This window comes from Salvelinus alpinus, chromosome 4, assembly GCF_045679555.1.
Source record: "Salvelinus alpinus chromosome 4, SLU_Salpinus.1, whole genome shotgun sequence".
Lineage (NCBI taxonomy): Eukaryota > Metazoa > Chordata > Actinopteri > Salmoniformes > Salmonidae > Salvelinus > Salvelinus alpinus.
The window spans coordinates 69,212,203-69,328,301 of NC_092089.1; the positions used below are offsets into that span (position 1 = coordinate 69,212,203).

Genomic DNA, 116,099 nt, shown 5'->3' on the forward strand with positions numbered 1-116,099 from the left:
CTTGACATCATGGGAAAATCAAAAGAAATCAGCCAAGACCTCAGAAAAAAATTGTAGACCTCCACAAGTCTGGTTCATCCTTGGGAGCAATTTCCAAATGCCTGAAGGTACCACGTTCATCTGTACAAACAATAGTACGTAAGTATAAACACCATGGGACCCCGCAGCTCTCATACCGCTCAGTAAAGAGACGCGTTCTGTCTCCTAGAGATGAATGTACTTAAAACCTACTAAAAATTAGTCCAATATTGACATAACCTGAAAGGCCACTCAGCAAGGAAGAAGCCACTGCTTCAAAACCGCTATAAAAAAAAGCCAGACTACTAACTGCACATGGGGACAAATATTGTACGTTTTGGACAAATGTCCTCTGGTCTGATGAAACAAAAATAGAACTCTTTGGCCATAAAGACCATCGTTATGTTTGGAGGAAAAAGGGGGAGGCTTGCAAGCCGAAGAACACATTTACATTTTACATTTACATTTTAAGTCATTTAGCAGACGCTCTTATCCAGAGCGACTTACAAATTGGAAAGTTCATACATATTCATCCTGGTCCCCCCGTGGGGAATGAACCCACAACCCTGGCGTTGCAAGCGCCATGCTCTACCAACTGAGCCACACGGGACACGCTGTAAAAAACACCATCCCAACCGTGAAGCACGGGGGTGGCAGCATCATGTTGTGGGGGAGCTTTGCTGCAGGAGGGACTGGTGCACTATACAAAATAGATGGCATCATGTGGGAGGAAAATTATGTGGATATATTGAAGCAACATCTCAAGACATCAGTCAGGAAGTTAAAGCTTGGTTGCAAATGGATCTTCCAAATGGACAATGACCCCAAGTACACTTCCAGAGTTGTGGCAAAATGGCTTAAGGACAACAAAGTCAAGGTATTGGAGTGGCCATCACAAAGCCCTGACCTCAATCCTATCGAAGATTTGTGGGCAGAACTCAACAAGCGTGTGCGAGCAAGGAGGCCTACAAACCTGACTCAGTTACACCAGCTCTATCGGGAGGAATGGTCCAAAATTCACCCAACTTATTGTGGGAAGCTTGTGGAAGGCTACCTGAAACATTTGACCCAAGTTAAACAATTTTAAAGGCAATGCTACCAAATACTAATTGAGTGTATGTAAACTTCTGACCCACTGGGAATGTGATAAAATAAATAAAAGCTGAAATAAATCATTCTCTCTGCTACTATTCTGACATTTCACATTCTTAAAATAAAGTGGTGATCCTAACTGACCTAAGACAGGGACTTTTTTACCAGGATTAAATGTCAGGAATTGTGAAAAACTGAGTTTAAATGTATTTGGCTAAGGTGTATGTAAACTTCCGACTTCAACTGTATATTGTTGCCAAGCCCCCCCCACCCTGGCCTGCCCCCTTTTACAGTGGAATTTTATGAAGGGACAAGGGACCATCTGGTAAAATCCACTGCCAAATAAAAAATGGATGTCGCGAAACGATGCCCGGTGGTTGACTGGGTGGCTCCCTCCACAGTTCTACATTGGTGCCGCTACTTCTTGGCTGTGAAAACAGTAGGACTATGTTGATTGAAAGCCCCTTCCCTCTCCACATGCCAAGGCAAAGTCCACGTCGCGTCCTTGACTTCTGTCTAGTGTGGGTCCTTTCACGTGGAACGAATGGAGTCACATGAACTGGTGTCATTTTTCCAATTAGGAGAAGAGGGGATGACTGGAGAAGGGAGTGAAGAGAAGGAAAAGACTGCTTCAGTCAGTGTGTGAACACTCATTCACACCCAGCTGTGTGAGTTTAAGCCATGCGAGCATGTGTGTGGTGGATGTGTGTGTGTGTTTTCATACTGACCAACTGAACTCTTATAACTCCACCATGAGTGGGGTTCTGGTGCATAAAAAAAATGAGACGGAGGAATGCACACGCTGTAAAAAAATAGGCACAAGTGTACGTACACACTTTCACACAGACAGACAGCGACACACACCGAAACAACATTCTCACGCATCCCGTCTGGCTTTCTCCCACACTACAGTCTAACCAGGCTGTACAGAAAGGCTGACTGACTTAGAATGACAAGCTCAGACTCTGTGGTATCAGTAGCTTGTCCACAGTCTATGTGCTCAACTGTGTGTGTGTGTGTGCTTGTGTGCACTCACAGCTGGTTTTAATATAAGTGGGAATGACAAGGCAAGATGTATCTGCACCAGCCAGAAGCAGGAAGGGGGAAATGGATTCTGGTAGGCTTAAAGAACAGAGGAATTAAAAAATGTATAAACAGTAAGTCACAACTAGGTTTGCAAAGGGAGGGTATTTACTGGAAACGTTCAAATTTTACCGGTAAAGTACCGGAATTTGGTATCTTTCAAGGATTTTATGTAATCTATCACAAGACATCTAGTGGCCCTTTTGGGTACTTCAGATTATTAATGGCGTCTAATTATCTCTGACCCTCTATCTGGCCTTATCACAGGTAAAATATATGAAATAATTAAAGATGTTTTTTTATTGAATGACAAACCTGTAAAACATGATCCTAAATATAAACCATCAGCTTAGTGAATACCATTGGTGTTTAATATGAGGATTTCAGCATGAAATATCCTTTATATATATATATTTTCTCCCCCTTATTTTAGTATGTCAATGTGTATTTGTTGTCAATGTTTTGACATCAAACTGGTGGCAGTTGTGGAAAAAGTCAATTGTAAGAAGAGTTACAGAGTTCATTGAAAATAATTAGTGGTGTAAAGTACTTAAGTAAAAATACTTTAAAGTAGTACTTAAGTAATTTTTGGGGATATCTGTACTTTACTTTTCTATTTCTATTTTTTCCAACTTTTACTTTTACTTCACTACATTCCTAAAGAAAATAATGTAGTTTTTACTCCATACATTTTCCCTGACACCTAAGAGTACTCGTTACATTTTGACAGGAAAATGGTCCAATTCACACACTTATCAAGAGAACATCCCTGGTCATCCTTACTGCCTCTGATCTGGCAGACTCACTAAACACAAATGCTTTGTTTGTATAAATTATGTCTGAGTGTTGGAGTGTGCCCCTGGATATCCGTCAATAAAAAAAATATATAAGAAATTTGTGCAGTCTGGTTTGCTTATTATACGGAATTTGAAATGGTTTATACTTTTACTTTTGATACTTAAGTACATTTGAGCAGTTCCATTTACTTTTGATACTTAAGTATCCAAATACTTTTAGACTTTTACTCAAGTACTATTTGACTGGGTGACTTTCACTTTACTTGAGTAATTTTCTATAAATGTATCTTTACTTTTACTCAAGTATAACAATTGAGTACTTTTTTCCACCACTGTAAATAAGGCCATTGTTGACTAAATACTTTTTTCATTAATTAGGCTATTTTCTCTTGAACCATGTGGTCTATCTACTAGAAACTCATGGACAATGTGGACACAGATATAACCAATTAGTACTATATATTAAAACAGAAGATTCCAGTAACTTTGGTAAATTTCCGGTAGCGTTGCAACCTTAGTCACAACCCACTGCAAGTGCAGAGCCTCAGACATCTAATACTTTTATGATGTTCACACACCTATTACCCAGTGTCTGCAGAGGGCCTCTGAGAGAGAAAGGGAGGGGGGTGGGGGTGCAGGAGGAGGGAGTGTTTCTCACATAGAGCCCAAGATGAACAGAGGGAAAAAGAGTGACGGGTCTCCCAGGGCCTCAGAAATCCCTACAAAGACAGGCCTCCGCTCCGCCACATGCAGCCCCTCTCCCAGATCACTGCTTCCCTGCAGAGGAGAGTTCCCAGCCAAGGCCAGAGGAAGCTGGGTACGGCAGCTGGACTCCACCCCACCCCTGCCGATCACCACAGCAGCATAGCACACTGTACCCACAGACGGCCCAGCTGAACCATGTGTGGTTCTGTTACCCTTGGTCGCCAACCCTGGACTGGGGCCCACTCTAACACACTGGACAGACTGACCGCACGTGCCAATTCATGCAAGACCGCAAAGTTATTCATCCTGAAACAGTGGTATCTGTGTTTAGAGCAGTGATGCTTTCAACAGATGCTGCTTTCAGGTCAGAGTTGCTGGTTATCACCTCACAGTTGAGACCCCTTTGTTATGACCATCTCTCTCCTCTCTGTGTTGTTACTTCATCCACTGCCAGAGAGCTAAAAACTGACAGACAGAGAGACATGAGCAGATGCATGGAAGAACAAGTAGTTTGATTTAAAAGATTAAGAACAGCAGTAGGTTTTAGAATAAATCTGGGAGCTTGACAGCACTTTTCCTAAATTTTATTGCCAACGTCAACTGGAAACCTGGAGCTCTCTCAGCTATACATCACAACCAGGTTTTTGGAGAGAATAATAGGATCTCGACCAACTGTTTCAACTACATCACTACAGCATTTTATATGGGGTCTAATTCGCAGACAGAATCCAAGATGCCCAAACTTATTTCCAGCACCAAAGCTATCAGAATGTATTAAAATAGCAATTTTTTATTTAACAAAAATGTATTTAAACTTTATTTAATCTAGTGACTGATTACTACGCTTTAGTTATCCAAGTCCACATATGGTAATCCATCAAAATGACACTGATTCTTATCCATTGTTAAGGTAATTTATGTGATATTGGAGAGTAATATTGATCAGTCTACTACTTAACTACATTCATTGCAAAGAATCTCTGAATAATAGATAACGTCAGCCAACCATTATTACAGTCAGAGGAAAAGGTTATGTAACAGCCAACATCAAATAGTACATTTTGACCTTGGAGTATCACACACATGGAATTCTTATCGGTACAGGTGCTCCTGAGTGGCAAAGCGGTCTCAGGCACTGCATCTCAATGCAAGAGGCGTCACTACAGTCCCTGGTTCGAATCCAGGCTATATCACATCCGTCCGTGATTGGAAGTTCCATAGGGCGTCGCACAATTGGCCCATCGTCGTCCGGGTTTGGCTGGGGTAGGCCGTCATTGTTTTCTTAACTGACTTGCCTAGTTAATAAAAAAAATACAAGTATGGGACTCAACCAGGAGGTGTTGAACAGTGATAGCCCAGGGACTAGGATGAGAATGGAGGACCTACACAACACTGCCACCCAGCGGCCATCCATCTGCTCTGCTACTGACAAAGAACAGATCTGTCCCCTATATCGCAAGACACGACCTCTACAATGAAGAATGCATATTGTACAAGCAAAGTGTTTCACACTTTAAAACTTACAGAACATTTCTTTAAAGATGTTTTATTAATTTATAATACAAGCTTTAAGCAGACCACATTTCATTAGTATTATTTTTTTAAACATTTATTCATATTGAGCTACATTTCATAGCAGTGACATTGGTTGACGGACACTAACCAAAGGACACTCACTAAAAGGAAGGATTCACACTGTTTCCATGGAAACCACAGCCACCCAAGACCAATCTATCCTCCTACTCCACCACCTGCATCACTAACCTCCAGTGCTCACACACACACAAAACACACCGCTTTTAGGTTTTCGCAAACACACACCCATTACTCAAATACACAAACTGTCTCCATACACTCAAGTCATTTCCCCAACCCATCCACTCACACATACAACAGTCATGTAAAATTAATACGCAATTCCCACACACACTAACCCCTGGGACAAAAAGCATTCAATTAACAGGAGTCAGACATCAGCAACTGGACAAACAATATCAATACAAGATAAAAATTGACATTTTCCAATTGCAATATTAATGATATTACTGAATAATTCCACAATCAAAAAGGCAAACAAAAACAGACAGCATCCAAACAAAAAGGAGGTCAAATACCATCATCATCATCTCCTCCTATTTTCCAGAGGGGAATCCACTCCAAGGAATTGCTCCCTCTCATGCCTATAGCCCTAATGTCCTGTAGCTGGCCATGAAGCCCTCCAACTACCAACACCTCTCTGTTGATTGGCTCCTGGTGTCGATTCCCTTATTCCTCACTCAGGTCGGACGGGGAGTGGCGAGGGGGCTGTCCCATGGGACGGGATGTAGTCTAAATGGTCATGTTGATCAGAGGTGGAAGCCATACAGAATGACAATGGTCACGCAGAAGCAATCCTTCAATACTTTTCACTCAGTTAAAAAAGGGAAAAAGCAGGGCTTCACAACCAGGGGAGAACGTGTAGGAGTTAGTTTAGATTCTTCTAGCTAGACCAGTTCCTCATTCACCGTCGAGGTGATCTAACACGTGACAATGCCACACACACAGGTGTGGCACAACTTTGAACTCTTCCTCTGTTGGTCCAAGTCCAGGAACAAACACGAGTGTGGCCCATGTCACAGAGATACACACCACTCCACTGGTGCTATGGCAGACTACACACACCCTGCTAGTAGGAGTCAACTACTGTACTGTGCACGGTCTACATCGGGTGAGGAGGATGGCACTTTGTCTAACAGTAGGACATTATTCTCTCTTCCTCTGCAAGATGGGAAGATTAAGACGATACAAAAAAAATCTACAAGAAACACTTTCAAATAAACAACCCAGTTAAGTGCAATGAGAGGTTTTAACGCCGTTCTACAAGAGCCATGGGAACTTCCATTTCATTAGCAGAAAGATGCTTGGAGTCAATGCAAATGACCAACGCCACAGTACGGGTCAATGTTCCGAAGTCATAGTTTGACAGTATTTCTGTGGGAGGTCTTCAAAACCTGTATGGCCACCCAGCTAGCTCATCCTGGGTAACCACGGAGATTATATGTACAAATTCTTAACATGGTTTTACAACACAGAAGAAAAAAGGCAGAATCTGGCAAAAGGGTGAAAAAAGAAAATTGATCTGAATAAATGGGTACGAAAAAAATAAAATAAACTACAAATAATTCCAAAGCCACCGATTGGGTCAGAGTGCCACAAACATGTGCCAGACAGCAGGCTGACAGCTCTGTGACCCATCTCCCTGTGATCTCTCCAAATCCATGGTTGACGGGCAGACAGAAGCCGAGCAGGGGTGAACGTGGGGGAGGGTTAAGGGGAGGATTGTTGTTTGTTGTCGTCTTTACAAGAGCAGACAGCAGTTGCTCTCCGCGGTCTTCTCCCGGTTACGCTGACCTACAAAGACGAGGACGATAGAAAGAAACTTGGTGAGACAACTGCAAACACGACAACTAGAGCAATATCACCAGACTTTTCGGTTTAAAAGGGACCATAAGGCCTAAAGCTGTAGCAATTACAGCTCAACATGGTCCCTGACAGCTAGGTGATGGGATGGGTTGACCTCCTTGAGATGAGGAGACAGAACGAGACGGAGGGGTTCTCACCATGGGAGTTAGGCTCTGGCAGGGTCTCTCTGGCAACCAAGTGCATGACAGTTGTTCGGCCAGGGGGCAGCTTTAAAGCTTAAAAAACAAAAAAGGACAGAGACACAATGAACAATTAATATGCAGAATATATAAATCCTCTTTAATTATGGTATTACTAAACATGTTCCGAATGCCCATTCTCCATCTTTGAAGATTCATTCATTCCAGTGAACGTCCTTAAGTGTGGCACGGGTAACCCTCTAGAGTCTAAGGCCGCCATTGGCGGATTGAGACACAGCCCATTCAACAAAAAAAAAACGAATATCTCTTACTCAAACAGTTGATGTTTTTATTATGCTAATTAGATGTTTGCGGGGGAGCGGACATCGACTCTAGGGTCAAACTTAATTTCAAAGGACACAGGTGATTCAATCACAGTATTCACTAGTGAATTTCAGACATGTAGGATGAGTGTGTGTGTGTGTGTGTGTGTGTGTGTGTGTGTGTGTGTGTGTGTGTGTGTGTGTGTAGGAGGGTCCATCAAATACCTCCCAGGGTGACGTTGCCATGCAGGAAGCGTCCCTGGAAGATGAGGCGTAGGATGCTGGCGCTGCTCACCTGCTCCTCCTCCCATCCTGATGGAGCGATGAGACAACATTAGAGCAACACACAGAAGCTCAGGGGGGGAGAAGAAATCATCAGCGCCAGAAACACTCAGACACTTCCTGCAGTGGTTGAACCCACACAAACATTACTACCATCATCAGGGGTGTGGAGATGGAATAAAGTGCTACGACACAAGGCATGGTCCAACAGCTGTTCCTATAACAGTAATGGACTTCAAAGTGGTCTTTCACAACAAGAAACAGAAGTATGCCCAGTACAATAAATCAGACAGTTGAAGTGACCTGATTAATTCCACAATACAACTCAATAGAAAACAAGACAGTGAAGTGGTAGTTTCCTGGTCCACCTCCCAACATGCAAAAACTCACCCAAGGGCCAGTTATCAAAGACGTGCTTGGCGATGTCCATGGCCGAGTCGTTGGGGGAAAAGATGAAGTCTTGTGTCTTCCCACTGACCAGGATAAGACGCAGGTTCACCTGGAATGGCCCAAACAAAACATCTTAATAATCCTACACATGCACCACAGAAATCACACAAAATTACAGTATAATAAAAGTCCACATTTCCACCTCATCGAGCAATGAGAGGCACGTAGCTTTGCCTAATCACATGGAATCCTTCCGTTTTCTCTCACCTCGAATGACATGATGACCTTCGGAAGCCTGCACCGAAATTGGCATTCCTGTCTAATTAGATTTCTCTGGTGCAGCTCTCAGCCCCTTTGACTGGGCTGCTTCCTTCAGAGAGGACTGAGCTTGTTGTGTAGTGAGCCCCTATAGTAGGACAGGGCATAGATAAGGGTGGAGCTGGGGGGTGATGGGGTGGAGGGGGAGAACAGTGGGCCTTCAGTGGCTTGAGGCAGGGAGCAGCTCCTCTCTCCGGGCTGTCGGCCTAATGTGATAACCCCAGGTGTCCCAGACAGCCCTGGGCCACATTATTACATTGATATTGCCAACGCGTAGTAACCCTGGGGGGGGGGTACGTGAAGATCTTAGAAAGGGCTTTTCCCTGCTCTTCTTTGTACCCACCCAGTCCACTAAATGAAAGCATCGAGAAAAGAAATAATACATGAAAATGTGTTTGACATTTTGCCCTAATCGTACTAGCACCTCATGACATGTTTCCCTAAAGCCTTTAAAAGGCTCCTAAAACAAACAGACCATTTCATATTTATTAGTCATTTACAGAGTCCAAAAGGATGGTCCTGGTTTACTTTTTAGGAGACTTGGGAAATGGCACTTTAAAAAAAGATATATATTCTTGGATTTAAAATAGTTATTTGGTTTAACGGTTACATCATCCACATGCTGTTTGCAGAGTTCTGCTGGGAATAAACGGCGAAAGAGGACAAGGTAAGGCAGTTGGTCCAGTGCATTGAGTCAAATCCCAAATGCCACAGAATAATGAATCAAATGATGAATAAAACCAACTGATTATTTCTGAGAAATCAAAGTACATACAAGTCATGAAATTGAAATCCTATTGGGCAATAGGGAAACAATTTCACATGAAGTAGAATGAGGTAGTGCAACCCTGAGGTTTCCTGTCAGACACTCCATGTAGGCTATGTAAATGGGATCTATTATCAACTCATCAATTCTAAACTCATAAAACATCCGCTACGGTAAGTAGCCTTAAGCATACACAGCAGTGCCTGCACAAGAGGAGACCCAGGCTCAAAGCCTTCCCTCCTGTGGTGGCAGCAGCCCCAGGTCAGAACCTCCGATAGAGAAAAATGCTCTGAAGCATCATTATGGACGGAAGGCACACTGTCTCCACCCCTCCTCTGCATCTCTCCATCAGTTGACAGATCGTAACACGCTGCACACACACAACCACTGCCTCACATTAAAAAAAGAAATCATTCACCAAAGTAGATATTGGTATTCCACCAGAATCCAGCAAATGCCTGGGAAATCCTGGCATTCCAACCATTAGGCCTACCAATACTATTATAGTTTGGAAACCAATATCAATGTTACATTAACAGATGGGTAATTTCCCCACATATTACAATGTGTTAATTTGATCCTAAACTTTCACTGTCGGTAATCAGGGAAGCCAGAACAAAGAGCGTGCCACCAGGTGTGACGTCAGGACAGTCCTACAATGATCCGTTTACAAACACGCCAACCCCCCCTAAGCAGAGGAAGTCCCATCCCCTCCCCCCCATGAACTGCATAACCCCTTCGTGTGGGGTTACATACCCATGTCATCATTAACAAGCTTTAACCCCCCCTTATCCACAACCAAACAAACAAAAAACGAACTAGAATCTGCCCAGCTGCCCTTTTTTCTAATCCATCACAGATATACTGTTAAGATTATCCAATCAAGAGACAAACAAAAATGCACTTTAAAAACTCAGATTTGAATTAAGAGAAAAGGTCTGCAACATGCGTGCATTGAGAACAGAAATGTAACAATGAGGGATTCTACCAAATAAGCAAAAGTAGACGACTCCAGAACACCACAAGCTGGCATCAGTACAATAGTACAGGCAGTCCAGAGTAGCCTACTAGCTTCTGCATTGATTTTAGATTGTTTATGATTTCAATTTGACTGGTTCTCCTCAGTTCCGAAAAAACAATCCCCTCTCCAGCCATGCCTTACCACAAAAGTGCCACGGACATGGTTTTTACACTGGTCATACAGGTTTGTTCAGAAATGAACAATATCCAAGAGGGTAGAGCTGTGATTTGGGGATAGGAAACAAATCAGTTAAAGGTCCAATACAGCCGTTTATATCTCAATAGCAAATCATTTCTGGGTAACAATTAAGTAGCTTAGCGAGATTTTATTTTTTTAAATTCAAAACAAAGATAGATATTTTCTTTAAATAGCTTCTTAGTAAAAGGACAATTTCTCAAGCAAGAATTTAGCTAAGACTGTCTGGGAATGTTTTGAGTGGGGAAGGGAAGTTTAAATGAGCCGTTATAGGCAGAGAGGTGTGGAACTCTATTGGTCTATTAACCAATTTACCACATGGTGACATTACCCATAGAAGGCCAAAACTCCCTCCCACCAAAACTGGCTGACATTTCAGGCAGTCTGAAAAACAGCTCTTACACAAAGGGGGGGGGGGGGGGGGGGGGATCACGTTTGACTGCACTGGGCCTTTAAGGCTCACCTCTACAAAAAATGTGGGGCAATCTCAAAATGTAGTTTGACAGCTGATTACAGAAACAGCAGCTATTCTGTTTGAGTTAATCCCTGATCCTAAACTAGCCTCCAAATACATTCAGACATGGAAAACATCACAAGCACTGTAACCACGTCAATATTAGACATGCACAGCATTGGATCTTATGCAGTAACTAAGGATTGATTGTGTTGGGTTGCAATTAATACTCACAATATCGACATCCCTTTGAGTTGTCATGGCTCTGAAGCTGCTCTGAACAGAGCCGACTGGGCAGTTAGTGTTGCGCTTTGCTGATGGAGACTGGGCCAAACCCCTGGCACAAAGAACACTGTGTGCGTTTCACTACTCTCTCACCCCCCCCCCTTCTTTCTCTGCTTTCCACAGCCTGGCACCAACTCAAGCGCTCTGACCAACGTGAAACATAAAATTGGTTACAAGATTCGCCTGTTGATGTGATATCTGCGAACGATGGTGGCTAGGTGTCAAGCGTATGTATCCAACCAACCACTGCCTAGCAATCATACACTGTCAGACGGAAGCAATTTACTTAGATAGCATTTGGCTACACATTAGCTAGTTAGCTAGCTAGCTTCAGTAGCTTGCCAACACTAACGTTACTTAGTTAACAACAGATAATATAAACTCGTTGCTTTAACCTCGACAGATTAACTCAAAATCATCCGCACTGCCTGACAAGATATCCTAACGCTGGCTTGTAACTAGTAGCATTGTAGGCTAGCAAGGAGATGACACCCGAAGAAACGTTAGGTAGCTGTGTTAATTTACAAGGAAGGTAACTAACTTATGTAGGTAGGTAGCTACGTTGCTAAAATGTAACTAAGGTGAAAATATCTGACTGCGGCAGAAAAGAGGAACTGTGGGAGCACAGAGACGACAACCCGCGATATCACTACCGTTAATTTTACCAAAATAAACCTCACATCTCTAAAGACCGTAACGGTATAAAACAAATACTTAAATATTTAAGCATCCCAATGGTTAAACGTATCCCACGTTTGGGTGTCTCTTTCCGTCAAATAACATCATACCTAGCTGCTGCTTGTCGAAGAATAATGGCAGGACATTTAAAGACACCGGAAATCAGCTGTTTGTCAACAGAGGGAACGAAAAGTATTTCTGGGGGTTGCAGTCTTGCCATAAGATTCCATTTTGATTGAACAAGTGATGAAAGTCGGACACGAAGGAAATCGACAAATTGGGATAATTTGACATTTGTTTCAAGCCACCTTGTAAAGAAAGCCTGGAAAAAATAACATTCAGTAAGTCACAGAAGACAGAAATCATTTTTCATTGGATTCAAATTTACTTAAAAAAGCATTGATTATATACAGTAATTTCTCTTGACACATTTACAGATAGTACATGTACTGTTATACTATGCTTTAAAATCAGTAAGAGTACAAATGGACATGAAACAGTTAGTACAACACAATTGTTATTTTCTGAAATACTGTTCTGATGACCTCAAGGTTGTTTGTAAACATCCTAGTATTGTAACTCACGCCACAAAACCTTGTATGAGACACTGATGTAATGTGCAAAACTTTTTTTTTTGCAACATGATTCTGTAACAAGCTTTGAGCCCCCTGGAAGCATTAAAAAAAAAAGATCCCCACATTGTAGACGTTTGTAGTGTGCTTTCTAGACCATTTTTACACAAGACTGGCCAGGCTTGATCTTAAAATTGTAATTTAAATCGCAATAATATGAAGGGATACCAATTTGAATTGATTATCTGTGATGTGACCATTTCCACATCTCGTAAATAGGCATAGAATACAAATAACAGTTACATACATACCCTTGAGGTGAGCAAATACATTTTGAGGCACATAGTTAAAAACAGAAAAAACATAACAAGTTGATTTGAACACCACAGCAAAGTGTCTAGAAACAAAATTTGACTGAGGCTGGTGGGGTTTTCAGTTCATGTTATGAATACATTCAGTTAGACACTCAGAGTTAAGACATTAAAACCCAGGCCCATCTTTCAATGACAATTATATACAAAACAGTTATGTACAAAATTATACATGGAATCAATCATGTAAGTAACATGTACCACGAGATTAAGACCTTAAAACAGGAATGAAACCTGTAAGCCTTTTCATACTAGGCTAATGTATTGTAATCCTTTCTCTGCCTTTTAGTAGTGCTAGTTTTGGGCTCCAAGGAATATCAGCATTTTTCTTCAGTGTACCTTCCTATAGACATCTCTCTATTCGGTAGAGTTTGTCGATCATCATGGTACAAAAATAAGTTATTTCTCTTGTCACACAATCTCTACAGTTAAGAGCATAATTTTAAATTGAATAATTATTTGGGCAGCTCTTCCAATAATTAACAAATATAACATACATATATATCTATGTATCTGTATAAATATGAAAACAAAATTAAATTAATGATTGTTTAAAAAAATATTCTCTATTCTAAATGATAAATTCTTAAAAAATTTGAAATATTACCATCTTTTGGAAAAAGGACCAAGTTTTACAAAATGTAATTTAATTGTCAAGCATCTCTAAAGTGCAGACAGTGAGTTCTGGGGTGGTTTGACCCTCTCCTTGGTATTGCCTGTCCCCAAAGAACACAAATAATACCATAGTAATTTACCTATATGGACAGGAGGACACACGACACACCCTGTTGATGTGCTTACTGTACCCAGCAGTAACTCACAGGGCAAAGACAGTAGAGATCAGACACCATTTTGGGGAAAATGGCTGAATTCAGGCAGAAACAACCAGGCACTAGAATAACACATTAAAAATGGAGGAACTCTGTTTCATGCCATTTGTACCACCTAAATGACATATTTAATACAAAAACCCCTTTCAATGTTTAGATATGCAGAAATTTGCCAAGTTCATGTTGATCGAGTATACTGAGCGTACAAAACGTTAAGAACACCTTCCTAATATTAAGTTGCACACACCCCTCCCTTTTTCCCTCAGAACAGCCTCAAGTAGTTAGGGAATGGACTCTACAAGGTGTCGAAAGAGTTCCATAGGGATGCTGGCCCATGTTGACTCCAATGCTTCCCACAGTTGTTTCAAGTTGTCTAGGTGTCCTTTGGGTGGTGGACTATTTTTGTTACACATAGAAACCTGTTGAGCATGAAAAACCCAGCAGTGTGCCTGGCACCTACTACCATAAGCTTTCACCAGGTCAGACTGTCATGGAAATCGCACATGTTCTTAATGTTTTGTACAATCAGTGTATATCTCACTGCACATACAGTACCAGTCAAAAGTTAATACACTACTACTCATTCCAGGTTCTTTATTCTTTACATTGTAGAATAATAGTGAAGGTATCAAAACTATGAAATAACACATGTAGTAACCAAAAAGTGTTAAATCAAAATACATTTTATATATTTGAGATTTTTCCAAGTAGCCAGCCTTTGCCTTGAGGACAGCTTTGCACACTCTCAACCAGCTTCACCTGGAATGCTTTTCCAACAGTCATGAAGGAGTTCCCACATATGCTGAGCACTTGTTGGTTGCTTTTCCTTCAACTGCAGTCTAACTCATCCCAAACCATCTCAATTGGGTTAAGCTCGGGTGATTGTGGAGGCCAGCTTATCTGATGCAGCACTCCATCACTCTCCTTCTTGGTCAAATAGCCCTTACACAGCCTGGAGGTGTGTTTTGGGTCATTGTCCTCTTGAAAAACAAATGATAGTCCCACTAAGCGCAAACCAGATGGGATGGCGTATCGCTGCAGAATGCTGTGGTATCCATTCTGGTTAAGAGTGCCATGAATTCTAAATAAATCACTGACAGTGCACCACAAAGCACCCCCACACCATCACACCTCCATGCTTCACGGTGGAAACCACACATGCGGAGATCATCCGTTCACCTACTCTGCATCTCACAAAGACACGTGGTTTGGAATCAAAAATCTCAAATTTTGATTCATCAGACCAAAGGACAGATTTCCACCGGTCTAATGTTTACTACTCTTTTTTTCTCAGCCCAAGCAAGTCTCTTCTTATTATTGGTGTCCTTCAGTAGTGTTTTTAGTTGTTGCAGTAATTCGACCATGAAGGCATGATTCATGCAGTCTCCTCTGAACAGTTGATGTTGAGATGTGTCTGTTACCTGAACTCTGAAGCATTTATTTGGGCTGCAATTTCTGAGGCTGGTAACTCTAATGAACTTATCCTCTACAGCAGAGGTAACTCTGGGTCTTCCTTTCCTGTGGCGGTCCTCATGAGAGCCAGTTTCATCATTGCCCTTGATGTTTTTTGCGACTACACTTAAGAAACTTTCAAAGTTATTGACATTTTCCGGATTGACTGACCTTCATGTCTTAAAGTAATGATGGACAGTCGTTTCATTTTGCTCATTTGAGCTGTTCTTGACATAATATGGACTTGGTCTTTAACTAAATAGGGCTATATTCTGTATACCACCCCTACCTTGTCACAACACAACTGATTGGCTTAAACACATTAAGGAAAGAAATTCCCAAATTAACTTTTAACAAGTCACACCTGTTAATTGAAATGCATTCCAGGTGACTACCTCATGAAGCTAGTTGAGAGAATGCCATAGGTGTGCAAAGGGTGGTTACTTTGATGAATCACACTTTTTTGCTTACTGCATGATTCCATGTGTGTTTTTCATAGGTTTGATGTATTCACTATTATTCTACAATGTAGAAAATAATACAAATAAATAAAAACCCTTGAATGAGTAGATGTCCAAACTTTTGACTGATACTGTACATCCAAAATCTATTTAGCATGTGAGGGTCTCTCTACATTATAGGAATGACCAAATATCAACAAAGGAGAAGACAGTCGGTTGTAGCACAATGCCCAGACAGTTGAAAATTAACGCGATGAGACTGTGCACCTGTTCGTCTTGCGTGGTATGTTGTTGGGGCGTACACCATCTACTCCACCACTATTCTCCTCTAAGGTGTCATCCCTTCCACCTCACTGTCATCCTCTGCCAGGTAGATGGGACTCTTTGATCGGAGGACTGTCTCAAATTTACCACGGTTGGGTGTGGCCTCTGAGCTGTTCTTAATCCCATAACCAAAGTAGATGAGAAAACCTAGGAGAAAGAGAAGGAAGAAAAACTGATCTAAACAGTGATAAACTGCAGCATGTCAAAGGTGAACCTCACTGACACTGTACTTGTGCCCCCGTACCTCTCTGATTCAGAGGGGCTGTGTTAAATGCGGAAGACACATTTCCGTTGAATGCTTTCATTCAATTGTACAACTGACTATGTATCCCCCTTTCCTTTCCTTGAGTAACACAACGTTGAGTAATAATACAGATCGGCACAAGAGCAAGAGGCAAAGCAATGATAAGGGGTGGGAATCTCACTAACCAATAGTCATCCACACTGCAAAGCGACACCACGTTGGCCCATCCAGCTGCATCATGAGGTAAATGTTGACAAAGATACTGACCAATGGCAGCACTGGGAGTAGGGGTACCTGAGGGGATTCACATTTTTTTTGTTTAGTTTCTACATTAACCACAATTAGCACATACTGGACATAAGACTAACAAGTACAACATCTAATGTTAATTTTCTTTGTTTTAAGCTAAGAGCTGATGATTCAATGAAACAAGTACAGACAGACAGTGGTTTCTAGGAGAACGCAGAAACCTACAGTAAATAGGAAATGGTTTCTCAGGATGAATGAAACAACAAACGTGAACTGAGTCATGTGATTGACAACTCCCATCATACCTTAAAGGTGAGTGCCTGTCTGCTCGGGGGCTGTCTCCAGATGATGGCCACACACAGGAAGGCGAGGAAGGCCAGTATGGCACATATGGTGACCCACAGGGGGTGGCCACTCACCACCTCTGCCCCCCACACAGCCAGCACTACGCACAGCAGGGTGAATACCACAGCTACAGAGAAAAAGAGAGATTGTGAACTTCAGCATGTATAGTGGAATCTTAATTATACTTTACAGTTCTTGGTCATACATAATGCAAATGAGAGAATGCATTGAAATGATCAGACAGCTGCTTCCATTTGTAACCAGTATGCCAAACTTATCAAAAAAGGTCTCACTTAAATATGTGGAGCTATTCTGGTACACCCAAAACAGCTTTAAACGTCATCAACACTTCACCCTGACAAAAGGGGGAGACTCACAGATGACAGCGGTAGTGATGTACACGATAAGTCCGGAGGTCTTGGTGGGGACGTCACAGCTGGGCACCAGCAGCATCTTGAGGGTGAACCTCTCCCTGAGGGCCCTGGTCTCCCCCTCAACCTCCTGGTCAAACTCGTCCCCACTGTCCCCCTCCGCCATGGTTGCCCTCTGCAGACCCACCAGCTCCACCAGCTTCTCACTGGCACCGCTGAGGCCCAGGGTACCCGGCTGGTACCTGAGAACAAATACACATAAAGAGTCAACCCTACGTTGACTGAGGACTCTTTTTAGCCAAGATCCTCTGCACTAACCTGAGGATAAGCACACACACTGCCACAAGTGTGTATGCCAGGAGAGTTCCTATCGACATCAGGTCTACCAGGGCTGCCAGATCAAACAGGAACGCCATCAGGGCTGCAGAGAGAAAGAATCCATTTAAATTCTAAGAAACATAGAGTAGCTGCTAAACAGTTGACAGAAAACTAAGTGTTGGTGCACAGTAAAGCAAGGGCTAAGCTTACCTGCTACAATACCCGACACGATGGTGGCTAACAGGGGGGTCTTGGTTTTTATGTTCATCTTTGAGAGGAAGCGGAAGAGCAGGCCGTCCTCAGCCATGGCATAGATTACACGGGGCATGGGGAACATTGAGCCCAGTAAACTGGAAAGAGAAAAGACAGAGGGACTCAGACAAAGTCATCACCATCACACAGAGGTCAGCCATGTCTCTGGACAGTCCACAAACACTGACTGGCCATCAACATTTAACACAAGAAACCCCAAAAGTTTGGTTCATATATTCCATATCATAATTGGAACAACAAAAAAAGGAACCGAAAGCACAGTATATGAAAAGAAACATCTGTTCAGACACAAAAATAAATAAACTAAAAATAGCCTGCCATCTGGGTGCCTGTCTACCTTTGCTAGAAGTGCACACAAGGCCATGAGAAGTCTCTATGGGAAACTGTCTGTGCCAGTCACCTGGTGGAGAGGGCACAGAGGGAGCCCACAGCCACGATGTAGCGGGCAGGGTCCCAGTGCACATAACTGAAGGCCTCTGGCAGTGGGCTCTCTCTGTTCAGCAGGTAGTAGGGCATCATAAGGGTGAGAGCCGCAGACACCCCGAAGTAGGCAAAGAAACAGATGAGCAGAGAAGCCACGATACCGATGGGGATGGAACGCATAGGGTTCTTGGCCTCTTCACCTGTGTAGATAGAGATGGTTTAAATTTGACAGTCGTCAACCACAGAAAAAAATACTCTGGTGTCAAGAGACAAGAAGAAATGGCCTACTTGTTGTTGCGATGCAGTCGAACCCCACAAAGGCATAGAAGCAGGTTGCTGCCCCAGACAGGACTCCACTGAAGCCAAATGGAGCAAAACCCCCAGTGCCAAACTTCTCTTTAATGATCCTGGACAAAGAAAGAGAACAGGGGACTGGTTATTGCAGTACCCTTGAAAACACAGAAAAATGCCCAAGAGAAAGAGTAATCGTTTCATATTTAGTCTTCAAGAAGAGAACTGCTACCCCTGATGGGGTAAAGCTTTGATCTATTTTTGCAAACAGACTTTCGTACCCTCTCATTTACTGCATAGGTCTTATTTTAAAACATAACACCATTCCTGCCTAATAAACTCCTCTTTCTGAGCTCCCCTCCCCGTCTTGTGTTTTGGTGACTCACTCTGGATCAGTGATGTTGGTTGTGTTGACAAAGTCCTCCACGGTGAGGTTCCAGTTGGTACGGTCTCCCTTCACCAGGCCTGAGATGATGACGAAGCCCAGCACCACCAGGTTGACCCCCGTGAAGATCTTGTTCACCAAGGCCGACTCGCTAACGCCAAATGCCAGCAGGCCTGTGTGGGTGTTAGCAAAGTGTCAGAGCCACAGATGTGGGCAGCGGCCAATCATAATGCTGCACTGAATGGGCACTCTGCCCTTGCTCTAGGGCAGCAATGAAGAGGCAGCCATAGAAACCTCTCTTTAGTAGCTGTAGTTTCGCTGAGGTTGTGTATTATGCTTTCAAATGTGTTCTGAGTTATGTTAATGATATGCGAGCCACACCAGTGAGCAGCAAGATCAGGATGAAGGCGAAGAGGTCTGGGTATTCAGCAAGAATCTTCCCAGGGACCTTGATGGACATGGAGGCTCTGAAGAAGTCTGAGATCTTCTGTTCAACCAGGTTGTCAAAGGTGGAGCTCCAGGCCCGAGCAACACTGGCTGTGCCTGAAAGAGGGAGAGACTTACAATGAGGAGGTTGGAGTCATACTTTCAAGGGCTCTTCTGTCATGAGGCAATCCTTCTGAAGGACCAGGCACTTGCTCTGCCTGTAAAACCTCTTCAGCTCACGTCCTCGTCAGAATCTTAATCATTCAGTCTAATTATTCAGCTACTCAGAATGGCTGATTATCTCAACTGACTGGCTGGGTATAGCAGTAATATCACTGCAGTTTAAGCAGCTTGGAGTTGTGTGCAGTCACATACATTTATGTTATCCTTGCACCTCATATCCTGCTTTTACCTTTAAAAACATGTTTCTTGCAACTTTACACAAAGAAAAGATCAAACATTTCCTGCCCATTTTTTTATCACGTTGGTTCTTCATTTCAAATCCCTCATTTTTACTAACCCACTTCTGACTTACCTATGACATAGGAGAGGATGAGGTTCCAGCCAGTGATGAAGGCCCAGATTTCCCCCACAGTCACATAGCTGTACATGTAGGCTGAACCAGTCTTGGGCACACGAGCACCAAACTCAGCATAACACAGACCAGCAAGGACGGAGGAGAGCGCTGCGATGAGGAAGCAGAGGACGATGGCTGGGCCGGCCTTCTCCCTGGCCACCTCTCCAGCCAGCACATAGACGCCCGCCCCCAGAGTGGCACCCACCCCCAGGGCAATAAGGTCCAGCGTGGTCAGGCAGCGGGCGAAGTGGCTCTCTTCCTGGTTACAGTCCAGCGCCCGTCGCCGGAGCAGCATCTTACCGAAGGACGCTAGCTTCTCAGCCATGATAGGACAGGTCACCAAATCAAGAGGAGGAGATGAAGGATCTTCTTACAGCCAACTGAGGAAGAGGACAATCTACTGTCAAATGAGAGCGGAAAGTGGTTTGGAGGGACAAGTTCAGACACAACGATCATTATTTTGTAATCGACTACTTTCTCAGAAGCGAAATATCATAGAAATCAAATGGGGAGTGAAATGTCAGTCAGAAAAACAAAGCAATACGCTTCCTCACACGAAAGAATGAGTCATTCCATGTAGAGTAGATGCCAAAACTGTATCATAATTCTCTGAAGGGTCATTCTGTTTGAATTCAGTCACTTTTTGACCACACCCCTTTTGATTTGAACAAAACTTTCAAAACATATTTGCCCATGGTAGAAGTGGTCAAAAAGTGACTGTGGACATGAATGCCAAAACATTTAGAAGACAGATGTGCTCAAAGTTTACCAATTTTGCATTACACACACCCTACCATAAGACATCCATGTCTTCATCACTGGATAAGATAAACAGTTGAGTTTGATATCACTAAAAAGCTTACAAACTGGGTTTACAAGAAAATAGTTTAATAAAAATTGTCATTTTTTATCGAAAAATCTTTAAAAAAAATGTTGTAGGTTAGACTCTATTTTACATCATCTGAAGTGTAGGTAAGCACAACATCACCGAGCGCAACATCAGAGATATGCATCCTTCGTCAATCCCCAATCTCTCTGCTGATCTAACACTGACACTAGGTTAACAGTGCTGGGCAATCCCACAGTAACAGAATTGCGCTGAGACTCAGATGTTTCACTTAAAATGTATTCCAAACAAAAAACATTGATTTCAAAGTTAAACAAACCATACAACTCCATGCACAATGACTGCTTTTAACAATTTACACAGAACAGTTAACAGAAATATTTACTGGAAGAACTGTGCATATGCAAAGTTGGGTAACAACATTTCGGTAAAATATTACTCAGTTATTAAATACTGCTAAGAATTAAGATTCAAAGATTTCTGCCAACAGAATGGTATGTCAGCTGTCACAGGGCATCTTGACTCTGAAAAAATCTATTTTGGAACTACAGTAAGTGAAGTGGATTTACACCCGGTAACAGAATTGCGGTAATGGAATTCCATCATGGGTGCCTGATCTGTACTACACAAAAATGCATAATTATGCATATGAATGTCATTCTCTTCATGGTGATGTATCCCAAAGTGGTACACAAAGGTATAAATATCCTAATTTGCATATTTGGGTATTATTCTACACACTTGCTATTATTTTAACGAGCTCCACCAAACTTGGTTGGTCCAGACCGGATCAAACCTGAAGCAATCGTATTTGTCTATGTTTCACAATTTTGGATATTAAAGTACAGCACAGTAGAGTACAGTACAGTAAAGTATAGTTCAGTACAGTACATTAGCATACAGGACTCTACTATATGGTAGTGTACTGTGCTGTCCAAACTTGTGAAACATAGATGTCCATGATTGGTTCAGATTTGGTCCGGTCCAAATCTGAAACAATCATGGACGTCTATAAAAAAAAATATATATATACAGTGGGGAGAACAAGTATTTGATACACTGCCGAGTTTGCCGATTTTCCTACTTAAAAAGCATGTAGAGGTCTGTAATTTTTATCATAGGTACACTTCAACTGTGAGAGACGGAATCTAAAACAAAAATCCAGAAAATCACATTGTATGATTTTTAAGTAATTCATTAGCATTTTATTGCATGACATAAGTATTTGATACATCAGAAAAGCAGAACTTAATATTTGGTACAGAATCGTTTGTTTGCAATTACAGAGATCATACGTTTCCTGTAGTTCTTGACCAGGTTTGCACACACTGCAGCAGGGATTTTGGCCCACTCCTCCATACAGACCTTCTCCAGATCCTTCAGGTTTCGGGGCTGTCGCTGGGCAATACGGACTTTCGGCTCCCTCCAAAGATTTTCTATTGGGTTCAGGTCTGGAGACTGGCTAGGCCACTCCAGGACCTTGAGATGCTTCTTACGGAGCCACTCCTTAGTTGCCATGGCTGTGTGTTTCGTGTCGTTGTCATGCTGGAAGACCCAGCCACGACCCATCTTCAATGCTCTTACTGAGGGAAGGAGGTTGTTGGTCAAGATCTCGCGATACATGGCCCCATCCATCCTCCCCTCAATACGGTGCAGTCGTCCTGTCCCCTTTGCAGAAAAGCATCCCCAAAGAATGATGTTTCCACCTCCATGCTTCACGGTTGGGATGGTGTTCTTGGGGTTGTACTCATCCTTCTATTCCTCCAAACACGGCGAGTGGAGTTTAGAGCAAAAAGCTCTATTTTTGTCTCATCAGACCACATGACCTTCTCCCATTCCTCCTCTGGATCATCCAGATGGTCATTGGCAAACTTCAGACGGGCCTGGACATGCGCTGGCTTGAGCAGGGGGACCTTGCGTGCGCTGCAGGATTTTAATCCATGACGGCGTAGTGTGTTACTAATGGTTTTCTTTGAGACTGTGGTCCCAGCTCTCTTCAGGTCATTGACCAGGTCCTGCCGTGTAGTTCTGGGCTGATCCCTCACATTCCTCATGATCATTGATGCCCCACGAGGTGAGATCTTGCATGGAGCCCCAGACCGAGGGTGATTGACCGTCATCTTGAACTTCTTCCATTTTCTAATAATTGTGCCAACAGTTGTTGCCTTCTCACCAAGCTGCTTGCCTATTGTCCTGTAGCCCATCCCAGCCTTGTACAGGTCTACAATTTATCCCTGATGTCCTTACACAGCTCTCTGGTCTTGGCCATTGTGGAGAGGTTGGAGTCTGTTTGATTGAGTGTGTGGACAGGTGTCTTTTATACAGGTAACGAGTTCAAACAGGTGCAGTTAATACAGGTAATGAGTGGAGAACAGGAGGGCTTCTTAAAGAAAAACTAACAGGTCTGTGAGAGCCGGAATTCTTACTGGTTGGTAGGTGATCAAATACTTATGTCATGCAGTAAAATGCAAATTAATTACTTAAAAATCATACAATGTGATTTTCTGGATTTTTGTTTTAGATTCCGTCTCTCACAGTTGAAGTGTACCTATGATAAAAATTACAGACCTCTACATGCTTTGTAAGTAGGAAAACCTGCAAAATCGGCAGTGTATCAAATACTTGTTCTCCCCACTGTATATATATATATATATATAGTACTTTTACCCCTTTTTCGTGATATGCAAATTGGTAGTTACAGTCTTGTCCCATTACTGCAACTCCTACGGACTCGGGAGCGGCAAAGGTTGAGCGCCATGCGTCCTCCGAGACACGACCCTGCCAAGCCGCACTGCTTCTTGACACACTGCTATCTTAACCCGGAAGCCAGCCCACCAATGTGTCAGAGGAAACACCATCCAGCTGGCGATCGACATCAGCTTGCAGGCGCCCAGCCCGCCACAAGGAGTCGCTAGAGCACGATGGGACAAGGAAATCCCGGCCGGTCAAACCCACCTCTACCACGGACGACACTGGGCCAACTGGGCCCCGCTTAATGGGTCTCCCGGTCGCCTGGGATCGAACTCGGGTCTGTAGTAACACCTCAAGCACTCCGATGCAGTGCCTTAGACCACTTGGAGCCCATGGACGTCTATGTTTGGGCCAAATGAAGGCCGTACCAGACGTCTGTGGACATTGAAATCAAGGTCAGGCCGGACCAAATTCCAACTACTTTTCATCATTCATGGACGTCCGGTGTCAGTTGGTGCTCAGTGGGAGAGGATGCTGATTACAGTAAAATGGGAAGAAAGGGGGCTCATGGGTAGGTGTCAATAAGAGCTGGGAGAGGTGACATTAATTGGAGAGACTTTTCACACTCTTGCTTTGACCACCAGACTACAGAAAGAAAACTTATCAGATCAACATGACAGTATGCCAGCAGAAGGGAGGACAGTAGCAGCGGACCCAACTGTGGTTTGTGACAACTATGATTTCCCCATTGTAGCCAATTCAATTGCAGAAATTCTGTTACCGATTCACTTAATTTATAAACAAAACTGATATCAGTAAAACACTACAACTAATTGATGTCTACCTTTACTTGTTCTGTGAACATTCATTATCCTTCCTCCTCATGAGGGAGAGAAATGAGAAAATATCTCAAAAAATATATTTTTTTGACAGTAGTTCTGAAAGTTGTGCTCACAAGCCAAAAGTGGTCCCCGAAAATTGCTACTACGTCACATAGGTGCAGATATGTACACCACGTCATTGCATGTCCATCTTGCTAGTCTTCACTGAAATGGCGAGGGGTTGAAGCTCATTGGCTAGAACTCAAATTGCTAGGGAGCTGGCCCATGTGGGGGGAAAATGGTGCAGTACAACTTCCGGAAAACAAGTTGATTTCAAACTAGGGACTTCGTGGTCAATTTAGGTAATTCTGCTCATAGATTATGCATGTATGAAATACACCAACAAATCCAGCCTAAAGCGGAAGGTTTAAAAAAGACTTAGTAGTCGCCAAAGTTCCGGATCATGTCTAATGATGTGGGTTTTTGGTAATGGAATTTCAAGGCACAAGGCAAGATTTCTTGAACTTACAGAATGCTGACTTTTTCTCTTATAAACTAAATATAAAAAAGTGTTGATATTAGTTGGCAGGGGTCTTTACTTCAACATTGTTTTTTGGTATATTTCTAACACCTTTTAAGACTTTCTGGTAGATGTTTTCTAAGACCCCTTTTCCATCTGTTTGACAAGAAATCATAGTGTTAGCTTATTCCACATTTTTAGGATGGAAAATGGTTGAAAAATGTATATATGCCTTAATTTCTCAGGCAACTGCATTTCCTACACCTAGATCTCATTCCCCTGTGGCCCTTGTTCTTAAATCTATAGTGTACACACTATAGGCCAGGGCTATTCAACTGGCGGCCAGCAGGCCAGATCTGGCCCGTATATTAATTTATACCGGCCCTTAGATCAATTCTGAACATTAACAAAAGATCTGAAAAAGCATCCCTGCCCAAATCCGACATTCAGTGCCAAAAAGACAAGCACTACGGTGGTTGTCTATAGTGTGGTTTCTAGCACTATGGTGGTTGTCTAGTGTGGTTTCTAACGCCTGTGGCATGTTGATCATTTTTTCTTCATACGAATTTATCTCTAGCGTTTGAACGGTTTAAGCTATGACCCCATTCCTGAAAGCTACGACTCTCAGTAACACGCATGTGCCTTCCATTTCCCTCTCTGATGCTCACAAGGACTCGTTAGAAGGGTGTGACAACAAACATCTAATGACTGAGAAAAATGAATTCAAAGAATTCTTCCTTCAGACTGGAATTTGGCATAGCTGTCTTGTTATTGACATGCTTAATTAGGATTTTAAAAATGACCTAATTACTTTTAATTAAGCTTTTAATAGTTGTTTAAATAAAACAAAAATAATGGTGAGCAAGCGTTGCACCTTTTCCTTTCAATGATGATCAATTTTTTTGGTTGCACCTCAACTGGTGTTGGTTGAGCACCCTCCAAAGTGCTATATTGGTGGTAATGCATTGCTTTCTTTAATACAGTTCTTCTGAAGAATAATCGCATGTGCAAAATGTCCGGCCCCCGTGCAATTAACCTTTTTACATCTGTCCCCGTAAGAATACGTTAAATGGCCCTGCTATAGGCTATGAGTTCAACAAATAGACATCTCAGTCACAAGTTACTACACGCACGGCACTTACAATTTCCTAACAATTTGACTATTAACATATTGCTGACTTTAGGCTGATAGAGATAGTCAAAATGGGATTGCAAGGTCTGCTAGGCTGCATGTTGTCATCTACTAAGCGCAGTAGACTGACATACTAGCCAGGCTAAGTTGGGAAAATCCAGCCTCTGGAATAACAACTATATCAAGTACAGTTGGCCTTTCTCCTCCATTAAGAGGATAATCAACAGTGTTACATAAGCCTGCTAACCTTCTTAGAGGTGAACAAATAATTAGTCATGATTATGTTTGTGTAGCCTAGCATGACCATGGTGAAATGTGTGGGCTAAACTTCACCACAAAGTCTTTGCAATATGATGTGGGAAATTAATTGCATGTTCTGGTAATTTCTAAGAAGTATTAAAGAATATAACTGTTTTGGGCTCCCGAGTGGCACAGCTGTATTTTTATTTTTAACTGTAAAGAGGGCCTCAAGTTAACTTTTTGGTCCACCAGCCACTGTATAATAAAACAAATGAGCATGCTTTGTAATGTTCCTAAAACAATAAAATGCATTACTAGTAAGAAATAAATGTTGTTTCATTTCGTTTCATTTTTTGGGACAAATTTTCACCTGCCCCTTTAACAGGCTCCCGAGTGTCGCAGCGGTCTAAGGCACCGCATCTCAGTGCTAGAGGCGTCACAACAGACAACCTGGCTCGAATCCAGGCTGTATCACAACCGGACGTGATTGGAAGTCCCATAGGGCGGCGCACAATAGGCCCAGCGTCGTCCGGGTTTGGCCGGTGTAGGCCGTCATTGTAAATAAGAATTTGTTCTTAACTGAATTGCCTAGTTAAATAAAAGTTTGTTTTTTTTTAATTAAAAAAAAAAATTACAGGAGGTTAGTCACAAATAGAACAATGAGACAGATATTTCACTGGATGTATAAATGTGAAGCATCGGATTGGCATTTGGTAGTGAGGAGTGGAAAGCCCAGTGGTCGGCAGTGGGAGAAGATGGAACGAGATAGCAGAATGTCATCCAAAATGTAATTTTCTCATCAATTAAACATTTGATCCCAATAGTTCTGTTCCCAAAACTGAAATATGTTACGAACAGTGGACACAGTTTTGTAGACTTTACCATTTGCCAAAGTTTAAAAAAAAAAGTAAATATTTAGAGTGCAAATTTAGTTATTGCACACGCGCACTTCAGAGTAGGCGGTCCCTAACCGAAATATGCAAATATGTGCTAGAACGCGCCAATAGGATCTCGCTAGCTCGTGCGTGGCTCTGCCCACCTCCTTGCTTGTTCCGCCCATATGACTAATTTGTTCCAATGTAAACAGGCTGTGGTCTATCTTGGTTTAGTAATAAAAATCTTTGTTACAGTGGTAAGGCGACTCGAGTCATGTTTGTGTTTGTGAGAATGAGTCTGACTAGTAGCCGTGTTGTCTTCTTTTCCCTAGCATTTGAAACTCAAACATTGAAAAACATAGCTTGTGAACAATGTAAATAGCCAAGAAACAGTGACAAAGTCTCACTTCAGTAGACTTTCGTTTCAACTAAATTAGACCATTATGCCTGTGCTCAGCACTTCAAAAAATAATCCTTCACTCAGCTCTTCACGTGCGCACAGTAGCGCGAGGTGGGATAGGCTATACTATATAATTCGTAGTTCTTTGACTTTGTGCGTTTACCAGCTATGGAACAAAACGGCAGAAATACTCTGAAAACAGCTACTGCAGAATTTATTGAGCTATTAATGTGATCATACTTTGTATTCACAAATGCTAGTGAAATGCTCGCACTGTGGAGCCCTGACCACTCGACAAATGTGGCAGGTGAAATAGTAGACCTCTAACCTGCAAAATTTAAACCCTGACTGTAAACATAGAAGAACCATTGTAAAGCAGAACTTATGACACAGGAAATATGACCTGGGTGCCAGGACATTTCTGAATTCAACAACGCAATACTGTTGTCTTGCCAAACATGACTACAACTAGAACAAGCTGTTCCATGCTCAGAGGTTTTAAATATCAAGAAAAACAAAGGTTCTACTCCCACTCATTGTTATTGTTTGGAAAAACAACAAAAGGGGAAACAATGTGGCCTCCATCAAACAAGTGAGTGCTCAGGTTTAGCCTGTACAGCTAAATTAAAAAGGTTCATGATTCAGTTCCAACAATTCAAGGTGACAGGCCTCATTCAGAAGACCTGTCATATCATTTGACAATGGAATGAATCATTGCCAACTTTTGCTAAGGAATGAGACACAGGGCATAATGCTCAATTTGTGGGTGTTTCCATGGTTACTTTGCTTTGGCTTCTCTGAAATTATGCCAGTTGATGCACACACAGCATTTGTTATTCATCAGATCCCTGTCTTCAAAGGGCAATCTAATTATGGGCCTAGATGACAGAGCATCAGCCATCTCTTGCTACGTAAAGCCCTCCATCTACTACCGCACCCGTGTCTCCACACAATAATGCAATTTCACCAAAAGGCTGAAAGGAGTACTGGAGTGCCATGCTATACTTGGAGGTTATATCTCACAGTATATGACATATTTGATTACACAGCATGTCCTCCATGAGAGCTGTTTGCCTCATCACCCACCATACTCTCAGCCCGGGGGCACTCACAGGTCTCAAGCAGATAATGCACTTGCACAGCCTGTGCATGTCTCCTTGGGTGACACTCCTTCAGGTGGGGTTATTTCACACTAGTCTTTCCAGTTACCATAAATTACTCAACACTCAAACGGTCCTTGGAACTCTGAAAAAAGGTAGGTGTGGTAGTTTGATTGGTGGTTGTTTTTTGGCTGAAAAAAAAGCCACAGAAATTTGGAACACCTGGAAAAGACGAGCCTCAGCAGGTACTTGAACATAGTTATGCAACACCACAAACATACATAGACCCAAGCCTTCCACAATAGAAAGTGTCAGTACTCACTTAGCTGATTAAGCAGCAATAGAATATGCACTATATTTTATTGAATATATCAGTTAGTGACATTCAGACTGGTCTCAGACTAGATGTAACATAGTAAACGTAAATCCGGGAAACAATTTAGTATGATATGCTATGGTGACATACGGTAATTGGTATGTTACATAAGACAGGTTACTTAAGGCAAAAAGGAAAAGGAGGGTGGTTGGTCGGGGTGGAGATATCTATTTATGCGAACGTCTAGCAACCCAAAGGTTGCGTGTTTGAATCTCTTCACGGACAACTTAGGCATTTTAGCTACTTTGCAACTATACTGAACAAAAATATAAAAACGCAACAATTTAAGTTTTTACTGAATTAAAGTTCATATAAGGAAATAAGTCAATTGAAATAAACTATTTAGGCCCTAATCTATGGATTTCACATGACTGGGCACAGGTGCACCCACTGGGAAGCCAGGCCTAGCCAATCAGAAATATTTTTTTTTATGCACCAAAGGGCTTTATTACATACATACAGACCCCCCCCCCAGACAATCCCTAAGGTGAAGAAGCCGGATGTGGCCCTGGGCTGGCGTAGTTACACATGGTCTGCGGTTGTGAGGCCAGTTGGACGCACAGCCAAATTCCCTAAAATGATGTTGGGGGCTTATGATAGAGAAATTAACATTCAATTCACTGGCAACAGCTCTGGTGGACATTCCTGCAGTAAGCATGCAAATTGCACGCTCCCTCAAAACCATGCTGTTTAATGAGTTTCTTGATATGCCACACCTGTCAGGTGGATGGATTTTCTTGGAAAAGAAGAAATGCTTACAGGGATGCAAACAAATTTGTGCACAAAATTTAAAATATCATACAAATTAACAATTTGTAACATATTATACAAAATGGATGATTGACATCCACAAATCAATACATACTACATTAAATGTGTACAACACTTACATACAGAATAATACGACATGCTCTGAGACCAGGTTGTATTATTAACTAGCTAGCTAAGATTATTAATACATTTAAAATGGAGAGCTGCAGGCTTGCACACAACAGTCCGTGTTCGACAAGGAAGAAAAATAAACACCAACCGGATTACAAAGTACATTGATAACGTTAGATCAAATAGAGAAGGAATGTTCGACAGGAATTTAGTTATCAATCTAACGTTAGCTACTTAAAACACGCTCAAGGTTTACATTACTAAACTCGTTTACGTTTGGTTTGGCGAGGTTGGTAAACTAGCTACCTGATTTACAGCAAGATTAATTAGACGGTCCATTCACGTGCCAGCCAAAACACCTAACTAGCTAACGTTAGTACTCAAGCCCTATGGTTGAGGAAGACTTGGTAAAACCAAAGAACCGACAGCTGGATTGTCTGAAAAGCTAGCTAGAACCAAACACTCCAGCATGTCTGCCAGACTACGCTAGATAGCTACAAAGACTCTCGTTAATTCATGCTGGGCATCGCGAAAATGTTGTCCAGCTGACCAACTAGTACTGCCACATTCGATTCAGGTGTTGTTATTCACTATAAATCTCCATACCTTGAATGACGTTGAGTTAATTCATTCATTCCTATCGATAAGCACACGCTTTGGTTCAGACTATTTCTTGGAACACATCGCTAGCAAATACAATCTTCATTCGATGTCTTTGGTATACCAAACATTAGTTAGCTACATACCTGAAGAATTGATAGGCCCTTGCGATCAGCAAGATGAAAACTATCGGTCTTCCGATTGAACTTCTGTCTTTACAGTCCGAAAAAAGGTGTGACTTGTCTGTCTAAAAACTTGATACAACACACGCTAATGTACCGTACCAGTCAAAAGTTTGGACACACCTACTGATTCAATATTTTTTTCGTTTATTTTTTACTATTTTCTACATTGTAGAATAATAGTGAAGACATATCAACACTATAAAATAACACATATGGAATCACGGAACCAAAAAAGTGTAAAACAAAATATAATTTTAGATTCTTCAAAGTAGCCACCCTTTGCCTTTAACAGCTTTGCACACTCTTGGCATTCTCTCAACCAGCATCACCTGGAATGCTTTTCCAACATTCTTGAAGGAGTTCCCACATATGCTGAGCACTTGTTTTTTCCCTCCACTCTGCGGTCCAACTCATCCCAAACCATCTCAATTGGGTTGAGGTCAGGTGATTGTGGAGGCCAGGTCATCTGATGCAGCACTCCATCTCTCTCCTTCTTGGTCAAATAGCCCTTACACAGCCTGGAGGTGTGTTTTGGGTCATTGTCCTGTTGAAAAACAAATGATAGTCCCACTAAGCACAAACCAGATGGGTTGGCGTATCGCTACAGAATGCTATGGTAGCCATGCTGGTTAAGTGTGCCTTGAATTCTAAATAAATCACAGACAGTGCCACCAGCAAAGTACCATCACACCTCCTCCTCCATGCTTCACGGTGGGAACCACACATGCAGAGATCATCCGTTCACCTACTCTGCATCTCACAAAGACACGGCAGTTGGTACCAAAAATCTCAAATTTGGACTCATCAGACCAAAGGACAGATTTCCACCAGTCTAATGTCCATTGCTTGTGTTTCTTGGCCCAAGCAAGTCTTTTTATTGGTGTCCTTTCGTAGTGGTTTCTTTGCAGGATTCACTCAGTCTCTGAACAGTTGATGTCGAGATGTGCCTGTTATTTGAACTCTGTGAAGCATTTATTTGGGCTGCAATTTCTGAGGCTGGTAACTCTAATGAACTTATCCTCTGCAGCAGAGGTAACTCTGGGTCTTCCTTTCCTGTGGCGGTCCTCATGAGAGCCAGTGTCATCATAGCGCTTGATGGTTTTTGCGACTGCACTTGAAGAAATCTTCAAAGTTCTTGAAATATTCCAGATTGACTGACCTTCATGTCTTGAAGTAATGATGGACTATCATTTCTCTTTGCTTATTTGAGCTGTTCTTACCATAATATGGACTTGGTCTTTTATAAAATAGGGCTATCTTCTGTATACCACCCCTACATTGTCACAACACTACCGACTGGCTCAAACGCATTAAGAAGGAAAAAAATTATACAAATGAACTTTTAACAAGGCACACCTGCTAATTGAAATGCATTCCAGGTGACTACCTCATGGAGCTGGTTGAGAGAATACCAAGAGTGTGCAAAGCTGTCATCAAGGCAAAGGGTGGCTGCTTTGAAGAATCTGAAATATATTTTGATTTGTTTAACACATTTTTGGTTATTACATGATTCCATGTGTGTTATTTCATTGTTTTGATGTATTCACTATTATTCTACAATGAAGAAAATAGTAAAAATAAATAAAAACCCTTGAATGAGTAGGTGTGTCCAAACTTTTGACTGGTACTGGTATCGTCCGAACACTGTTGTGTTGTTCAGAGGAGCTAGCCAACAACACAGCTAACACAATCACTTCAAACTGAAGCTGAAAAGACTGCAAACTAGCTGCACTTCGTTTCGTTTGACCTGTTTTCTATTGATAGTTTTTTGTATATATCCATAAAATGATGATTCAAGATTGCGACTGGCAGAGAAAAGCTGCCTACCTGTCTTCATTACTATGGGACAGCTGGAGATTGAATTTGAATATTGAAACAATCTCACTGACGGCAAGGTTTATACAAATCTCCGCTGTTGAAAACAAATTGTTAGTCTAAAAGAAATGTGAGATAATGTCTAGATGCTTTTTATAGTGGAGATAAAGTTTAGAAATTGCCTGGCTGGGCTGATGAGACAGTGGATTGGCGCAGTCAGATGGAACAAAGTAAATAGGCATTTTAATGTCATAGATTTAGCCGGTGGTAACTTGTGGAATAGACACTGGCTGGAATGCGATTTTAACCAATCAGCATTCAGGATTAGACCCACCCCTTGTATAAATGAAAATAATGTGCAGTAGATTCTCTCAATTCCGTAAAAAAACATGGTTTACATTACTTGAATGTATCTTTAACAAAAGGGATATCTGTCTTTTTTATCTACTACATTGTAGTAGTAATAGATAGATTAATACAATATTTGAAATATTACTTGAAGGCTATTACACCAGGTATGTCTCTTTTCTAGCCCAATATTAGATACATTTTTTCATAAATAAGGACATTCCATAGTGACAGCATGCAAGATAAGTCATTGTACAATGCCTGTACCTGCTTGCAGCATGTGTCCCACCACATCTGAAGCTACATCTATAATCAGAATATGGGTGGCAATGTTTTGTTCTAGCATTTGCGCACATGTTTCTTCTACTTCCCATCCGGGGCAGCATGGTGCCCTCATTGCAAGGCTGATTACCTAGATAAACAGGTGTGCGTTCAAAGTGAGAATACAACATGGAACCCATGTTTGATTGGGGGAGGTAGCATCTAAAAACTGGATTTAATGGGCGCGTTCAACATTGCAGCCGACTTTAAAAACGAGTCAAAACTCACTGATCTACAAATCACCCTGCATCATAAATAAATCATAAATAACTACTCAATATTATTTATAGATCAGTCAGTCACAATTTCCCCATGATACATCACCATTTTGATGCTCTTGAACACAGCTAATAGTTTCTTGGTCACTGCTCAGCGATACAAACAGCGATTCTCCAATCAGAACAGTCTACCGATTATGAATGTAGCTTGGGACCCGGTACACATGCTGTTAACAGGTTGTTATTGGACCATGTCACAATCACATGCTATTCAGAACTCAGACATGTCTAACTTGCTGATTCGTTGAACGTGGCACGTGTGTATACGTTTCCTAGTTCCGACTAGTACGTGAACGCAGCATTAAGCTTATGCTTCCTAGTCTAAACAGTTCTGGCATATATTCGGATAAAATTTGGCAACATTTTTGTTCATTTTAGTCTTCGCTGTTCGTGTACACATTTTTTCTTGAGGCAAGTCGAGTTCGGTAGTGGAAGTCTACACCCCTTCATTGGTGATTGGTCATAAATTCTACTCCTAATAAGACTGGGACATTGTGTTTGTTGTCCTTCAATGAGAGACAACTAGTTTTAATGCATATTTCACTTAAGAAATACTGAACCAAAAATCTTAGGTAGATGTAAAACTGCTCGACTAAGACCTCAGCAAAAATGTATGACAGATTTCTTGATTTACTTTAGATTAATTCAGACTATTTCGAGGAAGTGTTTCTGGCTATGTTGTTTCTACGGTGGCTCAAGACGAACAAACAATAATATTGCCGCTTTTTTCTTGTTTTTCAAATTAAGGTTTTTAGGGAGTATAAGCACAGACGTTCACCTAGTTCCGCCAGGAGCAAACCGAACCTATGTATGCAGACAACTTTAGACTTTGTCTCATTAATTTAATAATTAGTCAGAGGTTGCATTTACACAGGAAACCCACATTTTGATATTTTTTTTCTCACTAATTGGTATTTTGACCAATCACATCAGATCTTAACTCTGCCATATTGGGCTAGGCTTTCCCTCCAGTCTGGTCGCTTCCTTGCCTTTTCTCTTTTTGACCAATGGTAGGTCTTGATAATTGAAAGACTACTAATTGGGGAAAGTCATTTCCACTAAATAGGTCATCGAAATTAGCCATAATAACAGAATATTTGTTAAATGAGAAAACCAGCGTTGATAGATTTTCACAATGGTTTAATAAACTAACATTACACTGTGACCAATAACGTTAATAAAAACAATAAGCAACAATCAGTCTTTATGTATATGAATGGCGGGCAAATACTCATGAACATACAAAACCCCAATTAAATGTTTGGCGAGAAGCCATTAGTTTTGTTGAGGCTGAGGATGTCCGAGGAAGGCACAGTACAATCACAGGGCAGCAGGCACTGTCTTTGTTGCTTGATTACCAAAAATGTCCAGCTGCATCAGTGAAAAAAATTGTTGCTCGCTAGGACCATGAAAAAAAACGTTTGGCTGGAGCTTGTCTGAGCGGTTGGTTGTGCATGTACATTTAATGCCGATTGGTTTTGGTTTGCCCACTATAGTGCTGACCGGGTAGATGTTCAGGCCCATACTGAACACTTGTCTTGTCACCAACACAGCAGTTTCCATTAGAGATAGTTCTTTATGGTTGTGTGGTTAGGTTCAATGGATGAACAACACCTTAAGACAGGAAAACATCATGTGGGAGTCCATCATTACCATAGATAGATGGACTCATCTCTGTTAGTGTCTTCTGTCACAGCCATTATAGCGTCTGCACAGCATGGGCAGTTCCATTGAGGCTATCTCCATTTTGAAGATGTCAATTTTCTTCTTCACGATTAGCTGATCACTCCTGAGGACCCGGTAGGACATGACTCCAGCAAGGTTACCAAGAGGGATCAGCAAATGAAGTTGGAAGTCCCACCCAATTGACATTAAAATGATGGAAGCCTCAATGGAGCTGCCCATGCTAATACGGCTTTTTGGCCACTAGAGGCCCCTATCATTCTGTATAGACATTAGGCAATACTTGCTTCTTCTCGCATCCAAGCGCCGATTGGTTGGATAAACAGCGGTGTGAAGGCAGATTGTCAGGGCTGCAGGGCAATCAGATTGAGAGGGCCGATCTTTGTACAATCAGCCTCACCCCACACATTCAACAGATCAGAGTGAACAGTTGCACCTAAACACTGCATACATTTCCTTCTGAGGCACAACCCTGGATCAGCAAGTGTAAAAATATGTATCCTGCTGGACATTCTTTTTGCCATCGATCAACCTTTATTTCACAAGTTAAAACAAAAAACAACCTACAATAGTGTTGCAGTAGAGAAGAGATGTTTAGAACGATTATGTGGCCATGGTGGTGAGAAGCTAGGTTGGGAGTTTTCCCAAGAAGATCGGGGTTTACATCCCTGCTATTGCAGCAAGTGCCATGGAAATCTTTGATGACAATTGAGATTGTATGAATATTTGTCCCCGAATACTCAAATCATAATTCTAGTGTGGAATCATTCCTCAATCAAGATTTACTAATGAGTTGTCAAGTACATATACATTAATAAAAAATGTATTTTAATGGAACGTAATATAATTGTTTTCTTTGTGTTTGGTGAGTCAGGTGGGCCAGGTTTCCCTTTGAAAATATAGAGATCAATCTCTATAACTAAGAAAAACTGGGGGCTCTGGAATAAGTATTCAGAGCCTTTGTCATTTTCACATGAGAAATTTACACCAAATTATACTTCACCAAGCAAAATTCATGAGTTAAGGAAGCAAACTTCCGTTACTGAAACAACGCAGTATTCTCTAATTTGTTGTTAACTATTACTAAATCATTAGTCTTGCTGACTAAGCCTAAAGTCAAATAGAAAATGTTCTTGTTTCAAAAGGTTTACACAAGGTAGCTTACTAACTCACTCGTTTCATGAATTCACCTTCTCCAACCTCAAACATCTGCTACAAGTTAAATGCTCTGCATGTAAGTATCCTGACAGCTTCCCCAGACATAGATTACAAATAAGATATGTATATATGTACATCGTATTTACAGAGCGTTCCAACACAGATGCAGTTGTTAAGGAGGATGTGAGGGGAGGCCCCCTGTGGAAGAGGCAACGTGAGCTCTAGTGATAAAGCCAAAGAGCCAGGGGGTGTAGGGGTGGGGGGGCTGGGCTGAGTAGACCATCATTTTCATCCCCGGGCTGCTATAGAAAGGAAAACAATTCACAGGTAATTCATGGCCTCATTAGCATCTGAACATTAGTTGCCATTTCTACAGTCACCTTTATAGCCTTGCTAAACTTTATGTAGACCAAGTCTTTAAAAAGTCTAAACAAAAAAGGCACATAGACATAGGCTTTACTTGTTGAACAGTAATGTTCTATAACATAGTAGCTACTAGGGGGAAAAAAAGAGTAGGGTCGGTGTGTGTAGGTCAGTTTTAGGCTCCAATGCTATGGATGGGTTAACAATCTATCATAGAAAAATAAGAAGTGATATGATTTTAGGGGTATGTTCCATTTGACCCATTAATGACGAAGCATTGGCCGTTTGAAATCAATACTTTTTTAAAATCACGATTGAAAAACTAGTCAGTGATTCATAGGCTGTATCACAAGGTGGTGGTCCCGTGTGGCTCAGTTGGTAGAGCATGGCGCTTGCAACGCCAGGGTTGTGGGTTCATTCCCCACGGGGGGACCAGGATGAATATGTATGAACTTTCCAATTTGTAAGTCGCTCTGGATAAGAGCGTCTGCTAAATGATGTCAATGTCAATGACAACTGGCCGTGATTGGGAGTCCCATAGGGCGGCGCACAATTGGCCCAGCGTCGTCTGGGTTAGGGTTTGGCCAGGGTAGGTCGTCATTGTGAATAAGAATTTGTTCTTAACCGACTTGCCTAGTTAAAGATAAAATAATATAGAGCAATTGCGTTACCAGTATCAGTGGTATTAGATGCAGACTTTAGGGTGCTGGAGATGAGAGCAGTTGATGTACACTGCTACTTCAATGTAATTACATGTAATTTGTCATAATTAAAAATAAAAATAAACTATGGGTGAGATACCAACAATGGTTAGCAAAACAATGAAAAAGCCTGCGTGATATACAGTATGTTAGATACTGCGCTCTAGGTCTCACTTAGTGCCCCCTTGAAAGCCTGCATGACTGGTTTGAGTCAAAAGGGGAAGTAACTAAGTTATCTCTACTAAAGATGAATTGTGAAGATTACCCCATGCATGCAACCAGATCATGCCAACAGTTATAAATTTAAGCAGAGAAAATGAACAAAAGAGAACGTTGGACAGGTGCTGATTGAGAAAGTAGAGGCGAAGTGAAGACAGATGTTTGTGTGTAAATGCATGGATGTATCATTGGTAACCCGCTATACCAAATCTGAGTTGTTTTTTTTGTTTTATGGGGGGGGGGGATCACAATGGTATTAGTACGAATAAAAAGCAACCTTACCTTATTCACACCTAAGAAAAGGGGAAAGACATTGTAAGACACAAAAACGTGTGACACAGATCAGTGATTTCAGGTACCTTAAACCACTGCAAAATGTATATATATACACACATACACTACCGTTCAAAAGTCTGGGGTCACTTAGAAATGTCCTTGTTCTCCATGAAAACATACATGAAATTAGTTTCAACAGGAAATATAGTCAAGAAGTTGACATGGTTATAAATAATTATTTTTAATTTAAATAATTGTGTCCTTTAAACTTTGCTTTCGTCAAAGAATTCTCAATTTGCAGCAATTACAGCCTTGCAGACCTTTGGCATTCTAGTTGTCAATTTGTGGAGGTAATCTGAAGAGATTTCACCCCATGCTTCCTGAAGCACCTCCCACAAGTTGGATTGGCTTGATGGGCACTTCTTACGTACCATATGGTCAAGCTAATCCCACAACAGCTCAATAGAGTTGAGATCCAGTGACTGTGCTGGCCACTCCGTGATAGACAGAATACCAACTGACTGCTTCTTCCCGAAAAAGTTATAGCATAGTTTGGAGCTGTGGGTCATTGTCCTGTTGAAGGAGGAAATTGGCTCCAATTAAGCGCCGTCCACAGGGTATGGCATGGCGATGCAAAATGGAGTGATAGCTTTCCTTCTTCAAGATCCCTTTTACACTGTACAAATCTCCCACTTCACCACCACCAAAGCACCCAAAGACCATCACATTGCCTCCACCATGCCTGACAGATGGCGTTCAGCAATCCTCCAGCATCTTTTCAGTGTCTCACAAATGTTCTGATTTGTGATCCGAACACCTCAAACTTAGATTTGTCTGTCCATAACACTTTTTTCCCAATCTTCCTCTGTCCAGTGTCTGTTCTTTTGCCCATCTTAATATTTTCTTTTTCTTGGCCAGTCTGAGATATGGCTTTTTCTTTGCAACTCCGCCTAGAAGGCCAGCATCCAGGAGTCGCCTTTTTAAATCAAATTTTATAAGTCACATGTGCCGAACACTTACAATGAAATGCTTACTTACGAGCCCCTAACCAACAACGCAGTTCACGGTTGACGTTGTGACTGCTGTTTTGCGGGTACTATTTAATGAAGCTGCCAGTTCAGGACTTGTGAGGTGTCTGTTTCTCAAACTAGACACTCTAATGTACTTGTCCTCTTGCTCAGTTGTGCACCGGGGCCCCCCACTCCTTTCTATTCTGGTTAGAGCCAGTTTGCGCTATTCTGTGAAGGGAGTAGTACACGCCGTTGTACGAGATCTTCAGTTTCTTGGCTATTTCTCACATGGAACAGCCTTCATTTCTCAGAACAAGATTAGACTAACGAGTTTCAGAAGAGAGGTCTTGTTTCTGGCCATTTTGAGTCTGTAATCGAACCAAATGCTGATGCTCCAGATACTCAACTAGTCTAAAGAAGGACAGTTTTATTTCTTCTTTAATCAGAACAGTTTTCAACTGACCTAAGAAAATTGCAAAAGGGTTTTATAATGATCAATTAGCCTTTTAAAATTATAAACTTGGATTAGCTAACAACATGCAATTGGAACACAGGAGTGATGGTTGCTGATAAATGGGCCTCTGTACGTCTATGTAGATGTTCCATTAAAAATCTGCCGTTTCCAGCTACAATAGTCATTTACAACATTAACAATGTCTACACAATATTTCTGACCAATTTGATGTTATTTCAATGGACATTTTTTTTTGCTTTTCTTTCAAAAACAAGGACATTTCTAAGTGACCCCAAACTTATGAACTGTAGTGTAAATACATATACTTTGCATTTGGAAAGTATTCAGACCCCTTGACTTTTTCCCCATTTTGTTACGTTATAGCCTTATTCCATAATTGATTAAATAGTTTTTCCCTCCCCCCTCAATCTACACACAATACCCCATAATGACAAAGCAAAAAGAGGTTTTTGAATATTTGTTGGCTAATTTATTATAAATAAACTGAAATCATATTTACATAAGTATTCAGACTTTTTACTCAGTACTTTGACGCACCTTTGGCAGCCTCGAGTCTTCTTGGGTATGACGCTACAAGCTTGACACACCTGTATTTGGGGAGTTTCTTCCATTCTTCTCTGCAGATCCTCAAGATCTGTCAGGTTGGATGGGGAGCGTTGCTGCACAGCTATTTTTAGGCCTCTCCAGAGGTTTGATCGGGTTCAAGTCCAGGCTCTGGTAGGGCCACTCAAGGACATTGAGACTTGTCCCAAAGCCACTTCTGCGTTGTCTTGGCTGTGTGCTTAGGGTCGTTGTCCTATTGGAAGGTGAACGTTCCTGAGCAGGTTCATCAAGGATCTCTCTGTACTTTTGTCCATTCATCTTTCCCTCGATCACAACTAGTCTCCTAGTCCCCGCCACTGAAAAGCATGCCCACAGCATGATGTTGCCACCACCATACTTCACCATAGGAATGGTGCCAGGTTTTCTCCAGACATGACGCTTGGCATTCTGGCCAAATAGTTCAATCTTGGTTTCATCACACCAGAGAATCTTGTTTCTCATGGTCGGAGTCCTTTAGGTGCCTTTTGGCAAACTCCAAGCGGGCTGTCATGTGCCTTTTACTGAAGAGTGGCTTCCATCTGGCCACTCTACCATAAAGGCCTGATTGGTGGAGTGCTGCAGAGATGGTTGTCCTTCTGGAAGGTTCTTCTCCAGAGGAAATCTGGAGCTCTGTCAGTGACCATCGGGTTCTTGGTAACCTCCCTGACCATGGCCCTTCTCCCCCGATTGCTCAGTTTGGCTGGGCGGCCAGCTCTACAAAGAGTCTTAGTGGTTCCAAACTTCTTCCATTTAAGAATGATGCCACTGTTCTTGGGGACCTTTAATGATGCAGACATTTTTTAGTACCCTTCCCCAGATCTGTGCCTTGACACAATCCTGTCTCGGAGCTCTACGGACAATTCCTTTGACCTCATGGCTTGTTTTTTGCTCTGACATGCACTGCTAACTGTGCGGACCTTATATAGACAGGTGTGTGCCTTTCATAATCATGTCCAATCAATTGAATTTTACACAGGTGGACTCCAATAAAGTTGTAGAAACATCTTAAGGATGATCAATGGAAAGAGAATGCGCCGGAGCTCAATTTCGAGTCTCAAAGCAAAGAGTCTGAATACCTATGTAAATAAGGTATACGTAAAAAAAAAAAAAATACATTTGCATTATGGGCTATTGTGTGTAGATCAATGGTTTAATTTAAAAAAAAATCAATTTTAGAATAAGGCTGTAACGTAACAAAATTTGGAAAAAGGGGTCTGAATACTTTCAGAATGCACTGTACATACATATACACACAGTATTTATATTCTTTAATGTAAAAATAAAATGCTATTCCCTTGCCGGGAGAGATGGATAGAAACCGTTAAGGATCAGCCAGTCCATCCCACCTACTGCCACCAGCCTCTTCACCACACCCACCCAGTCGGAACCCCAACCATGCCCATCCTACTTGCGTACTTTTCCAGGAACATAGTTCCGGTCAATGGACTCATCCTGAAGGAACATGTGCAGACAGCGCTCATTCTGGGCCAGGGGATGACCTGCAAGTCTGGTGATAGAGGAGAGAGTAGCAGGTTTCAGTTAAATAGCAATCATAATTGATTATTAGTGGAGTCAAAGGCAGATGGCTGGGAGTTCATTTGATAATGAACTGAAATGGAGACACAGCCATACAGAGAGAAATACTATAGACAGAAACGATACACACCTGTTGATGAACTGCTCCAAGCCTACCCTCCGCTCCTCAATGAAGGACTCCTCAAAGATACCCTCATCTCCTCGGAAGGGCAGCTGTCTTTTTAAAGCTTTCCCAGGGAGAGGGGGCACCACAATCTTTAGAAAGCACACAACTTATCAGTAACTTAGTCACATACAAACTTTAATGTATTAAACATTTCTGTTTAAGATTAGTATTATACTGGTCCAACATACAAGCAATTAGTTATGCAGTGTGTAACTACCTTACTGTCTCTCTCCAGCTCATTCTTCAGCCACTCAAAATCACTGTACCTTCTCCGCACAACAGAGTCCTTAAGTTTGAAGATGGGAAGATTTGTCTGCATGTGAAAAAAATGTATATTAAATCACATTAAATGACAGAAATCCAGGAGTGGCATTTCCAGTACAGCATTCAGTGACATGGTCAGACATCAGTGCTTACACCAGAACCCTTCACCGATGAATAATTTGATCAGCATCTTGTCTCTGAATCTGTGAAAAACACTGTTCAGTTTTGTGACACTGGTGTGTGGTGCTGTGTCTAGTGATAATGGATGGTTTATAATGCAACCACATCTTTCGAGTATGGAAACACAGAGAGATTGTTGCATTAATGTTGAGATTTGTAGTAGTAAGGGTATACAGTAGATATTTTTTACATTTTACTAAGCAAGTCAGTTAGGAACAAATTGTTATTTACAATGACGGCCTACACCGGCCAAACCCGGACGACACTGGGCCAATTGTGCGCCGCCCTATGGGACTCCCAATCACGGCCGGCTGTGATACAGCCTGGATTCAAACCAGGGTGTCTGTAGTGACGCCTCAAGCACTGAGATGCAGTGCCTTAGACCACTGTGCCACTCGGGAGCCCAGTACACATGTAGTCTCTGTTCAGCATGCCCTAGATCTGGGATTCAAGAAACTAGCCCATGTACAAACAGATCTTTCTAATACCATGAAGGTTTAACACCCTAGTGGCTGGTTGGCCTATCTCATAACTACAGTGTTAGCTGGCCCAGTACTCTCCAATCTTGGTCCTGGGGATTCCAAGGGTGTGCAGGCTTTTATTCTGGGTTGGAGAAAAAGCCTATACATCCTACAGAAATTAACAGAGTTTAATAAAAGAGCTATAGCCCATGCTAGTCACTATGTTATCTGGCAGAAACACTGCTACCAAACTAACACAGTTCTTTCACATACTGGCTATTTGATGTTGATGGATCTTAGCAACGACTGCATCAGGAATTTGTATATAACGATTATTTCAAATGACAAAGAAGTGAAAGGCTAAGCATTTGAACAGCAAAAAGTCCAGTCTCTCGAAAAACCGTCCCACCCATGTTCCCTCATCATACTAGCGTCACCTAAACTAGGGCCTGCCAAAATCACCGGCCCCGATTTCAATACTGCAAGATAGTACAAACCTAGAACACTCACCCGCATTCGCACTTCATAGGTGGTGAATCTGTTCCGGCCAACTCCAATTGTTTGTGGGTCATAAACGTCGATTTCAAGAAAATTGCTTGGGGGGCCATACGCATCTGTGAGATCCTGTGGTTTAGAGTTTAATCGGCGAGTATCTGCAACAGTGGGATCCGACATGTTCGGCTTCAGCTGCGGCTGATCTCGAGACGACACAATTGCGAAGGTTCTTGTTCCGCAGCCAATCGAAACAGAGGAAACGCATTCCTCTTTTCCCAAGTATTTACCGGCGTTAACTTTGACCAATTGTAGAAGAGAATGAAACAATTGTGCCAAAATTAAACGAGTGTAAAACAGTAATCATACTGACAAAATGTGATTAAAATATTATCAATGAAGAGAACGACTGTTTATCATTTTGAAGTCTTACACATTTACAGGACGGCCTATTCTGTTGTAAAATAAATAAATAATTGTTTCCAAAATAAAGACTTTTAGGAGTCTAAATCAGACCAGATGTATATTTTTACCGTACATAGGTCTAGCTCTACTGTAGTGTAACGACCCTGGGTTTATAAGCGCGGAAATCGACTCTGCCGGACGAGCATGCTTTGCGGCACAGTGGATAGCGCGCCGGACTTCGGGCTAGAAGGTCGAGGGTTCGAGACATGCTCCCTGCTGTTTCATCACAGTATATTATTATTCTGCTTACATCACGCGCTGCATTCGATAAACACTCCCCAAACAAAGTTATACTCTAAAATACACTGGGAATTGTAGTTCTTGTGCACACTGTCAGATTATTGTTTAAATAAACACACCGTAACATGCTGATTTAGGCTGATCTTAAAAATTCAAATGAAACGTGTTGCATAGAACACATCGAACATTCCTATGCTTTTCTAGGTTGGTACCGATATTCTTGAGAAAAAAATATCATACTGAAATGAATCTTCTTCACAGATCTTTCTGGACACAAATCATTATTTTTGAATGTCACTGTACAACAATGGCAATTTTAAAGTAACCTGACTACGACCAACTTTTTTATGGCAGTATACCGACAGACTGGGACTATTGGTGAAAGTTTGAGTGTCAAATGAAAGAGGGATGCATGTGCTTCAAGACTAGATTGGAGCTGGAAAGATCTGTAGCCTAGAAGTCTGGGCTACTTGGGCAATTGAAATCTGATTGACCATTGTTGGGTAACTTTCCAGCTTTGGTTTAGGTGTGTAGGTGGTGTGTGTACACTTTAGGAAATGTTACACAATCCTGATTTAGCTATTTTAGCTCGACAGACGTTCGTTGTTTACATTCGTGCTTTAAGAAGTCACATGACTGACTGCATTTCCCAGCAGTCCTCACCACGCAAGCGCAGTACACGTTTTCTGGCAGTGGTAAACAGACGTCAGAAGGGAGTCTTCGCCTCGAGTCAAAACTAAACAAAAAAAGATATACGATGAATGAATATTTGGACATCCAGAATAGCCACAAGTCAAGCAAAACTAACGATTGAAAGGGGGAGAATTCCAAAGGAAGGTACTGAAGCCTTTTTTTCGACTTTTGAGAGGATTTTGAACTCCAAAATAACTGGAGTTAGCCAGCAGCTAACGTTAAGTGGCTATCACGCTATTTTAAAAACTACGTTTGGTGTGTGGAGTCGAGCCGAGGTGGGAGAGCCTAAACTCCAAGAAACCGTGGATTACGAACCGTGCTTTAAATTGGTCACAAGACGCCGACTGATCCAATTTTAGGCACACTCTTAAGGTTTGTGCTCGCGCGAGCATCGTGTGCTGCTGCGTGTCAAGAAACATGGCAGATGGTGACACGCGCTTGCCCGCAATGTGGAGGAGCGTGAAAACTTGAATCAGAAAACCACGGACTTTCTGATTCATTTGTTTCTTCTAATTTTGTTTTACAGACCACCATGATCAAACTGTTCAGTAAGGTTTTGCGCTCAACATTTTATTTTTGTCAGTCGACTAAAATTACTTAGATAATACTGTAGCCAAAGAAGCGACAGCCAGCATAACATTACTGTTTTGACATCAGAAGTAAACGTGTCATTGGTTAGATAATCAAATATTGCAGATTTTTTTTACTTGAAACATTGACTATTTTATTGCAAACTCCATGAATCCAGATTTTGTATTCACTCTAAGTAATATTGTTTCACGGGGAGCAGTGACAGATGTATGTTGAAATGAAAAAGTTGTTGTTTACTAAATTGCTTTGAATTTGGATATCAATGTTCAAAGTAATATTATATCAACTCCAGTGTTCTATTGAAGCTGGAGGTTATTTCTACATGCGAAGGAGCGAGACAGCACGTTGTTTACAAGTGCAGACGAAGGCACAGTAAACCTAGTCGGCTCTTTTGTATCAGTGACCCACTGTGGTAATCCTCATTTGTGGGTTATTTGCAAAGTATATGTGTTTGAGGGCGACTTTTATGTTATAATGTTAAAGTTAAAAGCAAAACAAGTCAGTTCAATTTATAGTGTTGTGAGAGCAATAATTTTATAGCTAACGTTACTTTTACCTTCATAAACATAGAATATATTTACATTTTCCACAACAAACTACCAAAACTAAACCGAGACAAACGTTTATATATATATATATTTTAAGTATATACCCCACAGTAACACGTTATGTGGGCCATAAATTGCATTGGTCTCTGATTGCAATCCAGATGTTTTGGTGTGCATTCCTCCCTGAGTTCTCTTTGTTCTTTTATACAAACAAAGGAACCGTCATCCCAGCCCTCCTCTGCTCTATGTAAATCGGAAGGTTTATGATAGTTACTATTAAAGGGATTATTTGGGTCCCCTAATCTCCAATCTCAGGATTAACACCACTATACTGGTGTATCCAGATTATTGTTTCTCTCTTCTACTAGTCCCCTTAATAGAGAATGGAACATAGCGTTTTGGTGTAGATAGTTGAAGTTTATAGATAACTTTTGGTTATACAATAATTACATTAGAAAATATAGTCTAACTTTGAACATAGACCCCTTCTTAGATAAGAATAGGCCTACATTTTGGTGTGCCTATTACAAATACATGTCCCCAGATTACATTTTACATTAGTCATTTAGCAGATGCACTTATCCAGAGCGGTTTAGAGGAGCAACTAGGGTTAAGTGCCTTGCTCAAGGGCACATCAACAGATTGTTCACATAGTTGTCTCAGGGATTCAAGCCTTCAGTTACTTGCCCAACGCTCTTCACCACTCTTCACCTGTGACCCTACAAAAGTACAATATTGTTATTTTGATTTAAAAAAAACATTGTTTCAATATTTCAGTCTCACTATTATTTACCTTGATGATTTATTTGAAGTATTATCTCTTAGTTGTCTACATTTAGGATAGTTGTAGCAAACAAAACCTTACAATGGAGGGTTCAACGGTACCCACGATTGACCCAGATTTTGAGCCGCAAAGCAGACCTAGGTCGTGCACATGGCCGCTCCCCAGACCCGACATCTCAGCTGTCAAACCGGAGGTGGCGGACGGCCCTGAATCTTCTGCGGGAACCCCGCCCGCCGACGACGATAAGCAGGAGCAACAGCAAATCATATCCGAGCCTGAGAAAGTTGTGGTCACAGAGGGAGGAGTCGTAGCCGGAGTAGGTGGAGCCACACCCAGAAAGGGATCATCCCGGCGCAATGCATGGGGGAACCAGTCTTACGCGGACCTGATTAGTCAGGCTATTGAGAACTCTCCAGAGAAGCGTCTAACCTTGGCACAGATATATGACTGGATGGTGAAAACTGTGCCTTACTTCAAAGATAAAGGAGATAGCAACAGCTCAGCAGGGTGGAAGGTAAAAAAAACATGCTCATCATTATTGTTATTCACATTGTTAGAAACATGTTATACAGCCCATTTGCTGTGAACACATGATACATTATTACACTGCATTAATGCTTGAAATCTATCGTCAAACCAAGTTGAATGTTTTCTGAAAATTTAACAAGGCACCAATCTTAAAACCCTTTTTCTTGTCCCCCCTTTCCTCTAACTCAGAATTCAATCCGCCACAACTTATCACTCCACAACAAGTTCCTGAGAGTTCACAATGAGTCCACAGGCAAGAGTTCTTGGTGGATGCTCAACCCAGAGGGGGGCAAGACTGGGAAAGCCCCCCGTCGCCGTGCTGCCTCCATGGACAACAGCAGCAAACTGCTGAAAAGCCGGATGCGAGCCAAGCAGACCAAGAAGGCAGCAGCAGGCCTGGGAGGGACCACTGGGGGAGATGGCGACGGGGGCGCAGACAGTCCCAACTCCTCCCAGCAGTTCCCTAAATGGGGGGTAAACAGTGGCAGCCCCTCATCCCGTGGTAGCCTAGACGACCCTGACATGTGGACCAGCTTCCGTCCACGCACCAGCTCCAATGCCAGCACCCTGAGTGGCCGGCTGTCCCCCATCGGCCCCGGCCAGGAGGATGAGGATGACCTGCCTGAGGAAGGTCTACTGGGCTACTCCACGGGCAACCTGCCCCCCACCCTCACTGAGACACTAATGGAGGAGCTGGACCTGATCGATGGCCTGACACTGATGACCGAGCAGCAGGGAGGGGCTAGTCCCAGCACAGCCCCACCGGCTCCCCCCACCCCTCTGCCCTCTGCCTCAACACTGCTTCCCCGGGGCTCCGGGTTCCCCTCCTTCCGTCAGCTACAGCCATCCAACATCTCCCAGGCCCCCAACCAGACTGGGGGACAGTCCTCAGGCACACAATGTGGCAACAATAACAACTCCAAACCATTAAACTATGGTAACTCTCTCTTTAACCCCATGCCCAGCCCTGGCTCCCGTGGGACTGGTCTCTATGGCACCCATGTTCCCTCCAGCTTGGAGGCGTTGCTCACCTCAGACTCCCCGCCTCCCAGTGATTTCATGATGACCCAGGTGGACCCCCTTATGCCCAGTCCTAGTGGAGTGGGGATGATGGGCATGGGGGGTCCCATGGTGGGAGGGCGGCCCAAACCAAACCAGCTGTTGCTGGGGAAGGGGCTTGAGCCAAACACTGTGGCATCCATGAGGATGCAGTCCCAGCTCCAACAGCAGCACTCTCAGCTGGGCCTGGGCATGATCCTGTCAGGCATGGCCCAAGACTCTCCACAGCTCTCAGCCCTCAAAGCTCAGCATGCACAGCTGCCAGGTATTGGGCCTCACCACGGAGGGGGCCTATCCAATATAGGAGGAGGTCTGCCAGGGATGGGCCAGTTCGGAACGCCGAGCTCCTTCCTACCATGTCAAGACCGCTTGCCCACTGACTTGGACATTGAGATGTTCACAGAGAACTTGGACTGTGACGTTGACTATATCATCAACAGTGACCTCATGGATGGAGAGGGCATTGATTTCAACTTTGACCCCATAATGCCAGGTGGGCAAAGCTACTCTGGCCCTGCAACTACGCAGAGCTCCGCCCACAACTGGGTACCCAGCTAACTTCTCAGTAACCTTGCAGTGTTAGCCAGGTATGCTGAAATTATACTTTCAGGTTCTAACCTCTCAGTAGTTTTGCACTGTACAACTAAACCACTCTTTTCTTTACCCTTTGCTTTCTTTATCCTCTTCATGATTACCCTTGTTTTCCCTCTCACCCTCACTCACTTCCTGTATCCCCTGCTTTGTTCTGGAGATTAATCAAGAACATCATGAACTACAATTTGAACATTTGTCTTTTACTTGTTGTTGCAGGTAAGGATCCCCAATCACACACAAACTCAACGACACCTACAACCTAGAACACACCTGGTGCATTCATTCCTAATCCTCATCTCCCTATTGGCTGAAGATCCAATTCCGAAGCAATTTTTTAAACTTTTGTGCTTGTACTTTTGACGAAACCAGACCTCAGACATCCATGTCACAGGCCATCCATGTCCCTGCCCCTAGTAACAGTTGCAACTTTTGGGGACTTTGCCGTATTTTTTTGAGTGTTTGAGATAAGTATGACAGAATTTATTTCGGGTGAAAAGATGAAGCACAACTAACAACTCTAAGTTAATATCACAATGAATATTATTACTATACCAAAGTAGTTTTAGGATTGATATGGTACACTTCCTTGATGTCTTTGATATTGAAGGTGAAATGGACAGTGCACACAGGAAGAAATTGCCAGTTTTCATATAAATTGTAGGTGGTGAACTATTACCGACAACCACCAACTTGGACATGAAATTAAGCTGCTGCATCTTTATCTACGGAGGGAATGAAGTTCCAACACACTCCTCTGGACTTTCCTCAATTAAAATATTGAGAAGATGACACGAGCAAAGGCTGATGATGTTAAGTCATTGGATGAGACCAAGTTGAAGATGTATGATTTGACATTGGACTCCGCATGTTGACCAGACGTAGTCTAACATTTGGTCGCTTGGTGGTACGAAACATGTGCTTCTGTTTCTTTTTCATTGACGAGACCGGAGCTGCAAAGTAACTACGAGTTATGTCAGTAGTAATTTAACAGTACAGGGTATGTGATATGCATTTACCGCTTGGCATTCATGACTGCTCAGTGTGTGCTAAAGAGCAGGGTAGAAAACACTTTGGTGGAGTTTTTTATTTTCTTGATGTGCAGTTACACTAACAATGTGAAGAAAAGTGATTTGTGAGCTTTTTACAGGGGGCATTCAAAGGTAATTGTATTTGCCAACAAATTATTTGGTTGACCAAGTGTTATATCATTGAAAGCAGTTTTCCTCCACTGCTTTAAGGGCCGTTTGAAGGTTTTGCGGAACTGGGTTGTGTTTCAAGGCACTTGAGAGTATTCCTGTCATGTGGCTCCTGTACTCTAATGGCAAAATAAGAGACTAAACCAAGTTCGGTTGAATCATTTCATCAAAGAAAAGAGGCAAGGTTGTCATGCTATGCAGATCAATCAGGAAAATTCAAAAGAAATCTTGAAGGAAATTGTTAAGATCTCTTGAAGGGTTTTGCATTTAATGTTTTCCTGCAATGTTCTATCCCTTAAAGTAAGGGAAACTGGGGCTTCATGTGGGAATATTTTCTCACTGATAACTTTGTTATACATTACTAACCATCTTTTTTAAAATGAAATTAATACAACATGTGAGAAGTAAAATATTTGACTAGTTTAATATACAATTTAGATGGAGGTTATATATGAAATATTAACATATATGAATATATTTCTATTACTAATCAGACGTTATGGAGAAAAACAATTTCAGATAATTTTGAACGGTCATTTTCTATATATTCTTTTATTTTTGTAAAAGATGAGATGCATGTAGATTTTATACATAACCAAAAGAACACTAAGAATTACATGGCAGATAGTGGGTGCTTGGGACAAAAAATATTTTAGTGTAGATAAGCTTCGCAAGTGGAGCCAAAGAATGAAAAAAGAAAAGAAATCTGCATTTTAACAAATGACAAGGCAGGTGAGTTGAGGCGAAGTACATGCGTGGATATACCAGTATAACTTGATTTTCCAAATTGACTTGCCACTTAGTTAATTTGACTTGATTATTGTGAAATTTAAATCAAAGTTAAAACCTGCACATGTTATTTACACAGTGGAGGACATTTTGCTTACAGCAGTGATGCTGAATTCACATCTCAAATGATGCAGCGATTAAATCTCAGGGTCATTTAAAAAATAATAATAATGGAAACATCTTCCTTAAGGGAGTAATCAGATAATCATCAGAATTACATTTATTTTAGGTAAATTTCTATGTTAAAATACAAGACTGGAAACCAACAGCCCCTCGTGTTTTGCCATTTTCTTAATCGTGAGGCATCCTTGACACAAGGGTCTTTTGATTCATACCACTTTTTCAATTTAACACTTAAAAATATAAATTCTAATTTTACTATCTAAGATGGAAATAAACAAGAGATCTTTAGTCATGTATATCATAACAATAGTCTTGTTCGAGGTTGTTAAACTGCCAATATTGAACACTATAGCATGTTATTCAATAGCAAGATGCACCATGTCATTTTTCATGTTTTTTTTTTCCTTTTGAAGATGAGTTTTGTGTTAGGAGGAAGTTTGTATTTAAATACTTGATCACGACAGAAGAAAAGGTTTCATTTATTGTAAATGTTTTTTGTGTTGACCAGTTTTTCATCTGAAATGCATCCTAGATGGAGTTTGACATCCATTATTAATAATTTCACTGTAACCATGTGAATACTTTAGCTTTTCATTTGTATAAAGCACTCTTTTTCGCACAGATTTTTCTATTGACCGGTGCTAGTTGTCATTTATGACATACCCTAAGAGGGCCATAATGCAATGGGTGCATATTTAGATTCTTTCAGGGCCTTGAATCATTTGTATGCAGCACAAGGATATTTTGAGTGAGGTAGTGATTAGTTAAAGCTGAAATATGTAACTTTTTGGGCGACCTGACAAAATTGACGTCATTGTAAGCAAGTCTAAGAAGTGGTAGATCTGTTCTATGTGCACTATTTCTATTCTTCCCGTTTTAAGTTTCATTTTTGTCTTTTACTTTCAATTTTGTACACCATCTGAAAATATAATTTTTGGTTATGGAAAATATATTTCACAGTGGTTTAGATGGTACAATAATTCTCTACACTATGCGTGATTGTTTTGTCACATAAACTGAAATTAGGCAAGCTATTAGAATTTTAGCAACCAGGAAATGGCGGAGCGATTTCTGCATAGTGCATCTTTCAAGAAACAAACCTTTTATTTTTCTGTATTGTGATCCCCAAACGTTGTCACTTAAAAATAGTTTTGAAATTAAAGTGAATACTGTGTAGTTTGAGGTATTTTAGTAATGATGTATGAAATGTAAGCAAAAGGCAATTAATTTACTGGTCCCATTGATGTACAACAAATCAACTTGGTTGCTGTGATGGATTCCACAGGGTCATACTATTGTTACCATTATCGGCCGGGTCTTTAAGACATGTCTTCTGCTTATGCATCTTAGGATGGGTGTGAGTGTTTGATAGGACTGTGTGAAAGTGAATGTGTCAGTGTTGGACAGTGGTGTAACTTGTGTGTTGGTGGCTGTTTGTAAAAGCACAGGGTATAGAGGACATCCTTCTCATAGACTTTATTTGCTCGGTCATGCCTTGAGTAATCTGCTGGAGGTTCAGCCACTGTCACCTACAATTTATGGGCTTTTTACTTTGTATCCCCTAGTCCCTGTAATATTTCCTCTCAATATTTTTCTTACATTTCTTTAATACTAATTTTCTTATAATAAAAGTAGCAGTTAGTAATTTTCTTATTTTGAAATAAAAAAATGGCCCCACTTTTTGATAATACAGCATTTTAGTATGTGGACAGGGTTGAGTAAGTTTATTTTTTATTTTTTTTAAGGGGGGAAGGGGGTCAGGGGTTGATAAGTTGTGCATAGCCAATATGGGTTGATTTACTTTGATTAGTTTTGGTCTTATTACTACAGGAGGACATTTGAATAAAATAAATCCCATATGTCGATCACAAATTATTTATCTCATGATCACTACATAACAAAAGTTGTTTTGTCGAGATCACGAGATAATCAAAAGGACCACACATCATCCATTCCTTTGTTCAGATGCACGATAACCACCATTAAGGAGCCCTGTGGCTGCATTTAAGCCCTGAACGATGTCTGACATGTGCGCCACCCCCAAGACCACAGCCAATCGCATGCAAGGAACAACACGGCTAACTTGGCCAGTCTTCTGAGCTAGCTAAGTAGTCTTATTAGCTAGCTAGCTTGTTATCTATGCAGGTTGTTAGCATGCATAACTGATGTGTATCATTTTAAGGGACACATTTACTGTGGGTGAGCTCCATTCCTAACAGGCTGATCAGATGCAATTTCAGCCTCAGAGGCTGATAAGTCAGGATGCTGCCTTGTAGGCTGTTTCATAGGTAAAGCACCTTGCAGGCAGATTAGCTGTCAAGGTGCTTTATAGGCAAATTAATATCTGATCCAGGGGCTGAGCTCTATTCCTGGCAGGCTGATTAGATTCAATAGCAGCCTTCGAGGCTGATTAAACAGGATGTTGCCTTGTAGGCTGTTTCAAAGGAAGGCTCCTTGCAGACAGCCAACAAGGCAGCATCCTGACTTATCACTCTCTGAGGCTGCTATTGCATCTGATCAGCCTGCCAGGAATAGAGCGCACCCACTCTTGATCATATACATAATGCACTGACTGCTAATCTGCCTGCATGGAGCTTTGCCTATGAAACAGCCTACAAGGCAGAATCCTGATTTATCAGCCTCTGAGACTGCTATTGAATCTGATCAAGCTCTGAGGCTGAAATTTAATCTGATCAGCCTGTCAGGAATGTAGCTCACCCACTGTAAATGTTTATTATCCATAAAACATGAAGTGTCCCTTTACAATTATACACATCAGTTATGCAAGCTAAGAACCAGCATAGATTATTTAAATTTTTTACGAGCTATCTAGCTCGCTCACAATACTAGCAAAGTTAGCTGTGTTGTTGCTCGCATCCGAATGGCTGTGGTCTTGGGGGTGGCACACAGCCTGGGAGACGGGGCTGCCTGTCAGGCATCGTTCAGGGCTTAAATGCCCTACGAGAGCTTAAAGGAAAGGTCCACCTAAAAACTATATTTTGGTATTTGTTTCATTAGTCCATTGTGGACATAGTCCAAAATGTTTTGCTTGGCAGCAATCGTTTAAGATATGTAACTTTCAAAATAGAGAAATCATTACATTTTGCATCATACAGGATGATTTCTGTATTTTGAAAGTTACATCTTGAAAACTTCTTTGCTGACAAGCAAAACATTTTTGAGTGTAGTTTTCCTTTAAAACATATGCGCTGATCCACGGTGGGCTCTGCCGCTTCAACCATACTGTCAATCATTAATACGTCCACTCCTATTTATAGAGTTTCTCGTGATCTCGACAAAACAACCTTTGTTATGTCATGATCATGAGATAAATATGTTGTGATCTCAACATAACGAGGGAAACATTTTAATTATTGATATGTCTGTTTTCTGGACATCCATATATTTCTCTCCCAATCTTACTTTACATGTTGTAAAGTCAGCCAGAGATAACGTTGAACACGGTTCTGGAAAGTGGAAATAAACTTTAAACTCTGTTTAACTCATTTAGCCAAGTAATTATTTTATTTCAAAATGTCATTGGGTCACTAATATTCACATGTATATTGTTCATGAACTTAATGGTATCAAAGAATATAACATTGGGATGTAATTTTTTTTAACGTTTTAACATTGATTCAAAATGCTTAATATCTGCCACTAGAGGGGGTACGTGTATAGAAAAAGGATTCTCAGACGCAAGTCCAACATTTCTGTGAGACTATAATGGATTAACATATGTTATCCAATAGCAGCTACCATGTTTTAATCATGTCACGAGGGAGGGAGGCCTTTCAAAGTAATTACAGATGTATGTAGGACATTACCTTATGAATTAATTCAGGCCTCTGTTGCAACCTGTTGGTCTATGTTTCTAAGAATGGGAGCAAGTGAGGACTGGTGGGACTGGAATGGAGAATAAGAAAAAAGCTGAACCCAATTCCTTCATCTTTTATGCTGTCATTTATCATAGCTGGAATCAGTTAGACCCTTAAAATAAATCATACTGACTGTGCTCTATTTTAGTGACAAACTATTTAAATGAAATCGAAGCAACCCTAAACGATCTCACTAACACTTCTGTGCCAACTATTAGCAATATGCATGAGCACAACTGCTTGTTTGTTTCATATTGCACAACAACATGATCGGTTAAATGTGGATTTCTCAGTAAAGTGATCACGGGGGTGAGGGATAAGAAGGGAACTTGGCCTACGGTCAGGGATCCGTGATGAGTTGATTGCAGACATGCTCAAATCACCCTGCCATCTGTCTTCGGTCTCAGATGCTGTTATGGATCCAGGCTAGCCTCACCCTTACTCTGCCTCAATGACGTAAGACAACCATCTTTTTATCTTTTAACTGCAAGGACCTTCTCCCCCCTTTATTTCATATTTTTGTAAATATGCTTTAATGATATACAGTGAGTATACAAAATATTAAGAACACCTGCTATTTCCATGACATGGACTGACCAGCTTAAAGCTATGAACCCTTATTGACGTCACTTGTTAAATCCACTTCAAATCAGTGTAGATGAATGGGAGGAGAGAGGTTCAAGGATTTTTAAGCCTTGAGACATGGACTGTGTATGTGTGCCATTCAGAGGGTGAATGAGCAAGAACATATTTAAGTTCCTTTGAATGGGATATGGTAGTAGGTGCCCGGCTCACCGGTTTGCGTCAAGAACTGTAGCACTGTCAGTCAAGAATGGTCCACCACCCAAAACAACATCTTGGGCAAGAATTGCTGTGGAACATTTGACACCATGTAGAGTCCATGCCCTGACGAATTGAGGCTGTTCTGTAGGCTAGGGGGAGGGGTGCAACTCAATATTATAAAGGTGTATACTCAGTGTATAATATGTTTCTGAATTGCACTTATTCCAATAGTACTGTGAATGGTTCAACTAAACTGGTTTGCTTGAGATACCCACGTAGTTGTCGAGTCCCTCAGTTGTACGCACTGACAAGTTGAGTTGGAATTGACTACAGCATATGGCAAATGTGAAAGCACTATTAGGCAACCACAGTAAATAAAACAGTGGAAACACTCACTTGATAGAACATCTTTATAGAAAAAATAAGTCTTCACATTTCCCCAAAACATTTTTTTTTGCTTTTTTCCACTTATGTTTGACATTTTTTATTTATTATATTGTCCATTCATTTACGTGGTAAATATTGAACAACTGTAACATCCAACTTTGTGTCAGTGGCTCTATCGTTTAGTTCCTTGGCCAGGTGGTCAGAAGCTTCAGACAGACAGGAACACAAAACGCTTTGGCTCCTGCATTTGGAGCCATAACGATGTCATGGAGGTGTTGACAAGGTGCCAATGAGGACTGTAGTACTCCAAGTAGAGTAACAGTGTCCATGTGTCCAGCGGTGATGGCACAGGGAGTTCTATATGGGCCACAGAACACTGTTCCAGAGGAGGCAGCGTGGCAGTCTGCTCGAATGAGGCCCACACTCAACCCAGAGTAGACTAGCCTGTTCACTCAAGCACCAGTCCAGTTTGGCCTAAAGGCACCTGCACTAAAAAGCGCTTCTTTTGCATCTATTGATATGCACTTCCTTCTTTCTTAATTTCCCTCTCCTGTCATTTAAAACGGTCGAGCCCATTAAGAGAGTCGTCAACCTCACTGCCGCTGAAATATTCAGGGTGCAGCACAACAGGTAGGATATAGCAGCGAACCCAGCAACTGAACAAAGGGCTCAACAATCATAGTACTGTGATGCAAAGTTTACAAAAAGTGTAAAAAAAAAGAAAATAATTCAATAAGGTAAAAATCTAGTTTGCAGTACCCACATTGTTCTGCTCTGCAAATTGTACCATGCATCAGCATCTTTATTTTAGGTCATAAAGCTCACCAAATAAATAATTGAAAGACAAACCTACTTTTCACATGCACAAGATCATACACAGACCACTGATGACATTTGATCCGTAGTCTACATCTTCTGTAGCATAGTAGAGTATGTTTAACAGCAATTCAAAACCCAGTGCAGGTCACTTTTGGGGACTTTTTTGTTGCAATATTCCAGTTCAGAGTGCTGCTGACCAATGCAGTTTTAGGGATGTTTGAGGTTTCCTTGAAATGGAGATTCCTTCATTTGATCTATGCTAGAGCACATCAATATAACAACTGACAGTCATACGGCTGTGCGTCACTCTACAAAACATTACTTTGGCCACCCCTGTGTATATTAAAGTTAAAATGTGTTTTTAAATAGTTGTAGCGATTTCAGATTTATCTAAGATACTGAAGTGAATTGTGATCTCCTTCAGGTCTGGGGCCATGGCCTCTGTTAGGACCCTGTGTAGCTCTGCACTACTCCACCTACACAAGAACGCTCTGGGGCTATGTAGTGACTGTAGGAATGGAGATCAGCTGATCTAACTACAGAGGGACCCAAGAAGGATCCTTTCTATCAGACGCCATACAGCGGAAAGGAAAGACTCAGACCAACTTTGGCCTCCATCTCTGCCACTGAGCTACGTTGTTTATATATATATATAAATAAAAGTGCTTTTAAAATAAACTATAGTTGTGTGATATCGTCTTGCAGTGTCTTGATTTGTTCTTGACCTTACAGTACTAATGCAAAAATGTTAAGAGAGCTACAATGAACAACTGTCCATCACCCTCACCAACTACCTACACCAACACTGGCAGGGACTGTAACAAGACAAACTATGGCAATATCTCCAAAACATCCACTCAATCCAATAAGGATAAACAATTAGTTTAGAACAAATGTAAAGTTGAAAAGACTAATAACAAACCAAGAAATGGGTTATTGTGTTGGCCATGGGTACGCATCTCTTTGCTACACTGCAGAACCAACCGTCTGCTTTCATCACAGAATTGAGACAAAAATGAATGAAAATAATTCATATCTATTGTAATAATAGTAATATAATTGCACATTAACCATCAAGAGCAGAGACATTTTGTAAGAGGAAAATACATTAAATGAGAAGTGTACAGACCACCCTTGCACAGTGGAAAATGAGCAGGCAGAGCGAGGGGAAGAGAGGAATTGCATTGCGTGTTTTGACTTTGGAAAATAGCTTTCCACTAGATCTTAAATGATTGCATTATAATTCTTGTCCCATTTTTAACTGAGAAATAGGACAGATAGTTGCACAACGCTTCTTCCTCAGAATCGCCAGTCCTCCCCATATCCCTGCCTGCTGTAAGGGGGTTCCCACCCTGCGGCCTTCTAGCTTGGTCTTTCTGTACCGTTGGTGATGAACTTTGTGCCTCCCTCCCGACCTAAGCTATCATGTATTGGGTGATGGCTCTCAGAGCATACAGAAGCTCAGCCTGTAACCGAGCCTCCATTATAAGCAAGTTCACATGGATCTAAGAGGAGAGAGAAAAAAAGGATGATATCATAAGAGAGAGCAAGAGATGGAATGGGGTTGAGGGGGAAACAGAACACAAATGACCACTTTGCATCCCATTTGACCACATTACTTGGACAAAACTATTATTCTCCAGTAGATTTAGTTCCAGTATATAGTTCAGCTTTATATGGATGCAGTGTGTATTGGTATGAGGTGGGGTGCGTACCCTCTCGGAAGGTTTGAGTGGTGCCCAGGGCAGGGGACACAGCGGGGTCTTGGTGGCGTCAGGGTAGCAGGCCACAGACTTGATATAAAGCTTCATCTCCCTCTCCAGCAACTGGTTTACCTCCCCGTAGTCATAATCGTCGTACCTGCAGACCCACACCACAAGTGTCACATGTCATGCAAACATGAATGCTATCCAAGCGGGGCCTTTGCAGCAAATCCCAAGCGTTGAATCATAGGACTAACCTGGCTGCAATGCATGTGATCACGATAGCATCTTACTTTACAAGAACTCAAACTATGTACCCAGTGTTCATACGATTTGTGCTGGTGCCTGTGTATGTATACGTGTGTGTGTGTGTGTGTGTGTTTGTGTGCAGACCAATAGAATGACCTCACCTAATTCCCAACATGCAGTGGATGTAGTTCCAGATGGCTCTCTTCAGGTCAGGCCCGTGGGATGAGGGGAGCGCCGTGACGCTGCGGAAACGGTCGTCCAGCAGGTGCCCGATGTCCGAGTACAGCCGGTTGACCAGGGAGAAGCCGTGGTCCTCCCAGGAGTAGTCCTGCCCAGACAGACCGCACAAACAAACCTGAAATACTGGCATGTTTCCTGTAACACCTCAGCTAACTATATGCCCAAAGACATACGATGCAGCATATGCTACTCACATTCTACAAAAGGTGATTTATTACTTTACTGATATGGACGCTGGTCACCTCCTAGGGAGGGCGTCACGTATTCCAACATGAATGTAAACCATGTCCTTACCTGCACCCGGAATACTTGGAAGTGGTCTTCCTCCCTGCGGGCAAACTCCTGGTAGCCGAACTCGGGGTCTGTTATGAAACGAGAGGGGTCTGCTGAGTAGATCATCTCCTCCTCATCTTCCACATCTGAGAGGAAACAGTGAGAGAGGATAAATAAATATAGTCGATCTGTCACTCAACGTTCACGCCAGTGGAGGCTGGTGGGAGCAGCAATAAGCGGACGGGCTCATTGTAAAGGCTGGAATGGAATCAACGGAACGGAGTCAAACATGTGGTTTACATATTTGTTATACCGTTCCATTGACTCCATTCCAGCAATTACAAAAAGCCTGTCCTCCTATAGCTCCTCCCACTAGCCTCCACTGGTTCACACATGAGGATAAGTTTAGCCCTCGCCGCTTCACAATGTCAGGTGTGAATGTGAAAGTGAGCGGGGACAGCTGAGTGTGTGTGTGCGTGTACCTGTGTGCTGGATTGTCTGGGTGTGTAGGACACACTCCCCCCTCCTCTCTTTCTCCTCCTGGGATTTCTGGATCCTCTCTTTCAGACACACCATCTCACAACTGGAGTCCAGAGACTGCCAAGACAGATGAAATGATAAAAGACGTGAAGTTGAACATGAAACAATCGGTTGTGGAATAGCGCCGATGTCATACTCAGTCTGATACAGCACACAACCCTTACCCGTTGTCGTGTGGTGTGCTCTGAGGGTGTGGTGAGAGGCGGAGGCGCGCTGACATTGCCGTTGGCAGCGTCACAGAGGCAGTAGCCCGGGGGGGTGCCGTTGGGGGCTATGTGGAGGGGGACGGGGTCGGCGTCGGTGCCAGAGCCAAACACAAAGCTAGAGAGGGAGTGGCAGTGGGCCAGCAGCACCACAGCCTGAACCAGCTCAGCCAGAGACCAGCACTGCTCCCCCGTCTTCAGCAATGCCTGGTGGGGGAAAGACACAGCAGAGAGTGGGCCTTATGGTGGAGATTAGACAGGGGTGGAGAACTCTACTGATCAGGGATATGACCTTCTAAACCAGCGGTTCCCAAACTTTTTTCACTCAGGTCCCCCTTCCAACATTGGGGAACATCCCGCTGTTCACACCCCCCCTTGGTGGAAAGAACATTTTGCAGGGTTAAAGTACATTTCCTGCAATTATACACATTTTGTCATGGGGTGTAGAGAAAATGTTGCCGTTAAAAGCTCATTGTCTTGCAATTCTATACGTTTGGCCATATCTAATGTGTATTCATGTGATATTACTACAACATCTATGGGCTAAAAAACATTAGCTGACATGGGCTAGTTGATCAGCAAGTTATAAAAAGCTCTATAAGGTCTGAAATGACAAGAGGAAAACTGATGATGCACTACCCAATTTCAAAATTGCACCTTGTGCATTCTACCATTACAACTTTCAAGAGTAAACTGATCCGGACTGAGTTCCTTACAAAAAGGGGGAACCACTGTTCTAAACCGCAAAGATAAGAATGAATCAAAATCCAAATTTAGGCATCAAAACATTAGTTTTTGGCACATTTTATAAGAGCCCATAACTTTTTCAAGGAGCTGGTTCTTGTGGTACCTGTATGTGTGAGCGGGCGGTGAGCCAGGGTTGGTGGGCCAGAACCTTGTTGAGTTGGTCAAGGTGTTGCAGGCGAGGGGGGACGGCCTCCAGCCCCTGTAGCCACAGCGGGTCCCCCCCCACCCTGAGAAACTGGGCCGAGTGCAGAGACACCAGGTAGCCACAGTGATGCTGCGCTGCAGCCTGGGAGAGATGGAGGGAGGGACAGAGACACACACTTCAATACAAGTAGGCTTGACTCCAGGATGTTGACCACATTTGGGTCAATGTGCGTGGGTGGGTTGTGGCGAGTTTGTGTCTGTGTAAATGTTTATGTACATGAAAGTGGGGTCAGTGCAAGTGTATGCAACTGTGCATGGGTGATTGGCGCAAATACAAGAGGCATTTCTGTGCATCATGCAGTGCGCGTGTGTCCAGTGGCCTCACCATAATGGCGATGTAGTGGCGGTACTGCAGGGGCAGGGGGCCGTCCATGTGGAGGATGTAGTGCTGGGTGCGGAGGAAGCTCTCCAGGTACTGGGGGTGAGAGGCCATCTGCTGGGACACGGCGTCCACACCCCCCCTGCTGGCCAGAGCCTTCATGCACCGCAGCGACACCCGCTCCTTCTCAGCGTTCACCTTCGTCACCTGGACAGGACCAGAGGAAGAGGAGGGTGAGACAGGTGGCAGAGACAATATGCCACTGACAATGCACACAGCAACTGCCAACTAGGTCTATGCAATGATTCATCCCAGGTGAAAATCAATGTTTTATAACAAAAAAATGGGGAATAAATTAAATGCCAGTTTTTCCACAAGCCTTATTTAGTGAGGATTGCTTATGGTGGCAGGCATGCTGACAGATAGCCTCAGTTTTGATGGTCCTGTGGTGTCAGCCTACAGTGAGATCGGTATGTGAATTGCAGGCAGGTCAGGACTGTGGGTTTTGAACCAACCGTTGACAGGAGCCTTCTTATAACCGCAGCAAAGATATTGTACCACTAGACATTCCTCACAATATTCCCCTGCAAAACACAAACAAGGCCGCTCTGCACACTTTTCAGGCAGAGAGACTTGCTGGTAGAGAAAAGAGCTCAGCATCCCACACATTCACAGTACCAGAGAGGATCAACCAAAAGACAAAACAGATACATTTTATTTTATTTATTTCACCTTTATTTAACCAGGTAGGCAAGTTGAGAACAAGTTCTCATTTACAATTGCGACCTGGCCAAGATAAAGCAAAGCAGTTCGACACAAACAACAACACAGAGTTACACATGGAGTAAAACAAACATACAGTCAATAATACAGTAGAAAAATAAGTCTATATACAATGTGAGCAAGTGAGGTGAGATAAGGGAGGTGAAGGCAACAAAAAAAAGCCATGGTGGCAAAGTAAATACAATATAGCAAGTAAAACACTGGAATGGTTGATTTGCAGTGGAAGAATGTGCAAAGTAGAGATAGAAATAATGGGGTGCAAAATCAATAGTCATAGGAGGATGCAATGAGACTACCCTGAATTAACTGCTCAAAGTCCTCCACTTTACTATGATAAAATGAGTAGAGCAGATACATGTAGAGGAACTTGGGTGTATGGGGGATTGTGAGGCTGGAACTGAATGAGGCCTCATTGAGGGAAGAACCACAGTAAAGAAGGAGGAAAGTCCAAACCGACAGGGAGAGTCTGGCAGGGGAGGAGGAGAGTCACAGGCCAAGAGAAACATGGACTCAGAGAGACTGGTCTTATAAAGGCTAAAGGGATTTATTACCTCTCTCACTCTCATACAACGGCTTCTAGGAAAAGGTGTTGGCACCGGGCTGGAGAGAGCGGGTCTTGACTCGGTTCCACAGTGTGTGAAATGTGAGAGGCCAGGGCAGCTTACATAGGGTCCAAGTGGCTAAGCAGCCTCTGCTGGCAGAGCCTGGTGTTCTCAGTTATGGCTAGGGCTGTTGCGGTGAACTTATTACCGCCACACCGGCGGTCACGAGTGATGAAGGCAGTCAAATTCCACATGACCATTTAAGTCGAGGTAATTAGGCTTCAAGCTCTGATGCTGCTGATGGTCATTAGTAGCCTACTAAACTTGCTAACTGCCTGGTACTCAGCACTCTATTGTCCCTCTAATCACTGTGATATCAATGCAAATGTCTTCGAAAATCTAATCAGACCCTTCACGAGAGCCCATGAGCTCAAGTTGCGCAACATTTCTATAGGCTATGCAAATGCTGGAGAAAACAGAGTGATGGCCACTATTAAAAATATAAGGATCCCATCAGCTTTCTATAGGTTAGGCCTACTATATTTATTTCTCAACTTCCCTAATATTAAGCACATTGCTTCTTTACAACAAGGAGTATAGCCTACCTGGCTGGCATGAAAATAAACCGTTCTCAAAAGCGTTCTCCATTCGCTATTTAAGTGCATAGATGACATGTATTTTTTCCTGCTGCCCCCGTTTTCGATACAGGTGCATGATAATGGTCCATTCTAAATCAAAACGTTACACATTATTTAGTATATGTAAAGATAAGATTAAATCAAGAAAAGTGTGATGGGTGACAATATTAGCTTATCACTTGTGAATGAAATATTATCCCCTGTGAATGACGCCCAGCATAAGATACAATGTGACTTTTTGGAATCCTAGTCGCACACCTCATGTAGCCTAGCCCATAGGCATATATGCTTTGATAAGGTTTGTATTACAACTAAAGTAGCCAAATAACTTCTTAAAATTAAGTACATTAATCCGCTTTACAAAGGGTGTAGAGTCTAACTGGCATATATAAGCAGCACGTGACTTTCAAGTTTGGGGAAGATCATTTTCACCATAAAAAATGACCCTTTATAATAAAAGCATTACATGCATAATCGCATTTGCGGTCACTTTTGATAATGGTGTTTTCCACTAATGGAACATTTGCACTTATAGCCTACTACCATGTATGCATTGCTGCGCTTATAATGTGAAGAAATAGCCATTTTAAGCTAAACATTCTGATTTGTTGCGTCAGCCACATTGCATAAAACATGTTTTGATGCTAGTGGTTGTATTCATTTGGGATCTATCACATCCCACAACTGTCCTGGACTATGTTTGGAATATTTATTTCTCACACAGAACAGGTCAACTAATGTACTATGGGGGATAGTAGATTGACATAGGCTAGTGCTTTTGCTGTTTGTTAGGCCTACTCATCTTGACGAAAAGTAAATGTGAACAGTTCTTCCAACACGCACCTCTGAAGAGCCATGTGAGTGAGAGGGCTTCCAATTGCACAGCACACCCAGGGAGAAGGGCACAACGCAGCACTCCAGGCCGCAAAGGGCATGGATTTCTTTAGGGTGCATTACGGCCACAAAGGGGATGCCACAGTGAAATTCAAGGCATCATCAAGTGCTTGTCAAATTGTGAATGAGACTATTGGAGTGTGTACAAAAGCAGAGCTCATGACTTTATAATCTAATCATGCAGCCTTACAATGTAAAAAAAATATAAACACATAGGCCAACTTTTGTATAACAATTAAAGTTACATTAACTCTTAATTAAGCATACAGGAGTACCCATTTCTTTGTTCACCGCTCAAAACAGAATAGCCGCATGTGCGCACTCCCTCAAATCGTTTGGAGACAATATTTATATATTTTATTCAGTCTTGTTCAAATTGAATTCTTCATATTCTAAAATAATGCCACGGAATTATAAGCAAATCTTGTCTGCTAAATGAACTAGTGTAACCCACAGCCATTTGGCATAACCACATCAGGACAACTCAAGAGTACGCTATCCTTTTCATCTGAAATTGACTACATTTTCTTCATATCATGCTTCTTTAGACCTGTCTAAAATAAATCATGGATTTATTGTTAAGGTGTAGGCTATATTACATTGACTTTTTTTAAATGGCTTGTAGGCTATATGTGGAAGCCAGGAGATCCTAAATTTGTTTTGGTCAATTACCGTGAGACCGACAGTTATCTGCTTGACAATCCCCGGCGGACAATTTCGTGACCGCCACAGCCACTAGTTATGGCTCCCCTCATCCCCTCCCCAAAGGTATATCTATATCAGCGGGTGTGTGGCAGCGATGGTGATTTGCGATGGTCGTTATGTAGCTCTAACACCTCACGTAATAGCTCCGTGGCATTTAGCCGCATGTTAGCATACCTCACTGGCTTCTCTGTGGCTCATAAAAACGCTTCACTTCACACCTTACCCAGCAGGTGGCGCTGCTCTTCCTCCAACATTAGGCACAAAGACTATCCAATATTAAAATGAACACACATCTCCAACATTTTGGTGGATGTCAAGAAGGGGAACAGGATAGGCCTAGGGGGTTTAACCACTCAGCTGACAGCCCATGGCATTCATTGCCTCAATGATTAAATGTGACATTTTATTTCTATGGCCTTCCAATACACGAGTCCTCATTCACAATGACTTGAGTTATTTTTAAAATCACCATGCAACAGCCATTGACTGCAATGTGTCAATCTCATGGTAGTCCTATATAGAGCATGCATGGTCAGGTGTGGCCTTTGAAGAGAGAAAAACATGTAAGTGGTTCAGTGACAGAGACTGCAGCAAACAGGAGAGAAAGCTCTTGACATGCAGACTTGGATCCTGACCCACTTGCCTACTTTCAAGGAACGCGGGAGCTCAACTCTACGACATGGGCCTCATTGGTCTAGCATCAAGGTCTTTGACACACTGGCGTACGTCACTCACACAACCCTACATGTATGCCCCCACAACTCTGTGCCTGCTGATTTGTGGCCCCACATTTTCCATGTTGGAGAGCAATCAAAGTCCCACTCTCCAGGAACTCGGTCTAACCAAGTCTCCATGGGTATTTTGAGGAACTTTCTGGGAATCAAGTTCCATACAAGCGAATTAAACACAAGTTAAAATTTCAGTCAGGGCTCAGTCAGGCTTTAAAGGCTGTATCATAAACATCCTGCTGTGGCCATGACACCACATTATTAGTGTGTGTTATTAACGTGTCAGACCGATGCGTTAAAGCTGTAATGCCAACGCTCAGGACCAGTCAGCCAGATGGAACCCTATTCCCAACCAGGATGCTACGAGCCTCAGAGGTCATGTCCCACTCGCCCTGTAAATATATCACAGTTCATCAGGGCCCGATAACCAAGCCTGATGAAAAACAGGCTCACAGTGGCAGTAAAGACAAATGTGTTCAGCACCTCTCAACAGGCCAGTCACCATTTACCTGATAGCGCTGTAGGGAAACAGAATCAAGCATGCTAGCAGATACCATAGACCTCCAGTCATTGTGCTAACGCTAGTTAACGTTGGCTTGCAAAACTACCTTTAACTTCCTTCATACTAGACAGAGACATAAACATGGTATCCACAACTTAATCTGACTCTGGGGAAGAAGATAAAGGGCCTCATTGCCAAAATCCATAAGTATCCCTTTAAGTTACAGTATGAGAGAACCTGTATGGAAGGTGTCAGTGGCACACATACAGGTAGGGTGAGTGACCTGCTTCAGAAGACATGGAACTAGTCATTCTGTTCACCGTTGTTGGAATTTTGCAATTGTTCACTAATAATTCAAACCAGACAAGAAAAAGTCAGACACTTTAAACTATCACAACGGCATACATTTTCTATACGGTACAATTAGTCTCCCCAGACATCTTGACATGCTCAAATAGGGAAATTAATCTCCAACATGTTCCATTATAAGAAGTAGTCTAGTCAAACTAAAACAGGAACCAACATCCTTTCATCAGTCCCAGGCAGGAAATGACAATGAGTCGCACATCAATTCTGCTGACTCTTAACACAATTGTATTTGTGTACGTATAGCCCAACTAACAAGTGGCACAAAATAAAAAAACGTAGCTAATGTACAAACTACAATAAAAATAATAATATAAACGCAACATTTAAAGTGCTGGTCCCATGTTTCATGAGTTGAAATAAAAAAATCCCAGCAAAGCTTATTTCTCTCATTTTGTGCACAAATTTGTTTACATCCCTGTTAGTGAGCATTTTATCCTTTGTCAAGATAATCCAGCCACCAGAGGGGTGTGGCATGCTAAGAAGTTGTTTAAAACGGAATGCTCATTACACAGGTGCACCTTGTGCTGGGGGACAATAAAAGGTCACTCTAAAATGTGCTGTTTTGTCACATACCATAGATGTCTCGAGTTGAGGGAGAGTGCAATTGGCATGCTGACTGCTGAAATGTCCACCAGAGCAGTTGCCAGAGAATTGAATGTTAATGAATCTACCATAAGCAGCCTCCAACGTCGTTTTAGAGAATTTGGCAGTACGTCCAACCTGCCTCACAACCGCAGACCACGTGTAACCACGGCAGCCCAGGAGCTCTACATCTAGCTTCTTCACCTGCGGGATCGTCAGATTGGGAGGGTCGAGTATGTCTGTAATAAAGACTTTTTGTTGAGAAAAACTCATTCTGATTAGCTGGGCCTGGCTTCCCAGTGGGTGGGCCTGGCTCCCAAGTGAGTGGACCTATTCCCTCCCAGACCCACCCTGCCCAGTCATGTGAAATCCATAGAATAGCCTAATTCATTTATTCCAATCAACTGATTTCCTTACATGAACTGTAACTCTGCAAAATCTTTGAAATTGTTGCATGTTGCGGTTATATTTTTGTTCAGTATAAATGAGTAACAACTAATGAAATCAACTGAAAGGGCCTCTAGGTCAATTGCTATAAGCTAATCAAGGAAATTAACACATACAGTTGAAGTCGGAAGTTTACATACACTTAGGTTGGAGTCATTAAAACTCGTTTTTCAACCACACCACAAATTTCTTGTTAACAAACTATAGTTTTGGCAAGTTGGTTAGGACATCTACTTTGTGCATGACACAAGTAATTTTTCCTACAATTGTTTACAGACAGATTATTTCACTATCACAATTCCAGTGGGTCAGAAGTTTGCATACACTAAGTTGACTGACTTTAAACAGCTTGGAAAATTCCAGAAAATGATGTCATGGCGTTAGAAGCTTCTGATAGCCTAATTGACATCATTTGAGTCAATTGGAGGTGTACCTGCGGATGTATTTCAAGGCCAACCTTCAAACTCAGTGCCTTTTTGCTTGACATCATGGGAAAATCAATAGAAATCAGCCAAGACCTCAGAAAAAAAAATTGTAGACCCTGACAAGACTGGTTCATCCTTGGGAACAATTTCCAAATGCCTGAAGGTACCACGTTCATCTGTACAAACAATAGCACGCAAGTATAAACACCATGGGACCACGCAGCCGTCATACCGCTCAGGAAGGAGACACGTTCTGTCTCCTGGAGATGAACGTACTTTGGTGCGAAAAGTGCAAATCATTCCCAGAACAACAGCAAAGCACCTTGTGAAGATGCTGGAGGAAACAGGTACAAAGGTATCTATATCCACAGTAAAACGAGTCCTATATCGACATAACCTGAAAGGCCGCTCAGCAAGGAGGAAGCCACTGCTCCAAAACTGCCATAATAAAGCCAGACTACGGTTTGCAACTGCACATGGGGACAAAGATCATACTTTTTGGAGAAATGTCCTCTCGTCTGATGAAACAAAAATATAACTGTTTGGCCATAATGACCATTGTTATGTTTTGAGGAAAAAGAGGGATGCTTGCAAGCCGAAGAACACCATCCCAACCGTGAAGCACGGGGGTGGCAGCATCATGCTGTGGGAGTGCTTTGCTGCAGGAGGGACTGGTGCACTTTACAAAATAGATGGCCTCATGAGGAAGGAAAAGTATGTGGATATATTGAAGCAACATCTCAAGACATCAGTCAGGAAGTTAAAGCTTGGTCGCAAATGGGTCTTCTAAATGGACAATGACCCCAAGCATACTTCCAAAGTTGTGGCAAAATGGCTTAAGGACAACAAAGTCAAGATATTGGAGTGGCACACACAAAGCCCTGACCTCAATCCTATCGAAAATGTATGGGCAGAACTGAAAAAGCTTGTGCGAGCAAGGAGGCCTACAAACCTGACTCAGTTACACCAGCTCTGTCAGGAGGAATGGGCCAAAATTCACCCAACTTATTGTGGGAAGCTTGTGGAAGGCTACCCAAAACATTTGACCCATGTTAAACAATTTAAAGGCAATGCTACCAAATACTAATTGAGTGTATGTAAACTTCTGACCCACTGGGAATGTGATGAAAGAAATAAAAGCTGAAATAAATCACTCTACTATTATTCTGGCATTTCACATTCTTAAAATAAAGTGGTGATACTAACTTACCTAAGAGGACATTTGTACTAGGATTAAATGTCAGGAATTGTGAAAAACTGAGTTTAAATGTATTTGGCTAAGGTGTATGTAAACTTCCGACTTCAACTGTAGGCCTATATAGAGACATGCCATACTGATTGCAACAGCATATAATATCAAAGTGTAAAGGCTGAGACTAATAACATGCACAGGGATTACTGATAGTGTTTCCAAGAGCAGACTGCTGTATTGTATTAAGTGAGGAAGGTTGAGCGGCTGTAAATCAGCTGAAAGCCTTTCAATAAAGTATTGTCCTGACGAAGGCCTGTAACTCCCTGGGTCTCTGCAGAGGTTAACATGATTTGAAATGCAAAAGAACCATTGATTTACCACATCATCCACTCTGACCCTGGTCCCTGCCTCTCTGCTGCACAGGGAAACGCATTTGTTTATTGATTCGAGAACATCACAAGGTAAAAACGAGATGCGAAGGATAGTGGCAGTGGTGAGGGGAGGGAAAGAAGAAACAAACAGATGGGAAAAGGGGATGGGAAACAGGCAGATTATAAACTGGGTGGTTCGAGCCCTGAATGCTGATTGGCTGACAGCCGTGGTATATCAGACCGTATACCACAGGTATGACAAACATTTATTTTTACTGCTCCAATTACATTGGTAACCAGTTTATTATAGCAATAAGGCACCTCGGGGGTTTGTGGTATATGGCCAATATTCCACTGCTAAGGGCTGTATCCACAGGCACACTGCGTTGCATCGTGTGTAAGAACAGCCCTTAGCCGTGGTATATTGGCAATACACCACAAACCGCCGAGGTGCCTTATTGCTTAAATAGACAATGGCCTATAAATTGTGGAGTATGAAATAAGAAATGGGAAGTATGCAGAGATGACCAAGCAAAGGAGAACGAAGACTAGAAAAATGATGCAAGTAGTGGTTCAAAGGGTAAATGTGACAGGGAGGGAGGGAGCGGATAAGGTAGTGCAGGGTGCTGCAAGGGAGGAGGTTAGCTGCAGATGAAAGAGGAGATGGAATGCAGATAGAATATCCCTCTAAGTGAGCCTGAAGGGGTCTGTCCTTGTTATTAGCTGCTCTGCTAGTGTCGAGTACCGGCTGCGTGCCTTTAACACACTCGTCCCACTTCACCGGAAACACAAACAGCGAGCTCTGTTTTTGGCTCTGCAAGGGAGGTGTGCTAAACAACCAGCTGCAGCCCACAGGAGGGGTAGGGAGTGGGGGTAGGGGGTGCTGGGCAGGACAGAAGCCACAGACGACCCACACAAACATACCATGCTACATATGGAGAGACATGCACAACAAAAAAACATGACAAGCAGGTAGAACCAGATTATATGGTGACATGAGGCAGACAGCTGAGTATAGACAAGAAACAAGTGCTAATGCACACAAGGTGTTTCAGAATTCAGGTTACTTTATTTGTTTGATCTAGTCATCTTTTGTAGCCTGGTTAGTTACATTCATAATACCCCCTTTTCAACCTTCTCTCTGCCTCTTTTTCAAACTAAAAGTACGCCTAATATGCTGACTACACCAGCCACAGACATATGCGCCATCGCAGCATGGTGATTTTGTCCACCCACACCAGTCCCGATCATGACACGCAGGCTAAAATATCAAAACCAACTTTAATAATTTGGGTACAGGTCGAAACACAAATGAAACATTCATGGACATTCAGATAGCTAGCTGGTCTTGGGAGATAAACATTGGGTTGTTATTTTATGCACACGGTCCTCTTGTTAGTTGGTTCTTCCCAGAATTTTGACCCAGTCATACAAAATCGTATGTTTCTCTACTCTGACAATTAATCCACAGATAAAAAATTAAAGCTAGTTAGATTTTAGCTTTCTTTAATCTCTCCTCCTTTGTCTTTCAAGCATCCAGGGTTGGTATCTTCCTGATAGCCAATTATCAAATCAAACTTTATTTGTCACATGCACCGAATACAACAGGAGGGGACTTGCAGTGTGTCGCGTGTATCAAATAGAACCAAGTTCTATTTTAGCGCTTTCCTACGCAGACGCGATCGAGCGGTGCGGGTGAAATGATTGAAACACGTGTGTACATTTATTTTGCAACTGTCACACAACTTGTGTAAGAATTGCCAATTCATATCAATGTCAGCAGATAACACAGTTTTTAAACACTTGACATTTATCTGCTGGCACTTTTATTGACAAGATATACAGTGGTAAGGGAGCAATAGTCTAGGAGGGGCCCTACTTTGGGTTCTGCACAAAGAACACCCAAAAGCATGATGCAACAATATGTCTGTTGTTTTCTAACCAGAGCTGCAACATGTCCAAAACTGTAAACCTCAGAAAGGATCTTGTTTATTCAAATTAAAAATATACATCCCATGCTTCTGTCTAGTCAAATCTGCAAACGCCTGGTGCAAATCTCATAAGGATGGCTATTCATCACATTTTTATGTATGACAGGTTTGGTGCAGGAGATAAATGTGACACATCTGACATATACATAGCATTGAAGAAAGCCTAGGTCTAAACCCCTATATGCAAGTGCAGGTACAGGTCAAATCTAATTTTACATCAAATATTAAGGAATGCATGTCACTGAGCACATTCCTCTATTGTTCTAGCTACTTCTGAATGTTGAATCGCAGTAAACAAGTTATCCTCTCCGCACTGCCACCTCTCGGCTGTACATGGAAAAACAGCACAGAAATGAGAAAAACAACTTTGATTGGCAGTGCACCCAGCATCACTGCACACAAGGTCTAAATCTTAGTGAAAAAATACACACAAAACAAATATCTTTATCAAACGTTTGACATTACGACAGAGGACAATGCATTAGGCCGATTGAAACAGAACAACTGCTCCTTGAACTGATTGTCAACGACGGTCTTTGTTCGTTAGCAAGCCAACTATATTCTTTGCAGCTGGTCAGAACATACTGACTGCCAAAATGATGGAATGACATTGCGTTAGCAGACACTTTTTCTGTACGTGCAAATCTCTAGAGATGATGTCATTATTGCCTTCTCCCACAAAAAGAGAAAAGAGTATGCGGCTGATGGCCATCAAACCTAGTCAGAAAATATAGCTACAATCATAATGCAAATACATCACGAAGAAAAGTATAGCCTAGTTTGCAGATTAACATATTCTTTTTTACTATCCAGTTAACGTTAGCTAGTTGTCAATCCATTATGGCAACATTCTAGAACTAGGTTACTATTCAACACTGTTAGTTTAGTTGAATAGATGTCTAAACCATTTTTCAACAACAGCAAATGTTCATTTATTGACTGACTGAAAAATCAAAATTATTGACAGCTTGTTACCGTCCCTTCAATAAGCCCCCTAACTATATAAATTAAATGACAATCGATGATGACCATTGGCATTGCATTGTTGGTACTTTGGCTAGTTAACGTGATTTACCTAGCTATTTCAGAGATGACAAACAATAGTTCGCTAGCTGGCCATTTCTTTGGCCAGTTGGCTCAGAATAACCGTTAGTTAGTTAGCTAACGTTACTTGCCTTGGCTAGTAAACTAGCTAGCTTGTTAGCTAACTTAATAGCCACCTGTTAGTTAATTAACGTAGCTGCTCACCTGCCCCTTGTCAACTGTCATCTAACGTTAGCTAGCTAGTTATCAAGTCAGTTGTCTGAGTGAGTTACCAAGGCAGTTAGCTACCTAGCCATTTTATGTCGACAAACTAGCTCGGACATTAAATTAGTTAGCTAGCTAAAACAAAAGTAAAAGCAAATCTCGAGACAAAAAAAATCCACTGTTATCAAGGGATGTAACTAAGTATAAGTAGCTAACGTTAGTTCTGGAGCTAACATTGGCTAACAGTGTCGTGAGAGACAAAACCTGCCACTAGTTTTTCAGGACAAAATGAATGAACGACACAGTCGATGGAACTTTATTAGTAGCCAGCTAACGTTAATCATAAATTGGAATGTTGACTGGCTTTTTAGTAGTTAAGTCAAGACAAATACCTGGTTCTGGACGCGCTGACATTGGTTTCTGAGAGGGTAATCCATTTCTTTCATAAAGATGATCATTTTCCAACTAATTAGTGCATGGATACGGCTCTGTCTCTCCTGATGTCCACCTACCCAGCTGACAAAGCGGGGCCACTACAAGTCTGGGCATTTAGCTAGAGGTGAAAAAAACTCGCAATGCACTGACAGCTCCAGTAACAGTGTGCCCAATCAACGCATAAAGGGGCGGAGTAAAGAGTAGGGTCCGTGCAAATGCTAAAGCACAATCAATTTACAGAGATATTTAAGGCTTCAACTCTTTCACTGAAAGGCTGATATGAAAGTCAATTACTGCTAGCTATGGTCTGGTGGAAAAAAACCATTTGATGCATTCAACGTTGAGATCAATTTGCAGTGTATTTTTCTTTATTTTTCCACAGTCCACAGAGAGGAAAGCCATGCAACAAAATTACATCTCACAGGACTTACTCCAGTACCTACTGGGTCCAAAATAAATTTCTCATATAGGGCCCTAAAAAAAAAGAACCGCAAGTGATGTATGGGTATATTCTTAGCCAAGCTTGACATCAGCAGGTGTGTTTGTAGGTGGGTGCAGTGGTAAAAAAGACTCATTGGTCATACTTGAGTAAAAGTAAAGATACCTTAATTGAAAAATGTCCATCCTGATACTTGATTACTAGTAATTCATCAGAAAAAAACTGTCTGTATGAAACAAAATAGAGGAACAGAAGATTGTACTAAAAAAGGAACATATGCATGCATCAGATAATGTCATACGGAACGATTCCCTGACACTTCTGAGGAAAAGGAAAGCAAACAAGTTATAATCACCAAGTTATAAACACAAGCTCTCCACTGCATTAGTAACATGTTAACTTGCCCAAGTCTGGTTTTAATTCCAGTTTTTCTACAAATTTATATGGAACTATTCAATCATAAGATACATGTCCTTCAAATGCTGATATTTGGTTGTGTTGACAATCAAACACAATTCAATATCACTACATTTGAAATCATCCTGTCACACCCTGATCTGTTTCACCTGTCTTTGTGCTTGTATCCACCCCCCTCCAGGTGTCGCCCATCTTTCCTATTATCCCCTGTGTATTTATACCTGAGTTCTCTGTTTGTCTGTTGCCAGTTTGTTTTGTTTTTGAAACCTACCAGCATGTTGTTCCCCTGCATGGTTCTTTTTCCTGTTCCTAGTCCTTTGTGGTTTTGAACCTTCTGCCTGCCCTGAGCTTGCCTACCATTTTTGTACCTTACCCCCACCTAACTGGATTATTGACCTGACTGCCTCCCGTTCTGGACCCTACACTCTGGATTATTGACCCCTGCTTGCCTTTGACCTGTCGTTTGCCTGCTCCTGTTTTAGAAATACACTTTTGTTTCTTCGACACTGTCTGCATCTGTGTCATACCTGAAACGTGATACATCCATAGCTTGAAACCTTAGGCCTATAGTATTGTCTATTTGAAATGACTTTGATAGCATCAGTGTATATTTGGTTTTTAAGTGGAGCGCTCGGAGCGCTCTCAACAATCATTCTCACGATAGCACATTGGTAATAGTCAGTGACAAATATCGAAGCTGGGCTTGGTTAAAACCCTGATGGGAGACCAAAGGGTAGCTGTAGATAAATCAACTCTCCAGTAGGAGGTGCTGCCTAGACTATTTTTACCCCGACATATATAACTGTGAAAATCTGACATTGTTTCAAAGGTACACATTTTTATATTTTATTCAAGGTTGGTCTGAATTTTGGTTACCATGCTGACATAATCCCGTGGTTGAAATATCACCCTTAAAACAACAGTTTACTTTTTTCAAATCAAAACTATTTTCCACGTAGAATTCACGTCACAATACATTGACAAATTATGTTGAAACAATGTTGATTCAACCAGTTTGTGCCCAGTGAGATGGCTATTATTACTCAATTAAAATTGAATGGCCTTAGAGAAGTGTAAGCAATATATATACAGTGGGGAGAACAAGTATTTGATACACTGCCGATTTTGCAGGTTTTCCTACTTACAAAGCATGTAGAGGTCTGTAATTTTTATCATAGGTACACTTCAACTATGAGAGACGGAATCTAAAACAAAAATCCAGAAAATCACATTGTATGATTTTTAAGTAATTAATTTGCATTTTATTGCATGACATAAGTATTTGATACATCAGAAAAGCAGAACTTAATATTTGGTACAGAAACCTTTGTTTGCAATTACAGAGATCATACGTTTCCTGTAGTTCTTGACTAGGTTTGCACACACTGCAGCAGGGATTTTGGCCCACTCCTCCCTACAGATCTTCTCCAGATCCTTCAGGTTTCGGGGCTGGGCAATACGGACTTTCAGCTCCCTCCAAAGATTTTCTATTGGGTTCAGGTCTGGAGACTGGCTAGGCCACTCCAGGACCTTGAGATGCTTCTTACGGAGCCACTCCTTAGTTGCCATGGCTGTGTGCTTCGTGTCGTTGTCATGCTGGAAGACCCAGCCACGACCCATCTTCAATGCTCTTACTGAGGGAAGGAGGTTGTTGGCCAAGATCTCGCGATACATGGCCCCATCCATCCTCCCCTCAATACGGTACAGTCGTCCTGTCCCCTTTGCAGAAAAGCATCCCCAAAGAATGATGTTTCCACCTCCATGCTTCACGGTTGGGATGGTGTTCTTGGGGTTGTACTCATACTTCTTCTTCCTCCAAACACGGCGAGTGGAGTTAGACCAAAAAGCTCTATTTTTGTCTCATCAGACCACATGACCTTCTCCCATTCCTCCTCTGGATCATCCAGATGGTCATTGGCAAACTTCAGACAGGCCTGGACATGCACTGGCTTAAGCAGGGGGACCTTGCGTGCGCTGCAGGATTTTAATCCATGACGGCGTAGTGTGTTACTAATGGTTTTCTTTGAGACTGTGGTCCCAGCTCTCTTCAGGTCATTGACCAGGTCCTGCCGTGTAGTTCTGGGGTGATCCCTCACCTTCCTCATGATCATTGATGCCCCACGAGGTGAAATCTTGCATGGAGCCCCAGACCGAGGGTGATTGACCGTCATCTTGAACTTCTTCCATTTTCTAATAATTGCGCCAACAGTTGTTTCCTTCTCACCAAGCTGCTTGCCTATTGTCCTGTAGCCCATCCCAGCCTTGTGCAGGTCTACAATTTTATCCCTGATGTCCTTACACAGCTCTCTGGTCTTGGCCATTGTGGAGAGGTTGGAATCTGTTTGATTGAGTGTGTGGACAGGTGTCTTTTATACAGGTAACGAGTTCAAACAGGTGCAGTTAATACAGGTAATGAGTGGAGAACAGGAGGGCTTCTTAAAGAAAAACTAACAGGTCTGTGAGAGCCGGAATTCTTACTGGTTGGTAGGTGATCAAATACTTATGTCATGCAATAAAATGCAAATTAATTATTTAAAAATCATACAATGTGATTTTCTGGATTTTTGTTTTAGATTCCGTCTCTCACAGTTGAAGTGTACCTATGATAAAAATGACAGACCTCTACATGCTTTGTAAGTAGGAAAACCTGCAAAATCGGCAGTGTATCAAATACTTGTTCTCCCCACTGTATATATTTCACCTGTATGGTTATTCATATCTTTATCCTCACATGATTGGCTTGGGACTTGTTTCACTTTGGTAAAACAAGTGTGCTACACAAGTCAAGTCTTTAAGGGCATGTCCAGACATGTTTAACCCACTGAGCTATATATTTTTGACTGCCCAGCCATTTAGAGAGGTAACTAATTCATCATATACAGATAACGCTTAACATCACAAAAACAGACAATGAATAACACAAAAGTGGTTAAAAAGCAGTAATGAAACACATCTGAGATTGCACTTGTGACAATATGATATACAGTAACTTGAAAACTACAAGATTCTGATGCTTCAACTTCTAATAGGTTAATTGGTGGTATTTTATTTGTGCAAAGGACCAGGGAACAATGTTACTCTTGTGGGGAATCTGATACCAAACCGCTTTGCTTGGCTGGAAATCCCATAGACTAATAATGTCTGTAGAAGTTGCCTCATACACACCGACTCAATACAAATGCTCGCCAAGAAGATCATTATTTATCCTCCTACATAATTTCATATATTTGCGATATAGAAAACTAACAAACCATCTAACTGACAGTAGAATAGCCTTCATCTGAGGAAACATATACAGTTTACAATGTACAGAAGCTGAAACATGAAATGGTTCACTCTTGCCCAGAACTCCATAATGGCTGGCATAATTCAAACCCCCAGGAGAGGCCTGGAGAAGCAAAACAGGCGGAGAAAACAATAGACAGGGTAATCCATTTATTTCTTGATATTAAATTATTACATAAAATCTAGTCATTTCATAGCACTGTCAGCTGGGCCCCAGGGGGGACTCAAGCCAAGGAGTGCTCTTTCCTGTCTGTATTTAGTAAGTTTGTCTCAGAGCCTGACGTGCTCTCCAACCTGGAGAAAACCAATATCTCAGAGCACCACTGGGATTATACTATTTTGGTTGGACAATAAATTATATCAGTCCCTTAAAAAGAGCCAATCTTTGTCAAACTAGATCAAGATTCTACAGCAGCAAGGTCCTCAATCCATTTAACTGAATGTGAGGCCTAGTATAAAGTGGTTGTTGTGTAAATAAATCAATGTATATTTCCTGTTCAAGTAAACACATTTGAGAGAGAGTGGACCAAGATTCTGGCATATGTCATCAGAGCCACAGAGCTAACACAGACTTAGAACACTTTTTCCCTGCCTCTTCAACTTGACCAAGAAGTGGGAGAGTCCCATCTGTAAATGCCAGGTTAAATCACAGCCATTCCATTGTTCCCTGCTGTTGGTGTCTGGAAATAAACAAGTATCATTGCTTTCTCCCCAAACATGTGATATCAAATAATGACTATTGCGTTCTGATTTAATTATTATTTTATTGACCTTCTGATCCCTTGTTGCTTTCTGCTTGGACTAACTCAGTCCACACACAGGTCTTGAATGAATAGTGTTTTTGTCCTAAAACAGTAATCTGGCCATCATTCAATCATGTCCTGCTAAAATGTACAATGTTTTCGTTCCCAAAAGACATCCATTTGTCAGAGACATACACATGCCCTCCTAATGCACTACCTTCTGTAACATTTGCTGTTGATAAAATACTCTTCCTATTAGATTTCCACAGTCTTAAAGAAAAAGGTGGGCCTTTGAGACACAAAAAAGACTACAATTGAGTTTTTGTTTTTTGTTAATGCAATGTTGAAAGGAGAGCTTGCAAGTATGTCATTGTAGCATTTTATTGTACCTTTTACACCTGCTGTATCCTGTGCATAAAATAAATAAACTCTGATTTAGGTAAATGTAATTCCATCTAATTATTTTATATGTGGTTTGTTTTATTGCCAAAAGTAGCTTCTCAAACTCTTGGCCTCCCTCAGGAGCAATACGTCATAAGCAACAAGGCTGAGGTAGAGAGGTGAGGTGAGAGACCTACAGGGAGTGTGAGTGTGAAAGGCAACCGTTTACTTCCAAGGGAACATCCAAGGTCTGAATATTTTCCAGGTATGTCACTGCAACAGTCATTAGAAATTGTAGTTAGCCCTTTGTTTGGTTTATGTTCTGGAAGGATGAGGCTACCCCATTTCACTGGACCTCTGTTTAACTGTAATTTGTTCATTAGCTGTTACATTAAGGCCTATATTAATTCTCCCATAAGGGAACCGATATCAATATCATCAGCGTCCACCTGTTTTTCTAGAACAAGGAGTTGATTAAGATCTTGGGCCTTATATAATATCAGGAGTTATTGCCATGGACTGAGTCATCTGTTCAGGGAGTCAATCAACTGCCAGTGAATGGCAAGGGAGATAGTACCCAATATTCACCCCCATTAATGACGACAGCTTACAGTCATTGTGGCCCCAGTTCCACTGGGAGAGGGTACTGGTGTACAAGCATTCTCATTCTACAGCTGGTAAAAACACATCCAGGCACACAAAACAAGCTCAGAGCAATGACAAGTCAGCCTTGTCAGCACACTCCTTAGAGCTATGGTCTGCTGGTTACTGAAATTGCACCAGCCTGAAATATTTATTTCACCTCGCACATGTAAATACCATTACAAATTTCATATGACTTTACTTTTACCTCGCACATGTAAATACCATGACATATTTTATATGACTTTACTTTTAAAAGTTTGAATATCCTTTGAATGTGCTAGATATAACAGTTGTAATTGTTGGAGAAACTAGAGAGGAGAAAAGCTGAGCTGCTAGAATCTAACTCCTGAATACATATTAGATTAACACACAGTTATGTCCACAAAAACATCATGTGATAGCCATTTTGGCAGACATGCAAGACCAGTCTGAACCAGATAACTCTAATCTAAATAATCAGAATAAAGCGTAACCTTTCTACAATTGAACTGGAGGGGCAATTCCATTTTTTTTTTTTTTTATGTTAGAACATTCCATGATTGGTCAAGTCTAAATATGAAATTATTGTGATGTGAAAGGGCTGCATAAAGCTGTCATGTGGTCTCAATGAATCTGATAGGAACCTGATCAAGCTGTTTTACAGCAAAGGGCAAAGACTTATAAAACTTATTGGAATTGTTAATAACCCCATTATCTCATCTCCTAAATTCATGAAGGGATGTAACTATTACATGGCATGCAAAATCATGATTTCATACACAATGTTCTGATTTACTATAGCAAGAAAGTAGGCTAATGGAAATATTGAATGGATATTTGCTGGATAAAAAGTGAAATAGCATATACACTGAGTGTACAAAACATTAAGAACACCTGCTCTTCCATGACAGACTGACCAGGTGTATCCACGTGAAAGCTATGATCCCTTATTGATGTCACTTATTAAATCCACTTCAAATCTGTGTAGATGAAGGGGAGGAGACAGGTTAAATAAGGATGTTTAAGCCTTGAGATATGGATTGTGTATGTGTGCCATTCAGATGGTGAATGGGCAAGACAAAATATATAGTGCCTTTGAATGGGGTATGGTAGTAGGTGCCAGGCGCACCGGTTTGAGTGTGTCAAGAACTGCAAAGAGGCTGGGTTTTTCACAGTCAACAGTTCCAGTGTGTATCAAGAATGGTCCACCACCGAAAGGACATCCAGCCAACTTGACACAACTGTGGGAAGCATTGGAGTCAACATGGGCCACCATCCCTGAGGAACACTTTCAACATCTTGTAGAGTCTATGCCGCGATGAATTGAGGCTGTTCTGAGGGCAAAAGGGGGAGCTCAATATTAGGAAGGTGTTACCAATGGGTTTTTTTTACACTCAGTGTATACTGCTCGGTCTTTTATATACAGTTTAGATGCTCTAGAGATTGGGTAAATCAATTCTCAATCAAAGAGAAGAATCACACAGCAAGCATTCCCGAATCAGATAATGGCATGGAAAATGTATTTTTTTATGTTGCATTCCACTTTCTAAATGATGTCTAGATTCTCAATGTAACCTTTTACAAGAACAGCTCAGTTGTTTCTCTTTCTTCCCTATTTCTTCACAGTATTTAGCAAGTGGTTAGGCCATCTGCAAGACACAGCTGTATGGCCTGACACAGTGGCCCTATTCAAATACTTATAACATGTCTCCTTCTTCCTTTTCTTGAGGTAATCACTTTGGAAAGGACTAAACAAGTACAGTACTTGTTTCAGTTTGGGTAAAAACCAGTTGAATGAAATGAAAACTAAACTTCAATTGGAACTTCATCACAAAATCCCGAAGGCCTTTGTTCCTCAAACGTTATTAGGCCTTCCACAGACATACATTAAGAAAATAATCCAGTGATTTTAAGAAGGGAAGTTATCTGTTCTTAAAACCATCTGACCCAAGCCTGTACATAATTTAGAAAATGGTACACACAAACACTGGGAGGAACCTCCTGCTGGCATTTAACCCACAACTTCCTGTTTCAAAGTGCCAGGCCACCCACCAGAGGTGGCTAAATAAACCTTCAGAAAAGAGAATGGCACACTGTCACACCCCTCATTCAGTCCCTCAGGCAGATAGCCCCAACATACCACCCCTAATTTAAGATCACTCACTGGTCAAGGGAAATTAATTTCAAGATAAATTAAATTCTGATAAAGCCTTCAAAAGTAAATTGTGCATGTTGAACATATTGCAAGACACATAATTATTGCAACAACACCTCAACACCTGTTGAGCAAAGCAAGATTAAAAGACATAACATAAAATTAACACTGATGTCAGAGCTTCAGTCACGATTTCACACCCTTTCTAAATATATTCATCCCAATTCAGTCATTTCCATCCAATTTTCCCAACTGGTAAAGCTTGGTAAGGAACAGGTATTCATACCCACCAATCACAGAAGCAGAAGGTGACATCATCTATTGCTTAACTTCAAGGGACCATGTTAAAACTCTCTTCCTTTCAGAACATAAAGCGTATTAGACATGGGAGCGTAACAATTGTATAACAGATTTCTATTTAGATCTATAGTCATATTTCTATTTTGATCAACCGTATTATTCAACACTAATGACCATTGGCTGGCGTAGACTTAGATAGACTCAATGTTCACTTTATTACATTTCAACATTTATATGCACATCAATTATTGTAAAATTAATAGGTTCTTTCAGTTCCTGCTCCTCCTGCCTCCAGTCCGGCGATTGGAGGGTTCATCATCAGGGGTGTCCATATGTACTGTACGGCCCCGGCCCTTAGCCTGTGGGACACAGTACAAAAGTTGGCAATCTTCTAATACTTCTATTTGTCCAAATAATTGGTGGAGTGTACACACACACACACACACACACACACACACACACACACACACACACACACACACACACACACACACACACACACACACACACACACACACACACACACACACACACTCACGGTTTGTGTGGGTTGGGTCTGAGAGGGCGCCTCCGTGGCTCTGCGGTCCTCCTGAGAGCGGAGCTGTCTGAGACGAGCCCTCTCCAGGCTGTCAGTCTGAGTCTGCAGGGTCTCTGATACACATACAAACAGGAACAACATATGTACACGCGCTAAGACAATGGCTAAACAAATCAATCCTCCAGAAGACACACATGAAATACTTTATGTGAATGCACACACATAATTAACAAGCAGAGTTTATTGTTACCCAGAAGTGCAGGGTCTGGGTTGGCCACTAAGGGGGTGATGGAAATATAGGCACCATCCTTTGGGTTTCCTGATAAGATAAACATAAACTTCTAAACAAAGAAGAGCCATGTATAGAAACTCCTTTTTGGTAACTAGGAATAGTTTCATAGAGGCCTTGTCCACTCCATTGGTTCTACTTCTATTATGTATAGAACTCACGATTAACAATGCAGAATGTGAGGGAGCAGCGGGGAGGAAGTAGTCGGCTGGCACACTCCTGAGGCTGCTGGGACAGAAAGAGAAGCTTCAGAGCCCCACGGTCATCACACAGATCCACCAGCTCTGAAAAACGCGCACACACACACATTTAAGACAAATCTATCCGTATGTAGAGAAAGAGCCAAAACTGGTTGAATATATAGCATAACACAAAGATGGCTGATGAGGGGCAGGGCCAGAGTGCAGGATTTACTACTGATAGCCTTGCGGTAGTCAAACCCACTCATCAGCAAGCCCCATTAATCTCAGTGCTAATGAGAGTGGTAATGATAGATAGCTTCATTAGTGCACGAGGCTTGCTCTGGGCTTAGCGGCAACACAGTGGTAAGTGTGGCAGGACCCAGCAGGTGTAAGCAGACACCCTTCGAGTTGAGCAGTGTGAAATATTTAACACCAGCCGGTGAACCCCCACTCCCATGCCTCTGCCCCCCCCAACCAAATCCCTGACTCTCACATCAGCGCTCTCCATCCACATTCCCTGCTTTAGTTACAGCAGTGACACTAAATTTAGGATAGACTCAAGACCCCCCTAGTCTGTAAGAGACGATAGGCACAGCAGCATTTCAATCAGGAAGCTGTCATCATCATTAAGGCCCTCCATCCATCCCACCCTTCCTGATGACCCCCCCCCCACCAAACTCCCACCTGTCTCCGGCAGGCCCATCTTAGCTCTCATGTACTGCAGCAGGAGAACCACGGGGCAGTTGGTGTTGGCCAGAAACTGCTCATTGTCTGCGAGGAGATAGGATGAGAATAAAGAAATTGTGTGAAATACAGTTTCTAACACTGCAAACATCAAATGTGTCACTAGCGGAATGCATTTTATGACTTTGGCCTTACCTCCATGTTTAATACAGATGAACATCACTCAGGAAGCTGAGGAACCGGAGTCCCTTGCGATAATGAGAAGCCTAAAGTCACGAAAGCTTTTTGAGAAACATTCCATGGATTGGAATCATTGGATACATGGTTATGAAGTCATAATAGGAATTGTGATTTCACAGGAGTGCTCTCTTCTCTTGTTGGCTTCACAACTTTGATCCTATGATTTTGGAGACTGCTTTCTCCATCTATGTTAATCTCCATCTGAACAGGATGTGGTGTTTGTTTTCACGTCACAGTGCAACCCCACTGCTGTCTATGCCAGCCTTATTACAGTGTGATGACCAGTGTCATGAGGAGTGAAGGAGAAGCTTAATTACACTTCAGACAACAACAACAGTATAATCGAGACAACACCAAATATGAACAGCACACCAAACAGCACATCAAATTATACATATTTTTTAAGTTGTTCTGTTCATAACAAATCATAGAAATGAGAGTTACAATATACTGTATCTACATCCGTGAGTCTTTCCTATCATTTCAAGTTGGAAACATACCCCATCCACCATTAAAAAGTCAGCATCTAATGCCTAATCAGCCTGTCTTCAGCTAGATTAAATAGAACATGGCCAGACCTTTCAACAGACTCTTAATCTTAAAGTCTTGCGCAGCCTGACGTCACATTCTGGCGTTTGCTCTGCATGCTGATAGGAGAACCTAGAAGCCGGGCACATGGGGCCCAGGCTTCCCTCTGTACAACCCCACCGCCAGTTCATCTCAAAGACGAGGAGAGTTTCAGAGTGCAAACATCTCCAGAGACCATAAAAGAACACAAAGTCGACCTCAGATATTTCCCTGCGCTGGAATCATTGAACACCAAGGGCCTTGTCCTGGAAATTGGCAAAATTATTTGGTTGTCTAGGTAAGAAGGGTGAGAGAACCGAAAGGTCCATCGTCCTCAAGGTCTCAGTGAGATTGCTGTGAAATTTGAGACAAAATTAGATTTATAAGTTGACCCAATGAATTTCAATCAGTTTGACAACTCTGGGACTTCATTAGCAGAAATGTACAATATGTTAGATTGACAAAGTGTGAGTCCTCATGATTAAGTTGCACATGAGGATTTACACTGACCTGGCAGTGAAGTACAGTAGGTAGGTGTGAGTCTTGGTGTAGCTGTTTGGCCAGCTCTAGCTGGTGAATGTCCATAGGTTTGTTATTGAACACCACTAACAGTGGCTTGCCTGCACCAAGGGTCTCCGGACAACTACCTGCCCCCGAGAATACAAGAAGAGGCATTTCATTATTATAAATTATCATAAATTATCAACATTAAAGACCAGCAAAATGGTTTGGTAGTTTAGCTTTTTTATTTCTTCGGACATTGTACACACCAGCATGGCTGATAACCAGGTCGGCACATTTGACATCTTCAGCGGTGGAATCCTTCAATTTAAAGGCCTCTAACGTGAGCTTGTGACAGCTGTCTGAATCTGGGAAGATGGAGCTTCGTCCAACCTGCAGGACCAAATGTTGAACACCTTCAAGAAGGATAAGGAAACGTTACTATAAATAGAACAATGAAAGGGTATGGCACATCTACACAACTTATCCTTGTCTAGTTTTTGAGGCAGGCTGGCTAGCTAGAGCTAGAGCTCATGAACCCAAGTTGGGTATACCTAGTTTACAGCCGGCCCTCCCTTGGGTTCTCAGCTGATGTTACTGATCACAGCTGGCTTCCAAGTGAACTTCAAACCCGATGCTATGTTTAATCCCAAAGCTCTGTCTAAACAGAAATACTCCTAATTTGCAATACAGTTTTGCAAACCTTTGGAACTTAACTTTCATATAAGCGTGAAATCATTTTTAAAATACAAAAGATACACTTACTTGCATCCGGCTGTTTTCACACGCCGCCTTAGCTAAGACACATCCTCTTACGTTGCACTCGCATTTCCACTGGACCATTCCATCCCACATTTCCTGTGTTTCTCAAAATACAACTGGGTGCAACTTTCCTAAACTGCTTACAGTAAGTATCTTTTGTATTTGAGTATTTCTCGCTTATATTAAAGTTAAATTACAATTGTTTCCTAAACTGTATCGCGTGCAGAGTAGAGTGTATTTGTGTTTAGTCAGAGCATTAGAGCCAGTGGTGTAAAGTACTTAAGTAAAAATACTTTAAAGTACTAATTAAGTAGTTGTTTGGGGTATCTGTACTTTACTTGACTATATTTTTGACAACTTTTACTTCACTACAATCCTAAAGAAAACAATGTACTTTTTACTACATATATTTTCCCTGACACCCGAAATTACTCGTTACATTTTGAATGCTTAGCAGGACAGGACAATTTTTAAATTCATTCAATTATCAAGAGAAGATCCCTGGTCATCCCTACTACTTCTGATCTGGTCGAACTCACTAAACACAAATGCTTCATTTGTAAATGATGTCTGATTGCTGAAGTGTGCCCCTGGCTATTTGTTTTAAAAAATGTAACAAGAAAATGATGCCATCTGGTTCGCTTAATATAAGCAATTTGAAATGATTTCTACTTTTACAACTTAAATATATATTTGCAATTACATTTACTTTTGATATTTAAGTATATTTAACACATTTTCTATAAAGGTATCTTTACTTTTACTCATTTATGACAATTGGGTACTTGGCCGTAGTATATCAAACCATATAGCACGGGTATGACAAAACATTTATTTTTACTGCTCTAATTACTTTGGTAACCAGTTTATAATAGCAATAAGGCACCTCAGGGGTTTGTGATATATGGCCAATATACCACGGTTAAGGGCTGTATCCTGGCACTCCACGTTGCGTCGTGTTGTAGAGGACCACTTAGCTGTAGTATATTGGCCATATACCACACCACCTCGGGCCTTATTGCTTAAATAACATTTACCGTCTATGGGCTAGCTTATGTAGCCATTTTCACAGATCATACTCACTTGAACAGCTTCAGGGGAAGTAACACGTTCAATTAGGTCATCAAAGCTCGTTGTTCCTACAGTAACAAATACCCTCTTCATGGTTACGCATGTAACTAATGTTATCAAATGTTACAGTACTTGTACCAAAATGTATCGATTGTTTGTTTGTTTACATCTGTCAGTAGCCTGACGTCACGTTCGTATGTTTTATTTACACAAAAGAATACATCACTCTGCCACCTAAAGGAGATTTGGAGATTTACCTGCTGCCTCGACATTTTCTCCGCCGAATAAGAAATGTGGTATTATTGAAATACTGTAGAAACAGTGTTAGTATCCCTGACAATTTAGAAAACTACACTAGTGATGTGAAAATACTTAAATCGGTTAGACACCTCAAACGCTGAAGAATCTACTAATGATGAACATCTGCTTTCAAATAAGATAATGCTGCCCCCTCGTGGATGATTGTGTGACAGTACTTGGCCTTACTGTGTGTAACACACATAACGTTGCAGATAGAAATACAGTATATTATAGAGAGCTGACACTATTCTTTCTACACGATAGAAAATCATAACTGTCCTACACCATATTCTATCCGAATATTGAGCAAAGTAAAAGTAAGTAGCCTTGTCTCCGCCAAAATGGCCCAACCTTAAGGCCACTTGAGTTGGTTAATCTGAATATTAAACCAAGTTTCACATTTTAATGTCACGTGCACAAAGTACAGTGAAATGCCTTACTTGAAAGCTCTAAACCCAACGATGTAGTAATCAATAACAATGTAATACTAAAAATAACATTACGTAGAACAAAAACACAATGAATACAAATAAGAACATGAGAAAGTACTGTAAGTAAGCATAACATACTGTAACGACCCTGGGTTTATAAACGCGGATATCGACTCTGCGGCTTGAACATGCTTTTGGGACACAAGTCGATGGCGCGCTGGACTTCGGGCTAGAATGTCGAGGGTTCGAGGCCTGCTCCCTGCCTGTTTCATTACAATACTACATAAAGGTTTAGTCAGTTCCTGTGCCATATTTACAATGTGCAGGGATAACGGAGGGATGGTAGATATTCCCCTAGAGTCGATATCCACGCCCCCCACAAAATCAAATTAGCATAATACAAAAATACCAATTAAAATTAGTCTGTTTATTAAGCAGCTTTTTCAGACAATGAGACATCCTAAAATTCGGTCTTCTCACGAAATTGTCTGTAGCGCCTGAACAGTTCGGCTTACTTACTCAAGGACACTCACCAGCCTCACAAGACTTCTGAAGATAGCCTTGTGCCAGTTGAAACCCCTGTACAGTACGTCAAAAGTTTGGACACACCTACTCATTCAAGGGGTTTTCTTTATTTGTACTATTTTCTACATTGTAGAATAATAGTGAAGACATCAAAACTATGAAATAACACAATGGAATCACCTAGTAACCAAAAAGTGTTAAACAAATCAAAATATATTTAATATTTGAGATTCTTCAAAGTAGCCACCCTTTGCCTTGATGACAGCTTTGCACACTCTTGGCATTCTCTCAACCAGCTTCATGATGTAGTCACCTGGAATGCATTTCAATTAACAGGTGTGCCTTGTTAAAAGTTAATTTGTGAAATGTCTTTCCTTCTTAATGCGTTTGAGCCAATCAGTTGTGTTGTGACAAGGCAGGGGTGGTATACAGAAGATAGCCCAATTTGGTAAAATACCAAGTCCATATTATAGCACGAATAGCTCAAATAATCTGTTCTTTGATCTGAGTGCAAATTTGAGATTTTTGGTTCCAACCGCCGTGTCTTTGTGAGATGCAGAGTAGGTGAACGGATGATCTCCGCATGTGTGGTTACCACCGTGAAGCATGGAGGAGGCGGTGTGATGGTGATACTGTCTGTGATTTATTTAGAATTCAAGGCACACTTAACAAGAATCGCGGCTACCGCAGCGATACGCCATACCATCTGGCTTGTGCTCAGTCGGACTATCATTTGTTTTTCAACAGAACAATGACCCAACACACCTCCAGGCTGTGTAAGGGCTATTTGACCCAAGAAGGAGTGATGGAATGCTACATCAGGTGACCTGGCCTCCACAATCACCCGACCTCAACCCAACTGAGATGGTTTGGGATGAGTTGGACCGCAGAGTGAAGGAAAAGCAGCCAACAAGTGCTCAGCATATATGGTCCTTCAAGACTGTTGGAAAAGCATTCCAGGTGAAGCTGGTTGAGAGAATACCAAGCGTGTGCAAAGCTGTCATCAAGGCAAAGGGTGGCTACATTGAATAATCTCAAATCTTTTTTTGATTTGTTTAACACTTTTTTGGTTACTACATGATTCCATGTGTAATTTCACAGTTGATGTCTTCACTATTATTCTACAATGTAGAAAATAAAAATAAAGAATAACCCTTGAATGAGTAGATGTCCAACCTTTTGACTGGTACAGTATATCACATTAGCTGTAATAATGTAACAGTCTAAACCAGAAATGTAAGAGCATTTCCTTACCAATAGTGATTCAGGACACCAAATGTGTGACCACATGATCAGAGAGGTATCCTTCAGCGAGGTAACCAGTCATGCAAATGTACCTTAGTCAGGTAAATTTCTACAGCAACAAATCCTTCAGAACTAAGAGATGACGCAAATATCGCATCATCTCCATATATGCCTGCTGAGTTTGCAAGATAACCTTTCCTTCATTTTGATTTCAGCACAAATGAAAATGTGTTAGACTTCCCAATCCATTGAGGTTTCAGCAGTCTCAATGACGAGTTTGGCGTTCGACTAACCACGTGTGACATGCAGTTACGAGCCCGCTAGAGTTATATCCACTGTCTTAGTACAGATGAAGCTGGAATGTGAGGCTTACTGAAGCTGGTTAGCTTTAGAAAACCCTGAGTAGATCTAGCTTGCTTCTTAGGATACCCCTCTGGCCAGTGTTCTTCAATCTTGGTATCAGATTTGTACTACATGATGGCAGTAATTACATTGAAGAGTTGGAAGTAAGACAATAACCACACAGAAACCAATGTAAGACTGAAATCATTTAAGGCTCTGTTAATTCTCATCTTCAAAAACACACTGTAAAGTCACAAAAGCAAAACCAAAAGCAAGTATAAAAAAAAAGTTGATAATTGGCTAACAAAGCAATTAGATATTTTTATAAATAATAAAAGCAAACTTAATAAAAAAAAGTAACAATGTAAGTTAGATCATTTAGGGCATGGGTGTCAAACTCATTCCATGGAGGGCCTAGTGTCTGCAGATTTTTCCTTTCAATTAAGACCTAGAAAACCAGTTGAGTGGAGTTCCTTAATAATCATTGACCTTAATTCATCAATCAAGTACAAGGGTGGCATAAAAACCTGCAGACACTGGCCTCCGTACATCGTGTTTGACATGTGGTTCAGGGCAAGTTAGATTGTTTAGGGTCAGAATTTGATCGAACCATGTAACATATTAGTCATTTGCATGACTAAGAGGAACCTGTGTCTCCTGTATTTAAAGCAAACCACACAGCGGTAACCAGAAAACAAACATGCAGTGCTCCATGCTCAACGTGAACGTCTCATGCGTGGAGACCTGGCTCGACCATGCCCATCGAAAAATAGAAAGTTGAAGGCTGGTCTGCTTTATAACCACCATACAGTTGGTTTTAGGCCCTATAAACCACAGCAATCATACATTTACCACGGTTTGATTAAATTCTGACCCGAGTCCTCAACCTGCATGTCCGTTATCACTTTAAAATTAGATACCAGATTTAATAAATCGATACAAGTAAAAAGTAAAACCAGGGGAACTAATGACGGCGCAGCTTCAAAAAGGGTTGCTGTGGTCCTGAACAGATCACTGCTCATTGCCCCAGCACTCCCCAACCCCAAACGAGAAAATAGAAATCCATAGACAATCCTTCATCCTCATAAGGTTATCCTCTACACATTGAAAAGTGGGTCTTCCCTGGGCCGGGTCACCATGAAGGCCAGTGAGTCTGCAGGTGAATGTGTTCCACAGTCAAGATATCAAAGGTTGGGCAGGCTCAAGACTCCCTTGAATTGGACTATGGACAGACAAGAATCTGCTCTCTGGTACTGTAGGTAACACTGCCAGCTGGAGAGGTCAAAAGGTGTGATCGAGCTGAAGTGGTTCCTGGGTCATCAAAGCAGGAACCAGTTGGGAGAGATCCTGCCAAATAATGACAATGGAGAACAAAAAAAGTACTATTTTACTTACTGACAGAGTAAAGGAAAGACTGAAGACACTACTAGGTGTTGAGACAGTATGAAGATATTGATATTTGTGTAATTAAGACCTTTATACAGTTAAATAAATTAGCATTTCATCAATATGTAAACTGTGAAACCCAGTTAAAACGACCAATACCTCACACAGTGCAGAAAGTCTGCTTCCTGTTTTGAAACATCAATTTATATTCAGGATGCTGCGTTTTCCTTTGTCTGGGACCTACACTCTCCGTGGCTCATAAGTCTAGTCTCTCTGCCTTTACACTGCCAGCCTCTTCTCTTACTCTTCTTTTCTGCCCTTGTGCTCACTGCTCAGACAGTTGGGTTCTTCACGCCACATTCTTCGTCTGATCTAATGATAGCAGGCTAAACCAATAGTTTTAACAATCTGTGCAGCAAACCCCCTTCCCTGTCTGCTTTTTCTAACAGCTGTAATTTTGTTCCACCCCTGATCCTCTCATCTCCCTTCCTCCGCAAGTACATTTTTTGTACACGCATTATGAACTCTACACTCCTGCTATCCATGACCATACATCTTTTCACAACCTGTGAATTTTTGCCCGTTGTCAGTGACAAGCCTATTGTGCATTTACACTTCTCTGTCCTACTATGTGTGTGTGGAGGGTGAAGTGTAGTGCTTCAGTCTCTTACCTGGGGGAGAGGTGTAGAGGGGACAGTGTCCCCTACTCCCTCACTGCACCACACAGGCCGTGCAGCACTGCTCCTGTTTCTCTGGCAGCGTGGCATAGTTCATCTGGCGAACGATTTCAGCAAACAGCTCGTCCACCATGGTCTTGCTCTTGGCTGAGGTCTCGATGAAGGGGCAGCCCCACTCCTGGGCCAGGGCCCGACCGTCTGCACCTGCCACCTCCCGCTCAGACTCCAGGTCCACCTTGTTCCCCACCAGGATCAGTGGCACCTTCTCAAAGCGCTTCACCCGCACTATCTGGTCTCGCATCGGTCTGATGTCCTGGGGAGCAAAGGGGGGAGGAATTTAGGGATGGATATAAGGATATTCTCAGGAACTGTGGGGAAATGTTTGCGCAACAGTTATTGCTGCCTAGCTCTTCAATGTATATCAATGGGTTAAGTAGCAGCCCTTTGGCCATTCTTCTAACCTGTTGAGCTTAACAAACTTTCAGCGTGTAGAGGACAGACTTATGGGAATGGGATAGAAGAGAGGTTTATGGATTTATATTGTAGAGATTAGGCTGTCAACAATGGTTTTAGGAATGATGCACTCAGAATGATATGAATACAATAGGCATTGCTCAGTAGGCCCATTTAAAACATGGCTACAACTCTATCAAGAGGCTGCAGGCTCCTTGACATGTTGACAGGTAACACCAGATAAAGGCCCTTTACCTGAAATGACTGTTGATTGACGAGACTGTAGACAAGTATGAAACCCTGGCCGTTCTTGATGTACAGGTCCCTCATGGAGGCGAACTGTTCTGTCCCTGCCGTGTCAAGGATCTCCAGCACCGAAGGCGACGAGTCCACTTCGATCTCTTTCCGATAGAAGTCCTCAATTGTAGGGTCATATTTCTCGATGAATGTGCCCGTGACAAACTGGACAGTCAGCGCGGACTTGCCGACGCCGCCGCTTCCCAGCACAACCACTTTGTACTCCTTCATTAGGGTGCACGAGTTTGACCCGGTTACTTAGCTAACGTTAGCTAGCTGGATTGCTATAGCCTGTGACAACATTAATCAAGTAAACCTTGAAAACACAACTCTGTAAACCCCCACAAATCAACCTCCCAGTTAAAATGTTAACATGTATGTGTTTGGTTAAAACAAATTCAAATCTAGTTAAAAGCAGAAGTATTGCACTGAGCTAGCTAGCAAAGTTGGCTAAATCCACAACGCCCCCCCAATGCTCGCTCTCGATAAGGAGCCTTCTTATGACAAATCCTTCAGACAGTAAACATAACTACGTTACCTTGACACGAACATGGGCTGTTGCTTCTATCAGTAATCTGCCCCAAAACTGTGCATTAACTGAGTTGGTGGCTAGCTAGTTAAGATGCACAATATTATAATGACTTGTATTGTTTCCATTTTTGGAGAGCATGTGAAAGTGGCTCGCTCACACCACATCATAAAGCATACTGGTGTCGCAAAAGCCCAATGCCAGCGTCTGCCACTTCCACCACGGCTGGTCCCTGGCCTTATCACGGGCAAGCTGCACTTTAGCAGCCAGATAGTGTTTAGGAACCTCGGGTTGGAGTTTCAGTCCAATGCTGTCCACAGTACACTGCTTGGTTGCTGCTTAGTATGAGACAGGGACAAGACCTCCCACTCCCTTCCTTAATTTCGTCCTCACGGCCTGTCCCTAGTATCCGTACTGTCTCATCCTTGCGACCACCACTGGGCTGCAATGTCCTGTGGAACCTAGTAAGTAACCAGCACTTATTTTCTTTCCAAATCGAATCAAATGACGAGCACCAAATTTGCTGGTGCAAACACTAATATATTTAAGTCCTCAGCAGGGACATTGAAACGCTACATGGTTGTCCGAAATGCAGGCCATATGTCAAGGAAGGACCATCGTGGAAAATCTGCAATGTAATTGGTCACCTTAAAGATTTATTGTCATTCCCATTGGTTCAACTATAACTTCAGGCGGGACAGTAGGGCGCAACGTATAGAACGTTGCACATAGAAATATGCTGCATAGAATGGAATTTACAGGATTCAGTTCACTGCACGCTGAGGATGGAAATTAAATGAATACATTCATCTTTATAATGGCTGATAATCGAAGTGTGAACATTAAGTGAGCTATTTACAGAAACTATGTTACAGATTGTTATAGGCAAGAAATCATTTGTCTGATTTGTCCTATTTTTTGTGTATTTTAAGTGTGCTTCAGCTTTTCCATAGCAAGATAAATAGGAGACTCCAAACAAAAGCACTGATGTGAATTTGTGGGTTTTTTTCAGCTTTTTTGGACCTCATATTCTTGTGGATAATTGTTTTCATACATATCTGATTTACCATTTAGAAATTAAAGCACTTCATAGAGATAGTCCCCCCATTTGAAGATGTAATACGTATTTGGACAAATTTCATTTATAGTTATAGTGTACCGAAGTAGTCAAAAGTTTAGTATTTGGTCCCATGTTCCAAACACACAATGACTACATCAAGCATGTGACTCTTAAAAACTCATTGGATGTATTTGCAGTTTGTTTTGGATGTATTTTGGGTTATATTTTGCCCAATAGGAACTGAATGGTGAATGATGACTGGAGTAATTTTATTTCTAAGTGAGTAGACAAGATGCTTTTGAAAATTTCAAAATCAATCCATATAATGCCATGATTAAGAAAAATCATGAATGAATAATGATGAGTGAGAAAGTTACAGAGAAAGTTAAATGTTATTTTGGCATTAATATGTGTCACATATTAGTTTGCAAACAATGTAAAAAAACCCCCAACAACATTGAGTTAATAAAGCTGCATACAAAAATTGTCTCTTTTTTTGTTTTCTTGAGTAAGGCAGCTCCAAAATGAAGGTGTTTCAGCCTAGCTCAGTGCTTTATGTGGTGGTGGGGCAAGCCAGCAGAAAATACGGAGCGTTGCGCCGTGATTGGCTCAGTGTTCTGTCACTCATGGGGACACTACGTCCCCGCCAAGTCTAAGGGTAGACCTAGAAAATTCTAGCCCTTTGGATGCTGCCATAGAGTTACATTAGAAATGCCCATCCATGAAGGCCCAAGGTCATTGGCCACAGATAAAATGACGTCAAATCACGTTATATGTACATTAGCTTTGATTGGACTGATCATGTCAACATCATACTTTCAAAATCTTAGCTAGCAGTCATCATCATGAATCAAGTCGACAATCTACTGGCAAATCCTTTTTAATCCTTGTCACATGAAGAGAAATAATGAAGAGAAATGATAGATAAAACATATCGGTGCTCATCGGCCATTGGACATTAACATTACACAACAAGTTAGAAATCGCAAATTCAACAATGAGTGGTTTGGAAGGAATCAATGACAGTGGCTGTGTGGTCCCAAATCTGGGATAAAGGGGCTCTTTTCCAAGTTTAAAATGATAAACATTCAACGTTGGCCATGCTGTCAATGAAGCATGATTTGTACCGCACTCAAAACAACTGTTAACTCGGAACTGCAAAAACTTGACTTCAGTGAGTTCAAGACAACTGGGAAGTCGGGAATAAACAAGCTCCGACTAGGAAAATACGTTTTGAACGGTCATCCAACTCGGAATTGTAAATCCGGCCTCTTTCTAGAGCTACGACCTGAAGATCAATGACGTCATCATGATTTGACCTTGTTTTTTTCCGAGTTCACAGTTGTTTTGAAAGCACCATAAATCCAGAGAGTGCCAGACTTCGATGACAGAATTTGCCCACGAAGGACCGCCGTGCCACCTTCCTGTTCAAGTGAGCACAGCACAACAAGGTGAGTCCAAAACTGTATTGTATGCTGCTGCATAAATTATGTTATATGCCAGGGAGATACACTGCTCAAAAAAAAATAAAGGGAACACTAAAATAACACATCCTAGATCTGAATGAATGAAATATTCTTATTAAATACTTTTTTCTTTACATAGTTGAATGTGCTGACAACAAAATCACACAAAAATTATCAATGGAAATCAAATTTATCAACCCATGGAGGTCTGGATTTGGAGTCACACTCAAAATTAAAGTGGAAAACCACACTACAGGCTGATCCAACTTTGATGTAATGTCCTTAAAACAAGTCAAAATGAGGCTCAGTAGTGTGTGTGGCTTCCACGTGCCTGTATGACCTCCCTACAACACCTGGGCATACTCCTGATGAGGTGGCGGATGGTCTCCTGAGGGATCTCCTCCCAGACCTGGACTAAAGCATCCGCCAACTCCTGGACAGTCTGTGGTGCAACGTGGCGTTGGTGGATGGAGCGAGACATGATGTCCCAGATGTGCTCAATTGGATTCAGGTCTGGGGAACGGGCGGGCCAGTCCATAGCATCAATGCCTTCCTCTTGCAGGAACTGCTGACACACTCCAGCCACATGAGGTCTAGCATTGTCTTGCATTAGGAGGAACCCAGGGCCAACCGCACCAGCATATGGTCTCACAAGGGGTCTGAGGATCTCATCTCGGTACCTAATGGCAGTCAGGCTACCTCTGGCGAGCACATGGAGGGCTGTGCGGCCCTCCAAAGAAATGCCACCCCACACCATGACTGACCCACCGCCAAACCGGTCATGCTGGAGGATGTTGCAAGCAGCAGAATGTTCTCCACGGCGTCTCCAGACTCTGTCACGTCTGTCACATGTGCTCAGTGTGAACCTGCTTTCATCTGTGAAGAGCACAGGGCACCAGTGGCGAATTTGCCAATCTTGGTGTTCTCTGGCAAATGCCAAACGTCCTGCACAGTGTTGGGCTGTAAGCACAACCCCCACCTGTGGACGTCGGGCCCTCATACCACCCTCATGGAGTCTGTTTCTGACCGTTTGAGCAGACACATGCACATTTGTGGCCTGCTGGAGGTCATTTTGCAGGGCTCTGGCAGTGCTCCTCCTTGCACAAAGGCGGAGGTAGTGGTTCCTGTTGCTGGGTTGTTGCCCTCCTACGGCCTCCTCCACGTCTCCTGATGTACAGGCCTGTCTCCTGGTAGTGCCTCCATGCTCTGGACACTACGCTGACAGACACAGCAAACCTTCTTGCCACAGCTCGCATTGATGTGCCATCCTGGATGAGCTGCACTACCTGAGCCACTTGTGTGGGTTGTAGACTCCGTCTCATGCTACCACTAGAGTGAAAGCACCGCCAGCATTCAAAAGTGACCAAAACATCAGCCAGGAAGCATAGGAACTGAGAAGTGGTCTGTGGTCACCACCTGCAGAACCACACTTTTATTGGGGGTGTCTTGCTAATTGCCTATAATTTCCACCTGTTGTCTATTCCATTTGCACAACAGCATGTGAAATGTATTGTCAATCAGTGTTGCTTCCTAAGTGGACAGTTTGATTTCACAGAAGTGTGATTGACTTGGAGTTACATTGTGTTGTTTAAGTGTTCCCTTTATTTTTTTGAGCAGTGTATGTATACTGTAACTAAGAAAGTAATTCTAAGTGTATGTAGTGTAGTAAGCTGTTAGTAGCACATGTGCCTTACCCTAATCATTTGGTCTATTTACCCCTCTTAATTTTGCCTACTGTTCTGACTTGGTGGTGCACATGTTGCCTATAACCTGTTTTAGAGAAATGTAATCATTGAATATTGTAAGGGCTTTCATTGTCTGCTTATATGCCCTTTTTATTTATCCTACGGTCTGACTTGCTGTACAGGGAGAACACTGTAAGAACGGCCCATGTTCTTAATTCTGTCGCTGTACATTTCAAAAGTGCTAAACAAATAGTAGCTCGCTCATTAATGTCTCAATCGAAATTACGGATTGCCTCTAATCCCTTATGCCATAGTTTGTACATCTAAATTGTCAAGCAATTCAGCCATATCAGCTATGTTTTTTGTAAAGGCATTAAATGAGGCTGAATGAACTGTTTCGCTGCCAGACAAGGCTCTACTGATAACCAGGTGTAGAAGTGGTAAGATGTTGGGACTACTGTTGGGACAGCTTGATGTAGGCCCTAACAGTTTGTGTGTACCATTTATCACCGTTATAGTGCAATTAATGTATTGTATAGTGTCGTGTTGTGTACTGGCTTTGCTGGCATGCATTCAGCCTTTTATTTTTTTTGCCCCACCAAGATTTCCATGCTAAAATCGCCAGTGATCATGAGGCTTCGCAAATGGGTCACACCCTCCATACGGAACCTCCAACAACATTTTAGGATCAAGCTTAAATTGTCTCTTAGGCATGCTGGTAGGCAATGCGCTGGTAGCCGTTAATAAAAAATTTGGCTAAATAGTGTTTTCTACTCTGTACTGTCAATTGTTTTGAGTTTCAGACATATTGCTAAAGCAGTGTTTTATTAGGATTACTTACCATTCGCCATTGACTTGTTTTGGCATTGCATTCTTTTGCAATTATAACACCTTCGTGTACTGCGTTACTGTTCAGTTTCACCACTAGATGGTGAGACCTGCCTATGATAGGATAAATGGAGAGACTGATGAGTAGTGGCAAGTAAGGAGTAAAAAGGACACACAGCTCATTCAATATAGTCTGCGTGCGTTTCTTGTTTTAACAGTGACATTTTAATTTAAAACGTATATTATTGCTTTAGGAACGAATAGAAATAAAGTAAATTTTCTATGAAAAACATTTACTTCACTAATTGAATTTCAGTAGCCTAATTTCTCTGAATAGACTTGAAATGAAATGGATGGAATTGAACTATGTCTCTCCTCAGATTTCCATGGGGAGTGCAGGGGGCAGCTTGACACAGCAGCTGGGTCACACACACACGCACACACACATATTATCTCCTTTGCTTAGTGAAATGTTGTCTTTTTCCATCTCTGACTGAGCTTGCATAGTCAGTCAGTCTGCACTGCAGGTGTATTTAAGAAGGCAAGGAAGGTTCTCTCACAGAGTCTCTCTTATACTCTCTCTCCCTCTTTCTCTCCCCTCTCTCTCTCTACCCCTCTCTCTCTCTCTCTTCCCCTCTCTGTCTCTGGGGTATGGGTATGACCGGCTGAGTTTGCTGAGTGGCCTACACGTACATACAGTTAGCAGCAATGCAGTAACAGTTCCTAAACAAACATTTTACTCCTTGCTAAAATTCACACACACGCACACACACTGTAATTCTCCAGAGGTAAGTTGGGGGAGTGCTGCTTCTGAGGTAGACTTTATTATTGCTGTGTATTTGATAAGAGCAACATACCATTAATGTGTTTCTCTCTCTATGTTCTCGCCCTCGTTCTCTCCCTTGCTCCCTCATTCCCTCTCTCTCCCACAGGAGCCATTAACCACAGAGACCCTAAGCTGTGTACTGTGGGAGATATCCTCCTCAGCCTCTGGCCCTCTCCACTCCATCACCCTTACACTCCTCCTTTCCTTTCCTTTCCTTCACTTCCCTTTCTCTCTCTTTTTATTTCTCGGTGTGTGTGTGTTCGTGTGTGCTTGCACGTTCATGTGTGTCTTGATACAAGGCCATAGTGAGTAGGGCAACAGTAAGCATATTAGGGGAGAACCAACCTGATCCTCTCTCTCTCTCTCTGGGGGACTGTATGATGTCATGTCTCTGACGGTCCCCCCATCCCTGGTGTTTGTGTGTATGTGTGTGTGTATGTATACATGTGTCAAATCACATTTTATTGGTCACATACACATGGTTAGCAGATGTTATTGCGAGTGTAGCGGAATGTGTGTATGTGTGCGTACGTGCGTGTGAATGTGTGTGTGCACACGCACATTTGTGTATGAATCAACTGGCGAGGTCACACACCCATTTTTACATAGGCGAGTGACAGCCTTCCTCCAGCTGGACGTTGTTAGGTGAGAATGTCAGGGGCTTGTCTCATATGTGACACCATTTTCAAATGCCACAGAACCATAAATCAAATGTCCCACATGAGAGCAGGAGGTGAACACTGAGAGACAGATTATAGTATCAAAACTCAGGATAAGACCCAGATGCAGACAGCTAGAGTCACAGATGTTTATTGACCCAAACAGGGAGCAGGCAAAAGACAGGTCAAAGGCAGGCAGAGGTCCGTAATCCAGGGGAAAGTCAATAAGGTACAGAACAGCAGGCAGGCTCGGGGTCAGGACTGGCAGAGGTTCGTAAACAAGTTAGAGTTAGGAAGGTACAGAACGGCAGGCAGACTCGGGATTAGGGCAGGCAGAATAGTCAGAACCAGGGAAACTAGGAAACAGAACTTGAGAAAGCAGGGAGACGGGAAAACACGCTGGTAAGACCTGACAAGACAAGACGAACTGGCTACAGACAAACAGAGAACACAGGTATACATACACTGGGGATAATGAGGAAGATGGGCGACACCTGGTGGAGACAAGCACAAAGACAGGTGAAACAGATCAGGGTGTGACATATGGACTAATAACTACAGATTTAGGGTCTTCATTTTATCACTCTTTTGTTGCTGAGAATTCTCCTGCAAGGCAGGAAATGCAAACTTGTAGTGTATTTGAGTTTTAAAAGGCTTCTAAAGTTTGTCATTTCCATTTTTAAATTTCAGACTTGATTTGCCCTAACGAAAAATGTATCAACCCATACAAAAATGTGCTTTAATTATAATCCACATTTCCTGCAGGATTAGTTTCATGCTGTAGCAAACTGGCTCAAATTAAGGTCCTACATCTGTAACATGGCCACCAACGCCATGCCCAGTAGTTTGGAGGCAACACCCAAAGAGAGAGAGAAAGAGAGAGAGAGAGAAGAAGTAGAGGGGGAATTATATAGGGTGAATTCTCTGTGAATTCTCTGTGAATTCTCTCTTTGTCTCAGAGGCTGTGTGATCGGAGTTCCTTTCTCTGTGTAAACCCCAGAGCTTTGTGTGGGCGAGGGAGAGGGCTGAGCTCTCCCTAAACACAAACCATATTTCCCACTTAGCAGAGGTTGCCAACTGGTCTAGGTGACGGAGGGTTTGGAGGCAGTGTGGCATGAATTGCGGCTTTAACACACACACAATTATTATATTAACAAACCCATTTGAACAACTAAAACTATACTGAAACTATTATCTATGACTCCAAAACAAGCTAAAATAAAATTAAATGTTTTTGTTTTTTGTCCGGCAAAAATCAAATGGGGTTTTCAAGCTTTTTTTCCTAATGGGGTTTTCAAGCTTCTGAATCTGGCGGTTTACATTGAGTTTGACTTACATTTTTTATCCCCAGAATACAACACACTTTAAAAGGTGGTGACCATCGATGATCACTGACTTGACAAAAGTGATCCGCTTGAACGCGCCCATTGAGATGAGCAAGATGCAAGACTTTACTCTCACAGTCACACAGAGCATGTGCACAGGTGCACTTGATCCTGCTACAACATGGTAGCCACAGGATAAAAACAGGGGAGAAGTTTAGCCTCGCAATTCAACACTCCTGGTTGTTGCGGAAATTGACCCACTGCTACTGTTTGTTTTTCGTGCATCTACGTCATATCGCTGAGTCTACCTTTAAACCTAACCTATGACTAACCTATGACCTGACCCATCACCTTATGTATTACTGCCCCACAGTGGCAAGAAGTGACATTCCAAAAAACACAAAAACTGTCTCCTGGCCTCCCACGCACAGGATTCTTTCTGTCCCTAACACTAAAACGAAAACTGAAACGAAATAATCTAAAAACAAAATAGAAATGTTTTTATAAAACTTCAACCTAATAAAAATGAGGAAAGTGGATCTGAAAAAAAAACTGAAACTAAACAGAATTTCAAATACAAAAAACTCCATTAAATCTAATATAAAAACACAAATCTATAATAACCTTGACAAATACACTTGGCAGCTATGTGCCACCATCAAGCATCAGGCATGGTTTCACCTTCAACCCCTCTCCCATTTCAATTAGCATTTAAAAAACAATAAGAGAGTAGCACAGAAACACAAGCAGATACTGCTTTTATTAGTTTTTATTTCATGACACTTTAAGTAATGCATTTTCTTCATGTTCTGCCCTTTTCTCTGCCCTTCTGACCATATGCACCCCTGCCCTGTCCCCTCCAGCTGCGCCCTCCAGCTGCCCCCTCCCCCAGCCCAGAGGAATGCCCTGCCTGGCTCACTCAGATAAGGCTTTGGGGGTCTCTGGCCTTGGCTCAGAGAGATGGAGGTCCTGTGGTGAGAGATTGGGGACTTGTTCTGCATCCCTTATTCTAACTGACTACATTCTAGAATGTGACTCTAGTAGATTGTGACTCTAGTAGAATGTGACCTGTGGTAGAATCCCAACTAGCACATAACATTTTGAGAACCATATGTTTCTTAGTGCTTGGTGAGTTATTTTGCATACAACCTTCCCACAACTTTCTCCAAATGGTGCAGGATAGTTGCTTGGCTTTGGAACATTCTCAGCACATTTAAGGGAATTGACAACAAACAAAAAACATTATTTTCTTGGTATTTCATTACTTTAACAGAACGTTTCATTGAAATTTCATTTCAATTTTGGGAATGTTCTCCAACTGGTTTGACATTGGAAATGTTCTTATTTTTCTTCTGTGGGAATTTCAGTACTTCAGCATAAGGTTCCCTACAGGTTTCCTTATGGTTCTAAAGTCACGTTCTCAATTTTTTATGAGAACTTTAAGAAACCTTGCCATAAAAACCACAAGAAAATGTTTGTAATGTTCAGAGAACATTCTAAGAATGTCATTTAAAAACATATACATTCCGTTCTCAGCATCAACAAAACTCTCTCTATCCTCTATATTGTTAAGTGTGTTCAGGTGTGTTAGCCTCGCCTTCTAATTGGCCATACCTGATCTTAATGAGTGCTTGTTTCCTTTGAAATGAGGTCTGTTTGAATAGACTGAAATTAACAGCTTTGTATGGATTAAAAACAGACGCCTCACAAGTCCTCAACTGGCAGCTTCATTAGTATCCGCAAAACACCACTTTCATGTCAACAGTGAAGAGGCAACTCTGGGATGCTGGCCTTCTAGGCAGAGTTGCAAAGAAAAAGCCATATCTCAGACTGGCCAATTAAAAGAAAAGATTAAGATGGGCAAAATAACACAGACACTGGACAGAGGAACTCTGCCTAGAAGGCCAGCATCCCGGAGTTGCCTCTTCACTGTTGGCCTTACTGCTATTAGTGTCACGTTCTGACCTTAGTTCTTTTGTTATTTCTTTGTTTTAGTATGGTCAGGGCGTGAGTTGGGTGGGTTATCTATGTTCGTTTTTCTATGTTGGTTTTTTCGTTTGGCCTGGTATGATTCTCAATCCTAGCCTTTTTCCACCTGTGTTGCGTGGGTGTTTATTTTCCGTATCAATGTTTGTTCCATACGGGACTGTGCTCGGTTTTCGTTTATTCTCTTGTTCCTTTTTTTTCTGTGTCCAGTGATATTTAATTGAAATATATTATGGACACATACCACGCTGCGCATTGGTCCGACATTTCTTACTCCTCGTCAGAGGAGGACGAAGAGAACCGTTACAATTAGTGCATAGAAATGCATTGAATAGGTCACTTCACAGTCCCCAAGTCCAGAACGGACTACAGTACTACGTAGAGCCATGACTACATGGAACTCTATTCCATATCAAGTAACTGACACAAGCAGTAAAATTAGATATAAAACAACTGATTAAAAAAACACCTTATGGAACAGCGGGACTGTGAAGCAACACAAACATTGGCACAGACACATGCATACACACACACACACACACACAAACACACGATAACATACGCACTATACATACACATGGATTTAGTACTATAGATATGTGGTAGTGGTGGAGTAGGGGCCTGAGGGCACACAATGTGTTGTGAAATCTGTAAATGTATTGTAATGTTTTTAAAATTGTATAAACTGCCTTAATTTTGCTGGACCCCAGGAAGAGTAGCTGCTGCTTTGGCAGCAGCTAATGGGGATCCATAACAAATACAAAAACCCTCAACCCCTCCCATCTATCTCTGAAGACAACCTAGTTTTGACTTCTAGTTGCATATATTTTTCCACTGTGCTATTCTCAGTTTCTACAGATTGTAAATTACAGATAAACACCTTTGCTAAGAGTATTATTATATTATTGATCGATTGACTATGACTTTTCAAATCACCCAGCAGTCAGCTTCAAGTAAATGTTGCAATTTTTCAGCCATTCCTGAACCTGTGACCAAAAACAAGCTACATATGGGCAGTACCAAAACAAGTGATCTAATGAGTTAAATGAAGGTTAAATAAAAAATAAAAATAAATGATTCTGTCTCTTCACAGCAAAATCTGCAGAGCTGGGATGGTTGTATCCCCCATATACAGTTGAAGTCGGAAGTTTACATACACCTTAGCCAAATATATTTCAACTCAGTTTCACAATTCCTGACATTTAATCCTAGTAAAAATGCCCTGTCTTAGGTCAGTTAGGATCACCACTTTATTTTAAGAATGTGAAATGTCAGAATAATAGTAGAGAGAATGATTTATTTCAGCTTTTATTTCTTTCATCACATTCCCAGTGGGTCAGAGGTTTACATACACTGAATTGGTATTTGGTAGCATTGCCTTTAAATTGTTTAACTTGGGTCAAACGTTCCGGGTAGCCTTCCACAAGCTTCCCACAATAAGTTGGGTGAATTTTGGCCCATTCCTCCTGACAGAGCTGGTGTAACTGAGTCAGGTTTGTAGGCCTCCTTGCTCGCACACACTTTTTCAGTTCTGCCCACACATTTTCTATAGGATTGAGGTCAGGGCTTTGTGATGGCCACCCCAATACCTTGACTTTGTTGTCCACAACTTTGGAAGTATGCTTGGGGTCATTGTCCATTTGGAAGGCCCATTTGCAACCAAGCTTTAACTTCCTGACTGATGTCTTGAGATATTGCGTCATAATATCCACATACTTTTCCTTCCTCATGATGCCATCTATTTTGTGAAGTGCACCAGTCCCTCCTGCAGCAAAGCACCCCCACAACATGATGCTGCCACTCCCGTTCTTCACGGTTGGGATGGTGTTCTTTCCCTTTTTCCTCCAAACAAAATAATGGTCATTATGGCCAAATAGTTATATTTTTGTTTCATCAGACCAGAGGACATTTCTCCAAAAAGTATGATCTTTGTCCCCATGTGCAGTTGCAAACCATAGTCTGGCTTTTTTATGCCGGTTTTGGAGCAGTGGCTTCTTCCTTGCTGAGCGGCCTTTCAGGTTATGTCGATATAGGACTCATTTTACTGTGGATATAGATACTTTGTACCTGTTTCCTCCAGCATCTTCACAAGGTTCTTTGCTGTTGTTCTGGGATTGATTTGCACTTTTCGCACCAAAGTACGTTCATCTCTAGGAGACAGAACGCGTCTCCTTTCTGAGTGGTATGACGGCTGCGTGGTCCCATGGTGTTTATACTTGCGTACTATTGTTTGTACAGATGAACGTGGTACCTTCAGGCGTTTGGAAATTGCTCCCAAGGATGAACCAGACTTGTGGAGGTCTACAATTTCTTTCCTGAGGTTTTGGCTGATTTCTTTTGATTTTCCCATGATGTCAAGCAAAGAGGCACTGAGTTTGAAGGTAGGCCTTGAAATACATCCACAGGTACACCTCCAATTGACTCAAATTATGTCAATTAGCCTATCAGAAGCTTCTAACGCCATGACATAATTTTCTGGAATTTTCCAAGCTGTTTAATAGCACAGTCAACTAGTGTATGTAAACTTCTGACCCACTGGAATTGTGATACAGTGAATTATAAGTGAAATAATCTGTCTGTAAACAAATGTTGGAAAAATTACTTGTGTCATGCACAAAGTAGATGTCCTAACCGACTTGCCAAATCTATAGTTTGTTAACAAGAAATTTGTGGAGTGGTTGAAAAACGAGTTTTAATGACTCCAACCTAAGTGTATGCAAACTTCTGACTTCAACTGTATATAACATTCTATTGGTTGAGAATTCTGCCATATGCTAACCTCACCAGGTGGCCATGATTATATGCAGTTCAAATTACGTACCAACCCATTCAAATTGTCTATGTAGTTGGACGTGACCCATCGCTTGTTTATGGACTTGTCCTTAACAGAAGTCCAATGGCATGTTCTGATAATCAAATCAGCTAGAATGTCTGGTCAAATAGCTCTCTGTGTAGAGTGCCTAGCTCCACGTAATTGTTGCAGATTGTGGCAATGGTTCGGATCTCACATTCGTTTTTTCCCCCCCTTTGAAATGTAAAATTGCATTTATTGTGTTAATGTGTTGAGAAGTGAAGTGCAGCTAACAGTTTGAAAATGACTAAGAATACAGTTAATAAGGAGCTACATCTTAAGCCTTGCTGACAAACACACTGCTATGGCCTACCAATCATATTGCATAGGCTATATTACCTGGACGTGTACACCTAAATGTAGGCCTTCAACATTTTATATGCATTTTTATAATCATCTGCATTATTTGCTGAAGTTATGCCGCGTTCAAAACAACTGGGAATACGAGGTCAAATCAAGATGTCAGTGATCTTCAGGTCGGAAAGTCGGAACTCTAGAAAGAGGCCCGAATTCCGGAGAGATAGAAAAACACCTGTGTTAGAGACCCGGCTGGGCGGCTGGGAAGGCAAACGGAAAAGGAAGCAAGACGGTGGATGGTGGTTGGAAGAGCGCGCTTGTTTGAAATGGAAAAGCTTTGCGGTAGCTATTGAGAAAGAAGAACATCAAGACGAAGCAGCTGCTTTACAAGTGGGATGCACTGTTGAGCTTTACATCCCGAGTGGTTTGTGCTGATTGTACGGAGATTGTGTCTCAAGGCGTCCCTTGAGAAGGCAAGAACAAGATGTATGTCAGGAGAAGTGCAGTATTATCATAAGGAGGAATGGAGGGAAAAAGAGAGGCAGAGGAGGTCTAAGTGAGAGAGGGAGGAAGTGGGTGTGGTTGAGTCAGTTAAAAATGATGGAAAAAAGGGAGATGGTTTGTTAAAGAAGAATGGTATAAAGTGTAAGCAGAGTGAGCTGAAGACAGGGTAGAAATGGAAGTGTATCGGAGGTGGTAGGTGTGATGAAGTTCTCGGAGCCCGAGGCTTGCACCGAGGGTCAGGATAAAGATGAGTCTTTGACAGTAGGAGTGAAGTTATTTTCCAAAATTGGACCCTTGCCTTTTGCTTGATGCATTTGTGGTTTCAGGGTGGGTAAAAACAGAGTTGGGTGCCGTGGAATCGGTGAGGGTAACCAGGAGTGGTCTTGTGATAATTGTTTGTGTTTCTGCTGGTCAGAGGGACCAGGCGCTCTGCGTTAAATGAATGGGGGCAAGAGATGTGAGTTGTTTTGCTCTCAAGAAAAGGGTGCCATTAAAAGGAGTGATTACTGAGGTAGCGGTAAATGTGAAAGTTTACCAACTGCAGGGGAAGATTCCCGGTGTTTGTGATGCTTGTTGTTTGGTGCGATGCACACAGGGTGGCGTGAGTGGTGAAACAGAAGAGTCATTGTCTGTTCTTTTGAGTTTTGATGTTGAGTCTTTGCCCGACAAAGTGATGTTAGGATACATAGGTTATCCTGTACGAGCTTTTGTGCCGAATACATTACGTTGTTTCAGGTGTCAAGCTTATCGGCATGTGGCAGCAGTGTGTAGGAGGGAGGTTCCTAGGCGTGAGAAGTGTGCAGAAGGGCATGAGACAAAGGAATATGTACCATTGGGGGGAAGTAGTGAAATGTGTTAATTGTAGGGTGACCATGGAGCTGGGGATCAGAAATGTCCCATGTGAGAGACTGCTTGAGGTTTCCAGGGTTAGAGTAGTGCAGAAGTCATGTGCCGAGGCAGTGAAGAAAGAACGAAAGATGGGTCAAGGGGGAGGTAACCTGAGAGGAGTGATGTGAGTAGTAGATATGTACCAGTACAGAGGGATAGGCCAACAAGTGATATATGTTTCAGTAAGATTGGGATTTTTAGTATTTATAGCAATGGATATCAACTGTACTGCAGGGATGGAATGTAAGTCACAGAAAACTGAGGTGGTGGTGGCAGCTGCAGAGAGGTATTTGGGTGTGTGAGACTTGACGTCAGAAGAGTTATAGGGTGTGTTAAGTGGTGATGTCCCATCCCTTCAGGCTTTTGGCCTGAGGTAGGACTAAATAGATTTAAATAGTGGAGTAGGGTGGTGTTTTAAATGTATTATTTCAATTTTCAATGTACATTTTCATTTAGTGAGTATAGTGTTAGATGGTAGGGTATTTGTAAAAAAAAAAAAAAAATGAAGCTAAGTATAAGGGAGTTATACTCCAGTGCAGTAGGGGGCAGTAATGCAACATTTATTGGACACCAACCGCCGTTAAACCTCATCGAAGAAGAAGTTAGAATTCCGAGTTAGATGACAGTTCAAATCGATTTTTTTTCCCAGTCGGAGATAGTTTTTTTCAGAGTACCCAGCTGTTTTGAACACACTGAAGTCGGAAGTCAGAGATATCCGAGTTCCCAGTTCCGAGTTCTCATGGATAATCATGGAGCATCACTTGTGTGTCCCAATCGTTATATTACTTTAACTTTGGTCTTCCAACAACATGTGGGAGGAAAACGGCGCAAAACCGCTCTAACTGCGACATGAATATATTCGTTAGGCCTAGCCTATATCCCCTGTATAGCCCCGGTCTTCCCTAATCTGCATAGGATGCACTCCTACTTACAAAATGTTTCAGAGATATCAAGTTATGATAATGCGTGCATTTTATCAAATGCTCACAGTCAAACAACCAATAATACTTAACATATAGATTGACATGAGATTGACCCACAGGTAACATACCCTGCTGATCCATAATCATTCACTTTAGTAGCATATGCCACCATGCAGCAGTTGTAACAAAGGTACATGACAGCTATTTAACAAGACCATAAGGCTCTTCGCCTTTTATTGATGAAGTACTATAAAACTTAAATGTTGTAAAGACCTTCTTCATCCTTTCTCCATAAAAGCACATGTATGTGTGGGAAACAGATTAGCAAAAACGTGGGATTTTGTCATATATGCAAATACGAGCCTTTGAAATTTTGTCTAACGTAGCGTTAGTAAGTAACCTAGTCAAGAATGCAATGATAATGCAATATTGGTACTCTCCACTTGAGACAGACCAAGTGAAGGGGAACAAAAGTAAACCTTAGTTTTGGAGGTTTAAATATATCCCACTGGTGGCTGAGTTGACCTTTTTCAAGAAAAGCCGTTGGTTTGTGGATAAAACGTTTGAGATCTTTGAAAGGCTGATGTGGTTCAGGGTCAATGGGTTCCGGGATCAACAAACTTCGAGGGTGTCACACCCTGATCTGTTTCACCTGTCTTTGCGCTTGTCTCCACCCCCCTCCAGGTGTCGCCCATCTTCCCCATTATCCCCAGTGTATTTATACCTGTTTTCTCTGTTTGTCTGTTGCCAGTTTGTTTTGTTCGTCAAGCCTTCCAGTGTTTTCCACTTGCTCCTGTCTTTTTCAAGTTTCTGTTTTCTAGTTTTCCCGGTTTTGACCATTCTTTCTGCCCTGACCCTGAGCCTGCTTGCCGTTCTATATCTTGTCACACCACACTGGATTATTGACCTCTGCCTGCAATGACCCTGAGACTGCCTGCCGTTCTGTACCTTTTGGACTCTGATCTGGATTACTGACCTCTGCCTGCCCCTGACTCTGAGACTGCCTGCCGTTCTGTACCTTATGGCCTCTGATCTGGATTACTGACCTCTGCCTGCCCCTGACTCTGAGACTGCCTGCCGTTCTGTACCTTATGGCCTCTGATCTGGATTACTGACCTCTGCCTGCCCCTGACCGGCCGTTTTGCCTGCCCCCTGTTCTAGAAATAAATGTTTGTTACTTCGACACTCTCTGCATCTGGGTCTTCTTCTGAAAAGTTATAGGTGGGGTTCAGGGGTCATAACAAAAAATAAATAGCTGTGAAATGGTTGTTTCTGGTGATCAAAACTTTACTGATAATTTTGTCAAAATATCCCAACCACAACTGAAGTACCAATAATTTCTGTATTACTTTAAACTTTTGGTCTAATTTAACAGTTCAGAAAGTCACCACCAAACCCCTGCTTTAACTAGATTTAAATATCATCATAGCCCATTATTGTTATTTGCGTACCCTTCCCCACGTGTGGCAAGTAATCGGTTGTAGAACCACTGTGAACCACAGTTCTGGTTATTTATACTCCAAAATAAATTAAAATAAAATGATGCTGACACTATCTTAAATATAATTTTCCCATCCAGAAATGTGCATAACAACATTTGTCCATATTATCAGGCTGCTGTGCTATTAAACAATAAGCATCATCACCTGTAGCCCAACTGATGCAGCATAGTGGCTATAAATAATAAGCTGAAACATGGGGTTGCCATTCTGTATTTTTGCTAATCATTGGCTAGATCAGTGCTTCCCAAACTTTTACATTCATGCCTCCTCCCCCCCATGCCCCCTCACCCCCCCACAATTGAATGAGCTGCTACTATTGCTACACAAAAATATGGTTTAAGAATAACACAGTTATTACAATTTAGTTTATAAATGAGCCTTTTACTCATCGTGAAACAGTACATACAAACACCAGTACCTGTTTTCCCTTCCATATTTAAATAAAGAAGGAAAAAATACATGAATAAAGGATAAATAAACCAGCTTAATGTTGTGTAACGTCACATGCATTCCTATCATTGAAGACTAGGGTGAGACCATTTTTATTGTAGATTCTCAAAATGAAATAAAAAATGGTTTATTCGGGAAGTATTCTGAGGGTGATTACTAGGCTGCTGCTGTTGGTCAGAGTCTGGGAGACAGGCTGCCTCTGACTAGGGAGAGAAACAGGCTTGCTTGAGCCTACGGCCTGAGGTTCATAGAACAGCCCTTCTCTAATGGTGTAGCCTAATATAAACTAGACCATATAAAGTTTGTAATAATACCAAAGTTGTCTTTGAACTCTAAACATTTAGGCCAATATAAACGTCACCAGTTAAACGTCACTAGACAGTCCATGCTAAATTCTTGCTTGAGAAATTGCTCTTTGCTAAGAAGCTATTTTTGTTTATTTTTGACCAATTTAATTGAATACAATCACAGTAAGTTACTTACTTGTTACATACACATGATTGTATATTGAGATAAAAACAGCTGCATTGGACGGTTAATAACATATTAGGCTATTGTAGTGTTTTTCTACTTTGTACTGTGCAATGACGTCTCAGACATTATACTCATGCAGTGTTTTATTAGGATGACTTTTCATTTGCTATTTACATGTTTTGGCATTGCATTCTTTTGCAATTATCACTCCTTCGTGGAGCCTACAGAGTAATATTGTAGTGTTCATTTTCACCACCAGAGGGCGAGACCTGCCTACAGGATAGAGAGAATTACAAGTAGCCTAGCCTTCACGCAGCTCATTCAATATAGTGTAGGTTTCTCGTTTCAACAGTGACGTTTTCATTTCAAACCCCAAAATTAATGTGAATTAATTTAATTAAAGTAAATTGTCCATAATTTTTCAAAGAAATCTAATCAAAGTGTATTGGTCATGTACACAGTTTTGCAGATATTATCGCAGGTGCAGCGGAATGCTTATGTTTTTAACTCCAACAAAGCAGCAATATCAAGCAAAACAACAACAAAACACACGCAAGCCTCCCCATAAATAAATATGTGAATGGTGCATAGACAGTATGGACAGTATATGAATAGGACATGTGGGTAAAGCAGTAGTTATATAGGATGAGCCATGACTGGAATACAATATAAAGTGGGTAAAACAGTACGTAAACATTATCAAAGTGAGCAGTGTTCAATGACTATAGGGCAGCAGTCTCTAAGGTGCAGAGTAGAGTAACTGGTGGTAGCTGGTTAGTGTCTAAGGTTCAGGGTACTGGGTGGCTAGTGATGACTGTTTATCAGTCTCTCGGTCCCAACTTTTATACACCTGTCTCCTGCTTCTAGATGGTAGTGGGGTGAACAGGCCGTGGCTTGGGTGGCTGAGGTCCTTGATGGTCTTCTTGGCCTTCCTGTGACACCGGGTGCTGTAGATGTCCTGGAGGGCAGGCAGTGTGCCCCCGATGATGCGTTGGGCTGACCGCACCACCCTCTGGAGAGCCCTACGGTTGCGGGTGGTGCAGTTGCCATACCAAGTGGTGATACAGCCCGACGGAATGCTCTCGATGGTGCATCTGTAGAAGTTTGTGAGGGTCTTAAGGGCCAAGCCGAATACCTTCAGCCTCCTGAGGTTGAAGAGGTGCTTTTACACCTTCTTCACCACACTATCGGTGTAAAGGGACCATTTCAGGTCCTCAGTGAAGTGTACGCCGAGGAACTTGAAGATTTTGACCCTCTACACTGCAGCTCTGTCGATGTATGAAAAATATTCAGTTCATGAATTCTATTTTAGTTCTCTGAATGGACTTAAAATAAACTGGATGGAATTGACCTCTGTCCTTTTAAGAGTTACATAGTTTAACTCCTGTCCAGGGAAGCGCTAGAGTTATGTCTACCCTCAGATGTCCTTGGGGAGTGGAGGGGCAGCTTGACAGCAGCTTGGTCACACACACGCACGCACGCACGCACGCACGCACGCACGCACGCACGCACTTCTCTCCTATGCTTAGTGAAATGTTTTTTTTATTTATCCATCTCTGACTGAGCTTGCATAGTCAGTCAGTCTGCATTGCAAGTGTATTTAAAACCTCTTCGGGATCAGTGTCCCCCCCATGGGACGGTTGAGCCAACGTGCGCTAATGTGATTAGCATGACGTTTTAAGTAGCAAGAAAATTTCCCAGGACATAGACATATCTGATATGGGCAGAAAGCTTAAATTCGTCTTAATCTAACTGCACTGTCCAATTTACAGTAGCTATTACAGTGAAAGAATACCATGCTATTGTTTGAGGAGAGTGCACAGTTATGTGCACAACTTGAAAATGTATTAATAAACCAATTAGGCACATTTGGGCAGTCTTGATACAACATTTTGAACAGAAATGCGATGGTTCATTGGATCAGTAAAAACTTTGCACATACACTGCTGCCATCTAGTGGTCAAAATCTAAATTGTCCCTAAGGTGGAATAATAGATTGTGGCCTTTCACTTGCATATCAAAGACGATGAAAAGAAAACACACAAAAAAATGTTTTTTTCTTTGTATTATCTTTTACTAGATCTAATGTGTTATATTCTCCTACATTAATATCATAGTTCCACAAACTTCAAAGTGTTTGCTTTCAAATGGTATCAAGAATATGCATATCCTTGCATCAGGTCCTGAGCTACAGGCAGTTAGATTTGGGTATGTCATTTTAGACCCACTCTCTCTATATTGCGTCCTCTCATTTTCTCATTCTCTCGGTGGTATGGATGTCTCCGTTTGCTTAGTGGCACACACTTTAATGCCCTGCATGGGCTGGTGTGTTTACGGACATATTCAATCGCTCCCCATCCCAGTCTGTTGTCCCTACATGCTTCAAGATAACCACCATTGTTCCTGTACCCAAGAAGACAAAGATAACTGAACTAAATGACTACCGCCCCATAGCACTCACTTCTGTCATCATCACACTGCACACTGCCCTATCCTATCTGGACAAGAGGAATACCTACGTCAGAATGCTGTTAATTGACTACAGCTTAGCATTCAACATGATAGCACCCTCCAAGCTCATCAAGCTGGAGGACCTGGGTCTCAACCCCGCCCTAAGCAATTGGGTCCTGGACTTTCTGACGGGCCAGCCCCCAAGTGGTGAAGATAGGCAACAACATCTCCACTTCGCTGACCCTCAACACTGGGGCACCACAAGGGTACGTGCTTAGCCCCGTCCTGTACTCCCTGTTCACCTACGACTGGGTGGCCATGCATGCCTCCAACTTAATCATCAAGTTTGCAGACGACACAAAAGTAGTGGGCTTGATTACCAACAACGACGAGACAGCCTACAGGGAGGAGGTGAGGGCACTCGGAGTGTGGTGTCAGGAAAACAACCTCTCACTCAACGTCAACAAAACAAAGGAGATGATCGTGGACTTCAGGAAACAGCAGGGGGAGCACCCCCCTATCCACATCGAAGGGACAACAGTGGAGAAGGTGGAAAATTTTAAGTTCATCAGCGTACACATCACAGACAAACTGAATTGGTCCACCCACACAGACAGTGTGGTGAAGAAGGCGCTACAGCGCCTCTTCAACCTCAGGAGGCTGAAGAAATTTGGCTTGTCCCCCAAAACCCTGACAAACCTTTACAGATGCACAATCGAGAGCATCCTGTCGGGCTGTATCACAGCCTGGTACGGCAACTGCACTGCCCGAAAGGCTCTCCAGTGGGGGGGGGCAAACTACCTGCACTCCATGACACCTACAGCACCCAATGTCACAGGAAGGCCAAAAAGATCATCAAGGACAACAACCACCCGAGCCACTGCCTGTTCACACCGTTACCGTCCAGAAGGCAAGGTCAGTACAGGTACAACCAAACTGGGATGGAGAGACTGAAAAACTGCTTCTATCTCAAGGCCATCAGACTGCTAAACAACTCAGAGAGGCTGCTGCCTACATTGAGACTGGCCACTTTAATAAATGGATCACCAGTCACTTTAAACAATGCCACTTTAAATAATGCCACTTTAATAATGTTTACATATCTTACATTACTCATATCACATGTATATACTGTACTTTATACCATCTATTGCACCTTGCCTATGCCGCTCGGCCATCGCTCATTCATATATTTATGTACATATTCTCATTCACCCCTTTAGATTTGTGTGTGTATTAGGTAGTTGTTGTGGAATTGTTAGATTACTTGTTAGATACTACTGCACTGTCGGAACTAGAAGCACAAGCATTCCTCTGCACTCGCATTAACATCTGCTAACCATGTGTATGTGACCAATACAATTTGATTTGATTTTAAGCTAGAGCCCTACCCATGCCCGCAACATTCAGGCCCTATCATACCCAGGTTGCTTCTGCCAAATGTAAGGCCCGGCCTCGAAACCTGAAATCAGAAATAACTTCCTCCGTTAGTAAATCCATTAGCTGCTCCTCTCAGTCTGTCACTCTCTCCTCGTGTGCAGCTCGCTCTGCATGCACTCTGCTCATGGCGGCTCTGAGTCTGTGAGTATCCATAGCAACGGTTCCGCTTGGGCTGCTCAATGTCTCTAAACTCAGACCAAAAAAAGATCTCTCCTGTCCTATATTGGCACTTCTGACACCATGTTGTGATCTTAGTCAGATATGACTGTACTGCACAGCAGGGCACGAGCAAATGACTCAGCTTAAAATGTTTTAGTGATCAATTTAGTGATACCTTAGTAATTAATGACAAAACATGTCCTACCCTGCCCTAACCTGATATATAATGTTGGGGAGCGTTGGGCTCGGGTCAGGTAGCAGAGCTCTACCACACTTAGCCTTCATACAGTTAGCAGCAATTGTACTCCTTGCTAAAATGCACCCACACCCACAGACACTGTAATTCCCCACAGGTAAGTGGGGAGAGAGCTGCTTCTGAGGTAGACTTTATTACTGCTGTGTAATTAATAAGAAAAACATATCATTAATGTGTTTCTCTCTCTCTACGTTCTCCCCCTCTTTCTCTCCCTTGCTCCCTCATTCCCTCTCCCTACCACAGAAGCCATTAACCACAGAGACCCTAAGCTGTGTACTGTGGGAGATATCCTCCTCAGCCTCTGGCCCTCTCCACTCCATCACCCTTACACTCCTCCTTTCCTTTCCTTTCCTTCACTTCCCTTTCTCTCTCTCTTTATTTCTCGGCGCGTGTGTGTTCGTGTGTGCTTGCACGTTCATGTGTGCGTGTTGATGCCATGCTCACTCTATATTTCTCTGGGGGACTGTATGATGTCATGTCTCTGACGGTCCCCCCCATCCCTGGGGACAATAACCAATTACCCAAAGTGCTCTGTCCCCCTTCTTAACTCTCTCTGTTTCCTCCCAGACATTTGACCTATCACCTTGCCATTATCTGTGGAGCGACACCTCCCATGACACCGTGGTTGCGTATGTGTGCATGTGGGTGTGTGACACACACGCGTTTGTGTATGAGTCAACTGTCGAGGTCACACACCCAGCTGGACGTTGTTACGTGAGAATGTCAGGGGCTTGTCTCATATGTGACACCATTTTCAAATGACACAGAACCATAAATCAGATGTCCCACAGGAGAGCAGGAGGTGAACACTGAGAGACAGATTATAGACTAATAACTAACATGGCCATCAACGCCATGACCAGTTGTCATGACCAGTTGAGGCAACACCCAGAGAGAGAGAGAGAGAGAGAGAGAGAGAGAGAGAGAGAGAGAGAGAGAGAGAGAGAGAGAGAGAGAGAGAGAGAGAGAGAGAGAGAGAGAGAGAGAGAGAGAGAGAGAGAGAGAGAGAGAGAGAGAGAGAGAGAGAGAGAGAGAGAGAGAGAGAGAGAGAGAGAGAGAGAGAGAGAGAGAGAGAGAGAGAGAGAGAGAGAGAGAGAGAGCGGAGACGGACCCACTGGTTGCCCTCTAGGTTACAGAGAGCTGGTAGTCCCATCCACCAAACTACCAGGTGTGAAACAGGGAAGGGACTCAGGGGGAATGCTAATTTGGTATAGAGCAGACCTAACTCACTCCATTAAATTAATCAAAACAGGAACATTTTACATTTGGCTAGAAATTCAAAAGGAAATTATCTTAACAGAGAAAAATGTCCTCCTGTGTGCTACCTATATCCCCCCACTAGAATCCCCATACTTTAATAAAGACAGCTTCTCCATCCTGGAGGGGGAAATCAATCATTTCCAGGCCCAGGGACATGTATTAGTCTGTGGCGACCTAAATGCCAGAACTGGACAAGAACCTGACACCCTCAGCACACAGGGGGACAAACACCTGCCTGCAGGTGACAGCATTCCCTCCCCCATATGCCCCCCTAGGCACAACTATGACAACATAACCAACAAAAACGGGTCACAACTCCTGCAGCTCTGTCGCACGCTGGGTATGTACATAGTCAATGGTAGGCTTCGAGGGGACTCCTATGGTAGGTTCACCTATAGCTCATCTCTTGGCAGTAGCACTGTAGACTACTTTATCACTGACCTCAACCCAGAGTCTCTCAGAGCGTTCACAGTCAGCCCACTGACACCCCTATCAGACCACAGCAAAATCACAGTCTACTTGAACAGAGCAATACTCAATCATGAGGCATCAAAGCCAAAGGAACTGAGTAACATTAAGAAATGCTATAGATGGAAGGAATGCAGTTTGGAAACCTACCAAAAAACAATTAGGCAACAGCAAATTCAATCCCTTTTAGACAACTTCCTGGGTAAAATGTTCCACTGCAATAGTGAAGGTGTACACTTGGCAGTAGAAAATCTTAACAGTATATTTGACCTCT

At 42.0% G+C, this 116,099-nt stretch overlaps 7 protein-coding genes across 17 annotated transcripts; 1 reads left to right on the top strand and 6 right to left on the bottom strand.

Annotated features, from left to right (window-relative positions):
• Positions 1-5,225: 5,225 nt before the first annotated feature.
• LOC139574279 (ubiquitin-like protein 3) lies at positions 5,226-12,151 on the bottom strand. 2 transcript variants are annotated; one of them, XM_071398699.1, is made up of 5 exons: positions 11,260-12,151; positions 8,272-8,380; positions 7,825-7,911; positions 7,295-7,372; positions 5,226-7,085 (listed from the first exon to the last, which is right to left on the bottom strand). In XM_071398699.1, exons 1-5 carry the CDS (start codon positions 11,284-11,286, stop codon positions 7,033-7,035), a joined length of 354 nt encoding a protein of 117 aa, XP_071254800.1. In that variant the 5' UTR covers positions 11,287-12,151; the 3' UTR covers positions 5,226-7,032. The 2 variants fall into 2 exon arrangements, with proteins under 2 accessions (XP_071254800.1, XP_071254801.1); XM_071398700.1 differs by lacking the exon at positions 11,260-12,151 and adding an exon at positions 8,539-10,020.
• A 199-nt stretch (positions 12,152-12,350) lies between these two features.
• On the bottom strand, positions 12,351-30,677 carry LOC139574278 (cationic amino acid transporter 3-like). The gene is made up of 12 exons (XM_071398698.1): positions 30,531-30,677; positions 19,859-20,280; positions 19,279-19,440; positions 18,899-19,070; positions 18,510-18,628; positions 18,199-18,421; positions 17,736-17,875; positions 17,526-17,628; positions 17,214-17,449; positions 16,797-16,963; positions 16,428-16,536; positions 12,351-16,145 (listed from the first exon to the last, which is right to left on the bottom strand). The coding sequence occupies exons 2-12, from the start codon at positions 20,223-20,225 to the stop codon at positions 16,003-16,005; spliced, it is 1,941 nt and encodes a 646-aa protein (XP_071254799.1). The 5' UTR covers positions 20,226-20,280; positions 30,531-30,677; the 3' UTR covers positions 12,351-16,002.
• A 10,482-nt stretch (positions 30,678-41,159) lies between these two features.
• Positions 41,160-43,198, bottom strand: LOC139574281 (sorting nexin-12). Its single transcript, XM_071398701.1, has 4 exons — positions 42,916-43,198; positions 41,718-41,813; positions 41,465-41,589; positions 41,160-41,305 (listed from the first exon to the last, which is right to left on the bottom strand). Exons 1-4 carry the CDS (start codon positions 43,078-43,080, stop codon positions 41,203-41,205), a joined length of 489 nt encoding a protein of 162 aa, XP_071254802.1. The 5' UTR covers positions 43,081-43,198; the 3' UTR covers positions 41,160-41,202.
• Positions 43,199-44,314: 1,116 nt separating this feature from the next.
• On the top strand, positions 44,315-50,300 carry LOC139574282 (forkhead box protein O4-like). Of its 2 annotated transcripts, XM_071398703.1 has the most exons (4): positions 44,315-44,439; positions 46,260-46,732; positions 46,936-48,392; positions 48,616-50,300. In XM_071398703.1, exons 2-3 carry the CDS (start codon positions 46,301-46,303, stop codon positions 48,361-48,363), a joined length of 1,860 nt encoding a protein of 619 aa, XP_071254804.1. In that variant the 5' UTR covers positions 44,315-44,439; positions 46,260-46,300; the 3' UTR covers positions 48,364-48,392; positions 48,616-50,300. The 2 variants fall into 2 exon arrangements, with proteins under 2 accessions (XP_071254804.1, XP_071254803.1); XM_071398702.1 differs by lacking the exon at positions 44,315-44,439 and having other exon boundaries at positions 46,161-46,732.
• A 5,260-nt stretch (positions 50,301-55,560) lies between these two features.
• LOC139574283 (sestrin-3-like) lies at positions 55,561-72,924 on the bottom strand. Its single transcript, XM_071398706.1, has 9 exons — positions 72,662-72,924; positions 60,859-61,059; positions 60,433-60,615; positions 59,544-59,789; positions 59,322-59,436; positions 58,861-58,985; positions 58,488-58,654; positions 58,090-58,234; positions 55,561-57,879 (listed from the first exon to the last, which is right to left on the bottom strand). Exons 1-9 carry the CDS (start codon positions 72,725-72,727, stop codon positions 57,790-57,792), a joined length of 1,338 nt encoding a protein of 445 aa, XP_071254807.1. The 5' UTR covers positions 72,728-72,924; the 3' UTR covers positions 55,561-57,789.
• Positions 72,925-81,244: 8,320 nt separating this feature from the next.
• On the bottom strand, positions 81,245-86,871 carry c4hxorf65 (chromosome 4 CXorf65 homolog). Of its 7 annotated transcripts, none has more exons than XM_071398711.1 (10): positions 86,752-86,871; positions 85,895-85,950; positions 84,319-84,465; positions 84,059-84,195; positions 82,937-83,007; positions 82,742-82,828; positions 82,037-82,159; positions 81,837-81,905; positions 81,587-81,699; positions 81,245-81,407 (listed from the first exon to the last, which is right to left on the bottom strand). In XM_071398711.1, exons 5-10 carry the CDS (start codon positions 82,959-82,961, stop codon positions 81,318-81,320), a joined length of 507 nt encoding a protein of 168 aa, XP_071254812.1. In that variant the 5' UTR covers positions 82,962-83,007; positions 84,059-84,195; positions 84,319-84,465; positions 85,895-85,950; positions 86,752-86,871; the 3' UTR covers positions 81,245-81,317. The 7 variants fall into 7 exon arrangements, with proteins under 7 accessions (XP_071254812.1, XP_071254811.1, XP_071254815.1 ...); XM_071398710.1 differs by lacking the exon at positions 86,752-86,871 and adding an exon at positions 86,140-86,263; XM_071398714.1 differs by lacking the exons at positions 81,837-81,905; positions 86,752-86,871 and adding an exon at positions 86,140-86,334.
• Positions 86,872-88,918: 2,047 nt separating this feature from the next.
• On the bottom strand, positions 88,919-92,697 carry rap2c (RAP2C, member of RAS oncogene family). 3 transcript variants are annotated; one of them, XM_071398709.1, is made up of 4 exons: positions 92,077-92,498; positions 91,497-91,763; positions 90,783-91,101; positions 88,919-90,072 (listed from the first exon to the last, which is right to left on the bottom strand). In XM_071398709.1, exons 2-3 carry the CDS (start codon positions 91,569-91,571, stop codon positions 90,823-90,825), a joined length of 354 nt encoding a protein of 117 aa, XP_071254810.1. In that variant the 5' UTR covers positions 91,572-91,763; positions 92,077-92,498; the 3' UTR covers positions 88,919-90,072; positions 90,783-90,822. The 3 variants fall into 3 exon arrangements, with proteins under 3 accessions (XP_071254810.1, XP_071254809.1, XP_071254808.1); XM_071398708.1 differs by having other exon boundaries at positions 91,497-91,829; positions 92,077-92,276; XM_071398707.1 differs by having other exon boundaries at positions 91,497-92,697.
• Positions 92,698-116,099: the final 23,402 nt, after the last annotated feature.

Excerpts from the sequence above, each read along its gene's own strand:
- LOC139574283 (XM_071398706.1), bottom strand. The coding sequence starts at position 72,727 with ATGATCATCTTTATGAAAGAAATGGATTACCCTCTCAGAAACCAATGT. Across the intron at positions 60,616-60,858 it reads GCCACTACATCGCCATTATG|GCTGCAGCGCAGCATCACTG; the intron begins GTGAGGCCACTG and ends CATCTCTCCCAG. Across the intron at positions 58,986-59,321 it reads CCAGACAATCCAGCACACAG|ATGTGGAAGATGAGGAGGAG; the intron begins GTACACGCACAC and ends GTTTCCTCTCAG.
- c4hxorf65 (XM_071398711.1), bottom strand. The coding sequence starts at position 82,961 with ATGTTCATCTGTATTAAACATGGAG. Across the intron at positions 82,829-82,936 it reads CATCTGTATTAAACATGGAG|ACAATGAGCAGTTTCTGGCC; the intron begins GTAAGGCCAAAG and ends ATCTCCTCGCAG. Across the intron at positions 81,408-81,586 it reads AGACCCAACCCACACAAACC|GCTAAGGGCCGGGGCCGTAC; the intron begins GTGAGTGTGTGT and ends TGTGTCCCACAG.
- LOC139574278 (XM_071398698.1), bottom strand. The coding sequence starts at position 20,225 with ATGGCTGAGAAGCTAGCGTCCTTCGGTAAGATGCTGCTCCGGCGACGG. Across the intron at positions 17,629-17,735 it reads CGTGTCGGGTATTGTAGCAG|CCCTGATGGCGTTCCTGTTT; the intron begins GTAAGCTTAGCC and ends TTCTCTCTGCAG. Across the intron at positions 16,964-17,213 it reads CATCACTACCGCTGTCATCT|CTGTGGTATTCACCCTGCTG; the intron begins GTGAGTCTCCCC and ends TTTTCTCTGTAG.
- LOC139574279 (XM_071398699.1), bottom strand. The coding sequence starts at position 11,286 with ATGACAACTCAAAGGGATGTCGATATT. Across the intron at positions 8,381-11,259 it reads CTCAAAGGGATGTCGATATT|GTGAACCTGCGTCTTATCCT; the intron begins GTGAGTATTAAT and ends GGGCCATTCCAG. Across the intron at positions 7,086-7,294 it reads GCCAGAGCCTAACTCCCATG|GTCAGCGTAACCGGGAGAAG; the intron begins GTGAGAACCCCT and ends TCGTCTTTGTAG.
- LOC139574281 (XM_071398701.1), bottom strand. The coding sequence starts at position 43,080 with ATGTCGGATCCCACTGTTGCAGATACTCGCCGATTAAACTCTAAACCA. Across the intron at positions 41,590-41,717 it reads AGCTGGAGAGAGACAGTAAG|ATTGTGGTGCCCCCTCTCCC; the intron begins GTAGTTACACAC and ends TGCTTTCTAAAG. Across the intron at positions 41,306-41,464 it reads TTGGAGCAGTTCATCAACAG|ACTTGCAGGTCATCCCCTGG; the intron begins GTGTGTATCGTT and ends CTCTATCACCAG.
- rap2c (XM_071398707.1), bottom strand. The coding sequence starts at position 91,769 with ATGAAGGAGTACAAAGTGGTTGTGCTGGGAAGCGGCGGCGTCGGCAAG. Across the intron at positions 91,102-91,496 it reads TCAATCAACAGTCATTTCAG|GACATCAGACCGATGCGAGA; the intron begins GTAAAGGGCCTT and ends TTTGCTCCCCAG.
- LOC139574282 (XM_071398703.1), top strand. The coding sequence starts at position 46,301 with ATGGAGGGTTCAACGGTACCCACGATTGACCCAGATTTTGAGCCGCAA. Across the intron at positions 46,733-46,935 it reads ACAGCTCAGCAGGGTGGAAG|AATTCAATCCGCCACAACTT; the intron begins GTAAAAAAAACA and ends CCTCTAACTCAG.